The 136,408-nt window shown below is 46.0% G+C and overlaps 16 protein-coding genes and 1 long non-coding RNA gene across 32 annotated transcripts in view; 9 read left to right on the top strand and 8 right to left on the bottom strand.

Moving 5' to 3' along the window:
- Window positions 1-835, top strand: part of LOC9270549 (probable protein phosphatase 2C 49) — a 1,930-nt gene extending 1,095 nt beyond the window's left edge. The window contains exons 2-4 of one of the 2 annotated variants that reach the window (XM_066310294.1): window positions 1-12; window positions 87-192; window positions 283-835. The exon at window positions 1-12 is cut by the window's left edge and continues 333 nt beyond it. In XM_066310294.1, coding sequence (XP_066166391.1) covers window positions 1-12; window positions 87-192; window positions 283-671 — 507 coding nt within the window. In that variant the 3' untranslated portion in view covers window positions 672-835. The remainder of the gene's footprint in view (window positions 13-86; window positions 193-282) is intronic. The other variant, NM_001424511.1, reaches the window with a different exon arrangement.
- A 214-nt stretch (window positions 836-1,049) lies between these two features.
- On the bottom strand, window positions 1,050-3,392 carry LOC107278687 (uncharacterized). The gene is made up of 2 exons (XM_015782711.3): window positions 3,144-3,392; window positions 1,050-1,326 (listed from the first exon to the last, which is right to left on the bottom strand). The coding sequence occupies exons 1-2, from the start codon at window positions 3,321-3,323 to the stop codon at window positions 1,279-1,281; spliced, it is 228 nt and encodes a 75-aa protein (XP_015638197.1). The 5' UTR covers window positions 3,324-3,392; the 3' UTR covers window positions 1,050-1,278.
- A 2,645-nt stretch (window positions 3,393-6,037) lies between these two features.
- LOC107275700 (ultraviolet-B receptor UVR8) lies at window positions 6,038-10,937 on the top strand. Of its 4 annotated transcripts, none has more exons than XM_015782212.2 (11): window positions 6,038-6,409; window positions 7,153-7,226; window positions 7,320-7,404; window positions 7,482-7,607; window positions 7,709-7,945; window positions 8,042-8,275; window positions 8,760-8,803; window positions 9,763-9,945; window positions 10,097-10,187; window positions 10,387-10,430; window positions 10,509-10,937. In XM_015782212.2, exons 1-11 carry the CDS (start codon window positions 6,172-6,174, stop codon window positions 10,629-10,631), a joined length of 1,479 nt encoding a protein of 492 aa, XP_015637698.1. In that variant the 5' UTR covers window positions 6,038-6,171; the 3' UTR covers window positions 10,632-10,937. The 4 variants fall into 4 exon arrangements, with proteins under 4 accessions (XP_015637698.1, XP_015637697.1, XP_015637696.2 ...); XM_015782211.2 differs by having other exon boundaries at window positions 8,036-8,275; XM_015782210.3 differs by having other exon boundaries at window positions 7,694-7,945.
- A 3,343-nt stretch (window positions 10,938-14,280) lies between these two features.
- On the top strand, window positions 14,281-15,137 carry LOC112939093 (uncharacterized). The gene has a single exon (XM_026025866.2). It carries the CDS (start codon window positions 14,393-14,395, stop codon window positions 14,663-14,665), a length of 273 nt encoding a protein of 90 aa, XP_025881651.1. The 5' UTR covers window positions 14,281-14,392; the 3' UTR covers window positions 14,666-15,137.
- Window positions 15,138-23,351: 8,214 nt separating this feature from the next.
- On the bottom strand, window positions 23,352-26,314 carry LOC4338988 (CASP-like protein 5B2). Of its 3 annotated transcripts, none has more exons than XM_026025922.2 (4): window positions 25,849-26,182; window positions 24,976-25,108; window positions 24,389-24,474; window positions 23,352-23,570 (listed from the first exon to the last, which is right to left on the bottom strand). In XM_026025922.2, exons 1-4 carry the CDS (start codon window positions 25,980-25,982, stop codon window positions 23,519-23,521), a joined length of 405 nt encoding a protein of 134 aa, XP_025881707.1. In that variant the 5' UTR covers window positions 25,983-26,182; the 3' UTR covers window positions 23,352-23,518. The 3 variants fall into 3 exon arrangements, with proteins under 3 accessions (XP_025881707.1, NP_001407447.1, XP_015637983.1); XM_015782497.3 differs by lacking the exon at window positions 23,352-23,570 and adding an exon at window positions 24,050-24,192; NM_001420518.1 differs by lacking the exon at window positions 23,352-23,570 and having other exon boundaries at window positions 23,748-24,474; window positions 25,849-26,314.
- Window positions 26,315-32,658: 6,344 nt separating this feature from the next.
- LOC136356719 (uncharacterized) lies at window positions 32,659-35,335 on the top strand. The gene is made up of 6 exons (XM_066310971.1): window positions 32,659-33,063; window positions 33,157-33,455; window positions 33,532-33,790; window positions 33,883-34,168; window positions 34,259-34,390; window positions 34,454-35,335. Exons 1-6 carry the CDS (start codon window positions 32,737-32,739, stop codon window positions 34,741-34,743), a joined length of 1,593 nt encoding a protein of 530 aa, XP_066167068.1. The 5' UTR covers window positions 32,659-32,736; the 3' UTR covers window positions 34,744-35,335.
- Window positions 35,336-38,126: 2,791 nt separating this feature from the next.
- LOC4338987 (aldo-keto reductase family 4 member C10) lies at window positions 38,127-41,513 on the top strand. The gene is made up of 7 exons (XM_015784635.3): window positions 38,127-38,430; window positions 38,556-38,606; window positions 38,701-38,777; window positions 38,897-38,984; window positions 39,210-39,482; window positions 40,795-41,049; window positions 41,171-41,513. The coding sequence occupies exons 1-7, from the start codon at window positions 38,278-38,280 to the stop codon at window positions 41,252-41,254; spliced, it is 981 nt and encodes a 326-aa protein (XP_015640121.1). The 5' UTR covers window positions 38,127-38,277; the 3' UTR covers window positions 41,255-41,513.
- Window positions 39,210-45,108, bottom strand: LOC4338985 (uncharacterized). The gene is made up of 9 exons (XR_010741408.1): window positions 44,846-45,108; window positions 43,744-44,721; window positions 42,888-42,948; window positions 42,407-42,740; window positions 41,651-41,840; window positions 41,439-41,550; window positions 41,204-41,319; window positions 40,672-41,035; window positions 39,210-39,561 (listed from the first exon to the last, which is right to left on the bottom strand). It is a non-coding gene; the product is annotated as an uncharacterized lncRNA (long non-coding RNA).
- On the top strand, window positions 42,430-44,683 carry LOC136356546 (NADPH-dependent aldo-keto reductase, chloroplastic-like). Its single transcript, XM_066310580.1, has 7 exons — window positions 42,430-42,652; window positions 42,929-42,979; window positions 43,266-43,342; window positions 43,445-43,532; window positions 43,690-43,962; window positions 44,097-44,348; window positions 44,439-44,683. Exons 1-7 carry the CDS (start codon window positions 42,542-42,544, stop codon window positions 44,520-44,522), a joined length of 936 nt encoding a protein of 311 aa, XP_066166677.1. The 5' UTR covers window positions 42,430-42,541; the 3' UTR covers window positions 44,523-44,683.
- A 183-nt stretch (window positions 45,109-45,291) lies between the features above and the next one.
- Window positions 45,292-47,155, top strand: LOC4338984 (uncharacterized protein At2g39795, mitochondrial). The gene is made up of 3 exons (XM_015784636.3): window positions 45,292-45,573; window positions 46,285-46,652; window positions 46,738-47,155. The coding sequence occupies exons 1-3, from the start codon at window positions 45,325-45,327 to the stop codon at window positions 46,895-46,897; spliced, it is 777 nt and encodes a 258-aa protein (XP_015640122.1). The 5' UTR covers window positions 45,292-45,324; the 3' UTR covers window positions 46,898-47,155.
- Window positions 47,156-47,582: 427 nt separating this feature from the next.
- LOC4338983 (pentatricopeptide repeat-containing protein At2g27610) lies at window positions 47,583-53,673 on the bottom strand. 4 transcript variants are annotated; one of them, XM_066310579.1, is made up of 7 exons: window positions 50,262-53,673; window positions 50,101-50,165; window positions 48,641-48,786; window positions 48,485-48,535; window positions 48,316-48,394; window positions 47,932-48,234; window positions 47,583-47,848 (listed from the first exon to the last, which is right to left on the bottom strand). In XM_066310579.1, exon 1 carries the CDS (start codon window positions 53,401-53,403, stop codon window positions 50,779-50,781), a length of 2,625 nt encoding a protein of 874 aa, XP_066166676.1. In that variant the 5' UTR covers window positions 53,404-53,673; the 3' UTR covers window positions 47,583-47,848; window positions 47,932-48,234; window positions 48,316-48,394; window positions 48,485-48,535; window positions 48,641-48,786; window positions 50,101-50,165; window positions 50,262-50,778. The 4 variants fall into 4 exon arrangements, 3 of the variants coding, with proteins under 3 accessions (XP_066166676.1, XP_025881648.1, XP_025881645.1); XR_010741407.1 differs by lacking the exon at window positions 48,485-48,535 and having other exon boundaries at window positions 48,316-48,440; window positions 50,262-50,427; XM_026025863.2 differs by having other exon boundaries at window positions 50,101-53,673.
- Window positions 53,674-54,451: 778 nt separating this feature from the next.
- Window positions 54,452-57,618, bottom strand: LOC4338982 (uncharacterized). 6 transcript variants are annotated; one of them, XR_010741406.1, is made up of 8 exons: window positions 57,380-57,618; window positions 57,231-57,276; window positions 57,039-57,137; window positions 56,059-56,218; window positions 55,639-55,713; window positions 55,268-55,538; window positions 54,887-55,178; window positions 54,452-54,718 (listed from the first exon to the last, which is right to left on the bottom strand). XR_010741406.1 is itself a non-coding variant. In XM_066310578.1 (8 exons), exons 1-8 carry the CDS (start codon window positions 57,431-57,433, stop codon window positions 54,715-54,717), a joined length of 786 nt encoding a protein of 261 aa, XP_066166675.1. In that variant the 5' UTR covers window positions 57,434-57,618; the 3' UTR covers window positions 54,452-54,714. The 6 variants fall into 6 exon arrangements, 5 of the variants coding, with proteins under 5 accessions (XP_066166675.1, XP_066166673.1, XP_066166674.1 ...); XM_066310578.1 differs by having other exon boundaries at window positions 55,102-55,178; XM_066310576.1 differs by having other exon boundaries at window positions 54,887-55,101.
- A 1,497-nt stretch (window positions 57,619-59,115) lies between these two features.
- On the top strand, window positions 59,116-63,576 carry LOC4338981 (uracil phosphoribosyltransferase). The gene is made up of 11 exons (XM_015784842.3): window positions 59,116-59,450; window positions 59,591-59,669; window positions 59,897-59,955; window positions 60,332-60,409; window positions 60,497-60,578; window positions 61,182-61,230; window positions 61,623-61,684; window positions 62,577-62,644; window positions 62,856-62,911; window positions 63,007-63,054; window positions 63,170-63,576. The coding sequence occupies exons 1-11, from the start codon at window positions 59,178-59,180 to the stop codon at window positions 63,219-63,221; spliced, it is 906 nt and encodes a 301-aa protein (XP_015640328.1). The 5' UTR covers window positions 59,116-59,177; the 3' UTR covers window positions 63,222-63,576.
- Window positions 63,577-63,756: 180 nt separating this feature from the next.
- Window positions 63,757-67,404, bottom strand: LOC4338980 (PRA1 family protein A1). The gene is made up of 8 exons (XM_015784843.2): window positions 67,001-67,404; window positions 65,519-65,559; window positions 65,363-65,441; window positions 64,740-64,826; window positions 64,559-64,647; window positions 64,392-64,463; window positions 64,198-64,302; window positions 63,757-64,057 (listed from the first exon to the last, which is right to left on the bottom strand). The coding sequence occupies exons 1-7, from the start codon at window positions 67,156-67,158 to the stop codon at window positions 64,199-64,201; spliced, it is 630 nt and encodes a 209-aa protein (XP_015640329.1). The 5' UTR covers window positions 67,159-67,404; the 3' UTR covers window positions 63,757-64,057; window position 64,198.
- A 3,261-nt stretch (window positions 67,405-70,665) lies between these two features.
- Window positions 70,666-77,510, top strand: P5CS1 (delta-1-pyrroline-5-carboxylate synthase 1-like). Of its 2 annotated transcripts, none has more exons than NR_175278.1 (20): window positions 70,666-70,898; window positions 71,692-71,763; window positions 71,866-71,945; window positions 72,163-72,324; window positions 72,509-72,786; window positions 73,348-73,498; window positions 73,637-73,801; window positions 73,914-73,991; window positions 74,117-74,206; window positions 74,294-74,380; window positions 74,465-74,551; window positions 74,624-74,720; window positions 74,827-74,930; window positions 75,406-75,481; window positions 75,870-76,020; window positions 76,133-76,201; window positions 76,338-76,404; window positions 76,475-76,545; window positions 76,711-76,790; window positions 77,017-77,510. NR_175278.1 is itself a non-coding variant. In NM_001402565.1 (20 exons), the coding sequence occupies exons 1-19, from the start codon at window positions 70,839-70,841 to the stop codon at window positions 76,787-76,789; spliced, it is 2,151 nt and encodes a 716-aa protein (NP_001389494.1). In that variant the 5' UTR covers window positions 70,666-70,838; the 3' UTR covers window position 76,790; window positions 77,017-77,510. The 2 variants fall into 2 exon arrangements, 1 of the variants encoding a protein (NP_001389494.1); NM_001402565.1 differs by having other exon boundaries at window positions 71,866-72,072.
- Window positions 77,511-78,020: 510 nt separating this feature from the next.
- LOC4338978 (transcription factor ILR3) lies at window positions 78,021-80,377 on the bottom strand. The gene is made up of 5 exons (XM_015782051.3): window positions 79,955-80,377; window positions 79,795-79,869; window positions 78,873-78,950; window positions 78,615-78,777; window positions 78,021-78,529 (listed from the first exon to the last, which is right to left on the bottom strand). Exons 1-5 carry the CDS (start codon window positions 80,068-80,070, stop codon window positions 78,230-78,232), a joined length of 732 nt encoding a protein of 243 aa, XP_015637537.1. The 5' UTR covers window positions 80,071-80,377; the 3' UTR covers window positions 78,021-78,229.
- Window positions 80,378-92,975: 12,598 nt separating this feature from the next.
- On the bottom strand, window positions 92,976-97,566 carry LOC4338977 (BEL1-like homeodomain protein 9). The gene is made up of 4 exons (XM_015782235.3): window positions 96,355-97,566; window positions 95,251-95,621; window positions 94,045-94,105; window positions 92,976-93,900 (listed from the first exon to the last, which is right to left on the bottom strand). Exons 1-4 carry the CDS (start codon window positions 97,072-97,074, stop codon window positions 93,310-93,312), a joined length of 1,743 nt encoding a protein of 580 aa, XP_015637721.1. The 5' UTR covers window positions 97,075-97,566; the 3' UTR covers window positions 92,976-93,309.
- Window positions 97,567-136,408: the final 38,842 nt, after the last annotated feature.

Genomic DNA, 136,408 nt, shown 5'->3' with positions numbered 1-136,408 from the left:
GTCGACCACAAGGTAAGCAGCAAAGCACTAATCCAACGTCGTCTTCCTCGCTTGCTTCTGCGTATTCACCTCTCTGTTTGCTCCAGCCGGACCGGCCGGACGAGCTGGAGCGCATCAAGGCGGCGGGCGGCCGCGTCATCTACTGGGACGGCGCCAGGGTGCTCGGCGTCCTCGCCATGTCTCGAGCCATCGGTACGCGCTGCGTTCGCGCTTAGATCATTTTAAGTTTGGAGCAATTTGGCCGTGGTGCTTGACGCGGTGGCCGGCGGCGCGCGCATGCAGGGGACGGCTACCTGAAGCCGTACGTGACGTCGGAGCCGGAGGTGACGGTGACGGAGCGCGCCGACGACGATGAGTGCCTGATCCTGGCGAGCGACGGGCTGTGGGACGTGGTGACCAACGAGATGGCGTGCGAGGTCGTCCGGGCGTGCTTCCGGAGCAACGGCCCGCCGTCGCCGCCGGGATGCTCCCGCCCCAAAGCCGTGCTCCCGCCGCCCGCCGGCGCGTCAGGCGGCGGCGGCGGCGACGCCGTGGTGAAGGGGGTCGACAAGGCCGAGTCCGACAAGGCGTGCGCCGACGCGGCATTGCTTCTCGCGAAGCTCGCGATCGCCCGGCGGAGCGCCGACAACGTGAGCGTCGTCGTCGTGGATCTCCGCCGGCCGGTGCCGTGATCCGCCATTATTATTGGCTTATTCTCTTCCTCCTCTATTTTTTTTCACTTCTTCCCTCCTAATTTACTCCTGCGATCATCGTCGCAAAGAATTTACTTAGTGAGACCATCATGTCTCGTGTGATTGGTGGATGGTCAGAACAAGAAAATTAAAGCAATTTGCGACGTGGATTGAGGCGATCAGCGATTAGATAATTCGTCATCGCATCTCGATTAAACTGAACTTACGCAACCAACGAAGGACGGTTGGTTCGGCGATCTGTTCCTTCCGCCTCGAATGCATTTCCGACAGAACCATCTCACGTGTTTCTCTGTTGGAAACACTAATGAGTAATGAAAGCTTACCGGACATGCGTGATTGGTGCATGATCATGATCGTATTCGTTAAATCAAGCTTCTTTTTTTCCATGCTTCAATCACTCACTCAAGCTCAATTGAAGTGGACAACAGTATTCACTCCTATTGGAGTCCAACACGTTTACATAAGTAGCACTAATACTCCTATAATTACACACAAGAGAGGTTACATGTAGCTGACACACTGTCAGTCTGTCACTGTAACACAAGATCAGCTCCTCCAGTTACACATAGCTAATCAGTTAGCCTCATCACTCCTTCCGGCCGATGCCATGAGACATGTTGTAAATCCCGCGCCCCTGCACGCAAGCATACACGAAAACGCAGAACCAACAGCACGTCAATGCCTGGAGTGAAATCTCAATGCACGTCAATGCCTTCAAACTTTCAACTTTTTCATCACATCAAAACTTTCATACACAAATAAACTTCCAACTAAAACACGAGAACAAAATATTGACCTGTTTCCTCTCGTGTCGCCCCTCCCCCCACGGGCGACCGGGAGGCGACGACCTCACCGGCGCTCGTCTCCCCTTTCCTCCTCCTCTGCCTCGCCACCGCTCGAGCGGCTGCCGGCAAAGCTGCGCGGCCACAAGGACGGCGGCGGCGGGGCTTTGTCCTCGCGCTCGGGCATGGGAGGGGGACCTGCTCGAGGGCGGCGGAACTGGCCAGATCCGTGCCGCCGGCCGGATCTGGCGGTGGAGCAGCCGGCGGCGGGGTTGAGCGGTGCGGCGGCGGTGTCTGGTGGTGGTGGCAGCGGCGTCGAGGCGTTGGCGGCGGCGGCGGAGGAAACCGCCAGATCTGCGCCTGGATCTGGCGGGACGGCGACCGGCGGCGGCGTCTGGTGGCGGGGATGGCGACGACGGCGAGGGCGGCAAGGGGATGGCGTCGGTGAGGTGAACCTGGCCGCGCCGACGGCGGATCCAGCGCCCGGAGGTCTGGCGGTCGCGACGGTGGTGGCGACGAGTTCGCAGTGACGGCGGCGTGGGCTACCACGGTGGGCCGTCTGCGCCGTGTGTCGTCGAAGCTCGACGATAGAGACAAGGTGCGGGAGGATGACAAAATGGCGGCGGGGATGGAAGGGTAGCAGCGGCTGCTGTGGTGGCGGCGGAGGTGGCGAGGGGATGGCGTCGGTGTGGCGAACCTGGCCGCGCCGGCGGCGGAACCAACGCCGGAGGAGTCTGTTTGTCGCGGCGATGGTGGTGACGAGCTCGCGGCGACGGCGGCGCGGGCTACCACGGTGGGTGGTCTGCGCCGTGTGCCATTGGAGCTCGACGACGGCGAGAAAGGACGAGAGGATGGTGAGATGGCGGCGGGGATGGAAGGGCAGCAGTGGCTGTGGTGGTGGCGACCGTCACCACGGTATGGGGAGGCATGGCAATCTCGGACGGCTAGCGGGGGCATGGCAGACAGCCGCATCCGGCGGCGCACAGTGTTTAGAGGAGGGGTCGGAGGCCGGCTTGGCACAGAGAGACGCAGCCGATGGCAGCAGAGGCCGGCTCGGCGCGAGAGGCGCGAGCGGCGGAGATGGAGGCCGGTTTGGCGCGAGAGGCGCGGCCGATGGAGGGAAGCCGGATTGGCGCGAGGGGCGCGTCCGGTGGAGGAGGCCGGCTTGGCGCGAGAGGCGCGGCCGGCGGTGGAGGAGGCGACCTCGGCGCGAGGGAAGAGCTGCCGGTGGATGTGGGCGGTTTTTGGCGCATAAAGGCTGGCCGGCGGTGGGGCGCTGGTGCAGTGATCCCACATGGCGGCAGAGGTTGAGTGGTGGTGGATTGTTGGTCTAGCGGCGGTCGGTCACGCTTAGCGGCGGCCGGTCCGGTGCTAGCCTTCTCCCGGGCTTGTGTGTTGGCGCTGTCGGTGTGTGGGTGGTGGTATATTTTTTCTTTTTTCCTGGTTACGATCCTCCAGGGTTGTAATCTTGTAATTTTTTTCCTGCTCTATCAATAGAACTTCGCACCGTCTTGTGCGAGTCCTTCAAAAAAAAATAAACTTTCAACTTTTTCATCACATCGTTTCAATTTCAACCAAACTTCCAATTTTAGCGTGAACTAAACACACCCGAAGTTTCAGGTTTGGGAAGAAACGCGTCTCGAGTTTCAGGCTTTGATTCATGACTTACGACGAGGAACACGCTGGAGGCGGCGAGGGCGAGCGGGATGGCGACGGAGGCGATGGCGTCGTAGCGCCCCTTCAGGTACGTCGGCTTGTGCACGCTCTGGAAGTACCTCTGCTTCTCCACCAGCTTCTCCCTCGGCCGGAACGGCGGCTCCGGCGCCGCCGACGCCATCGACGACGACATGGCTGTTCACAAAAAAGACCAAACCAAAACCTGCTGCGACTTCAGTCTTCAGTACTACAAGAATACGATGATGAGTCGATCGAAGCGTCCTCCTTTAATATTGCAGCAAGGAAAGCATCCTTTAGCAGTGAAGGTCATCGAGTCGTCAGCTCGAAACTGCCAGAGCGCTCTCAACCACGGCGTTTCTAGGCCGTTCGATCCGATTAGAACATGGATCGCACGTCTCGGGGAGCCCAGAACGTTCTACAACGATTCAAGAGTATCAAGAGTAATACTCTGTGCTGATGTGATTCCTTATTTCCTTTTCAAATGAAACGTCCATGGGCTACTTCCTTTCGGAAGTTGGCCTATCTTGGCCCGTTGATGCTTTGGTTGGAAATGCCAAAGCGATCTTGTGACAAGATGGCGCATGGATCAAACGCCAAGTGATCATATCGATTAATTCTAGCTTGTTCTTGAATTCTCGTAGCTTTGAATTAGATTTTCGTTCCTCCGAGAATTATCTAGAAAGAGGCGTCTAATTGAAGTTTTATTACTGTTGAATATTAGTACATCACCTGTCTTAAAACATAATGATTTTGATTGAATTAGATATATTCCAGTAGTTTAGATTCGTAATATTATAATATATCATATCTAACTAAAATCTTTTATATTTTAGGACATATTAAATAATACTCTTCAAGGGCATATAATTACCCTCGCAGGCTCTATTTATCGAAGAGGTTGGTCTCTACGATTGTATCTTATAGTCAACAAGCTCCAAGGCGTAGACGGCGACGCCCGCGAGCGTTGTTTCCTCCCTCGAGGCGTCTTTTTATACCTTCATGTTCTATCGTGTTACGGTTTCTCTGGAAATCCGAGCCAATCTCTAGTTTGGCCCTGCTTTGACACCTAAGGAGGGCCTTCGGGAAGTTGGAGTTGTTGCGTCGAGGCGGTCGACGAGCTTAGCAACGATGGCCCGAGTTGAATTCCGTCTCTTGTGTTTCGTTCTAGTATGGGGTTACAAGCTTTTAGGCTACAAGGTTTGTCGATTTGGCCAGGCCTTGCTTTAACGAGACTGGTGGTCGCGAAGTTGGAGCTGCGACGTCGGTGGGGCTCGACGTGTGGCAACGATGACATGAGCCTAGTTGATTTGTGCTTTGGCATGGGCTAGGTTGCTGTCCTGACCCTAGTGTTCTTGACGAAGTCGGAGTCGCCCAAGTTTTGATATGATGACGATAACGTTGCGTATTTGCCAATGTTTGGGAAACTTGTTTTCTTTTCAGCTTGTTGCATGTTCATGTGAACTTTTTTTGTTGAGTGTTGAGCCTGGTTGTCCTGCTCTCGTTTCTTTGGTAGCTTAGTTTAGCTGGTGGAATGTCTCGATAGCCATGGTTTTTGCCCAGTTTTCCTAATTAATTGTGCATTGTATGGTTTGGTCCCATTCTCTTCTTAAAATGGAACACTTCTTTTTTTATATAAAACATCGGCAACGCCCTGACTGTTCAAAAAAAATAGTAGCTTCAAATTATCTATAGTTAATTTAATAGCCAATTCATATAATAGTTAGCTATAAACATATAACACTACTAATACCTAGTCTCATCTGTCATATACACGTTGTGTATTGAAGTCTGTGCTGCAGCTAGTTACAAATCTGTAGCCTGCTGCTTTTCTCTTTCCTTTTTTATCTGCTCAATATATGTTTATAGTTAGTTTATAGTATGCTATTGTACCTGCTCTTACTCCACACCGTACCGTAACATTTTAGAATCGAAAATTTTCCCGCATTTAAAATGCTCATTTCGAAACGCTTCAGCAATGCATTCAACATGGTTCGTGCTAGGGTAGCATTTCAACAGTACATTTATGTGCATTTCGGACTAAAATTCGCATACCTAATACGACATTTATTACGTACTCGTAACAACAGTGCTACTTTAGCGACTCGTAATAGCAGGATCAGCTCCTCTCGTACTCCGTAGCTTATACCCGAGAGACCGAGAGTCAAGAGGCATAGAGTTAAATCAGCGATTATACTTTTTTTTCCCCTTACGTGAGCTGCAGCCACTGTGATACACTGATACTTAACGGGGCGTTTTGGTTTGATACCAAAGTGTTATCATACCAATTTTTTTAGTATAAATAGTAAATGTGATGATTTGGTTTGAAGACAAATGTTTGGTAATACTTATACTTAATTTGGCATAATACTAGAATATTTTTTACCATAATTTAAAATTTATCTCTCAATTAGCATAAATTCAAAGACACACATTTACAATTCCACCTATCAAAATATTAGTAGCGCCAAAACTTGACTAGAGTTTGACACTAACAACTTATTAGTAGGGTACAAAACCATACAAGTCCAACATTTCTTTAAGCCAAATCACCGTCCTAATCCGAACATGCCCACACTTAAAAAATTGGCGGGTGCTACTGTCACAGCCAGCCACGTCTTCGTGGGTCCCACCCTCCCAACGACTCCCCGGTGGTCCCCACGCGGTGCCACTCCGACACGTCACTCTCCTGGCCCACCACAACCCCCCCCCCCCCCCCCTCAACTGGCCCTTCCAGAACCTTCCACCCAACTACTGGCCAGGAGCGCCCCTCCCCGATCCATCGGCCCAGCGCGCGCCACGTCGCCCCGGATTCCACGCCGGCGTCCGACGTGGCGCCCCTCCCCACGACGAAACTGATACACAAACCCCCAAAAACCTCGCGCACTCACCGGTCGCCGCCAACCAAACACACGCTTTCGGTGCTCGCGCGAGCGAGCGAGCGAGCGAGAGAGATCGAGAGGAGAATCGAGAGCGAGAGTGAGATCGAGGGAGAGAGGGGGGGTTTGGGTTGGGAGGAGGAGATGAATGGAGGAGGAGGAGGGGGAGGGGAGGGGGAGGAGATGGAGGAGGATGGGGGAGGCGCGGGGAGGAGGAAGGAGCGGGTGGTGCTGATGTGGGGGTACCTGCCCGGGGTGTCGCAGCAGCGGTCGCCGCTGCTGGGGCCGGTGCCCGTGAGGATGCCGGACGCGGCCGCGGCGGCCGGTGATGCGTGGAGGGATGTGGCCGGCGGCGGGTGCGGCTTCGCGATGGCCGTCTCCGGTGATGTTGCCTTTCTCTCTCGTTCCTGTGCTTCCATTGCTTGATGTTATCGTTGCGTTCGAGTTCGTTCGATCTGTGGCACCAAGAGGGTCGTGGGAGATCTAGTAGGGTGCTGGTGTGGTTTGTGTGAGGTTTTTATTATCGGGGATGATTAGCGTGCAGTGGTTTAGTAGTTAGTTGTGCGGATTTTTGTGTATATGGTGGGTTCCATGAAAACGCGAGTATAAAATTGGATAAAAAAGGTCTTAAGAATCTGAGTGATTGTCTGTGAATTGATTGGTGAGCAGCTTAGTGCCGGGTGTTCAGTTATTGCCGATTTTTTTTTCTGGATAGGTGGTTGATGAGGGTGGAATGTGCTGTATGACTATTTTCCTGATTGGTGGTTGATCAGGGTGGAATATGCTGTCTGACTAAGTTGTGATTGATAGTGCAAGCAGCTAGTGATTTCGACTTTTTTTTTTGGTCGAGCGACAGAGAATATCAGAACACTGTTTTGCCCCGTATTGTGTTGTGGGAATGTGTTATGTGATATTGTCAGCTAGTGTATTTTTGTGGAATTGCTTTTAGTTAGACTAATTTTCCATAACAACTCCATTACTCCAAGGATTATTCTATGTTTTTAGGTAGTTCTGTCAACCATTAGAAGATTGCATTTTTGCTTGGTCGGATTGTGTGCTATTAGCGTTTTACTCCGTACGTCAACTGAGCTTGACACTGACACAGCTTGTATCTGCCTGATGCAGAGCAAGGAAAACTCTTCACTTGGGGCTCTACCGATGATATGGGACAAAGTTACGTGACTGCTGGGAAGCATGAGGTATCTCTGTACCTTTGGGCTAATTGTTTGTTTCCAACGTGTTCTTGATAAACTTATAAACTGTTACTGAAGTAAACATCTTGTTCCTCTCAGGAAACTCCGGAGGCATTTCCTCTTCCTAGTGATATTGCAATTGTAAGGGCTGACGCTGGATGGGCACATTGTGTTGCAATAACAGGTTGTGTATTGATCCATGCATTTTAGTGAAAACTGCACATAACTTTGCATTACACTGATTGAATTCCACTCAAGCAGGTAAAGGTGATGTCTACACATGGGGTTGGAAAGAATGCGTTCCAACTGGAAGGGTCATTGCAGACCATTCTGCAACTGGGGCTATGGATTGTGATAAAAGGCAAAGTGGGGTTGCCACTGACCAAGGTGGTGGTGCTTACTACTTATTTCTTTACAGTTCTACATAAAAAATATAAGCTTTTCTACATCCGTTGTTTACAGAGGTAATATAGGAAACTCGATTACAGTGAGCCCCAGGTCAAAGGTGTCTAGGACAAGCACCAAGGCAGCATCTGGTCCTGCTGAAAGCCGAAGTTCTGAGGATAGCACAAAGCGACGGAGGTTATCTTCATCGAAACACGGGGCTGAAAGTGAATCATCTAGTGATGAAAATCTTTCAGCACCACCTTGTGTTGTGACATTTAATACAGGAGTGAAGATAGTGGAAGTAGCTGCAGGTGGCCGTCATACATTAGTGCTGTCAGGTAACTTATATTGGGCGTTTACTGCTGTATTCTCTTCACACTCAACTAGGTTAGGTAAGCATGCTGATCAGCGAAATATTTTCTCCAAAGCTTCAGATTTTGGTCAGGTCTGGGGTTGGGGCTATGGTGGGGAAGGACAACTAGGTTTAGGCTCTAGGATCCGGACAGTTTCCTCCCCACATCCCATACCTTGTGTTCAATCGGCGTTCTACAGCAAGGACCGTACAGGAATTGTGATGGGTAGCAGAACTTTGGAAGGAACAAATGATAGAGCAGCAACTTGCGTGAAAGCAATTGCCTGTGGAGGCCGTCATAGTGCTGTGGTGACAGGTCAGACTCTACTGTACTCAACCTCTTTGAATCAAGTTCCTCTTATTTTCTTTATTTCTCTTTTATTCATACTAAAGTAATGTCAATCGTCATTCATATATTATGCCGATGTTTTGGGCCCTGAACATTTTCAGTTGTGTTAAAAATTTAGAATCCATTTTTTTTGTTCCTGGCATATTAACTATCAATCATCTAGACTGATGTGATTTAGTGTTTAAGATGCCCAGCACTCTGAGATAATGCCTGACATCATATTATTCGGTGGGCAAACTTGGAAGTAGTTTCAGCACTGCTCACTCTAGAGTTACAAAGTGCAAACCAAATTGTGTGATGACTTCTTAGAAGACATTCAGCCAAAATAACATTAACCCAATGATAAAGGAATCACCTTCTATTTTCCACTTTCCGGGATACAATCTAAATCATACATGCTAAATAAAATTTTCTTCTGTTGCATTTCTTGACAATCAACTTATTCTTGCAGATTCAGGAACACTTCTTACATTTGGATGGGGATTATATGGACAGGTTTGTTTTACTTTGTTGCATCCTTTCGTTCCATCCTGGATTTTGCAGATTTGTTAGCTTTACTGTTGCATGCATAAGACTAAGTTTCACCAATAATTTTGAACTTGTCTTGGATGAACGTTTACCTTTATGAAATCATTAAACTTTCTGTTAGTCTATTCTGCTTGGTATGTTGATTGAAATAGTTGTTATAATAACTGATTGGTTGTAAAGAGTCATGCTGCGAGTTCTGTGACTGTAAAATATCCTTTTGTGCATTAAAAAAAACCTGTAATCTAGGCCAGCTCAACCATTAGTCATGGTATACCAAATATGTGAACTGGTTATAAATTGTGTTTGATTTTGATTTTCATATTTTTATACAAACCACCTCCTGTTTTGTAATAACTTTGCTGAGAGGTCCAGTCCAACCATACGAATAGAGTCATCATCCAGATCAACTGTATTGACAAGGGTTCTATTTAGACAATGTACCCCCCCCCCCCCCCCCAAAAAAAAAAAGTGTAGGTTTACCCGGTAAGAACGACTAAAGGTTGCTGGAATTAAGTGGGGTGTTGCTTAGTTTCATCAACAGCGGCTGCTAGTAATTAAATGGGTAGCCTGGAGAGAATACAGTCCAGTATACGAAGTAATAATCTTGTTGGGCCTGTTGAGCCTTCACATGGAAACGAGAAACACTTGACTGGTGCAGTAACACGTGTTCTGAAAGAGTTGAGATAATAATGTGTTGGGCCTTTGGACTAGCACATGGAAATGAAAACATTTGACTGGTGCAGTAACCAGTGTTTTAAAACAGTACTAAGTACAAACTATTGGGGGCGTTCAGATATGCATTTTGTTAATCTGGTGGAGAAGCTTGTTTTTTAGTATGTACTGTTGCCCGTAGAGCTTCTTGTCAACGTTATTCACTGTTGTATTTTTTTTAAACATTATTCACTGTTGTATCCCCTTTTGTTCAGTGTGGACAAGGGAACACGGATGATATTTTAAGCCCAACGTGTGTTTCGGCTATTATGGGAGTGAAGATACAACGTGTAGCAGCTGGGCTATGGCATACTGTATGTACATCTGCTGATGGTGATGTATATTCCTTTGGAGGTAACCAGTTTGGGCAGCTGGGAACTGGATCAGATCAAGCTGAGGTAGAATTCTAATCTTCAGGCACCTCATACTAGGATAATGTAGATTTGTCCTGTTGACAATCTCTTCCACTTCCAAAAATCTATACTGCATTGATACTAGTTTTAGAAATAAAAATGATCAATTAATGCCAGGACCATCAATCTTATGCAGATTGTTCCAAAGTTGGTAGAAGCCTCGAAATTGGAAAATAATCATGCAAGAGGTGTTTCGTGTGGAGCCCGACACAGTGCAGTCATAACAGGTACACTCCTGGCTCTATTCTGCATTTCCTTCAATTGATAGAGTTTTGCTCTCTCTTGGAATGTGCTTCATCCAGCATTTTGTGTTGTACTATGAACGTTGTACCCTTAAGGTCCCATACATTTATTTCCAAAGGTTCAATTTGTACTCAAATGGTTTGCACACTGTAATTTAACAGGAATTTTTTTTTTTTTTTGCAGATAAAGGAGATGTCTTCTGCTGGGGTTGGAACAAGTACGGTCAGGTAGGCCTTCTGCTCTTTGTCCAAATCTGTCAATGGAACTCATCGAACCATGTCTGAAACTTTTAATTGTGCCAACAGCTTGGTTTGGGCGACTCAACAGACAGAAACGTACCATGCCAAGTGCCCGTGGAAGCGTACAACCCGCTAAACGTTTCATGCGGTTGGTGGCACACGTTGGTTCTCGCGGAATATCCTACCTGATGAAAGATTGAAGATGCATGCTTTCGGTTCTCCTAGGAATTTGGTAGGTTTGAGGTCTGTCTGTCCATGCTGCCCGACTGCCCCAATGCGCATACATGGCAGTGCTTGCAATATCATTCTTTTCATTGTCTTTTTACAATGCAATGTAAACAAGCTTGTGTTGCTGTGCATATGCAAAGAGTAGCAACTAGAAGTAATAACCTCTGTAGACCTTGTTGAACGCTAGGGTGAATGTATGATGCTCTGTTGTTGTACATAAAACGGTTACAAAAGCAACTAACATAGTAGAAACTACACAGTGCTTCATGTTGACTCCCAGAGATATATAGTTAGGAGTTGTTATGCTTGACGTTGATTTTCCCTTTTTTTTGTTTTATATATGGACAGTTGTCTAACAAATACAAACTACCAAATCAAAGTGGAGTTAAACAAACGCCATGTGTTCCTCTTTCAGTAGAACATGAAAAAGCATTTCATTCAACATAGGCCCTTTATTTTATTTTATTTAACACGAACACTGCTCTACGTACTTAATAAAGTCTTATAAACAAATAAATTCTTATAAAGAAAATTCAACCATTTGATTTAACTAAATAGGAGCTACAAGAAATATAGATTTACTCATAGCATGCTACTTTAGTGCTGTAAGAGTTTCGCAATTAAATTTCTCTATGTATAGCCTTTTCCTTTGAGCAATTTTGAAAGAGGCCTTTTTGATCATCTATGAACTATTGTATGCAGAGCTGCATCTTAAATTTGCGGTTTGCAGACTCCTACGAATGAAAAAAACTCCATAGGAGACTTTAAGGGCTCCTTTGATTCAAAGGAATTATGAAAGAATTTTATAGGATTGAAATTCTATAGGAAATTTTTCTATGTAGTCATTTGATTCAAAGGATTGAAGTTTTTCAAATTATATAAAATTCTTATGGAATGGCTCATTGCATATAGGTTTTGGAGGAAATTTAGTAGGAGGTCTAACCTTTTGGAAAAAAAAAACTTTTAAGTCTATCTCTCTTATTCGATTTCTATGTTTTTCCTGCGCTCCAATCAAACGATCATTCCTGTGTCTTGCAATCCTCTGTTTTACCATTACATTTCTGTCAGGATCATGTGTTTTTCTTATTCCTCCGTTTTTTTATTCTAAGATTCAAAGGGGCACTAAAAGGGGAAGCCTTTAGAGCTCTTGGTTCCGCAATGCCTCCTTTGTGCAATCCTAGTGTTCACAAAATCATCCACTGATTGAAAACCGCTCCTAAGTGGTTTTTATCATTTCTCATGAAAACTCCTACACAAATTGCCAAAAAGAAATAAAAATCAGTCTAATTTTTTGAATTTAAACGGTTTGTCAACTCAAGCTAGATCAAAACCTTAAACTTGTAGAATATTGAATAGTTTTCTTTGGTTTTGTGAACCTTGCTCCATCCCTATGTGGTCATGCTTGCCTTATTTTCTAATGCAGTAGAGAGTACTCTCTCCATACAAAAGTTTTAAGCATATTTTATTTCCTGGTTTTACAAATCAGATAGTTATATTTGTAGTCTTCTTCTATCAAATACTTAAATGAAGAGGTTCAGGTTGTGTAATGATAGATTAAATTGTTAACCAGATTTAGTCATCTTAATAGTTAATACTCGCTAGTTGCATACATGCGTACAGACATACAATGCTTGGTTTTGTTGTATGTGAAATAAGTTACTCCCTCCGTCCCCTAATATAAGGGATTTTGATATTTTGCTTGCACTGTTTGACCATTCGTCTTATTTTAAAAAATTAGAATTATTATTTATTTTATTTGTGACTTACTTTATTATCCAAAGTACTTTAAGCACAACTTTTTATTTTTGGTCAAACAGTGTAAGTAAAATGTCAAAAATCCATTATATTAAGGAACGGAGGGAGTAATTTCTTATTGATCTGAACGATAAAATAAACACGTGACTTCTGGATGAAGTGAATAGTACACTAGTGCCTTTCCTTGGCTTCATCCCAGATGAGCCCTTTGTCGCCGTTAGACTGGGATAACTGTTTCACACCTGCAGTCCGTTTCATGTATCTGTTACATAACTGTTTCTTCCATCCTCCATCCATCAGCCAACATCCAACAGGCAGTATCCGGCGTCCTGGTAAAGCCTATAGAGCCTAAAAAATATATCTGCAAGTCGCCTAGGATGCAACTTCCTCAGTTCGTCCTCCCGTTTTTGGTGCCGAGTCGACGTCGAGTTCGACCGCCAAAAAGTACCAACTATCTGCATTTTCCGGCAGCGCCAACAGAAAAACCTTGTCCACCAACGGATCACCCACGGGATAATCATTCCTACTACTCGCGAAACTGTCGCTCTTAAGTCCTAAGTTGGTAGATCAGATAACGGCATGTGGATTGTGGAGATAACTGTTTCAGGCACAGTATGCTGGATATCAAAGAAAGCGGCCGTATGCAATCTTGATGCGAAATCTCAAGCCTGGGGTTTTACAAACGACGGGCATATCCGGTTTTAGCTGAACTCAGGGCTCAGAACCTAGGAATGCAAAATAGTTTTGAAATTCTAAATTTTCAGAAGAATCTGTTTTTTTCAGTATAAAAAAGATTGAATAGGTTTTCACTGAATTTGAACCATTTTTATTTTCTAAAGCTAAACAAATTCAGGTAGACCCAATGTTTCGGGAATTTTGAACCGAAATTGTGAACCTAGCTGAATTCTGTGGTCTCTTGATCCCAATCTAAATACAGTTAGTTGGGACAAACACATCAGTGCCAATTTTAAAATGCCATCTAGCTTCTCAGATGCAGCTATCCAGGTAAAAGATAAATCAGCTTGTTGCTGACACAGCACAACTGGCAGCCGATGAAATATCCATCCGTATGAACTGTCGTCTGATCGGCATCTTCCGTCTTCCAGACGATCAAATAAACAAGAGTACAAAACCTATCCTCTTACTTTAAGCTGGTCAATTCTGCAGTCGTCCTTCCATTCTTCTCTCTTAGCCACACGAACTGCAAATTTTTCTTTACTCTAATCATCCTTGGTATGCAACAACTCAAAAACAAGTGATTCAGAAGTCATCACCTGAATTGATTGATTGCCTTGGCTTAACCTGGCAGAGTCGGCTGGAGTGACGCAAGTCGAAGCGAAAATTCTTGTTTTCCAACCGATTACGCCACCGGAAAACATGAGATTAAAAAAAAAACTTCATCTTGATGCTCAATCATGATCTGAAAGAGGGAGCTTTCTTTTCTTTTGTAGCAGGTAACCCATATATGCATGCTTCCAAGGGTTAAATTTGAGAAAAAGAAATCCCTGCACTCACCACATCACTGTCCACCTGTAAAACTCGCCTTCTAAGACTGAAACACCCATTGCGTTCAAGTCTTGGCCTCTTTTTTGCAGGAAATATCCCAGTGCACAAACCCTATTTATTAACAAGATAAAACCTGAAAGCCATCCCTGTGTCTCTGAACATGACACATTTAATTCAGAGTTAAGCTCAAGTCTGTCAAGAGGAAAATTAATAATTGCATTAGCATATTGCCTAGCTATAATACTAGTAGTTTCAGTTAGATCCTTGACAAGTACTCCATTTTGGTCTCTATCCAGTTCAGGCTTCTTTCCCTCCCTTTTTAAGCCCACATCACCTTCCATTGCCACCCAAAGAAAACCTCTCTCTCAAGTGTCCTAACAACTTCTCTCCATCTCTCTGAAGCCAGCAAATTAAACTCTCTTTCTGAAAATTTCAGTACAGAGCTTCTGAAGATTCTGATCATGGAAGGCTTCATCCCGTTCATCTACAAGGCCATCGTGCAGTACAGGAAAGAAGGGCAGGTCTCCGTCGGTGACCTCTTCTTCGACGAGCCGTCGCCGTCGTCCTATTTCCGCCTCCCCGGCGACTCCGGTCGGTACCAGCAGCAGCAGCAGGCGGCGATGAGCGTCCTCTTCTCTCAGGCGACGACGGCTGATTCCGACGCGGTGGCGCCGCGTCGGTCCCCGCTGCGGTGCACGGTGCATCACCGTCGGCCGGCGACCGCAACACCATGAATCATATCATGGTGATGGAAGTGCAAGGTGGCAACTGGCAACAGAAGAAATTAAGCAACTCAAATGGAAGCAAAGCAAGTGAAGACTTGCTTAGGTGGTAGGAATGGAGGTTGGTAGATTAATTGTGGTATGCATGCAGATTGAGCAACTGTGAATATTATACTAGCATAAGTTGCAGTATATGTTACTGTTTTTTTTCTATTTCTTTTCTTTTTAGATTGTGATTTGTGAAAATGTGCAGAAATGATGCATGGGTGCAAGTTCTCCCAAGGAGATCTCTGCACCATAATTAGAGTGGAAAGTTGAGAGTTGTGTATAGTGCCATCGAGGAATATGGCAATAAAAAAAGTGTGTACATGTACAAAGCACGTATATATACATGCATGGTTGCCAAAAAAAAGAGAGAGGAAAGTGTTAAAATTGTATCCTATAGAATCTTAGTTCTTCAATCTAGTTCATGCTGCAATCTTAACATTGGGCTTCAATCTACCCAAGCACAATACGTTCATTAAAATTATCTTAGAAATGAGAATTAATGAAACCTCTGGTTCCATAGGTTCTTGACCTTTTGAATAAGGTCAGACAATTACAATTTTTAAAATATTTAGTTTGAAGATACTATAGCATGATGTATAATTTAGTATTAAAAAGTATTTTTAATAAAATTATATATTTATTCAACTCTTTACATAATATAAAACAAAATCGTCATCAAAGATATATTTTAGAGGCCATATCATTATCTAAAACATCAAGGATTATGAACCTGGACGGAGTAGTAAACCAAATCCAGCTGAACAGAAGAACTAGGCCGGGCCGTCGTAGTAGGCCTTGGCGCCGTGCTTGAGGGCCTGCTGCGGCGGTTGCACGCTGTCCCGGAGCACACGTAGCGGTCGCGGCCGCTGCGCTTGTGCGGGGCCTCCTCGCCCAGCCTCTGCCCTGCCCGCAGCCGCGCGGTGAGGTCGTCGGCCAGGAGGGAGCGCGGCGTCGGCGTCGAACCCCCTGTCAGGAGCATAGGAGGGAAATGGAATTCTGGACCAAATTCAGACAAGGGAATTCAGAGAAGTTCAGAATGTTCAGAGAACGATTCAGAAGTGAAGTAATGAATCCAACGGCAGTGGAGAAAAAAAAGGGAGATCGGATGGACGAGATCACTTGGGGACCACTGTAGTTGTCATTTTTCATTTTTAGCAGGAATCACGCTTCAGATGCTGTTTTGATGCTACTTTTCTTGTCTTTATGTTTTTACAGCTGGATGTAATGCTTGAATTGTAAGCTACTAATGGAGGCCTTTGGCCCTGGAGAAGAACAGAACGCAAACTACAATTTACTTTGTCTTAGGATTAGCTAAAGTAGCTTAGAACCCTAAAATCGCTGCTCTGTTTTCCCTTGTTTCTTCCATTTCGCACTCAGGGTCTTGACAGAGGTATCAGAGCAAGCACGATTCTTGGCTCTTGATCTTGTCCGGTGAGGGTTGGTGGAAGGCGGCGGTGAGATCCATCGTAAAATTCCTGAACCCGGGCAGAATCAATCCGGAGGCGTGGTGGTGTTCTTGGTTGCTCGAGCAAGGGTTTGGGAGCCACCAAGGTGTGTGCCCCTATGAAATCTCCGGAGCTCGCAACTAAGAATTGGCGGTGGTAAACCCATCTCTGATAGGATCTAGTGGGGAGGAACTTGTTCCAAACCAATCCTGTAGAGTAAGATGACGAAGACGCGCTCCAGCGAATCGATGGTGGATTTGGAAGAGATGAACGAGTTCAGGACTGACATGGTGACCCTGAAAAAGGAGGTAACAAATCTGAAATCGCTCAAGGGGGAGGTCAAGGAAATCAAAGAGCTGCTGCGTGAACTCTGTAAGCAAAAGAAAATGGCAGATCAGGGTGGAGAAGGAGCAGATGCTACTACAGCAGTTAAGGGATCAACGGGACAGGGTACTGACGCTGCTGGGCCGAGTACTGGAGTGGTTTTTCCCTCCACTGCACCTGAGGTACGTTTTGAAATCGAACCCAACGTTGTGATACCCTCTGCACCAATGAATCAGAAGAGTCTGTTTTGTCAAATGGGGGGCAGTAGTGGCCCAGGTGTTGACACCACTCGACCTGAGCCAACTGTGTTTACTCAAGGAGAGAATTTTACTGGTAGAATGGGAGGTTCTGTTTTTGGAGCTCCTATAAATCATGGGGGATATCAGGGAGGTATTCCCAATTTCCAAGCTGGATTTAATAGGGGACCTAACCAATGGAATCAGGGAATTCACTTTGTTGATCCACAGAGGAGTTGCTTTGGGGCACCTACTAGTGGAGGGAATCATTATGCTGAGGCTGTAATCAAGGGTCCTAGATTGGAAATCTCTTTATTTACTGGTGAAGATCCTGTAGACTGGCTAAAACAGTGTGAGAAATTCTTTGAGATCACTGGAACTCCAGTGGATCAATGGGTCAACCTAGCAGTGGCTCATCTATATGGAAGGGCAGCCAAATGGTTCAGGGGTATAGGATTGCCATGGCAAGTGATTACCTGGCCACAATGGTGTGCTATGTTATGTACCAGGTTCTCTACTGCAAATGTGCATGAAGCTGTAGAATTATTCCAGAATGTTAAGCAGTATGGATTGACAGTAGAGTAGTATATTGATAAGTTTGAAGACTATATGGATCTGGTTAGGAGGGACCATCCATACTTGCAAGAGCAGTATTTCACTAGTTGCTTTATTGGGGGCCTCAGAGGAGAAATTAAGCATGATGTTTGTGGGCAGAAGCCACAGGGTCTGTTGGAATCTTACTGGTATGCTAAAACATATGAGAAGGCTGCAAATTCCAGGAAGGCTGCTAATAATTTCAATAGAAACAGACCTCCAAATGGGGGAAATCAAGTTAAGAATGTGGTAAACAAAGGACCACCAAGGATGGATGGTGACAAGAAGGAGGAGAAGAAATGCTGGTTTTGTAAGGAGCCATGGTTTCCAAGGCATCAATGTAAGGTGAAACAAGCTATACATGCCTTACTGATGGAATGTGATGAGACTGAAGAGTTGGGGGAAGAAATGGAAGAAGAGGAGCAGCCCATTGAAGCTGAACAGGAAGAGAAGAAGGAAGAGAAGGCAGAAGAGCTGCTGAGTATATCCCAGAGTGTTGTATATGGTTTTGACCGACCTGATACTTTTTCTGTTTTGCTGAAGGTGAATGGGAGGAAAGCAGTACGATTGATTGACAGTGGAAGTACTGGGACATTCATGGATCACAAATTTGCCTTAAAGAGCCAATGTCATTTGATGAATACTAAGATAAAGAAAGTGATAGTAGCTGGAGGAGGGGAGTTAAAGTCAGAATTACAGGTGCCAGAGATGGACTATGAGATTCAAGGGGAAATTTTCACCAATGCATTCAGTCTATTGCCTTTACAGAAGTATGATATCATACTAGGAGCTGACTGGATATACAAGTACAGCCCAATTTCTTTAGATCTCAAGAAAAGAGAGATGAGGGTGACTAAAGGAGGAAAAGTGATGGAAATTCAAGATTTCACCAAGCCTGGAAAATATTTTCAGGTCAGCAACAAACAAATGGGGAAGATGGTTAAAAAAGGTGCATTGGGCTGCATCATATAGATAAATGCCATTAGTGAAGATGTGGAAGAGAAGGCAAAGATTCCTGAAAATATCCAGAAAATCTTGCAACAATTCCCAGATGTGCTTATTGAGCCGAAGGGATTACCTCCTAGGAGAGAATGTGATCACACTATTAATCTAAAAGCAGGATCAGAACCACCTAATCTCAGACCATATAGGGTCCCACATTACCAAAAGGAGGCAATGGAAGATATCATCACTGAGTTGATCAAAACAGAAGAGATTAGGACTAGTGACAGCCCTTATGCCTCACCTGCTGTCATGGTTAGGAAAAAAGATGGATCCTGGAGGATGTGTGTGGATTATAGGCAGTTGAATTCTCAGACTGTCCAGAACAAATTTCCTATGCCAATAATTGAAGATCTATTGGATGAGTTACATGGGGCTAAAATATTTTCGAAGTTAGACTTGAGGTCAGGTTATCATCAGATTAGAATGGCTGAGAGAGATATTCCAAAAACTGCATTCAGAATTCACCTAGGTCACTATGAGTATAATGTTATGTCATTTGGCTTGACCAATGCTCCAGCTACTTTTCAGGCTTTAATGAACCAGGTTTTGGCTCCTTTTCTCAGGAAGTTTGTGCTCGTTTTCTTTGATGATATATTGATTTATAGCAAAAATCAGTCTGAACATCTGGAGCATATAAAGTTGGTGATGCAAGCATTGGCAGCAAACCAACTGGTGGTGAGGCTGAAGAAGTGTGATTTTGGGCTGGACAGGGTGAACTACCTGGGACACATTATCTCAGAAGATGGAGTGTCCACAGATCCCAAAAAGATCTGTGCGATCAAAAATAGGAAAGCTCCTAGAAATGTGACTGAAGTAAGGGAATTCTTGGAGATGACTGGGTACTACAGGAGGTTTATTAAGGGGTATGGAGTGATTTGCAGACCCCTACATGATATGCTTAAAAAAGATGGTTTTAAGTGGGGTGCACCACAAAGGAAGGCTTTTGAATTATTGAAAGAAAGGATGTGTACTAGCCTAGTATTGGCTCTACCTGATTTCAGTTAACCATTTGTAATTGAGGCTGATGCCTGTGGAGTAGGGATTGGAGCAGTATTAATGCAGATGGGAAAACCAATAGCTTACTTCAGTAAACCTCTGGGACCTAAAGCAGCTGCACAGTCAGTTTATGAAAAGGAGGCTATGGCAATTTTGGAAGCTCTTAAAAGGTGGAGACATTATGTGTTGGGAGGAAAATTAATCATCAAGACTGATCAACAGAGTCTTAAATTCATGATGAGTCAGAGACTAGTAGAAGGGATCCAACACAAACTGTTGTTGAAATTAATGGAGTTTGATTATGTAATTGAATACAAATCTGGAAAAGAGAATTTGGTGGCTGATGCTCTTTCTAGAAGTCCTAACTTGAAGGAAGAACAATGTTTACCCATGACAGTAGTTGTTCCTGATTAGGTACAAGATATTAAGAGGAGTTATGAAGAGGATGTTTTGGCACACAAGATTTTAAGCCTGATTGATACTGATGGTGATCCAGAACGAAACTATAAGTGTGAATCTGGATTGTTGAAATTCAAGGGCAGGATCTATGTTGGGGAAACAACTGAGATTAGACAACTGCTGCTGGAAGTCTACCACACCTCATGTTTTGGAGGACATTCTAGGATCAGGGCAACATATCATAGAATTAAGCAGCTGTTTTATTGGCCTAGTCTGAAGAGGCAAGTAGAGCATTATATCAGGGAGTGCCCCACTTGTCAGGTTACTAAGGCAGAACATGTTCACATTCCAGGGTTACTTAATCCTCTAGAAATACCTGATATGGCATGGGCTCATATTTCCATGGACTTTATTGAGGGACTACCAAAATCTCAGGGGAAGGATGTTATCTTGGTGGTGGTTGACAGGTTAACAAAATATACACATTTCTTAGCATTGTCTCATCCTTATACTGTGGAGCAGGTGGTACAGATATTTATGGATAACATACATAAACTGCATGGAATGCCTATCGCCATAGTTACTGATAGAGATCGGGTATTTACCAGTACATTTTTCCAGGAGATTTTTAAAATACATAAGGTTAAGCTCAGATTTAGCACTGCACATCACCCTCAGACAGATGGGCAAACAGAGAGGGTAAATCAATGCCTTGAATCTTATTTGCGCAGCATGACCTTTCAGGAACCACAGAAATGGTTTTCTTGGCTTGCATTGGCAGAATGGTGGTATAACACTACATATCATACATCCATCCAAATGACTCCATTTCAAGCTCTGTATGGGTATCCCCCTCCACAAATTAGTGAGTTTTCTATTCCCTGCAATATTTCTGAAGAAGCCAGAGTAACTTTAGAAGATAAAGCAATGATCCTGCAGAAGTTGAAGGGCAGTATGGGAGAGGCCCAGAGAAGGATGAAGTTTTATGCTGACAAGGGGAGAACTGAAAGAACCTTAGAAGTGGGGGATATGGTGTATTTGAAACTACAACCATACAGACAAGTGGCTATGGGAATCAGGGGCTCATTGAAGCTCAGGTCCAAATTTTATGGACCATTCAAGGTCATTGAGAAGATGGGTTCAGTAGCTTACAAGTTGCAGTTGCCGGAGGGAGCTGGGATTCATCCTGTTTTTCATGTAAGCCAGCTGAAGAAACATTTGGGGCCTAGAGCTATACCAATGCCCAATTTACCTGCAGTAGGACCTGATGGCCAAATCAAGACTGAACCAGCTGCTATCTTACAAAGAAGAATGGTTCCCAGGCATAATGAACCTGTGATACAGTGGCTGATTCTTTGGGAGAATTTAACTCCTGCAGACGCTACCTGGGAGGACGCATCATACATTCAAGCTGTGTTTCCAAATTTTCAACCTTGAGGACAAGGTTGTTATTGAGGAGGGGGTATTGTCAGGAGCATAAGAGGGAAATGGAATTCTGGACCAAATTCAGACAAGGGAATTCAGAGAAGTTCAGAATGTTCAGAGAACGATTCAAAAGTGAAGTAATGAATCCAACGGCAATGGAGAAAAGAAAGGGAGATCGGATGGACGAGATCACTTGGAGACCACTGTAGTTGTCATTTTTCATTTTTAGCAGGAATCACGCTTCAGATGTTGTTTTGATGCTACTTTTCTTGTCTTTATGTTTTTACAGCTAGATGTAATGCCTGAATTGTAAGCTACTAATGGAGGCCTTTGGCCTGGAGAAGAAGAACAGAACGCAAACTACAATTTACTTTGTCTTAGGATTAGCTAAAGTAGCTTAGAACCCTAAAATCGCTGCACTGTTTTCCCCTGTTTCTTCCATTTCGCACTCAGGGTCTTGACACCCCCGCGGCGAGCTGGTTCATGCCGTCGTTGCAGGCGCCCGTCGTGCTCGCCGCACGCACCCGCACAAAGATCGGTCACGATACGGCTGCGTGGCAACAAGGGGGTCCGGTGTTTAAAACTCCGACCCCATTTGGCTCGAAAAGAAAAGAAAATTCCTATCTTTCTTTTCAGAAGTGCCAACGCGCCATCATGCCATATTGCCATGTGCCCCTTTGAATCAAAGGATTTATGTAGGAATTTCATAGGATTTAAATCCTATAGAAAATTTTCCTATTTGGCCATTTGATTCAAAGGATTGAAGCTTTCCAAATCCTATGAAATTCCTATGGAATGGCATATTGCATGTAGATTTTGGAGGAAATTTAGCAAGAGCTCCAACCTCTTGGAAAATTTCCTTTGAGTCTATCTCTCTTATCCGATTCCTGCGTTTTCCTACGCTCCAATCAAACTATCATTCCTGTGTTTTTCCTGTGTTTTGCAATCCTCTGTTTTACACTTCAATTCCTGTCAGAATCCTGTGTTTTTTCTATTCCTCCGTTTTTTCTACCCTACGATTCAAAGGGGCCCCTAAACCGGCAATATTCAGGTTCAAGCTCTGTTGCCACGGAATGACTTGGCGTGCAGATGAATTATTCCTCCCAAATTTTCACAGCAATACCAACTTTTCCAATCTTCCGTGCACTGAGAAGAGAAGATACATCAGAAATGTTGTGCGTTGTGCTGTGCCTATATATGTATTGACTTGCTGCCAGCAGGCTAATAAATTCATATGTGATTTGCTCCAGGTTCCCATGGACTCGATATATGAGAGTTAACACCAAACAAGAACGGACGCAACAGAAAGCTTGTGCATCTGTGTGTATGTGATTATACCCAAAGCTACTCGACAAAGTTTTCAAGATTTGTCCTCTCAGTGTTGCACTCCAATACTCCATTTCACATTTTCATTTCCATGGTTAGGACAATTAAAGCACAGTAGAAAAAATTACACCTTTGCTACTCGCCGGGCAATTAAAAGAACCCAAACAATTACTGTCGAATTTACTCACCGTCGATCGTCGTCCTCCTTGGCAATGGCGGCATGCCAATTTAGGGTTCGGGGGTGAGTGGTGTGTCAGTGGTCGTGTGGCGTTGCCTTGGTCACACGAGAGCGATTGGCTAGTATTGGCGACGGGGAAATCTTGGCAGTGTGGTTAGGAGGCGATGATTGAAGAGATGCAAAGTGTGCGTAAAGTAGAGAAAACGATAAATATGTCACTCCATTAGTAGGGTTTCGATAAAATGGCACCTACTAGTATGCAAAGGATAAAATGTCACTCAATAGGTTACCTTCATAATATTTTACCTTGGGAAGTTTAAAGACCACAATATCCCTACCCGTTGGAGAGAGGAAGGGAGAGGGGCCCAGGGAAAAGGCCAAGCCAGTGCTTGCCTGCCGTAGGCGGTGAGAGTGTATGGACGGGTGGCGTCTTGGAAAGGAGAATGGGGCGACAAGGTAGCGGTAGGGACAATAGAGCGGAGGGAGGATGAGGCAACAATGCAGTCCAATGCCGCCCACCTGGACGCTTGCAACTCGTCGCCTTTGGCGCAGACAAGGGAGGAGGACGGTAGCATTCGCAGCTCACCGCCCACTCCATCCATCTCCTCTGATGCCGATTGGGGAGAAGGATGGAGTGGCCAGCGCCCCATCTACCTCGCCGCCCCATCCTCGCCCGCCTCCCGCTCATTCTGGCGGGTAGCATTTCATTGAAAGCCCACGAATGGAGTGGCGTATTATCCGCTTTCTCGCGTAAAGTATATGCAAAATGCAACATTAGTTGCTCTGAAAAAGTTGTGGCTTTCCTTTCCTCGTATATGTTAATGATGCTAAAACTACAAGCCTGTTCAATATGATATCTTTTCCAATTAACCCAAAAGAATTGCCTTACTTATTTCTTTTGTGGACAGCACGCAGCGAGCCAACGATGCAGCCACCATGGCCTTAACATGTTGAAAAAGATCCAGATCAGTTACAGTAGGATTCGCGGCACAGATTTACATAGCACCTCTGAGATTATTTTCAGGGCAGCCGATTGATTTGAGTGTATATATCAGAAAAAAAAATTTCAAGCGTGCACGGGCTCACCAAATTATCAAGGGACGTACGCAATCACAATTAATTGAAACAGAAATGTTATTATCAAGCAGAGGTGACCTGCCACCTATACCTGCCTGCTTGGTCACAGCTGGCTATTACCCACACCAATTACCAATGTAATTGCAAGAATGCAATATACCGTCATTCTTGAACTACGGAGTAGCAAAGGAAAATGCTAAGACAATAACAGAATGCTGCATCACCAAGTCCGTACATAAGGCAGCAGCGCACGCAACGTTAGGTATCTCTCAAAAAAGGTCTTTCTTTACTATGAACAACTAACCAAAACATAAGGGAAAGAAGATGTGTTGTGAAGCAGAAGTTGCAACATGAAAGAGCTGAACATTTCGATCAAATCTTCCATTCAGTAGTTTCTAGAAAATGTTCACTCTAAAGGACTTATGAACTTCCCCAGCATTTCCACTTTTCGGTCGTGTGGTTCACTACATATTCTTGAAAATGATCCTATACAAAATCAAAGCTAACAAGATAAAACAGAAAAAAGGCAGCACTATAAACAGAACTTACACAGGATTATATGCAAGACTAGAATGCAGCAAGGAGACAGAACATGATAATGGCTGATGTAGCACTAAGTGCCCAAGACAAAAATGCAAGCGCTACAGCAAGTTCGAATCTCCCACAAGGCAGTTGTGGATACCTTCTGCAGAAAAGCACGTCCCTTTTAAACAGAACCATAACACCTCCAGCTGAGCAAGATGCAGCAAAGGACAGAAGTGCAGTTACCTGCATCAAATAGATGGAGTCAATTTATGCTGCTGAAGTCTGTGAATTATAAACGTGGTTGCATGAATGACACCCCAATTGCTCAAAAAATGTCGCAATTTGATTGAAAACTCAATCCAAACCAGGTTGCATACCATGCAAACAACATAGATTTCCATGTCAAACAATAGTATTTTTATATAGAAAATAAAGAGAACTACAACAAACCAAGCTCCCTCTTGCCATATAATAGTAGAATGCACTATATTGCAGCAATCAGTTATCTTCAGAAAATAAAAGGCACAGCAATCAACAGAAGTTGCCTAACCTATTCTATTGTACCCTCTAAATGGCACTTCTGTGGTGTTTGCTCCAGTAGGAAGTGTAACACCATATAGGATGTGCCTAACTATCACAAACAATCTAGTGGAGCTGATCTAAAAAATTTTGGATCAAACAAAAAAAAAATCCAAGGCAACAAGTTAAGTGATAAGTGATAGAGTTACAGAGTTTAATCATTACCCAGTCTCCAATGACAAACAAACTCACGAGAAGAGCATTGTTGAGATCCCTTTTGACTGTCAAGGCATACACGTCAAGGCATGCAAGTCCCAAGCTCCACAATGATTGTAATCCCATTGATGCAATCAAGTAGCTGAAATTTGAAAGCCACAACAAACTCATTACATGATTCAAAGGAAGATTGCGCCAAAGAGGGTGCGAATACAGGAAGGACCGTTGTACCGGTGCCTACTAAAACCGACTAAATACAAAGTTACCAAGAAAAAGGTCATCACTGCACTAGAATTGTAATACGAATGATTAAGGTACACCAAATCCACATGCATCATATGAAAAATAGGAAACAGAGCATAAACCAAAGGGGATTATCAATTATCTTTGCCGAATGCCGATATAACCAGCATTAACAACAAAAGCCAATGTTATAAGTTATGACATGTACACATACCTCGTGAACATAAACAACTGGATAGTATAGTGATAGCTTCATAATTTTTTTTCAGATCTTATTAGAGGTTGTAACTTGTAAACCACATTCCCAGCTAACGCACAGCTGCCATTTGATAGTGAAAGGCCCTCATTTCTACGATTCTACTCGCAATTAGCTAAGCTCCTTGTGAATCATCCACTCCTCACTACCCAATTTTGGAAGGCCGCAAGCCAATTACTCACTAATTGTTCCAAAACCATCGAGCGCAAAATTCATGCTCTTCACTGCGCCCCAACCGAAATTACCCACCAAATCTGCCATCATCAACTCGCATTGCTCCAGGCGAAGAGAGGGGACGAGACGACACACTACACGGATCAACACCACCAAAATACGAAACTCCGCCCCCCAAAATCAAACGGGAACGCGTGAGGGCACCGTACCAGAAGGCCGTGTAGTTGGCGAAGCCGGCCCCGGACGCCATGACGCCGATGGAGGCTCCGGCGAAGGCGACCTGCCCCACCCGCATCGCCAGCCCGCCCCACGTCCCGGGCCTCCACCACGCCACCTCCCACATCCCACGACCCCCCAAACCCCTCCTCCTCCGCCGCCGCCGCCCTCCCCCTCACCTACCTCCACCACCGGCCATGGACCAACCGGATCACCGCCGGCGCACTCCAATCGAGGTGGTTGGAAACCAAATCGCGCCCAAAACCGCCGCAGTTTCTAGGCTCACACTCGCGGAGGAGGAGGAGGAGAAAAAGGGGGAGGAATTCTGGCTGGCGCCACGGCGGTGGTGGTGTTAGTAGAGTTGTTGGTGCGACGCTGACGCTGACGAGCGCGCGCGAGAGAGAGAGCGGCGCGGGACCCAGCTGCAGCGTGAGCGCGTGGATGACGGAGGCGAGGAGGAAGACGACGACGACGGCGACGAGTCGACGAAGCGGTTTGTTTGGGCTCTCCGATCTGGAGATCCGACGGCTGTGGGGTTAGCCGAGGGGGTGGAGGATGAGCGGTCGCGATCGTTTGTTAACGTCAGGGTCCGTACGCTGACAAGATGGCGAGCGAGTGAGGGTGTGTTTAGTTCACGCCAAAAAAAATTAAAAATTTGATTTAAATTGGAACGACGTGACGGAAAAGTTGAAAGTTTGTGTGTGTAGGAAAGTTTTGATGTGATAGAAAAATTAAAAGTTTAAAGAAAAAGTTGAACCAGATGTGAAACATTGAAACTGCACCGCTGTTGCACGGATGGGTAGATAGATTTTGGCATTTTGGTACGGAAAGGTGGCGTTGTTGCTTGGATTATGCATTTATGCTGCATAGACCGCATGGTTAGAGTAAAAAGTAAGCATGAGTAGTAATAATTAGTAAAGCGACCCATTGACAAAATATTTTTCTTCGACGTGAGATTTGTAACTTTTTATTTTGGTGGGTTTTAAGTTTTGTGCATTGTACATGAAAGAAAAGATGAAGGGAGTGTAGCTTAACTGGTTAAGTTTATTGTGCTTAAACCAATCCATCCGGATTTAAGCCTTAGATTTGCTAAAAGTGTTATCATTTTCGACTAATTATTTTCAGTGATGTACGACATACTTTCTTCGTCCAAAAAAAACTCAACCTAGTATTGGATTGAACGCTTTCTAGTATGTCCAGATTCGTTGTACTAAAAACATCACATTCAATACTATATTAGGTTTTTTTTGGGACGGAGAGAGTGCCAATTAACAATGAGACAAATGCTTCGATATTTTGGAGATATTTGTAGGGATAAGGGGCTTGTTTGATAGAGCTTCGACACCTAAATTTAGTTTCAGGAGTTGAGTCTATAGTGAAGTTTTAGAGCTGCATAAACCCATCTCCATCTCTCTAGTTCATTTTGTGAGAAAACTCCACCCAGTTCTGCTCCTATTTTTTATGAAACTGAAATTATTTGGCTGAACTCTAGCTTGAGCTGGAGATGTGACAAACAGATCCAAGGTGTGAGTGTGTGGGGGTGAATGTGTGTTATGAGTAAGTCTTGGCCCTACTCAGCAATTGAAAAATAATGCTGGCGAAAAAGAGGTTTATATAGTTTAGTAATCGAAAGGGTAAAGCTATGGTCGAAGTGGAGGTGAAAGTAATACTACTGCTACGTCAGCGTGGCGGCGAAAAGTGGTATGCGAATATTCGGTGCGATTTCTTTTCTTTTACGGTAACAGAAAACGCGACACAAACAAACGGGACCACCTATACGTTTATCGATAAATTTTCTTCTAAAAATTTGACAGATGTAATTATAGTACAATCGTAGTGTAATTACACTGTAACTTATATGTAATTATACTGTAACTTGTATATAAGTTTCACATAATTTTGAATCGTTAAATCTATTACAAGATTTGTTTTGGTGAGGAAGAAAAAAATCACAGCACACACATATGTGTAAGGATTTGTTCCCACAACCTCCATTTTACCGAAATAACATATTACAGAGAGATTTTTGAAAGTTACATACAAGTTACACTATAATTACAGTGTAATTACATACAAGTTACAGTGTAATTACACTACGATTATACTATAATTACATCTGTCAAATTTTTAGGAGAAAATTTGTTAACAAATATATAGCAAAATCGCAAACAAATTGATCCCAAGCTGTCAGCCTGTGAGATCATCGTCCACTTCCCGGGCCTCTTTTCGCAGGCCAGAGAGCGGCGACGAATTTTTTTTATTTATAATTTTTCTTATTAAAAGTTTTACAAAAATAATTTTCCATTTTGAAAATTGACGGAAATAGTCGCCTACCGCCCTCTGGGAGGGCGATTTTTAAAAATCGCCCTCCCAGAGGGCGGCGAAAATGACGTGGCAGACGGCCGTTCGCTCTCGGGCGACGGCCGTCAACGAAATTTGCAGGCGGCCCCCTTGCCGCCCTCCGCGAGGGCGATTTTGTACTGTGCGGGGGGCCGCCTGCAAATGGGCGGCGAGGGGGGGGCATGGAAATTTGCAGGCGGCCCCCTTGCCGCCCTCCGCGAGGGCGATTTTGCACTGTGCGGGGGGCCGCCTGCAAATGGGCGGCGAGGGGGCATGGAATTTTGCAGGCGGCCCCCTTGCCGCCCTGGGGGAGGGCGATTTTTGCCTCCCCCCTATAAAGCCCAGCCCCTCCCCTATGAAATTTCATTATATTCACTAAAAATCCAAAAAAAACGAAAGAGAGAGAGAGGGGAGGGCAGCAGAAGGGGAGCGGCGAAGCCCTGCTGGTTCGCTCACTTCATCACAGGTATGCTCCCATACATCTTTTGCATTTGTACTAATATATTACGTTTGAGTACATATGTTGCGTTTTAGTTTTAGTTCCATATATTTTAGCAGATCTGTAGCACACAGCACATATGTGTAGATCCAGAGCATAGAATATAATAGAATGAATTGAGACATAGACAGTAGTGTTAATTGTAAGATGTAGTTTAGTTTGATCTGGAGAATGTAACCTACTTTTAGAAATTTAGAGAACAATATTGTAGAGAATGTAACTTAGGGCGTAGTACAGAAATGCGAGGTTAACGCAGTTATTGTTTTCATCAGGCACAATGTCAAGTAAGGTCACATTTCAGATAGTTCACGGTGAAGGAAATATTAGATTTGGTCCAGATGGTGTTGATCTGTCAGATTTTGTAATGACATCTAAGGGCATCGATAGGCCTGCGGAGAGAACATTTCAGTCAATTTATAGTTGGTTGTTGAGAGGATTTAGAATAGACCAAGAAGTCTACACAATGTCAGTATCTGTTGTAGTGAGTCGTGCAATAGAAGGTTATTTTTGGGAACTAATGCCGATGGACAGCACTGCTGCTTGGAGACGGTATGTGGAAATGGCTTTTGAACGGTCATGGCCCCTCGTTATATTTGTGTCGGTACAAGAGAAAGATACAAATGTTTCAATGCAAACCGAAGATGTGGAGGGTCCTAGCAATGCAGGGGATGTTGTTGGACCATCGATGCAAAATGAGGAAAATCAACCAAGGGAGGAGCAGGCCATGGGCATGGCGGATGAGGGGGAGAGAGTCGGTATAATTGTTGATGAAATGGAGAGGGAAGATTCGGATAATGAGCAAGCGGAGGACGACGCATCATCCGATGAGGAAGGTGATGTAATGGCCACTGATTGGGCAAATGAGGACTTCTCTGGTCTTGTTATATCAGAGGGTGATCATGTACCCTGGGAGTATAAGGAGTACGAGGTAATTGAGGGTGCAAGGTATGCTCATAAGGATGAGATGAAGGAGGCGGTGAAGCATTGGGCAGTTTCATTGCAGAGAGAGTTTAGGGTGGTCAAGTCAACAAATTATGTGTATGAAGTGAGGTGCATGAAGGAAGATTGTCCGTGGCGTGTCCATGCATATAAGGGTAAATGGAATGATTATTGGAAAGTTAGCATTGTGACCGAGCACAAGTGCTACTTACAAGGGGTGGAGAAGTATCACCGAAACATCACTTCAGCTTTTGTGGCAAGTGAGATGTACAGCAGTGTTGTTGGTAACATTGGCTTTGAACCAAAATCAATTATTAGGCACATCGAGAACAAATTCAAGTACACCATAAGCTATGCAAAGGCCTGGAGAGCCAAACAAAAGATCATTGAGATGAGGTATGGCACATTTGAAGCTTCTTATGATAATTTGCCTCGTTTGTTAGCCACCATTGCCCAGAGGAATAATAATACTTACTATGACCTACATACATTTACATCGGTTGAAGATAGAACAAAGAGTGTGCTGCAAAGAGCCTTTTTCTCATTGGGTGCTTGCATCAATGCTTTTGTGCATTGTCGACCTGTTCTATGCATAGATGGAACTTTTATGACAGGTAAATACCGAGGTCAGATATTGACAGCAATTGGGTGTGATGGGAACAACCAGGTTCTACCTATGGCTTTTGCATTTGTAGAGAGTGAGAACACTGAAAGCTGGTACTGGTTCCTAGAGAGAGTGCACATTGCAGTGGTGCGTATGAGGCCCAACGTTTGCCTTATACATGATCGTCATGCGGGTATGTTGCGGGCTATTGACTACTTGCAGAACGGTTGGGATGAGAAGGGACTTCCAGCTAAGTGGCCTGATGTTCGGAGTCGGTGGTGCATGCGTCACATGGGTGCAAATTTCTACAAGCAATTCAAGAACAAGCATCTTATGGAGCTCTTTAAGAGGCTCTGTGCACAGAACCAAGAGAAGAAATTTAATGAGTTGTGGGACAAGTTGGATGAGTTGACAACGAAGCAAACAGATGAGCAATCTCGCAGACCACAAGTTGAAGGTGACGAGCCTCCCATACCTCTTGGTGCATTACATGATGACCCACCAACAATGAGAAGGAGGTCAGGGTCGGCCATCAGAAATTTCTCTCAGTGGATTGAGAATGAGCCTAAGGAGAAGTGGGCTCTATTGTTCGACACCGATGGATCTCGGTATGGCATAATGACAACCAATTTGGCAGAGGTGTACAACTGGGTAATGCGAGGAGTTCGGGTACTTCCATTGGTTGCTATTGTTGAATTCATCCTTCACGGCACGCAAGCCTACTTTAGGGATCGATACAAGAAAATTGGTCCGTCCATGGCCGATAACAACATAGTGTTTGGCAACGTAGTGACAAAGTACATGGAAGATAAAATCAAAAAGGCACGGAGACATAGAGTTGTTGCTCAAGGCACACAAGTGCATCGGTATGAAATAATGTGTGTTGATAGGAGCAGGCGTGGTATCTATCGCAAGCAAGCCGTGCAGGAATGTGTCTTGAAGGCGGATGGTGGATGTACCTGCAGTTGTATGAAGCCGAAGCTTCATCACCTTCCTTGCTCACACGTTCTTGCTGCTGCCGGTGATTGTGGCATATCTCCCAATGTGTACGTCTCAAATTATTTCAGGAAAGAAGCAATCTTTCATACATGGAGTGAGGAGATATATGGGTTCGGGATCTCAGGATCTTACACAACGCTGAGTGCCCAAGTTTTTTATATTCCAGATCCATCTAAGTTTAGGGTGAAAAAGGGTTGACGCCAAACTAGACGCATCAGAAATGATATGGATGAGTCAGAAGCAGGTGGGAGGACTTTACGCTGCAGCAAGTGTGATCTGCGCGGCCATACTTACAAGACATGCCCGAAGAATGCAGAAGTTCCAAGCGGCGCAGATGCTAGTCCATCTGGACAGGCAAGTGATGGTAGGCGACCACCTGGTGAAGGAACAACAAGCAGGCGCGCAAGGCCAAGGCGTCGTCGCGCAGCAGGCGATTCCATGGTGTAACAATGCTTTCGATTTAGGAAATAACATGATGTAATGAGTGTTCGGACTAAATACTTCTATCGTGTAATTTCAATTCAATCTTGTTGTAATGAGTACCTCCGACTATTGTTGTACTAGTAGTATTGCGAACTATTCGGTGTTGTATCATAATGTTATCGTGATGAGTGTTCGGACTAAACACTTTTGTTTGTTTGTACTCTTGTTTAATATGTGTTAGTAATTCGCTTATGAACATTTATTACTTATGTTGAACTAATTATTTATATGTTTCTGATCAACCTATTTGATGCAGGTATGGCGTACGACACACCGGCGCTGTTGAACCGTGGGATTGACAGGAACCACCGCTCGTTCCTGTCAGCAGTCGAGGGTGCACAGCTCGGCACCTTCCGTCCACGCACGTCGCGCGAGTGGTTGCGTGTCGACCTCCGTCACGTTCCTTGGTACGCGTATGTTCACATTTCAACTCAACTTTGCTTTGTTTTATACTTATGTTTGAAGTTTGCTCTATACAGGTTGCGTGCGGCAGGCCTTCTACCACTTTGTAGGCTTGTTGAGGCGGCGGCGGACGACCGTGACCCAGCGAAGCGGTGGGATGCAGACCGGTCACTCCTTGCCGCTCTTGTAGACCGCTGGAGACCTGAGACGCACACGTTCCACCTTCCCTGTGGGGAGATGGCTCCGACACTGCAGGACGTGTCGTACCTGCTCGGGCTACCGCTGGCGGGAGCACCAGTTGGTCCCGTCGACGGTGTTTTTGGGTGGAAGGAGGATATCACTGCGCGCTTCGAGCAGGTGATGCACCTTCCACACCTAGGACCGACCACCACCCTTCCTCCGTACTCTACAGTCGGGCCTAGCAAGGCTTGGTTGCTCCAGTTCACTGTAAGTAAATAAGTTGTTATTATCATACGTGCTTATTTGCGACCGGATCAGTGTTTTGTACTAACATTTCATTCTTAACTGTAGGCGGACCTTCTGCACCCTGACGCTGATGATTACTCGGTCCGACGCTCCCTTGAGGCGTACCTGTTGTGGTTGTTCGGGTGGGTGATGTTCACTAGCACCCACGGGCACGCTGTGGACTTCCGGCTGGTCCACTACGCACGGTCCATCGCGGATGCTCAGCCACAGGACGTGCCGCAGTGGAGCTGGGGTTCTGCCGTGCTAGCAGCCACGTACCGTGCCCTCTGTGAGGCGTGCACGAAGACTGACGCGGGAGCGATCATCGCTGGCTGTCCTATGTTGCTTCAGCTTTGGGCAGCCGAGAGGTTTGCCATAGGGCGACCAGTGGTGGACAGCGCACCCTACGGGGTTGGTCGCAGCGCGCAGTGGCCAGAGGACGGTCCCACGATGGGGACTTACTGGTGTCGACGTGGGGTTAGTGCAACTTCGCTGCGTTATAAGTTTATCAGTCCTCTTCTTTTTTTTTCCTTCACATAACATGTCTAATTCCGATCATGTTTATTGCAGCGTCGTTACGCTCACGTCCAGGTGAGACGTGGTTACCCGGACTTCGTGTTCGAGTTTGACCGTCTCCAGCCGAGCGACGTCATCTGGGAGCCGTACACAGAAGAGGCCGTCGCTGCGAGAGCACCGCTAGGACTTTCGTCCTTGTGCACACGCGACCAGGCTTACTGGCTCACCATCCTGCCGATGGTGTTCGACATTTTCGTTGAGCCTCACTGGCCGCAGCGTGTGATGAGACAGTTCGGACTTAGGCAGGTGTTTCCCGGCAACGTGCAGCCGACCGTCCCCCCTGCCGACCACTCGTGAGTTCGGATTGTTCATTTCTAAATTTTTATGATAATTACATCATCGAGCCATACAATTTACCTCTCTTCACAGGTTGACTCGACGGGGACAGCTAGCAGGCGCACTTTGGGCTCCACGTGTACAGCAGTACGTTGACGACTGGGTGTTAGCTACAGAGGAGGTGATCAACGAGCTCTTCCCACACACGGAGGAGAACTACCGTGACTACCTTCGCTGGTACCTTCCTCGCACTCGTGCGCGTGTGACCTTCACTCCAGACGCCCCAGAGCCGCACGTTGCCGCTGTCACGGACGCGTATCCCACGCACCGTGACCGAGACTACTTCGTGGCGGTACGTCCAATTTGTATTACTTCCAACAATTATGTCATTTATCTTGCATAATATAGGACAACTACTGAATTTTTTATTTCCATCTTGCATAGGCTGATGCGGCACGGGATATCAGTGCCGATATCACCGCAGTCCAGGTGAGGTTGAACAGAGGTTTGCACTTGACTGACGTTGAGCAGAGGTCGACCTTCGACCGGATGCAGGAGAAGATGCGTGCGGTCATGCGCGTCTTCTCCTGTCGCAGCGCCGTGGACGTCGTACCTCCAGCTGGTCCGGTACACCCACGGCCTCGCGGTCCTACCGTCGGAGCAGGACCTCGTTTGTCTTCGAGCGCCCCTAGCTTCGGAGCAGTGCGACCTACAGCACCGGTTTCGCACGGTACAGTTCAGCCCAGATATTAGTTCATTTTTGTTTCAGCTTTTGCACGAATGTGTCACCATGTTTTAACTGCACGTTTCCTCATCGCAGGACCTCGTATGCCTTCGAGCGCGTTCGCAGGCACGACCGGCGCTTCCGCGAGCTCCGCAGGGGCGTTCGCCACCTCTTCAGGCGCGTTCGCCAGCTCTTCCTCTCACGGAGCGTCGATCCCTCGCCCACACGGTACTTTACTTTTTATTAATACTGTTAAATACCTATACGAAACTGATGGTCCTTGTCCAGCAGGATTTGCAGCCGGGATCTTCGGTACTGGGGCCTCTTCGTCTCACGCCGGTAGGACTGGTCCTACTAGCCAGTTCTACGACGACGACTTGCACGGTGCAGACCACCAGGACGTACTAGGCTCCTCTCAGCTTGGAGGAGCTCCAGAGGCGCACACTCAGGAGCAGCCAGAGGTCACACCTGTACAGGCAGGACGGGTTGGCCGTGCCGTACCCCCGGACCGACTCACGTACTCCCAGGGGCACATTAGGGCGCAGGGTAGGAGGGACAGGGGTAAGAGGCCTCGTCAGTAGTGTTCTACCTCTTCAGTCCTTATGTGACCGTTTCTTTTGGCTTACAAACTTGTAAAGCAGTACTACTTTTGCTATTACTACTGCAGTACTACTTGTGTTTGTCTCGTCTACGTAGTTCTTTTCATTCGTATGGTGCTTGAACAACTTATGCTCACAACAACACACTTTCGGCGCTTCACGGTAGTGCCATATCCAGTAGCGCGCACAGTCCACAACAGCACACATGAAAAGCGGCAGCTCGAGTTATCACTATCAACTTTCGGCGCTGCCTGTTGACATAAAGTGAATCACGCCCACGCGTGATCGTCTTGTCACATCTAATGAATAATGTATCTCATTGAGTTCACATATATTGCAGTGAAAACGACGCTATATAATTGACAATCTGAAGGCAACCTCTTCATATCTTCTTTCCCACTACCACACCACACACGAAAATGGAAGCCTATTAATTGGTAATACGTAATCTAGAATTGAGATTATGTACAACATTCTTCACTACAATTTTACATTTTGGCAGCAAACCAAATATGATCAAATGCAATTTTACCTTACCAAATATTTGGTAGTGCCAAAACTTGCTTATATTTTGGCATTAACAAAATATTTGTACGGTAACATTCCAAATATGCCCTAAAAAATAATAAAATTGTATTTTACCAATCTTGAAGATTTTAATCTTGTATAGTTTTCAATATAAAAAGATTTGATAACTATTGATATTTATATAAAAAAAATATAGAGCACAGTACAAAATCGCCCTCCCCCAGGGCGGCAAGGGGGCCGCCTGCAAAATTCCATGCCCCCTCGCCGCCCATTTGCAGGCGGGCCCCCGCACAGTGCAAAATCGCCCTCGCGGAGGGCGGCAAGGGGGCCGCCTGCAAATTTCCATGCCCCCCCTCGCCGCCCATTTGCAGGCGGCCCCCCGCACAGTACAAAATCGCCCTCGCGGAGGGCGGCAAGGGGGCCGCCTGCAAATTTCGTTGACGGCCGTCGCCCGAGAGCGAACGGCCGTCTGCCACGTCATTTTCGCCGCCCTCTGGGAGGGCGATTTTTAAAAATCGTCCTCCCAGAGGGCGGTAGGCGACTATTTCCGTCAATTTTCAAAATGGAAAATTATTTTTGTAAAACTTTTAATAAAAAAAATTATAAATAAAAAAAATTCGAGCGGCGACATCGGGTAATACATGGGCTGGAAAAAATGATGAGGCCCATGGCATATCTAGGCCCATGTAGCGTGCTGCGGGCCTGTGGGCAAGATGCCAACAGATTAGCGCTCCACTCCAGCACACAGCACGGCAGCACCGACAAACGTCTTGTGCGGCGGCGGATCGCCATCGGAGAGTGGTGGAGCGCCGACCGGCCGTAGCTGTCGTCGTCGTCGTCGTCGTCGAGCGTTTCGTTCGGGCAGCGCTCTGCTAGGCGTCTGCCCCCGACACAATCTTATCACCATTATTAGGTCTGTTCGGTAAAGTTTCAGTTTAGGTTTAGTCGTACAGTTTCAGCTCTATTCAAAACATGACGAAAGTTGGCTGAAGTGTTTTCACAAATAAACTAGAAATGTGGAGCTAGAATTCGGATACTCTATAACTTTACTCCATGTCTCCATACTTAACTCTTAGAGTTGAATTTAGAAGTTTGGAACCTATTAAACATGTCCTTAGCATTGGTTGCTAACCCTTACGTTTGTAATTAAATCCATTGCCGGTAGTAGCTATAGCGTGAGTTCTAATTTGTAAATAGCAATTAGCTATAATAACTTTGTCGTTCTTCGTAAGCATATTTTTTGAACGGTTAAACAGTGTTATATATAAAAGTTTTTAAAAGAATCAAATAAATCCATACCTCTTCTCTACAATTATAAAAGTTGAAGATGTTTTTGTCGGTACTTTGATACGTCATCCGTATTTGAGTCAGTTATTGAGTTCATTCGCTTTTGGAATTACAAATTTAGATTTGAGTAGGTTTTTAAATTTGTTTGCTTTTGAAAATATATAGAGAAGGAGTCGTATACGAAATCTCTTTAAAAAAACTCGCATGCTAACTTAAGACGATCTAATTGTAGCTCATGATCTTGTAAAAATAATATCCAAGCAAATTCTTACAGTGAATTTCACTTTAGCTAAACCGTATAACAATAATAAGATTAAGATAACCTTCACCTATTGCAACGCATGAGCATTTTTTTAGTTTATTTTTAATTTTAAAACAATTAATATTTATTTGATTAATTTTAAAACTTTGCCGCCGGCCACGTCACCTCGCTCAAGCTCCCCCGGAGGCCTAGACGGTCACGTCGTGCCGCTCAAGCTCGAGCTCTGCCACCAGAAGTGCCACCGCGAGCACTGCGCCGGCGATGCCACTGCGCTCAAGCTCCGCCACCAGAAGTGCTGCCACGAGCACTGCACCGGCGACGCCACTACGCTGGAGCTCTGCCACTAGAAGTGTTGCTGGTATTTATTATGAGCACAGAATAATCTGCAAGCGCACATATACCGTTGTAGCTTTTACCAAGAGTATCCTAGGGTAGCGTATCCACAGAGAACGTATGTGCACAATTTAAGAACATGATTCTTCCAAGAGCAACAATTAAATGATAGGATTGGGATAGAGAGGATTTCTATGAGTTAATTAACTTAATTTAAGTTAAGGTAAAACTATATCAATTACTTTTATGCTAAAATTGACGGTCGGATTTGGTACTTGAGGAACGTCAACAACTACCGCCACGAGCACCGCGCTAGCAACGCCACTATGTCGAGTTCAACCGCCTACTATGCTTGCGGGCTCGAGCACCGCTACCGTCCGTGCTGCCGCACTCGTCCTCCGCCGCCGGACACGTTGTCGTCGAAAGCGTCATTGCGCTCAGACCGTTCCCTCTCCTGCTCCCTTGCTCACTCGCTCTAGACCGTAGGAGGAAGAAGAGATGAGCATGCATGAGAGGAGGGGATGAACAAGGGCAGTATGATCCAAGAAAAATAAAAAATGCAGCAAAGGGATATGTGGTGGTATGTATCTGATTTCAACATATATTTACAATGCTATTGTTCCAATTAGATAAATGGTAATGACATATTTTTTTCCGGGGTAATGACATATTTTAAAACTGTCAAATTTATAACAACATATATTCAATTAACCTTTTTTATTTACTCGTGAGTCTATCAAAGATCAAAATAATAAAGATATAGATACAGATACATATACATATACATATACATATACATATACATATATATACACACACACGTATACATAGATATAGTGTTATAAAGGAGAGAGATATAGATAGATGTAGATATAATAATCAGATAGTACAAGAAACAGCTGCCGGTCGTCTGCTATAAAAACCTCCAGCCATCTCTAAATGCGTGGCCCATGGTGTCGGATTCATAGCCGCGACGAAATCCCCATCCCTAAGTGTCACTACTACTGGTACGGTGATGTGTACATCTCGCCCACCGGCACGAGCTCGCCGCGCTTTCCATTATTAGCCGCTCTTGCAAGTGTGAAGTGTCCAGGTAGCCATTTTGCATGCATTTTCCGGCTTGTGTACAGTGCTTGCAGCAGAATACCATGGCCCGCTGCTTCGTCCTCAACACCGGCGCCAAGATCCCGTCGGTCGGGCTCGGCACATGGCAGGCCGAGCCGGGCGTCGTCGGCAATGCCGTCTACGCCGCCGTCAAGGTGATGTTGCGTTGTCTGAATTTCGTGACAAGTTAATTTTTCATGTGTCTTTTGTGCTGTCTGAATTTTCACGCAGGTTAATTTTTCATGTTCTTTTGTGCTGTCTGAATTGTATGCTTCTACAGGCTGGTTATCGGCACATCGATTGTGCTCAAGCCTACTTCAACGAAAAGGAGGTAAATTACTAAATTTGTCTCCAATTTGCCTAGTTAAGTGAACGATCTCTGAGTTTTCAGAGCAGCCTAACCAGTAACCACTGTGGCTCTGTAGATTGGGGTCGCTCTCAAGAAAGTGTTCGACGAGGGCATAGTCAAGCGCGAAGATATATTCATCACCTCCAAACTCTGGTTAATTACCTTCTTAATTTCATCCTCATTCCAAAACCTCCAAACATTCTTGGCTTAGGCGAGCACCAGCAATTACAGTAATCTTGGAACATGACTGAAGAACTCGCAACTTCTTGCAGGTGCACTAACCATGCTCCGGAGGATGTCCCGGTTGCACTGGACAGCACGCTTCAGGATTTGCAGACCGACTATGTGGATCTTTACCTTGTGAGTATGCAATGCGTGTGAGATTCATGTTCCATTTCGTGATAAGTTTCAGTCCATTTCTGGAGATGTTCTGGTTCTGGTTGTTCCTTTCTTCTTTTTTTTTAGCCGTGTGTATTTTATACAAAGACCGAGGGTGACTATTGTATGATGTAATTAACTGAGTTTAAATAAAGCTTTCATTATCTTAAAAGTATCCGAGTTGAGGATGCTCACGCTGTTCGTCAGATCCACTGGCCAGTGAGGATGAAGAAGGGCGCCGGCTTTGGCGGGCAAAACGTCCTCCCGACCGATATCCCGGCGACGTGGGCGGCGATGGAGAAGCTCCACGACTCCGGCAAGGCTCGCGCCATCGGCGTCAGCAACTTCTCGAGCAAGAAGCTGGAGGACCTGCTCGCCGTCGCACGCGTGCCGCCGGCCGTCGACCAGGTGGAGTGCCACCCGGTGTGGCAGCAGACCAAGCTCCGCAAGTTCTGCACCTCCAAAGGAATCCACCTCTCAGTATGTTGCTCAGCACTGCAAACTACCGCTCCCTTTATTCTCAGATACTCCCTCCGGGATTTTGGTTGAATAGGATATCCTATATACGTGTATTATCAAACAAAAATCTCTTATATTTTGCGATGGAGGAAGTAATTAACATTGGCATTATTTAAGCATAAACTTTGAACCTTTTTTTACAGAAAGTTTTATAAACATATGAAAATACACTATATTATTGAAGTATATAAGTTATAAATATAACCATACAATTTCATCACAATATAATCATTTGAAAGCAATATGTGGTCAATGTGAGATAACCTCAGTTTACTGTGTCAGTTATTCATGAATGAGTACATTTATAGGGGAGTGGATTCTAATTCCTCGATGGGATGTCCCCTCGTATATTTTTTTTTCAAATTCGATACAAATAGTCGTAAAAAATATGAAAAAAAATAACTATGTTGAGTATTGTGATATCTATCTGTCAAAAAAAATTAAATTCGACTTACACATCGAGAAATAAAAAAGACAAATTCAGATGTGAACAGTACACTACTATTCATATGCTGAATTTATCTTTTTATATCTCGATGTGAGTTTGGACCTAAGATTTTATGGAGTTGTATAGATAGGAGTACATCCATTTTTTAATAAAATGACACAGTTAACTTTTTTATAAGCATTTGATCATTTGTCTTATTCGAATTTTTTAATGCGAATATAAAAAATAAGTCATGCTTAAAGAACATTTGACGATAAATCAAGTCATAATAAAATAAATAATAATTACATATTTTTTTTAATAAAACGAATGGTCAAACGTATCTTAAAAAGTCGACGGTGTCACATAGTAAAAAACAACAGCGTCATATATTAAAAAACAAAGAGAGTATATTGTATGAGTGTTATCAATTTTTTCCAGAATTTTTATAACCGTTTGAATGGTTTTTAAGCAAATGAAGGGACATCCCCTTAAGGGATCAAAATAGTTCCCCCATTTACAGTGGTAGTAGTACTACTAGTATTACAATCGGTAGAAGTGATTCTAGCTGTAGTTTTATGATTTCTACTACCAGAAGTACCAGTAGTTAAGGTGGTAGTATAAATTAGATATCATCCATTAGCTTAGATAAGATGAACGGTCTAAATTGATTCTACTACCAGTAGAATCAATTGTAGAACACATAGAAAGAGAGTAATTAACCTGCCTGATGCTGAACAGCTGAAGCTATTCTGAACAGGATATCACCCAACTCTGAACTTCTCCTTCAGTGCATTATCCTAGTGATGTGCTTCAAATCTTCTTCTTTGTCATGCGTCACTGCAGGCGTACTCGCCGTTGGGCTCGCCGGGGACAGCGTCGGTGAAAGCGGTGGGCAATGTGCTCGCGCACCCGGTGGTCGTCTCCACGGCGGAGAAGCTGGGGAAGACGCCGGCGCAGGTGGCTCTACGGTGGGGGATTCAGATGGGGCACAGCGTGCTCCCGAAGAGCACCCACGAGGAGAGGATCAAGGAGAACATTGACGTCTATGACTGGTCCATCCCGGAGGACCTGTTCATCAAGCTCTCTGAAATCGAGCAGGCAAGGCCGGAGTCAGCTTCAGCAGCAGACGCTCTGAAACTCTGTTCTTGTTGGGTCTTTTTTTTTTGGGCAAGATGGTGAATTGGTGATGGTTCTCATGAATGGCGATTTTGATTTGCAGATGAAGCTGATCCGTGGAGAATTCTGGACTCACCCGGAAGGCGTCTACAAATCAATCGAAGAGCTTTGGGATGGCGAAATCTAATGATCGACTTGGCTGGACTGAAGTTTGCTTTCTTCGTGTGGGTGAAAAACTGGAAACTGCCATTGCTGCAAATAAAGTGGGGAAATGTTAATCAATGAATGAATAAAAGGAGTTTAAGTCTACAGCTACCATTTTGCTGGTACTGGCGTGTATTTTTACAAGAACCGGAATCCAGAATCTTTACCGGCAAAATTATCAGTAATTTGGACATTTGTTTAAAAGAAGGCTTTATCACAGATTTTGGATGTAGTTTGACGTCTGCTTTCTTCTGCTCACTCGCTCAGTTCCTTAGTAACCTGCGATACGTTTTTCCTAGGTGTAAATGTAACTTTTGTGTGGCTAACTAAAGCATGCCAATTCAATAAAGTATTTTAAAACATATACAAAATGTTTCACCTCAACGAGTCCCCGCCAGGCGATGGCATCAGGTCAGCACTCCAGTTCGCCACTCTGATCTGAGGTCTCAGCCTCTCACCATCTTCTGCGGTACCAGCTAGCCAGGCCCCTCACCTGCCGGGGACAGGACATCACCGGGCAGTGTCCAGCAGCTCACGGACCCCGCACCAGCAGCACAACCTGCCCGCCACTGCCATTGAACAAGTGAAGGCGAGTTCATTGGGGAAGAAGCATTGGCAGTGTTAGAATTGTCACCTGATGGCATAAGTGTTTACTAGATAATAGATAACTTGGCCGCTGCATCTCTGATGGCATAAATGGGCATGAGTTTGCGATATGAGTAGCATATTTGGGACAAGTAAAATTTCAGTGACATAAGATGTTTTCTCTCAAGTGTACAATGATTTTTAAATGCTGCCAGTAAGTAGTTAGTCAGCATCTTGATTTTGTTGTATGACTTCAGCAGCTAATATTTCTAGTTAAACTTGTTTCGAAAGTCTTTCTGAAATATAAATTGACTTGACTCACCCTTAAAATAAATTACTTGAGCTGTGATGCTTGCCTATTGCCTTCTCTTTGGCAGATCAATTGCCAAGATGCGATTTCTCTATTTCAAATTGCATTAGCTTCGTCAGTTGCAGGTTTCTCTAAGTCTCATCTAGAGTGGTCAATTATGTATTATTAAATGGATTCTGGAAGCTCTTATTTTAGAGTATACTACTGGTGATCACCGGGCTCATTTCAACCGCTGCATACCTTGGCTACCTACCATTAGTGCTCAGATCTTCTTGCTCAGACACCAGGTAAGCTCAAGTTCGCTCTCTGTTGGATTCCATCGACACAAGAAGAGGAAGCTTGGAAACCAAGGACAGTTTGATCTTTGGAGTGAATATGGCTGAATCCTTTGTCCTAAACACCAACGCGGCGATCCCATCAGTCGGTCTTGGCACCTGGCAAATTTCACCAGGTGCTGTTCAAGATGCCATCCGCGCTGCTGTCCAGGTCTTTTCATTTCTTCTTGATGATTAACAATCAATATAGGCGATAGTCTTATTATCTTCTATTTCGTTGTTACTCATGCTGCACCCACCTGCGTATAACAATCATGTCGATCGACTGGATTTTTCTGTTCATTCATTTGCTCAGTTAACCCAAAAAAGGTTAATTAATACCTGAAATGATGACATTTTTCAACTTCTTTTGAAGAAAATATGAACAGTTCTCATCTGGTCCTTACCTCTGTTTGGATGTAAATGTTATCTTCTTGTACTGGTGCAGGTTGGATATCGTCATATTGACTGTTCTCCACAGTATGGTAATCAGAAAGAGGTAAGTTGCTCCTGAAACCTTCATGCTTCTATTTTATATAAGCTTAAACTGAAATGCAAGGATATCTGAAATACGTAGTAACTTTATATTTCTTATACACCGTTTGCGGTTGATTCCAATAATAGTTTGACAAATGTTGCACTAAGAATGACAAAGTAATATCACGCAGTTGGTGTCAGAGCCTTGCAGTTTAAGGTTTTAAGAGTGATTCAACTACATTTCTTCACTGTCAAATACTCATCCCTCTAGAGTTAAAAGTAGGCAAAAGTTGCGTCCGCTTTTGGAGGTTGGTTTGGCACTGAAGAAATTATTTGACGAAGGTGCGGTTAAGCGTGAAGATTTATTCATCACATCTAAACTGTGGTAGGTTGTAAAACTATACTACCTTTCGTATTGCATATTTTTTCTTATATAAAACGATTAATGAAGTCAATTCACTGTAAGAAAATGTTCCAAAATTTTCAGGTGCACACACCATGCTCCAGAAGATGTGCCAGAGGCGATTAATACCACATTAAAGGATCTGCAGCTTTACTACTTAGATTTGTACCTAGTAAAATATCCTAAGCCTATACTTCTTGTAAAAAGAAAACTATTCAGTTATAAATAGTATTTGCATTTGTGCCATGGGTTCTTCTTACTCTTTGTAACAGGAATTCCTAATCCATTGTGACAATCTTTAATCTCTCCTACAATTTATCACGTCACAGGTCCACGGTCCAGTTCGTGCCAAGAAAGGTACTAAATTGAGTGTGGAAAATTACCTCAAGCCTGATATCCCAGCTACATGGCAAGCAATGGAGAAGTTGTATGATTCAGGCAAAGCTCGTGCCATTGGCGTGAGCAATTTTTCATGCAAGAAGCTGGAGGACTTGCTCAATGTTGCTCGCGTGCCTCCAGCGGTCAACCAGGTGGAGTGCCATCCGGTTTGGCAGCAAGGCAAGCTCCGGAAGCTCTGCCAATCCAAGGGCGTTCATCTTTCTGTAAGTTCGAACTGTATTAAGACGTTCCTATGATCCTCTCACTGTTTACTTTCCATTTCTTTCCAACTTTGGTCAGCAACTCAGCATATTAATCATTTACTTCACTCTGATTTGTTTTCATGCTATTCTTGCAGGCATATGCACCATTAGGTTCACCCGGATCACCAGGGAACGATGGACCAAACGTTCTGAGCCATCCTACTGTGATTTCCATTGCCAAGAAGCTGCAGAAAAGTCCTGCTCAGGTTGCTCTTCGCTGGGGTATTCAGATGGGACAGAGCGTGCTCCCAAAGAGCGACAATGAGGTGTGGACAAGGGAGAACATTGACATATTTGACTGGTGCATCCCTGAAGAACTGATGGCAAAGTTCTACGAGATTCAACAGGCATGGCTCCATATTTTGACAAATTACTTGCTGAAAGCCTGATACTCTAAAGATTTTTCCTGAGCTGTACGTTCTGTTTGCAACATGCAGGTTAGGCTTTTCAAGTACGAATTCTTGACCCATCCGACGAGCTTTTACAAGTCGCTGGAGGATTTCTGGGACGGGGAGATCTAAAGCCAGCAGCCAAATTCAGTTCCCCAGTTCAGCTGCTCGTGGCGTTGCATAACAGTTCACCGTGTTTAGATGCTTCGAATCAAATGTATCCAGGATAGGGATGAACACTTTGTGATGGATCCCAAAAACTGTCTTGAGTTCGTCGATTTCTAGCATTCTCATAAGCTCATTGTTCAGTCTGACTGCCTGAGTCTTTTTCCTGGAAAATCAAGAAAAAGAAGAACCGTGAGAAGCAGCCATCAAGCAGGCCGTGCAAGAGAAATTTGGCGCCGGCCGCGGCGGCGCAGCGCGCAGCGAGGGTAGTATTAGTACACCTTCCTCACCAAGGGAGATGGGAGGTGGTCGGCGTACGGCAGGAGAGGCCGGAGTCCGGCGTGATGCCGTGATGACGCCGCAACGCGGCATCCGCGAGCGGGGGCCACCGCCGCGGCAGCGGGGGTGGGGAGGAGGTGACGAAGCTGACCTGGGCGCTTCGGCTCCATATTCCCGGAGGAGTAGAACGGCCGCGCGGTTTGCCGGCCGAGATCCTTCCCCCGCCGCCGCCGGCCCGCCGCGCCGCCGCGCCGGTATCCTCTGCCCGCGGATTGGATCGTGCGTGGGCGTGTGGCCCAAAAAAGAATGGCCCACATGTCAGCCGCGATCCAGTTCTAGCCCAACAACTATGGGCCGCGCCTTATACCGTTCCGGCCCAACATGGATGGGCCTAACGTGGAATCCAACGGTCCAGAAGCGTCGGCACCTTCAGCTCGACGGTAATGGGGAAAGACCTGAGAAAACCCTCGCAAAAACCTTTGCGGCGTCCATGGCCGTCTCCTCTACCCTACGGCGAGCTCGATCTCACCCCTCCTGGGCGGCCGCCGCGCGCGGCCTCCTCGCCACCTGGGGCGCCGGATCCGGCGGCCGCGTTCGTCATCCGCGGCATGGCGCCGCGTCCGCGTCGTTGTTCTCATCGTTGTCCAGTTCTCAGACGAGCGCCGCCGACGCACAGCTCCTCCGGGTCATAAACATGGAGATCTCCTACGCCCAGAAAGATTGCAAGAATCGCAACTGGGTATTTACTACTCATCTCATCCCTCACTGATGATTTCCGTTTTTGTGGACAAAAGACTCAGAGAGAAAACAACATCTGCGATTAAGTTCGCCTCTTTAGAGTTTAGACGCCGCTTGAATCGTGTTCCTGGCTATGAGGCTCATCGTTCCGCTTATACTTATGCTTATCCATGCGACCTTTAGCAACCAAAAATTGATTTGGGGGTAAAACTTTTATATATGTCCTTAATGATTCGAAAGTAAATGTTGTAAAATAAACTGCAATGAAAAAACCGTAAAATCAACTTGAAAATTAAGTTTTAAAATTTAAATTTTGGCTTATAAGCATAAGCAAAACGATAGGGGCTATAAACTTTGTTTGTTGCAATTTATGGGCACGTCTGTTTAGACTTTGAAAGGAAAAGTGTACCATTATAGTACATGGCAAACTATATCAGACAAGAAGCTTACTAGGGGCTGTTTAGATTGTAGTCAAAATAAACCTAATGTCAAAATTTTGGCAATTTGGCAATATTTCCAAGTTTTGGCAGGATTTCTTATTTATTTACTAGAGTTTGGTAAGAAACTAAATGGATGCACATATTTAGCAACTTTGCTAAAAAATGGTATAGTTTGAAATGGCATCAATCTGAACAAGCCCTAGATTTCTGAGATGCTGAAAGATGCCATCCTTTTTAATATGGAATTGTAATGTGTGTTTATGTTCTGCCAGTCAAAGGAATTAGGTGAAGGCTTTCCTTTTGAAATCCAAGATAAGGATGGTACCAACATGATGACGCTTAAGAGGAGTGACCATAAAGAACAAATTGAAGTGGAAGTGTTCTTGCCAAGCGCTGTCAATGAAGCTGAGGAAAATGGCGAGCCAGAGGATCAGTGTGAAGATGGCAAACATAGAACTCACATTGGCAATGGTGTCCCGGCCCAGTACTGTATCCCTTTGATAGTGAGGGTTCGCAAAGAAGCAGCTTCATATTTGAAAATCAGCTGTAGCTCTTACCCTAACGAACTCATCATTGAGAGCTTGTCGTTTGAACCGAATGATGAATCTGGTGATTCGGCCAGTCTTGAAGCTAAGTTGAGGTGAGCATCACCCCCCCCCCCCCTTTTTTTAATTCTATGGTGCATTTTGTAGTTTTACTGATCATGGATGTAAACTCTTTTGCAGTAATCTTCCTGAGGAATTTCAGAAGGCAGTGTATTCCTACTTGAAGAGTAGGTGCATTTCGACTGATATTACCGACTTCTTACATGCGTACATGATAAACAAAGAGTGCCATGAATACTTGTCTTGGCTGAGAAAAGTGAAGGGTCTGATTAAAAGTTGAATAAAAGTGAGGAATGGGAGCGCCATCTTGTACTTTTCGTAGTTTGGCCATGTTTCTTTTCCTTGAAATTCTGTTTTCACCGGGTTTAGATGTGCCCAAAGAGAACCAAAAAAAATTCAAGAACAAGTTTATCTTGACCAGTTTTGATTAGCAGCAATGACCAGTATTGCAGCCTTCCGCTAATAACTGTGACCAGGAGGCATTGCTGGTTGCTGCTAGCCTGCTACTCACTCACAACACGTCACATTTGATGGGATCTATGACGATCATGCAATTCGCTACAAAGATTTCACCTATGATATGTAAACTTTTGTTGTTCTGCTCCAATCCTAGCAATTTAGTGCTAATCACTAAAGGATCTTACAGAAATGCTTAGAACTGAGTATAATTCAGTCCAGGATCATGAATTTCGTAGGCAGGTTGGAGACAAACTTTATAATAACCAGAAGAAATCCGTTTACACCACACTGATGACTTTCAGATTTTGTATCCAAATGATGAAAAGGTTTACGGAAAACAAGTCGTTTGGAAGCATGTGGTATACGATGTAACCATACACTGATACAAACTAACCTCAATGACTATAGCAGGTTATGACATGAAAATCGAAAATTGCCGAGACGCGGATTGTTCAAACTAAAAAAAAAAAGGTGTCAATCACTTAACCATGAGCACGAACACGCCATTTGTCAAAATATAGTCAAATGGTTATTGTACTTCAAAATGGTCCAAGGTTCACTATGCAAATTTAGATGACACTCGGCAATTCTGAATTGGAATATACAGTGAAGTTCTTGGAACTAGATGAGTAAAAAACCCTTAGAAATGAACAAAACACAAGGTCTATCAATCTAGTGTTAATATGTATGTCAAGTAAAACTAGTCCACTTGGTCCTCAAAAGGATGCTCGCCAGAACAGAATGATGGGAGCAGACAAAACATCAAGCTCACCTGTCAAAAGCAAAATATAACCTATTAGAATACTTTGACCCAATTTGATAAGGAACAATAGAATGATAAGACTACTAACTTACATTCATAAAGGCACGGTCCGTGTACTGTTGGGAAGGTTTTTGGTGCTATGGTATCTAGTCGCTAAAAGGTAAAAGGAGAGGCAGACCTGAGCAACACCAAAAAAGACAATCTCAGGCGAAAAAGAAAACTTTGATGAACAGTGCCACAGCAAATTGGAGAACTGCAGCACTAGCAATCAAAACCATCATATCCGCTCCTTCAGTGCATTCCTTCAAGTTTAAGGAGATGACCCAAGATGAAGCACCACCAAGAAGGATTATGATGACCCACCGAAGAAATTCCACGGGGATAAGTACCACTACCTGAAGCAAAGAAAATTAGGGCCTACATTAGACATAGCAGCCTTCTTGAGCAGGAGCAGGAAGTGCAAGCCTAAATCTCACCAAGAGATTTCAGTTCCTGCTCATCTCTTCTAAACATTTTCCCCAGGTACTTTCCAAGTATACATGATGTCCTGTTCTTCTGAACATCAACAACTCCTGGTTATACTGATATCATTGTTATGGACCTGGCACAGCCAATTAAAAATATTCAGGCCAATATTCAACTCACCATTATATGCTGGTATTCAAATCTGTATCGTCAAAACCTTCAAATGTCATTCTGTATTCCCAACATCAAATAAATATAACATCTCTAATTCTTGTGGCTGACTTATAAAAATGATGTTCCCTCTGCAAGGTCACTATTCCATCTTCGTAAACATACCTGATCAGCTCTAGCTTACTGCACTTCATGAACTGCATAGTCAATTGGAGCTAGATGAACTGCATGCAGTTGAAGAATCTTCTACGTACCCAGAGCCACTAGCACAACAATGATTTCCATTCCTTTGATTTTTAATCCTTCCATGGCTGCATGACCACCCAAAAAGAAAAATCAGTGACAATCTTATCTCAATCTGGTATCATCATGTCTCTTTCAAGCCCCAACACCCAACAAAAATACCCTATGTAGAATATACATCACAATTCCTACACAATTACCTGGTCTTTTCACTTCTTAGTAAAACAAAATGTTTTCCTAGGATACACATCTCAAACATGTTTTTCCTTGTATTTTCTGTAGGCTAGGGGAGGAGGAACAGGAAAAGGATGAACGGAAGTAGGAGAAGTTGCAGAGGAGGAACATGAGCAGGTGGGCGAGCAGGAGGCAGAGTGTAAGGATGCCTAGCTGACACATTTTATCCTGTGTCAAGCCAAGATGATATGTCAGCCCCAGCCAGATTAGAGACCTGATCTTCAGCAAAAATTCAGAAATTTGGCTACTCTGAACTTCCAGATCCTGACAACAAGCAGGGCCATCTCCAGGCCATTGCTGGCCCATCCATAGCAGCAGCAAGAGAAGCAGAGGCCGAGACGCAGGGAGGATGAAGGCAATTTTGAGGCAGGAACTTTCTTCTCCTTCTTTGCTCGAGATTTAATCTCGCTCACACGGTCACACCTAAACTGAATCATGCTTTTTTTCCCCTCCACCATTAACAGTTTGCTTCATACGAACGAGGTGCCTACATTTTCATGATATTCATATAGTCTGAACTCTGAATATGCGATTTATGCATGTGTTTGTCATTATTACTCCAAACCTGTCTGCCTGCATTTCATACTTCCTGCTGGATCTAATTGTGAGTTACTTACTGAAGAATGATACAATGAATACAGTAGGCTTCTCTAGAATCTAGAAGCTTGAATACTTTATTGTTTAGTTCAGAGTGTAATATTTGGTTAGATTTACACAGAGCCATAACAGTAACAATTAGCCATGGACAGGTTGAAATGGCACAATACAGGGTTCTTAAACGGGACCCTAAAGACGTGCAAAGCACGATTACATGACTAATATGAATGAAGGAAGTGCCCATTTTCATTACAACACTTGCATATATGCATGAATGCTTGTATCCATAAAAATTATTAAAAAGATCCTCTGAAGTGAAGGGGATAGAATAGAGCATACTACTGCAAACAACTCCTTAATTTGAAGGACTAAATACGCCTATTCTATCCAAGAGGGCATTAACTACCAATGTTTCACACGCATTATACTATTCTAGACAACTCACAACTGTACTTTGGAGGCAACAAGCAGCTATAGAAAAGCACAAGTAAAGCCTCCTACAGGAGAAACTGCCATTGCAATGGTTGAGTCAAATAAAAAATGTGGATTACCTGGATCTGACTGGTGCAGTGAAGTTGAGCTTCTGGAGGTGCTTTCTCATGAGTTTGTTCATCTCCTGTTAAACAAAATGTTGCTTAGACTACTGTATGGCATTATTTCTGAAAACTGTCCTTGTTGAATATAGTTAGTGTTATTGAGGCCATCAGATTACCAATACATTCATTCAAACATAGGACAATTTTGTTCTTTGCACAGGCATTGTAGAGCCACTCCAATATTAAAACACAAGTAAAACTGCTTGTTGTGGATTATGAATGCATAACTGAACTGGTGAAAAGAACTTCTATATCTTTGCGGTCCAGTGTAGCTGTAGATTCCTGTAATTCAGCATGCCAAAACTTGAGAAGGTAATAAACATGCTGCTTTGATGAACGGTTTCACTTCATCAAACATAAAGCCAAAAAAAATGAGAGCAAGTTTATTCCTGTTTCTGCATAAAGCAATTATACCACTTGTGGCAACTGGCTTTCTCTGGCAATGCTAACAAACCAATGCTCTAGTATTAACACTGATCTCTGCTTCTACAAGCAACTACAACACTATTTGTGGGCTTGTACTGATATCAACTATAGACAACCCAATACTCTAATGTCAACTCACAGTAATATTGTTCAAATTGGCACTGCCAGGGCGTACACCTTATCCAGTCAGTTTGTTCTGCCCTTCATTCACCAGAAATCACCACAGGAGCAGGCCCCGCCATTGAAGTGATGGAACCTGCTGCAGTCTCGCATGATGATCTCCCTGTCCTCAATCATCGAAACCATCTTCATAACCATATGGCAGTCCCCACACACCCTTAGGTTTTTGACAATCTGAAGGGGTGTTCCAGGTGGTGTAGCTATCAGGCCAAAGGCAAGAGCTAGTCGCTCGCTGTGTGCAACCAGCATGGCTTCCTTCTGGTCTTCTGCTATGTCATGAAGCACAAAGCTTGTGTTCGGTGAATAACCATCTTGCTTCAACCTGGTTATGATTACCTTGAGCTTTTTATATATCTGATCTGACATAGGATGTGACTTGTCAAAGGCTATAAAGGAGTGAACTTTATTCTTGATCTGAATCCAGCTGCATCCAGCTTCTTTCTTCACCTTTCTATAGTCCATGAGCTTCCTCACTTCATCCCTCTCTTTCCACTTTCCTGCAGCCGCGTAAATGTTCGAGAGAAGCACATATGTAGATGAATCATGTGGCTCAAGCGATAGCAGCTTATCTGCGGAAAACTTCCCAAGCTCAACATTTTTGTGAACTCTGCAAGCACCTAGCAATGTGCGCCATACCATTGCACCTGCAGGGAATGGCATGTCTCTTATAAGGCTCATTGTCTCATCCAGCTTGCCTGCACGGCTATATAGATCCACCATACATGCATAATGCTCCATGGTGGGATTGATCTTGTGGTCCCTGACCATCGAGTCAAAGTATTGCTGGCCTTCTACAACAAGACCATTATGAGTGCATCCCATGATAACAGCAAGGAATGTGACGCCATCCATCTGGATACCCGAAGCTTCCATCTGTCGAAATGTTTCGATGGCCTTCATGCTGTAACCGTGCTGCGCATACCCTGATATCATCGAGTTCCATGAAACCAAATCTCTATCTGTTTGCCTCTCAAAGACAATTTGAGCACTGTCAATGTTCCCTTTCCTTGAGTACATGCTCACAAGTGCACTGCTCACACAAATTGCATCATGGTATCTGTATTTGATCGAAATAGCATGGAACTGCCTACCCTGGTCAACACCAGCTGATGGGCAAGCACAGGCATCAATTACACTTGATATTGTGAACTCATTTGGCTTGATTCCTTGGATGGCCATCTTGTTGAATAAATATGTGGCACCTTCACAGTCACCAGCTTGGGCATGGCAAGACAACATTGCGGACCATGCAACGACATCCTTCTGCTCAATCATTTTGAATATAGAGAGGGCATCTTCAGTGCTGCCAAATTTTGAGTATGAAGCAAGAAGTGCAGTTCCAACAAATGGGATATGCTGGTAGTTGGTCTTGATGACCTGGGCATGTATCTGGGGAGGTAAGATGGATAGTGATGCTTTCAGCATTGCAGAGTAGGTGAACTCATTTGGCATGACCCTGTCTTCTCTCATTCTGCTAAAAAGAACAACAGCAAGAGGAATGTCACCATTCTGAATGCATCCACTGATAATAGCTGTCCATGAAACAACATTCCGAGATCCCGTAGTCATAGAAAATATGTTTAAAGCGTCAGCCAATTCACCACATTTGCTGTAAGCATCCGCGAGGGCTGTCATTACATTTCCAGTCAAATGAAACCCATGTTTCAACACACAGCTGTGGAGTTGACGTGCCAGGGCCAGTTGTTTGAGGTTTGCACATAACTTAATCACTGTAGCATATGTTGACTGTGTCATCTTTCCCATGGTGGCTCGTGATTCATGGAACAGTTGTAGCGCTTCCAGTTCGCACTCATTCAATTGAAGACCTGCCATTAACGTGTTCCATGACACCATGTCTCTGGTCTCCATCCAATTAAACACAGACTTGGCATCTTCAACCAATCCACACTTTGCATACATGTTCATCAGAGAATTGCAGACAAACACGGACGAGCGGCATCCAAACTTAACTGATTGAGCATGCACACGCTGCCCAAGATCAAGTGCACCCTGGCTCGCTACTGCAGAGAGAACGCTCGCGAATGTGAATGGATTGGGCCATATACCCTCAGCACGCATCCTGAAGAATAAGGCCATGACCTCCGAATGCATCTGTGCGTGAGCACAACCAGTTAGCAACGATGTCCACGTGACGACATTCTTCTTAGGCATTCCTTCAAACACCTCTATCCCCTCACAGACGCTACCACACTTCATGTACATATCGACAAGCGACGTACCGGCACTGACCTCACCTCGATCATGCCCACACTTGACGCACAGGCAATGCAGCTGCTCCCCAAGAACTCTGTCTGGCACTGATCTGCAAGCCTTGAGAACACAGGACAGCGTGGCGCTGTCAACCAGCACGCCGCCGCGGCGCGCGACAGAGAACTGATCCAGGACCTCCAGGACCATCCCGCGCCGCGCATAGTCGAAGAGTACGCGGTTGGCGCCCACCGCGGCATCCCGGCGAGGAATTTCGTCGAGCGGGTAGCGGGCACCGGGAGGGTCACGGAGACAGACGCCATCCTCCACCCGGGCAGGTGACGCGCGCGTAGCAAGCAGCTTCGGGACCTGCTCTGGTGCGAGGTTCACTGCATTCTTGCCGCGGAGTAGACCTGACAGCGCCGCCGCGGTTCTTGGTGTCATGCTACGGACGGAGAGCGTCGATGTGTGGCCGTGGCCCGTGTGGGCTTGGAGTGGGGAGATGTCAGCGGAGATTGGATTGGATTGGATTGGACTCTACACTGCGGCCCTGCGTGTGCAGGAAAAATTTGTACACCAGGACGGCGCGGCGAGGTTACGGCAAATGCGGCGGCCGGCGGCGGCGGAGGAGCCCATCGAGCACAACGGACAAGGGACCGATGATGATGAGACATTCTTTACGTCTTCAAGACTTGCAGAGCTCGCCGAAATTACGCCTTGAAAAGGAGCTTGCGTATTACCTTTCTACGCGTGCCTCAGTCTACTCAGCGAGATAGTATTTTTTAGTGGACCGAACTGTCTTGGGCTTACATTAAGACCAGTATGTATTTGAGGAGTTAGGCCCGGCTAGGCCCATCTAAGACAGCATTGGCTTGTCTCGGCCCATCCAGGCTAGCCATGCGGTTTTGATTAGCACCAGTGACCAGTTTTGCAGCCTTCTGCTAACAACTGTGACCAAGGAGGCGTTGCTGCTAGTCTCCTAACAAACGTAGCTCTATTTGAGCTGTAGTTTTACGTTCTCACACACGTTACGTTTGATGGGATCTACTACGACGATTATGCAATTCATTCACTACAAAGGTTTCTTCCATGATATGTGTAAAAGCTTTTATCGTTCTTCTCCAATCCTAGCAAAAGAGTTAATCACTCAAGGATCTACAGGAATGTTTAGAATTGAGCATAATTCAGTCCAGACTCGTGATTTTCGCGGGCAGGCTGGAGACAAACTTTACAATGGTCAGAAGAACTCCGTTTATGCCACACTGATGGCATTCAGTTTTTGTACATGAAGAGTGATGTGATATTGTGATGCACAAAAACGAGGTAGTCGTTGGGAACCGCATGTTATGTACCCATACACTGATATAAACTATACCTCAATGACTATAGCAGGTTACGATAACATGAAAATTGAAAAATGATGCTACAGAGACGCTGATTGTTCAAACTAAAAAAAGGTGTCAATCACTCAACCAAGAGCAGAAACACGCTATTTGTCAAAATATAGTCAAATGGTTATTGTAGATCAAAATGGTCGAAGGTTCACTATGCAATTTTAGATGACAAACTCAGCAATTCCGAATTGAAACATACAGTGAAGTTCTGTGAACTAAAGGAGTAAAAAAAACTCATGAACACAAAACACAAAGGTCTATCAATCTAGTGTCAATATGTATGTCAAGTAAAACTACTCCGCTTGGTCCTCAAAAGGATGCTCGCCAGAACAGAATGATTGGAGCAGACAAAACATCAAGCTCACCTGTCAAAAGCAAAATATAATGTATTAGAATATTTTAACCCAATTTGATAATGAACTGCTACAATAAAAGACTACTAAATAAAATTCATAAAGGCGTGGTCTGTGTACTGTTGGGAAGGTTATGATGCTATGGTATCTAGTCGTAGAAGGTAAAAAAGAGAGGCAGACCTGAGCAACACCAAAAGACAATCTCAGGCGAAAAAGAAAACTTTGATGAACAGTGCCAGAGTAAACTGGAGCACTGCAGCACTAGCAATCAAAACCATCATATCAGCTCCCTCAGTACATTCCTTTAAGTTTAAGGAGATGAACCAAGATGAAGCACCACCAACAAGGATTATGATGACCCATCGAAGAAATTCCACAGGAATAAGTAACAGTACCTGAAGCAAAGAAAATTAGTGCCTGCATTAGACATAGCAGCCTTCTTGAGCAGGAGCAGGAGGTGCAAGCCTAAATGCTGGTACATCATGGATTATTTTCACTGACAGTTATTTCTGAGACTACATCTCCGAACCATCAAAGAAATGGATTACTGTGAATACTTACAGATGCTGGGATGAAGATAAACAGAGAGTATCCCCACATGCACCAAAACCGAACAAGGCTTGGGCGTGATCCAAAATACTGAAACAGGAAAAAGAATATAGCAGGCACTGCGGCAGCATAACCATACATGACCGATGCTGCCCAGTTGAAATAGCCAACATCAAAGCTCCATATGTTCAGGTCTGTTTTCCTTTGCATCAGATAAGTGGCAAAGTTTCCAAATGCAGCTAGCATGAATATCAGTGTTGTTGTGATCCATAAGGGCCCATACCTGCAAACAGCAGAATGATTTATCGCATATGAATAAGTTGGCTCCAGGTATCAAAATTATTACAATGCAAAAGCATAGATGAGTTACTACAGAAATGCACCAATACAACAATGGGTCAAAAGTCCCTTGAAAAAACCTGCATGTCCTTCTCCTCCTTAAAATCATGCTTCTAGTCCTAGATAAATAATCTCGATTATTGCAGCATATGCCTTAGCACTGTTACAACATAGTTTTGTAAAATATACAGTACTTCACCTATCCAAATGTCTATGTCACGCTGAAACTGCTTCAAAACATATTTATGGCATGTTATATGCAACTTAAAACATCACTTGCACATTAACAACACATTATATAATGTAGACAAACAATTCTATGATCCTTCGCTGTAATTGTATCCTATCATCATGAATCCATTCATTAGAAATTATGACATCAATACCAGCAGGTACTTAAGGTCGAATTTTTTAAACGTGAAGGGTGACCACAGATTGGTAATAGCCTAATAGGAGATACTTACATGTCAGGATTAGCATCAATCTTCCTGAAAAACCCATCCATTGGATAAACCGAGCTGATGAGCCTGTCAACTACAACATCAGTATCAACATTGAAATATGGAGCATAAGATGCAACATTGAAGTATCCTTTCCAATTTGTTTGAGTTTCTACATCTCCATCTGCAAAAGTAAGGAGCAACACATGGGAAAAGATAATCAGTATCATACCATCTAAGATCCAGCTTTGAGTAAAGTGCAATCATTGCACTAACTGAAACATAACAATTGACAGGGATCAAATTTGAAAGTAATATATAACGAAAAAGAAGGTGTAGTTCTTGCATCAGTTGGAAATGGTTAGAATACCACTAGTCCACTATCATATTTTTCTCTGAGGATCTGAGCATTTTGTTTAGTGCACACTAGGCAGCACTCCATACAACAGCCACCTCAAACAAATAATTCAAGCAAATGATGCTCTGAGGTTCTTGGCTATCTACAAGATAAAAAAATCACACTGCAAGATTTATTTCTATGGAGCTACTCTATCCAATCAACATATTGCTGTTTTGTGAGCCTTGCTCTACCCTAACTCCCTAAGTACTTTTTTGCACATGAACCTTAAAAGAAAACATCAAAGCAGTACCAGGGTAATACTTTGCAGCCATATTAATAGTATTCGGGAGGAAAATCATGGGACGTAGTTCATTCGAAATGAAATAGAATATAACGCCATCACTAAGCTAAGCAACGAAAATTATTTCTTCCGGAGTGCGATGTGCTCTTGAACCCATCATTTCCATTGTAAGAAGCCTTAGCCTGTTATATACTCTTGGGACTTGGCATTCCAATATAACCCCATAAGCAAGTACACCACAGAACTAGCCATTGCACCAAAACATACCCACTAATCGGATAGCGGTAGCGCTGTCCAACAGAATACTCGGAAGAACCTAATGCAGGATGTGCCGACGCTTTTAACGCTGCGACCTGTTGTTACCTGCAGGGGTCCCTGGAGGCTGGTACCCTCCTCCTCCTCCACCAACACCACCAGTACCACCAAGAGCAGGAGGAAACTGCTGCAGACGCGAGGTGCCAACTGCATTTCCAACCGAAACCTAATCAGCAATCCGTGACAATCGCAATGGCACTAACCTTGAAACCCAACACGCAATCGAGGGGGGGTTGCTACCTTCGGCGACGGGTGAGGGCTTCCTCTCTTCGGGGGTCAAGGCGGCCTACAGAAACCATCACACCCGAATCATCACACCACATAACATCACACAAAAAACGAGACACGCGAAGCGGATAGGAGGAGGGGGGAGGGAGGGGATCGGTTACGGGGACGGAGCCGAGGAGGTGGCTGGTGGGGAGGTTGGCGTAGCCCTCGTCCATGGCCGCGCTCTCGAGGTGGGGGGGGTCGTGGCGCCGCGCGCTCAGCAGCTACGCATCGCCCCGCCGCGTCGCCGGAGCCGGGGGATGAGATCGGAGGATTGGGAAGGGGAAAGAGGGGAACTCTGGCCGTGGGGAAGTCGTCGTCGTACGTCCTCGGCTTTGCTTCGAGAGGAAGGAGGTGTCACGAGGCTTGGTGTGTTGGTGCCGCGGTTAGATTTGGTAGCCTATGCACAAAAACGTTGGCCCACTATCGCCGTTGGGGATAGCCAATCAAGGCCTTTGGATGGGCCGAGCCTATCTATCTACGCGTTGGATTTTGATTTTTCCATTTTTGCGCTAAAAATTTTGTCTCGCGTATATATAGATGAGCCAGAATTTCAGCTTATACAAAACAATATTATATGCTATTATGCCGCGAACTCTGTGGTAAGATCATCTCTAGGGAATTTTTTTTTTATATTTGTTAGAGTATCGCATCTTTGTTGATATAATGAATCATCGTATAGCATTCTTTTCCCCTCTCAAACTCTCAACGAGTTTGACGTTGTGATCAATATTTATCCATTGTCTTTTTTACCCTACTTTGACAAATACATGTAAGATAAAATGTTCATTTTGTATGTGTTCTAGAGCTCCTATCACTGTCCACACCAACATTAAACATTTCATAGGAATACTAGGGAACCAGTTCATGCAGTATCCTCTTGAGTGGGTATGGAGAGGCGAGAAGGCGAGTGAGACGTAGGCTCCACCGCCTCCACCAAAATCAAGTTCAGAATTTGTCGTCGCCTCCTCAACCGAGCACAGCAGATGTAACGGAGCCGAAGCTTGACCTCTCTCCACCAACAACGTTGATTTGTTGATAGAGTATGGTTATTGATGCCCCTCCTACCCAACCGCCTCCTCCCTACTACGATGAAAGTAGCAGAGCCACCACCGACAACATTAATCTGGCTAAGCTCAATGAGAAGAGAGGATTGCGATAACATGGGATTCGACGAGACTAAGATAGCGATGTGGAGTTTGAGATGGCTATGGAGGCATGTGATTTGATATCATCACTATCTTAAGGGCCAGCACGAAGCTTAAGTTTTAATACCTAATAGGCATTATCCCGCTCAAACGTGACCTATATAATAATTGTCTCAATATTTTAAGTGTAAATTGAAGTACATTGATTAACACATATTCTACCAGTTTATATTGAGTATTATAGTGAACTCGGTACCAAACAAATAATTTTATTTTTTAATATAATATACTGATGTACACCCTCCATCCCAAAATAAGTGCAGTTTTGTATTATTCACGTTCAACGTTTGACCACTCGTCTTATTTAAAATTTTTTTATGATTAGTATTTTTATTGCTATTAGATGATAAAACATGAATAGTATTTTATGTGTGACTAAATATTTTCAATTTTTTCACAAATTTTTCAAATAAGACGGACGGTCAAACGTTGGACACAGATATCTACGGCTGCATTTATTTTGGGACGGAGGTAGTATTATTTAGATATCGAGTGTTGTCTTTATACGTCGGGTATCACCAATTTCCAAAAATTATCGCAAACTCCCAACACATACGTGGCTGAAGCCTCTGAAGTCTGAACGGTGATGAGAGCACCTCGAGATTTGCGTCAGAACACAAGAGCGACGACCCCACCGTATCCCACACCTCGCTCACCTCACTGCCCTCGCTTTCGTCCCCCGCATCCGCACCTCGTCCTTCGCCAATTCGCCATGCCGTCGCTCGCCACGGCCGCGGCCGCGGGAGCGGGAGCGCCTCTCCGCCGCGGCCCGTGCGCACCACGCCGCCAATCCGCGCACGCCTCCTCCTCCTCCTCCTCCTCCCTCCCCTCCCCCGCGCTCGCCACGTCCACGCGCTTCGCCGCCACCGCCCCCATCCTGCGGCTCGTCCAACGAAGGCCAAGAGCGCCTCTGACGGCGGCAAGAGCGGCGAGCCCCGACGCCGCCACGGGGGCGCGATCGCCCTCCTCCGGCGGCCAGATGCTGGTGCGGATCTGGCTCTCTCTCTCTCTCTCTCTCTCTCTCTCTCTCTCGATGACGCTGCCTCTGCTTGTCCTTGTCAATTCGTTTGTGCACGTGCGCGCTAAGCTCAAAGTGGGTGGCCTCGTGATGTTTTTGTCTCGCAGGTGTTCGTGCCGCCGCACCCGCTGATAAAGCACTGGGTCTCCGTCCTGCGCAACGAGCAGACGCCCTGCGCCATCTTCAGTGAGTGTGCTTCTGAATGACGTATGAGTTGGTACTTGATAGTATTACTGAGAAACGTGGAATCTGAAACAATTCGTTAAAGCGAAGCCGTGGATTAGCGTGTTGATACTTGATAGTGGTGAAGTGATGGCGATACGAAAAATGTGTTTTACACAGCTGATTTAATTGGCTAATTGTTGCGATAAAGTTTTGATAGGATAACATTGAGCAATCTGTTTTTGTGGTAGAGAGTGCCATGGCGGAGCTTGGTCGGTTGCTTATATATGAAGCTTCCAGAGATTGGCTGGTGAGTGGGAAACTCGCTTGGCTGATCGTTTATCCGTTAATTTTCTAGGATCCATCTTACATTTCTGATGCTTTGGAAGTTGAAATTAGGCTATATAAGGGATATATGTGCCTAAGTATTGAAATTGCATGGATAATTGATACCTTGTAAAACGGTGAATGCACAAATATCTTAAGTTGTTATTGTAACTCATAATGCTTCCATTTTGCGCCTTTTTTGCATTTTTTTTTCATATACACATATTTCAACTTTGACAGATGCATATTGCTCTATAAAAAAAAGTGTAAATATTAGTCATGATTTTTATTTGCCAGTCAATAGACATTTCATTGTTGAGAGAATGATGCCATGCTAAATTGTTCTAAAACTTTTGCAGCCAACAATCACAGGAGAGATCCAAACACCTGTAGCTGTTTCAAGTGTTGAATTTATTGACCCAAGAGAGCCTGTCATGGTAAATCTAATCCTTAGTGTTAGATGTGTCAATGGCATTTGTTTTTTCTACAAATATATTTAGTCTTTTCATTAGCATGTTTAACAGGTTGTTCCGATACTAAGAGCTGGTCTTGCTATGGCTGAAAATGCTTCATCAGTTCTACCAGCCACCAAGACTTATCACCTTGGTAAGTTGGTTATGTGAAGTTTACTGAATTAGAATCAAATGTATAAAGTATATCAACTTTTGTGCTCACATAGCTGTTACATAGATTGCACGGTTGACACTCATGCAATCTAACCCAATTTGTTTTGAGTAATTTTACAGTCCTTGAGAGGTACCGAGAGGTACCAATATTTTTAATGTAAATTTTGGTACCTCCTAGTACCGGAGGTATCGAGAGGGTATTAAATTTTACAGTAGAAAATGTGGTACCTCTTCAAGAGCCGTAAAATCACTCATTTGTTTTAGTTCCCTAAGTACCAATGCTGGATATGCATGCATGGATGAGGCCAGAAACATAAAGTTGAAATATGCATAATAGACCCTAGATATTTTCTACTTCAACCAAGCCACATTATTATTCTGCTTTCTAATGATGTTTTTTTGAAAAATAAGCTCTTTTTTTTTGCATTTAGCAACTAGTATGAAAAGAAATCTAATCGAAGTTATTTGCATGTCTCTTAAATCCAATATTGCATAGTTCTTTGTCAACTACTTATCCAAATTAACATACATCTTCAAAACTATGTGCAATTATTCTTATCTGTCTGTCTCACTGAACTTGAAGGCCTGCGTAGGGATGAAGAAACACTTCAACCTTCGATATATCTGAACAAGTATGTGCTAAGTTCCTTCTCTTCTTGCAAACATCTAGTTTTCATACTGCTTTTGTAAATCGCCATCCTTGATTTTAGTTCACAAAAGTGTATATGCTTGATGGCCAGGCTCTAGTCTCAATTGCATTCCAGAATATTACAAAATGCAAAGTTCTTGGCGTTCTTTAGTTCTGTGGTAAAATTACTATAGGAGAAACCTAGGCTATCTTGATTATATATACTGGTGACTTGTAACAGTAAGAATGATGGATTGTGATAATAAATTTCCTTTCCCTTTCATACCAGCTGTTTTGCTGTTTTTTCCTTGTTGTTCAGAAAGAATTTAAATATCCAGGCCAATTGGTGTTCTCCAGTAACTTTCATTTCCCCTTTTCCACTCTAATTTAATGCAGCTTGCCAGACAAGATTCCAGAGGGGACTCGTGTGCTAGTTGTTGATCCAATGCTGGCCACTGGTAATTTTTAGCTCTTCTGAACAATTTATGTGCTGCCTAAGGTTCTTCTTTGCAATTCACAAGCTCTGTATGCACAAGAGCAATAAATAACTTGAATAAGCAATGCAATTTCAAAACCAAGCGATAAATGTATTTCTTGTTCTATGTTACATGCATATTACAGAGTGTCATCTCAAGTACTGAATACATCTGAGGAATGCCAAATGTGGCATAAAGTCAATGTGTTGCCTGAGGCATGAGAATTTGAATATTCTCCATTTCTGTTAGGAAAGAACAGCATCTCTCCTTTACAACTGAGTTGAAAACGAATTGGATTGGTCATGCAATGTTTGACAAATATATAATGCTCAAATCATGAAGCCTCTGTTCTAGCCTCATCCCATATACTCCTACTCCTTAACTTGGCTTGCTTCACTAACACAAAACAAAACGCCCTTCATTGGTCTACACGTGAGACATGGTATTCTGCCAGCAAGTTTTTATCACCACAAACTTTTCAACTTCAAACAATTGTGTTTATGATCTTTTAGACTATAGATTATACACTAAGATTTGCTTTTGCAACTCTTTTAGTTTAGTGTCTCATGAACCCATTTTAAACAGCTGATTGTTGTGATTCTTGTGGTCAAATGCTAAGCTCCAGTGTGCTAAATCTTGGGCTCTCGTGGCACTCTTGCTCTGTTTATTGCAGTGCTATAGCATTTTTGAGACCATACTGCAAAGTTCGTGGATTGTACCATTGCATATATAACTTTTCATAACCTAATTATTGGTGTTAGTAGCTAGTACAAATATAAATTGGTCTTGTGTAAGCAGAATGTTTCTCCTATCATAACTATAATGAGTCATTTTTCCCTGAGATACATTTGACCTATTCCTCCTATTCCTCTAGGTGGGACAATTGTTGCTGCTATTGACTTGTTGGTTGAACGTGGAGTTACAAGCAAGCAGATTAAAGTCGTAAGTTCATTAAACTTACTTCCTCCGTTTCACAATGTAATTCATTCTAGCATTTCCCACATTCATATTGATGTTAATGATTCATTAACATCAATATGAATGTAGAAAATGCTAGAATGATTTACATTGTGAAACGGAGGAGGGAGTACATGTTTTCGGGTATTAATTGTCCATTCTATCAACCTGACACTTCTTTGTATTCCTGATGCAGGTTTCTGCTGTTGCAGCGCCTCCTGCGCTTCAAAAGCTCAGCAACAAATTCCCTGGGTAAGAATAGATAACACAAGACATATTTGTGTGCATGACAAGTTCCTCTTGTTTACTAAATAGAGTTACCTTTTTTTCGATTTTTTTTGTTCTAGGCTTCATGTGTACACGGGAACAATTGATTCTGAAGTTGATGAGAGAGGGTAACTTATGAATTTCTATTTATCTGCTTATCCTGCAAAATATGCTTCGTGCCTGTAGGTCGTGACCATATTTCAGTGGATTTTAATAACTTCCATGTCTTATTTGTTCCCACAGGTTCATAGTTCCGGGGTTGGGAGATGCCGGCGATAGAAGCTTCGCGACTTAACTATGCTAATTATCGCAGCTGCTGTTCTACCTCCACGAGAGGGATTGGCGTAAGCTGAAATTTCCGAGGATTCGAGCGCTTTTGACTTGGGAGTCAGGAACAGTCGAGTTCACGTTCACCTGTAGATTGCCTCGTTCGAGATTCTCCCTTCGGAACTTATCGTTTTGTAATTATCCATTTTGTGTTGTCATGTTGAATATAGGATTAGTTCACGTCCATCCACGTTTACAATTTGTTGGGAATATGCATGTTTAATGTTTTCAATTATATCTTACAGATTTCTTGATACTCCATGGGAAAAAATGTTGACGATGCCTTTTCCAATCAGAGTAATAAAGCAATGTGCAAGGCAGTACTGTTGGTGTGTCGAATAGCTCATGGTTAATGATTGAAGAAGCTGACGCGCTGTTTTTAGCTAACGATCTTGCTTCATCTCAACATTCACGATCTAATACTTCCCGAGAGGCAACCGAAAAATTTGGTGGCGAATTTATCTAGAATGGTTCAAACTGCTGGGGGAAACATGAAACAAACATTTCAACAAACAATATATGCTGTGTTGATTAGAATACTTGTTTACATCCTTTACATGCTGTTCTTTTTCCAATGCTTGGTTAGGGAGAATTCCATGTGAACAATTATAGTGATTTGGAAGGTGGCGTACCAAGTGTAACATCATCATGTACTTAGACAGTCAAGGCCCACCTCCAAAACGAGCAAGTAATCACAATAGAACGCAGCTGCCTGTCACCATTGTTCATATCTTGGTATCTCCCACAAACACAATTCACAAACAGCACGAAGTTTCAGCACTAAGCACTTCTTACCACATGAACCTGCATAGAGAAACCAAACAAGCTCCAAGTTTTAACCAACTTTAACCAAATAGTGACAATACAACACGAAATGGCGCATAAAGCATTAGGTATAGACAAACTGAGGTCCTGCACAAACGTAGGGTTAGATACACACGGACCTTAAAGCTCACTATAATTCCTCCAAACAGCTCGGAATTCTTCTCTGAATGTATTCAGACGTGCTTTCAGATTAGGTGTTCTGAAGCTAGCATGAAGCAGAGTTGCTGCAAACAAAAAAACAAAAAAAAGAACTATAAGTGCAGTCCCAAGATGTATATCTATCTTTGAAAATTCAAAATCTCAATCATCCTACCAAAGATAGCAATTAAAAGGGCCCATAGAACTGTGAGGAGACTGCAGGAAGTCAACCAGAGCATGCAACTAACTGCAAATAAAAATAGAAAAAGCATTAGCTTCAGGTTTTCAAAACTATGGTATGTGAAATAAGATAATACGAAGACAATTTGCTGTGGTGCACACCTGCAGAAAATAACAGCACAAATAGCCAGCGAGGTCGCCCACAAATATGAATCGACCTCTTTGAACTTGGTCTACCACGAAGAACAGGGCTGTCGATGATGTTGAGAATAGTATTAATAACACACTCTGGTGAATCACGACAAAATAAAGAAAATAGAATATGAAAAATTAAAATCCTCACGTTATTGGTGGCCTCATTTTTGCAGCTAAATGTGGTGAAAATTGTCTGACAGTCCTCGTGACTTTCTCATTGAAAGTGACTGCAAAGCTGAAGTATCAAACATGATAATTAGTCTATTAATCATCCTATGATCAAAGTGTAAATCACTCAGTGTCAGTTTGTCACAAAATAATGTACGGAGATGACTAAGGAATTTGAGAACTGTATCACAACTGATACAAGGAAAAACATCCTGCAGATGTATTATTCACTAATCCTTTTGGAAGTAGTGCTAAGACAACACATCCTTAGCAATATTTCAGGACAGTTAGACAAATATTTGATGTAATTATGTTTTATCTCAAAGATACACTACCTTTGTTAAGAAAACAAAATATTGTTCTTTACTCATCTAAATGGAAGAATTTTCTAGAGAAAAAGGATGGTATTATTCCCTCTGTTCCAGAATGTTAGATGTTTTGGCTTTGTATTATATTCAATGTTGAATTTAATGAAATTAATTTGGTGCTGTAGATGTTATTACATTTTCGTACTAACTTGATCAAACTTATCTAAGTTTGACCTAGTACAAAACCAAAACATCTTAAATTCTAAAACGGAGAGAGTAGTTAAGTAAATTGTACCTGTCATTAAGAAATGCAATGCTGATTCCAGTCATAAAGGCTGCAAGTATAGCAACCGGCTTCCAAATGAAGCCTATCCCTGCATATAACAAAGGCAGCATGTCAAAATCAACCGAATGAGGAATAAGAGACAGCATTCAAGCTTTTTTTGCCTACCAAGGATGAACATGATCAAGATGAAGTAATTTGTCCTGTAGCTGCAGACCAAATAAATGAGGGAAATTCAGTACAAGATAAAATGATAACTATACAACCCTTAAATCTGTCGTGAGGAACTTGTAAAAAGTCTGAACACATGAATTGGTGCCTTTTAGGAGGATAGTTAATACAACATCCAGTAATGAGAACATGTGGTTTTGGACATTCGCACGTTCTCCAGAATACAAAAAGCAAAAAATTATAACGTAAAATATGTGCAAAACCCAATAAAACTCTAGTATCTGAAAGTTTTTTTATGGAAATATCTGACAGTACTTTCAAGATAAATCTACAGATATGAATTTTTATGTATCAAACCCAAACCCCAAACATTTAAAACATTTTCGTACTCACAGCTTTGAACATTTGACTTAGATGTATGTTCAACATGGCATGTTTTCTGACAGAAACACTACTTTGCCAATCACTTTAGTTATCAGAAACACTTAATGTCTCAACATTAAGTACAGCAAAAACTGTGGTTGCACCACTTACCATCTTCAATCTGAGATTCTGTGTTCAACTGATTTTTAAGTAAGTAGTAAATAAATAAAAATTCTAATGCACCCTGTTCATCTCACGGATTTCATGGAGTACAGCACTCCAGCAAGAACACCCAGCATCTCCGGAACAAGTACAAAACGAAATAAGATTCAGGTTAACCTAACAATTAAAAATTTTGCTCTTACATCAAAATGCACAATTTCCTTGCATATACGGACGCCTAGCCTGCCTATTGAGTTATCCTGACTAGGTGGCTGGCCAATCCTGCTTAGGTCCACATGATCACCAATTAGGTGCCAGGTGCTGGTCTGCTGCCTAACTAGCGCTTAGCGCCTTGGCTAAAATTGCCACTAAGCAGAATCGATAGTTGATGATAAATATGCTGAAGATCATGATATCATGGATAACATAATTAGAACCGATAGTTGATGGTAGCCTGGGGAAGCTAAACCTACAAACCTTGTTTTGTGTTTTCATCAAATACTACTCCAACATATCATATGCCACAAACAAGCATAACCTACTTCGCATGCTATGAATTCATCAGAAATTTCGAAACAACTAGCTCACAGCCTAATAAGGTAATATACTGGCCGTTTATGTGATTCCTTTTGTCCCCATTGAACATGCTGAGCATAATACGATGTTGGATTCACCTACTATATGGCTACATTACCTGAACGTTACAACACCATTTCCTTGGGCTATCAAACCACAAAATAGGTCTCGATGCGCACGCATATACCCTTATTCTACTATTCTACTGGCTAGAGAGGAAAAGAAGTGCTCGATCCACTACTAATTCACTGAAAACACCAACAATCGGGCTCCGCGCTCAAATCCGCTCGGATTTAACGCCAATCTCGACATAGAAACCCCCAAGTTCCCAACAAATCGTGGGACGGGCAATTAGGAAGTGAGGAAGGGAGATCGTACTAGTAGAGGTTGCACTTGAGGCGGCTGGTCCACTTGGAGTAGGAGCGGGGGACGGTGAAGCGGGAGAAGAACTCCGGCACGGGGCGCGGCGGCGTCGACCAGTCCACCTCCCGCAGCGCGTCCACCAGGTCCTCCGCCGTCACCGCGCTCCAGTCCATCGCCGGGCGATCCCCACCCTCCCCCTTCCGAACCCTAGCGAGAACGAGCGCAGGCGGACAAGCGGCGACGCGGCTGTAGATTGCAGGAGCGGCGGGATGGCGGATGGGCGGCTTTGCTGGCTCGGTCGTGTCGTGCGCGACGCGAGAGCGAAGAGTAATTTTTTTCCTCTTTCCCTTCGGTTTTGGGGGATTTTTTGGGGGAGTCTGGAGTTTGGACACCGCGGAGGCGTGGAGAGGAGGGGAATCGAACAGGGAGGAGAGGAATATGTGTGCTTTTCTTCGCTTGGTTCGCTTGCTTGCCGTGCGCGTGCGGTGCGGGCGGCGTGGTGGCGCCGTGGCGGACGACGGACGGGTTCGCGTACTGGGCCGTGAGCTTGGCAAAGAGGATATCGGACTGGTTTAGGTGGTTGAATAAGTTCATTTTAGGACCCTTAATTTGACAGCTTAGTTCGATTTTCATCTTCAACCGAAATATCAGACACAACAGGTCCCTCAAGTACCCGCCGTAGTCCCCTCATTGCCACCTCCGCCCATCGTCGACCCGCCGCCAGACGTCGTCTTCCTCACCAGGCACCGCTGAGATGGGAATAGGGGAGGAAGAGAGAGATAGGTAAGAGGTTGTGACATATGTTGTCCACAATGACTCAGCGTTGTTGACTTGGGTCAAATTGCCATGTCAGACAAAGCCACCCCACTATACTGTTATGGATAAGACCCGACAACGGTAGCGGTCTAGAGCAGAGGCCGAAGGATGGCCCCCCAACGGGCGGAGTTGGCAAGGGTGGTGACCACGCAATGGGCGGCACGAGGAAGGTTGCCATGGTGGAGCTTGTTGTCGTCCATGGTGCCGTTGTCGCTAGGACACAGCTGGCACCGAGGCAGTGGTGGCAAGGAGGTGACTACGGCGGGTTTCGTTATGTTTCCGTTAGCAACCCTACAAAATGGTAAAAGCTGATAAAAACTTTTGCTATTTACGTCAACTTACAATAATTTAGTATAAATAGCAACATACAAATTAATGGAATTAAATTTAAAAATTTACTGTTTATTTGGCTTTTTTAAAAAAGTATTCGGTATGCAAATTGTTTAACGAAAATATACCATCGATCTCGCTGAACCGTTGCACGGAAATGATTAAATTGAGCGCTCTCGCATTACCGGCGAGCGAGACCGAACATTCAAATTGATTAATTATCCTCATTAATGATTAATAATTATCAATTAATCGTTAATTATAATAATTATTCCTAATTACTAATTAATTATTAATCGGGTAATTAGTTACTAATTAAACAACAGCTCACTGGGCAAAACATTCGCTGTCGCACAAGGAAGGAAGTAGCGAGACCGTTCGCTGTCGAATATTTTTTAAAAAAACCCAAATGAACAGTATATTTTAAATTTAATTCCAAATTAATGTAAGCTAATAAAAAGAGCAAAAATTTTAATCATCATTTAACAATTCGTAGAAGTAAAAATGATCTTTTTATAACACTTTAACGAATAATTGCTAATGAAAACCTAACAATGATTATATTTTTGGGATAAATGTGCTTATACGATGGTATTTTTAAAAAGTTGGATTCGTTGGAGCGCTTATCGATAATATTTTTTAGATTTCTGGCTACTTACTGATTAATGAAACATACCCATGTTTTGCTATAAAGTTGATGCCCACTAACTTTTAAATCTCAACATGCAAGTGTACCATATCATCCATTAGCAATTATTATCTATGGTATTTTAAATCACATACAAGTGCGTCACATCATCACCCATTAGTAATTATTATTTAAATTATTTTAAATATCATGTAAATATGACATACGTTTTATTTTATAATTTTGTTTTATTTTCATAATTCAATATCGAAGCAATGCCAAGTCGTTATCTTCACATTATTTTTATATTATTTAAACGTATACATGTACCATTTCTATAATATGTAACATGTGTTCATCAATATGTTCTGTAGCAAAGCGTGGGATATTAACTAGTAAGCTTATTAAAGTCCCTGTTTCTTCCAGCTTAAGATTATTATAATCTAGATTATTAGGTCAGATTACTATAAGCTAGATTGTTATAATCTGTAGTAGAATAAGCGGTTAGTTGTTTCGTTTCTAGATTATTAGAGCCTAGATTATTGGATTTGCAAGTCTAAAGAAGGAGTGGGGTGGTATGGTGGGTAATTTTTCACCAAATAATCTGGAAAAAAGCTCATCTAAATGAGCTTATCAAATTATAATAAGCTAGGCTTTAAATTATAATAAACTACTTTAATAAGTTGTCTGTTTCTTTCAACTTACTCCTAATAATTTAGATTATAATAATCCCAAGTTAAAAGAAACCGGGCCTAAATGGAGAGGGCATGAACCCACGGTACGCTTTCGTGAATGGCACCGTGTTATGCGAGGCTGCGCCTCCACCGCGGCCAATACCGTGACCGTGAGCCCCTGACTCTCCGCTCGTAAAGTCGTCGAGCGGCGACGTACGTGCTGCTGCTGCCACGTCCTTCAACGCGACGCGAGCAAAGTCCTGCGACTTTTTGTCGCGGTTTACCGAGAAATGCCAAATCAGCCGCTCCAAGTGGATCTCGTTGCCGCCCGCCGGTGTCAGGCATATCACCATTCACCTCACCTGCGCCGCTGCGCGGCCTCTCTCGTCGGCTTGCACACCGCGGCAGATTCCCTCCCGTCTCTACCAAAACTCTTGTCGCGTGCACAGCGAAGCAGCGCGTAGCGTAGTACTAGTAGGACTGTAGGAGTACTAGGTGGTAGCGCCGTGTCCAGACGTCCAGTCCAGAGTCCACCACGAGCGCCCGGCCCCCCTCCCCTCCCCGCCCGATCGATCGCTGCACGAAACTCACCCAAGCAAAAACGCGCCATACACCTGCACGCACCGTGCCCGTGCGATAGAGGCGCGCACCCGCACCGGCTCACCGTCACCGCATATATCCCGGCTGCTCATCCGCGCGCGGAAATCCTCTCCCAAAGCCGTGACGCGGCGGCCCCTGCTCGATGCATGCGTGCCTCACGTTCTCTCGTGCCAAAACAACGATTCTAGCAGGATCGATCGGTCTGGGTGGCGTGCCGCCGCTCCCCGTGCGACGAGCCCATTCGCCCCCCCGTCCGATCCGGGCTTGTCAGTTGTCACGGTACAAAACGCTCCGCCCCGTCGCCGCCGCGCGATCGGGACAGTGCACGTCACGCGCGCCATACACCTGCACCCGCACGCGCGAGGCGCCCCCCGCACCGGGATATGGATATCTATTCCCCGGCTTATCCGCGCTCGCGCGGCTGAGCGGCTCACGTTTTCTCGTGCCAAAACGACGGATGGATCGGTCTGGGCCAACGACCCCATTCCCCCCTGTATCTCGGTGCGCCGCCACCTAACAGCTTTAACAGCTTAACAAGTCACAGTAACACGCATACCGTGTGGCGGGCGCGGGCGCAGAGGATCCCGGGGGTCGTTGGGCATTTTGCGCCCTGGGTTTCCGCCTTTCCGGTCACGGGAGCCAGAGCCACTTCTGCCTTCATAAACCCTTCCTCTTTTCTCCTCCTCCTATCTATCCCCCCTCTACTCGCGGCTGCGGCGGCAAGGCGGCGAGACGTGGGAGAGGGATTTACAGGTAGAGGGAGAGGGTGGAGGAGGAGAGGCTGAGGCTAGGAAGCGGTTTCGCCATGGCGAGCGTCGACCCGTCCCGGAGCTTCGTGAGGGACGTGAAGCGCGTCATCATCAAGGTGATTTTTGTTTGGCCGCTGGGTCGCAGGAGTCGCCGTCACGGATTGACCTTGATAGATCTAGTTTCCGAGGATTCGTGCGCGTCTGCTTGGGCGCTGTTTGCATTGTTTGCGCTCCTCTTCTCCGTATTCGTGAGATTGTTTCTGGATCAAATTTACCGGGCGAGTGTTTTGTTCAGAGTTGAAGACTCGAGAGACGTTTGATTTGGGATTCTCGTTGTTAGATTATCAGGAGTGGGGCTTTGCTTGGGCTTTTCTGTGGTTTACTTGATGTGACGGCCTATGTCGAAGTTGCCAATCTTTCGACTCTGGTAGGCATCATCATGGGAAAACTGTTGGCTATTTCGCTGCGGGGCAGCGGATTTCTGTCAGATGGGAATTGGTGGGTGGAATGGCACAGAAATAGAAAAGAGACATAGTATCTTATATTGGAGCGTTCGGCAAATTTCTGTCCCTTGCGATCGCTCTCACAAATTCGTGTTTGTTTCATCTGTGACACTTTTTATTTGTTCAAATCCCATGCTTTTTCCAATTTTTTTATAAAAAATATGCGGAACTGGTGAAATAATGTCTGAATTGGAAAGGTGATGAGAATCGAATAATGTAGAATCAAATACCGTTGCTTTTGAGTTTAGGCTTTGGAAAAGCGTTTAGGCTTTAGAAAAGCCTAGCAGTTTTGTGGAACCTCAACGCAATACCTTCAACACAAGATGTACCACTGTACCAGTACATAATAATAATATAATAATAATGTTTTTATCTCTGTGCGGCTAATTCCTTTTTTGCATGACAGGTGGGCACTGCAGTTGTCTCCAGACAAGATGGAAGATTGGCTTTGGGCAGGGTTGGAGCTCTGTGCGAGCAGGTAAAAGAAATCCATTTTTTTGATCTTGTGAGCTGTTCTGCAATGGCTATGTAGTGTTGGATATGTTGGCAGGTGCCTAACCAAAGAAAAGTGGCAATGCAGGTTAAGGAACTGAACTCTTTAGGATACGAAGTGATTTTGGTCACCTCAGGTGCTGTTGGAGTGGGGCGACAGCGACTTAGGTACCGGAAGCTTGTCAATAGCAGCTTTGCTGATCTGCAAAAGCCACAGATGGAGTTAGATGGAAAGGCTTGTGCCGCTGTTGGTCAGAGTGGACTGATGGCTCTTTACGATATGTTGTTTAACCAAGTGTGTTTATTAGTCTGGCATTCAACTTCAACAAAAATGAATAGGTTACTTTTTGTATCTTTTTGTAACCTTGAACTTCTTGCATTGCAGCTGGATGTCTCGTCATCTCAACTTCTTGTCACCGACAGTGATTTTGAGAACCCAAAGTTCCGGGAGCAACTCACTGAAACTGTTGAGTCATTATTAGATCTTAAAGTTATACCAATATTTAATGAAAATGATGCCATCAGCACTAGAAAGGCTCCATATGAGGTATGTAAGTGTGTTTCATACCATACATCTCCTGGAAAAGTATGAAACTTCAGTTTTTGCGTGGTGCTGCTCTTTAGCTGCTACTTATTGTTATACTGCTTGTATGCCTAGCCCTAGGGCCTTGTCAGTGTATATGCAAATAGCCATGACTTTCTAACCACACTCACCTATAATTCTTTTACAGGATTCATCTGGTATATTCTGGGATAATGACAGTTTAGCAGGACTGTTGGCACTGGAACTGAAAGCTGATCTCCTTATTCTGCTCAGTGATGTGGATGGGTTGTATAGTGGTCCACCAAGTGAACCATCATCAAAAATCATACACACTTATATTAAAGAAAAGCATCAGCAAGAAATCACTTTTGGAGACAAATCTCGTGTAGGTAGAGGAGGCATGACAGCAAAAGTGAAGGCTGCTGTCTTGGCTTCAAATAGCGGCACACCTGTGGTTATTACAAGGTAAACAATCTATTCCCTAGAGTATAATGGATATGACTGCTAGCATCAATCAGATGCACTCCATTATATATGTATTGTCAAATTTCCTGTCAAGTGCAACTAGCAATCAGTACCATCTGCAGGTGTTCTGGTTGGATTATGTCATTGCCAGATTTTTTTGCATGAGTTTATTTCTAATGTGAAGATTATTAAGTCCTACAAGACATCCAATCCCAACAACTCCACTTGGCCTCAATTATAACATCTTGAATGAGATGCAGTCCAGTGCTTGAATGTTAGCTTCGTGGCATTAATGGATGAGCTGTTCTGACTTTAAACACCCCTAGTTTACGCTAAAAAAATGATTTGTTTTGAGACCTATATGACCTTGCATGTTACGTTGAAACTTTGCTTATGATGGTTCAGACATTTAATGCTTGTAATGTACTGCACATCAAATTCAAATGATTATCTTGTTGTGTTGAAGCTAATTATCACTGAGATAACCAAGTTCATGAGTTGCAAGCTATTTTTATCTTCTTAATGAATGGAGAAATAGTTTATTTTTTTCTATCCTTGAAGTGGGTTTGAAAATCGGAGCATTCTTAAAGTTCTTCATGGGGAAAAAATTGGTACTCTCTTTCACAAGAATGCGAATTTGTGGGAATCATCTAAGGATGTTAGTACTCGTGAGATGGCTGTTGCCGCAAGAGATTGTTCAAGGCATCTACAGGTATATATCTTTGTCAAATCATACGTAATTCTTGTCCCTCTGTTATGCCCAGTGGAGTTACACACTATTTCAAGTTTTAGCTCACTATTTTTGCTCACCCGTGATACTAGTCTGATACCATATGTTCGTTTGAAACAGAATTTGTCATCAGAGGAACGAAAAAAGATATTGCTAGATGTTGCAGATGCTTTGGAGGCAAATGAGGATTTAATAAGGTCTGAGAATGAAGCTGATGTAGCTGCGGCCCAAGTTGCTGGATATGAGAAGCCTTTGGTTGCTAGATTGACTATAAAACCAGGAAAGGTGGACCCCTCATTTTCCTTGCCAAATTAACTGATTTGTTAAATATCTGACACTTCTCTTTTCTTATGTATGTTGTCTTGTTTAACTCATATTATATTTTATGTTTTTGCAGATAGCAAGCCTTGCAAAATCTATTCGTACCCTTGCAAATATGGAAGACCCTATAAACCAGATACTTAAAAAGACAGAGGTGAATGCCAGCCTTTTTAATAGAAACTCTTTTTAATAGAAATCTGCTATGAGATTTCACAGAAATTCTAGATTCTAGATGATATATCCATAGTGATTTTAACAAAAAGATTTCCCCTTTGCCAGGTTGCTGATGATTTAGTTCTTGAGAAAACATCTTGCCCATTAGGTGTTCTCTTAATTGTTTTTGAGTCCCGACCTGATGCCTTGGTTCAGGTATTTTGTTCTGGCAATGCACTGTGTTCCATTCTTTTCCAGAATACATATACTTCTAAGTAACTAATTTTGTGTCATTGTTGTTAGATTGCATCTTTGGCAATTCGAAGTGGTAATGGTCTTCTCCTAAAAGGTGGAAAAGAAGCTATCAGATCAAACACGATATTGCATAAGGTATTATCCTTTTATCTTGTGGTTAAAATTGCTTTCTGGTTTTGCTTTAACTGTTGTAAAAAACATCGATTTATTCTTTTCTAGGTTATAACTGATGCTATTCCTCGTAATGTTGGTGAAAAACTTATTGGCCTTGTTACAACTAGAGATGAGATCGCAGATTTGCTAAAGGTGTGTATGCAATTCTATATTTTCAAAGCGTTGATACTACCAATTTGGCTAAACCCGTAATACACTGTGCAGCTTGATGATGTCATTGATCTTGTCATTCCAAGAGGAAGTAATAAGCTTGTCTCTCAAATCAAGGCGTCAACTAAGATTCCTGTTCTTGGGCATGCTGGTAAATTCTGTTTGAACTTAAGTTCTTACCACTCTTATGGCTTTATTGGATGTTGAGTTTTTTTTTCTTTTTGCTATTTCTGACATTCCATATTTCCCCACTGCAGATGGTATATGCCACGTATATATTGACAAATCAGCTGACATGGATATGGCAAAACATATTGTAATGGATGCAAAAATTGATTACCCAGCAGCCTGCAATGCAATGGTATCTATCCAGTTTGCTACCGTGTATAGTATTCAAATAGATTGCTTTTACAGTTTCAGTTACTTTTTGGAGTATCTTTCACTGAATATTTTGGACAATTTCAAATTCTCTTCTAACCATGATGCTCTGGTTGCAATTCTTCTCTGGCATCTGAAAAATGCATTTAGTACTGTTGAGATTATTACAGCCCCTCCACTTCTATCTCATGCAAACTATTTTTATTGATAGATGATAGTTATAACTGCACTTTTGAATTGTTTAAATTGATTTATAACTACTTATATTGTGATTGCATAATGCTTATTCTTACAAAGTAGTAACTTCCTCTTTCCTTTGTAAGAAAATTTAGCTACATATCTTGATAGTCTTCTACTGTTTTCAGCATGTTGATAATTCCACCTTATAATTTTTCTGAACATCATGTAGCCATTTTTTATATTCAGATAACAGCCTATTTTACATGTATGTTCTGCAGGAGACCTTACTAGTTCATAAGGATCTTATGAAGAGTCCAGGCCTTGACGACATATTAGTAGCACTAAAAACAGAAGGTTTGTTTTTCTACTCTCTTATACTATAGAAACGGCTCCCCTCTGAAGCAATTTTGCTCAATACCATCACAAACAGTTGCAACTTTAAATTACCAACCACTGTGATTTAATGGTGATAAATACCATTACAAACAACAAAAAATCTTGAAAATATATGAATACAAACGCGACCCTTCTCTTATGGCAACAATTTCCAACCAAGTTTGATTGGTTACATTGTGATTGGTTAACAAGCATGTATATAGAAACTACTTCGATGCTAAAAGCAACCAAAGTAACATGACATAATCACAGATGTAGTATGTTTCTGGATACTGGATTGTTTTTTACTTGTATATACAGGGCCATGATTTTCTCCCTGCTTCTTAGATAATGCTGTATATTTCAGGAGTTAATATTTATGGTGGACCTATTGCGCACAAAGCTCTGGGATTTCCAAAAGCTGTTTCATTTCATCATGAGTATAGTTCTATGGCCTGCACTGTTGAGTTTGTTGATGATGTTCAATCAGCAATTGACCATATTCATCGTTATGGAAGGTACCTAATAGTTGTGACTCCTGTCTCCCCCTTATCCCATAGTACTAGTTGTTTTCTTAAACAAAAAATGAGATTCAATGTAACCCAAATTTCCATATTCTATCTGTTTCAGTGCTCATACAGATTGTATCGTCACTACAGATGATAAGGTAGCAGAGACTTTTCTACGCAGAGTTGATAGGTATGTTTAAACATTAATTCCCTTATTACTTAATGGTTACATTATTTGTTCCCTATTGATGCACAATTATTTTCCTGTCAACTTATGATGAACGGATGTTTAACTAATGTTCTGTTCTACTTCTCAATTTGAACAGTGCTGCTGTATTTCATAATGCAAGTACGAGATTCTCTGATGGGGCTCGTTTTGGATTGGGTGCTGAGGTACTTCAAATTTTACATGCCATTTACCTTTCTTTCTTAATTGCTGAACTTATTGGAATATCTTGAATAGGTTGGCATAAGCACAGGGCGTATCCATGCCCGTGGACCAGTGGGTGTTGAAGGTCTCTTAACTACACGATGGTATGGAATCAATCGTCTCTGTTGCAGTATCTCATCTTGCCTTTTGTATGGCAATTCACCCCGTTTATGTTAGATATACATTTATATGTTGCTTTTGGATCGTATAGAAGGTTAAAAAGTGACGTGTTTTCCTTGGTGATTTTTATGATTAATTTTGATATGCAGGATCTTGCGAGGGCGTGGGCAAGTGGTGAATGGTGACAAGGATGTCGTGTACACCCATAAGAGTCTTCCTTTGCAATGAGGCAAGTAATACACTTATTGCTTTGAATGTGTGATCTTCTCAAGATTTCCTTCTTCACAGAAAGTGTATTTACCATGTTTACCTACTCAAATGATATGCTATACTTGCAGTTTGGTTAATAAAAACAGTTTCAGTCATATGATATGCTATATGACTCTTTCTTATTTTTATATGTTATATATTAGAGAAGTGGAGATAAATAAACTCATCCTGAAACTACTTTGCAGGTCAAATGCTCCTTTTAGCCTGTTCAGGAGTAGGTGAATATCCTTTTAAGAATGGATTGACTACTTTATTTTGTCATCTTGTACAAGCATCTTATTGCGGCATTCCGATGGATTATTGATTTTGGGGGTCCCACTTTCAAATGTGACACCAAAAATAAATTCATCAGTTCTGAGAGCAAGATTTTGGAGGTTCAGCTTCTCCATGTAATAAGTAAATTCAGTTCTGAGAACTTGTGTACCAACGCGCTATGTTGCTTGTAATGAGCGATACTAACATCTGTGATTGCACATATACTAATTGCTATCTCCACTTTTTCAATCATGCTACGACATATCGCCGTGGATGCATATATTTGGTAGCATAGATTCCTCAGCTGAGGCTCTACTTGAGCTTCCCCTTTTGTTCTGATAAACATCACTAATTGTGGGGTTCCGCTTTCAGTTCTGAGAAGGTTCCGCTTTCAAACGTGACACTACAAATAAATTCAGTTCTGAGCAATATTTTGGAGGTTCCGCTGCTCCAATGTTGTAATAAAGTAAAATCAGGCTGTGTTCTTCCCCAAGTTTTCCTAACTCACAAATCTCATTTTTCGCGCGCACTGTTTTCAAACTGTTAAACTTATAAAAAAATTCTATATAAAAGTTGTTTTAAAAAAACATATTAATCTATTTTTTTAAAAAATAGTTAATACTTAATTAATTATACAATAAAATATGCTTTGTTTTGCGTGCCTCCTCCCGAACGCAGCCAGTTCTGAGAACTTTGTATACCACATTCTCATTCATGCTAGGACATATCACCGTGGATGTATATATTTGGTACTACTAGCAGATTCAGCTTTTCTTCTACTTTAGCTGCCCCTTTTGTTGTTCCTCCTGGCCGGTGAGAGTTATGGGTTCACATCACTAACCACTCGGCTGTCGTCTACATGAACTGTTCTCTGAAAAACATAACGGATGGAACAGGACACCTTTTTTTTTTTACGTTTTACATAAACACCATCTTGATGTAATAATAATTGCCTTAATTACTTTAGCAATTGGGTTGTTACATAGACTGCTCCGGCGAGCAATGATCACCAGGAAATTTCTTCTGGTGATCCCTTGATCCTTGATCATTTATCCACAACACAATCACATAACTGCACCCGAGGCTTTCATCAGGTGCTCTTTGGTCAATTTCTACGGCATTTTCGGTGACAGCAGCAGCTGATCATGCAACCGGCGGCCACATCACGGGGTCCTTGGACGTGTCGAGGGACGTCGGCGGTATCCACTGCCAGAACGCGGCCGGCGGCGCGTAGCTGGTGGCGTACGGCACGTACTTGCCGCCGGCCTGCGCGAACGCCGCCGGATGGTACGCCGGTGCGGCCGCCACCGCCGCGGCGTGGTGCGGGACGAACGGCGCTGGAGCCGCCGGTGTGGCGGCGCCGACGCCCTTGAGCATTTGCTCCAGCCTCTCCCTCTCGGCCTTGAGCCTCGTCTTCTCGTCACGCAGCTCCGACTTCTCGGCCTGCAGTGACAGTGAACTCCTCAGCTCTCATTTCTTCAGGTGAATCGAGTCAGTTGGGAGAGCAACGTGTGTGTCAGCTGCTTACCTTGAGGCTCTTGATGGAGTCCTGGAGCGACTCGTTCGAGCTCTTGAGCTTCTGGGCCTCGGCGCGCAGCTGGCTCAGGAGACGGGCGGCGTCGCTCAGGATGGAGACCTTGTCGGCCCTCGGCGGCTTGCCGGGCTCCAAGATCGCGCTGAGCTCGTTGAACCTGAAGATAATTCAGCCGCTCGTCAGATTTGGAGTGGCAAATGCTTTGAAGTTTCTTTGTTTTGAACGTGATGTAACTGAAAGTGTGAAACATGCCTTTCATTGAGCCTGTCTCGCCGGAGCTTTTCGCGGCAAGCCTTGGTGCCCGGCGGTGCGCTCGATTCTGGACGAGATCTGCCGGTAGAAGAACAAAAGGTAAGTTAGGGTCATGGGTTTCAACTAAGCAGAAACGGTCCTAGAATTTGTGAATTGTGAATGCATTAGGCGTTTAACATCCGTGATTTAGTAGAACTTTCCTAGCTAATTCCGACCCTTGACTTGATGCTGTAAACCACTGAATCAGCACAAGGGGAAAACAGGGGCGACTACGCTTGTCAAAACAGCCAGCCTCTATTTCTTTTGTTGAAAGTTTCAGCTTGGACTGCTTAAGTTAATTGAATCAGGGGAACAACGAGCTAACACGAAAACCCAAAACAAAACCCTCAACCCAATCATCCAAAAAATAAAAATAAGGTCTGTAAATGTACTTGTTCTCTATCATCGACCGAACTTGCACGTAGTCTGTACTCTGTAGATATTCTCTATGATGCTTTCTATCATATTTTAAATTCAACGACATGGGGGGAACAGGACATGTAATCAGGAACTTTAGTGAGTCATGCATACAGGCTATTTTCACCTACTGCAATCTTTTCCTCTCAATTAAACCGGACAACTTGCCGGCGAACTCAAAGCAGAAATAGCACAATACTATCAGACTTTGGCAGAATTATGTCTCCGCTCCCAAAAAAAAAAAAGACAAACCTGAGTTTGAATCCACGATGGGTTTATCTTTTTTTTTTTTGAACGGAAGGAGTAAGTGTTCGGACGTTTACTTCCTCCGTTTCATATTATAAGACTTTCTAACATTGTATGTTTAGAGTTATTAACATCTATATAAATATAGGCAATGCTATAAAGTCTTATAATATGAAACGGACGGAGCAAGAACAAGAGGAAATTATCAGGGTTCACCTACCTTTTCTTGGAGGCAGAGTTGTCCTGGCCGCCGCTGCCGTCCTCCTTCCTGGGAACGTCGAAGCCCAGTAGCACGCTGCAATCCACGGCAATCCATCCGAATCAAACACCAGCAGAGGTAGGTTAGAGAGGAAGAGGAAGCAGGAGGGGGGAAACCGCACCTGGAGACGGCCGCGGGGTCGTCGACCATGTAGATGAAGTCGGAGCCCTGGATCTCCTCCTCCACCAGCCCGTACTCGAGCAGCCACCCGCTCTGCCCGGCGCCCCCGCAGCTCATCGCGGCCAATCCAAAAGCACGAGCTCTCTCCCTTCCCTTGCTACGCAAAACGCAAACGCAACGGCAAACGCAAGCGAGTGGAGAATGCGATATGCGATCGGGGGCAGGCACGCGCCTCCCCTCCCCCCGCCTTTTTGGCGCGACTAAGCGGCAGCGCGCACGCGAGCGCGACGTGGGTAGGCAGGCAGGCAGGCGGACGACGACGACGACGCGGACGCGCTCTTTCTTCGCTTTGGCTTTGGCTTGGCTGGCTCTCGCGCGCGCGGCGAATAGATAGAAAAAATACTGGCGCAGTAGCAGTAGTGGCGCTGGGTGCAAGCGAAAGGGCGCGGCTTTTAGCTTAGCGGAGCACGGCACGGGGGCCCCGCGGGCCACGGAGCGGATGGTTCCGACGGAATCGCTATTTTAATCGCGGGAGTTGGGTTCCTCTCTCGGTTGGTTGTCTTGGTGGTGCGCGCGGCTTTATTCCGCGGTTTTTTTTTCTTGTTTTGTTCTTTGCTGTTGTTAATTGTATCGGCTAATCGCCTGCCCGTGGCATGCAGCGTGCGTGGGTGGGTGGAGTCCACACAGGAGTCCGCGTGGGCTGCTTGTGTTTTTAGAACGTTTTTGTAGCTAGTGTTCTAGAAATTTTTCTTCGCCGGAGATTGTGTGTATCGTGGAGGAGATGGGGTCGGGGACAGGGAATCCTGCGAGCTGCTGTAATGTGGTTGAGGGGTTTGTGGTGGTTAACCTCTGTCACACTGCAGATTGTGCGCGTCTCGGTGTACATGTTACTCTCGTTTTGAGTGGTGAGCTGATGTGGTCCATAGTCTTACATGACGTATTCCATGAACACCGTATGCGTTAAGTGGTTGCAGGGATTTTACTTGAAGTTGTTTTTATAAAGGAAAAACCACGTTCATTTTTTACGTTGTTCTGCTTAGTATCCGATCAAATCAGTCGATTTGTAAGACTTGTGAATAAACCGTATATGTTTGTCGTGTTGTTGTACTCCTACCTAAAAACAATTAAGAAGACGGTAAATTAAACCAAAAGAACATTTCTGACCCATTCAAACCTTGCCCTCCTAAGAGTGAAAACTCAAATGTTTTCATATAACTTCCCTCTTAAACACGAATATTAGAGAATGATATAATATCAAATAAATAGAAAGGACGATGTTTTGAATCTAAACCGTCTAGCCCACCACCTTATAAAGCTAGCAGGAAGATCTCTAGACGTTCCTCACATAATTTCCCTCTTATGCACGCTGTCCAATTGGCATGAGAATTAGAACAAACTCTTTTATTTGAAATGGTGCCTTGATGCCTTCACGCCTCCATATGTCAATCCCGGTTGGAACACAAAAGATATTTTTACGATTCCAACCTGGAGCGCTCACCGCTCACTTTACGAATTTTGACAGCGTCGTAGTATCAACCAGTACGTCAACAGACGATGCCTCCATCCGCAAGGAAACGACGCAAACGTCTGCGTACGCGCGCGCGCGCCACACGCGACGACCGCCAGCCTATCTCCTCTCCCGCAGCAAATGCTCGCGCGGAGCGTGGCGTCCTCCTCGCCTCTCCTTTTCGAGACCAAACTATACACCTCCCCACGCACACGCACAGCGTCGCGACATCACCGGCTAGTCATCGTGACCTCACACCCGAACGGCAATCTCCGCCGTTGATCTCTGATCCGACGGACGGCTATTCTCGTAACTGTCTGAAGCATTTGTTCTAAGCTTGTGCTCTAGTGAGGAGTAGAGTAGTAGTGATGATAGGTTTAATACTCCCTCCGTTCTATAATATAAGAGATTTTAAATTTTTGCTTGCAATATTTGACCACTCGTTTTATTAATTTTTTTTTAAAATTATTATTTATTTTATTTGTGATTTACTTTATTATTTACAGTACTTTAAACATAACTTTTCATTTTTTAATATTTAAAAAAAATTAAATAAGATGAGTGGTCAAACGTTGTAATCAAAACTCAGAATCCTTATGCTGTTAGACGGAGGGAGTAATACCGGGATCGCACCAGCGCCACGCGCCTTCCAAGAGACGCATTAATATAATCGTCATGTGGCAGGAGCAAGGTGTCCGGGTTGGATTAACCTAATCGACTTGCTTAGCTTCCAGAATCTAATTTTAAGATTAGGCTTTCGGAGGAGCCAAGGGCCAGAGCCACCTGTATGTGGTGGTCAACTTGCCAAGCCAAAGGCCGGAGTATTTTTGTTATTTTATTTTCTAGAGCAGTCGTCTAGAATAGTTGTAGTAGCATAGCTTGTCCAGTATGCATCCATCCGGGAGAAGGTTGTAGCTTGGGCGATGTGTACTGTGTGTGATGCAGATGGCTGTGTAGTAGTATAGGCTTTATCATTGTCATTGACCTGTGCGGTGGCCAATTTGGGAGGCTGCTACTGCCCAGCGTTGCCAACGGTGTGTGATGGATGGCATGGCCGGCCGGGGCCGTCGAATGATGAGATTCCCCCTGGATGGATGGTCCATCTTAATCTCTTTCTCTTTTCTCCTCGAGGAAAATGCTCCGCCCTGACCTCTTAGGCCTCCTTGAAATCGCAGGGTAGAAAAAACAAAGAAATAGAAAAAACACAGGATTCTACAGGAATTGAAGTGTAAAACAGAGGATTACAAAACACATGAAAAACATAGGAATGATCGTTTGATTAGAGCGCAGGAAAAACGCAGGAATCGGATGAGAGAGATAGACTCAAAGGAAATTTTTCAAGAGGTTGGAGCTCTTGATAAATTTCCTCCAAAATCTACATGCAATATGCCATTCCATAGGAATTTCATAGGATTTGGAAAGCTTCAATCCTTTGAATCAAAGGGCCAAATAGGAAAATTTCCTATAGAATTTAAATCCTATAAAATTCCTACGTAAATCCTTTGATTCAAAAGGGCTCTTATATGCCTAACTAGAAACATGAAGTATACGAAAGAAATATCACATATTTTGTTTTTCACACTCAAAAGGACGCAACAACGGATCGGATGACCGAGAGGTCGAAAAACATCGGACCATCATATGTTGCAGTGGACCGTCTACTAAACATACACCCCCATTCCATAATACAAAGAGCTATCAACTCTATAATCTCTTAAATATAGCTTACCCTCAAAAACATAGTATCCCTCCCTATTTATACTAAAAATCTTACTTATTATAAGTGTACAACTCTAGTTCCACTAGGATTCTATCCATAATTACCAAATCATTTTTTCTATTTTTTCTTTCCCCCGTGTCGCTCTAGGGGCAGGGGCGATACGGGAGGCGACCGCCGCCGCGGCGCCACCACCCCCACCCCCTCCCTCCGCCTCGCCGCTACCCGAGCGGGCCGCCGGCAACCACACGGTTGCAAGGACGGCGGCGGCAAGGCCTCTCTCTCTCCTCCATGGGCACAGGGTCGGCGCCAACGACCTCGGCCAGCTCCGAGCCGGCGACAGCCGCAGCGGCGACAGGCGGATGCAAGGAGGAGTGACGGCGCGACGGCCTGGCCGCCGATGTTGAAGAGGAGCAATGGTGTCGGCGTCACGGTGGACTGGGGTGGCGATGGCGAGGCGGCAATGCTGGATCTAGCGCCCCTGCCAGATCTGGCCCCTTCCCGCCTAGATCCGGCCTCCCCAATGCGAGAGGACGGCCGCGACGACGAGCCTCTGGCGAGTGGAGCTGTGGGCGACAACTGCATCATGGTGCTGCGCGCGGGGGCAGCGTCAACGAGCCTCCGGTGAGCTGTGGGCGGACGCGGCGCTGTGGTGCTACACGCGCCGCGCGGAGGCCTGCAGACCGTGGCATCCTGAGGCAGAAGTGGCGTACGATGGCGTGGCGACGCCGGCAGATTCGGTTTCGGCCTCCCTGGCACGGGAGGCTGCCCTCAGAGGCGGTGACGCGGATGCAGAGGAGGCAGCGTGGACGTGGAGGCGGTAGGGTGCAACTGTGAAGCGGTGGCGCGGGCGTCGAGGCGAGGTGACGCATCATCGACGGTGGGAACGACAGCGCAAGGAGGAGCGGCCAGCGGTGGTAGAGGCCTGCTTGGCGCGAGTAGTAGCAGTCGACAGCGGAGGCTGGTTCGACACAAGGTGTCGTGGCCGACAGCGGAGTTCGGCACGGTGCGGATGCTGGCTGGCGGGGGCGCCGGTGCAGCTGTGCCCACACACTGACAAAGTCTTGATGGTGGTGGAGCAATGGTGGTCAGCTGTGGACAAGCAGGCGGTGGACGGCGGGTGAAAACCTAGTCCGGTCTTGCCGGGCCGACAACGACAGCATATTCGAACGTCGTTTTTAGGGATGGCAACGGGGCGGGGCGGGGCCGGGTTGGGCTGGAACGCCCCCGACCCCGACCCCCGACTTCACCCCCCGCCCCCGGCCCCGACCAGTGATGCGGGTTGAAAACATCCCCCGCCCCCGACCCCTGCGGGGCCCCGCAACCCGACCGGGGCCCCGCATTGGGTAGCATCTCCATCCAATCAGCTCAAAAAATACAACACAATCATCATTTCAGCAAAAAGAAATATTGTACATAATAAACACACCATCAAAAATAGCATGAATACTTCAATTTCATCATAAAAATTCAGCAAGAACACATATTAATGATATCCATCATTATGTGTTCTTGCCGCCCTATGTGCCGCCGCCGCCGCCCTGTGTGCCGCCGCCCTAGCCCTGTGTGCCGCCGGCCGTGCCCTTGCTGCCGGTGTTGCCTCCCCGCCGCGCCTGTGCGCCGCCGCCGGCCCGCCGCGGCGCCGCCCTGTGTGCCGCCGCCGCGGACTCCGGAGGGAGAGGAGGAGCTAGAGCCGCCGGACGCCGGAGGGGAGACTGGAGAGGAGGGGAGAGGAGATGGTGGCCTGGCGGCTGGCAGGCGCCGGCGACGCCGAGAGGGCGAGATCCAAAGGCGAGCCGCCCACGAGCGCGCGCCGCCGCCTAGGTCACGCCACAGCCGCACGGGAGGGGAAGGGAATGGATGTGGGGAGGAGAGAGATTGAGGGATGTGCTGCTAGGGTTAAGGATTTTTTTAGTGGGCTGGGCTTTTTGGGCTTTCTTTGATCTATATTTTGAGGTCTATATGTACCCCCGGGGCCCCGCGGGTCACCCGCGGGTCACCCGCGGGTGAAATCAGTTCCCCGTCCCCTCCCCGCCTAAATGCGGGTCCCCGTCCCCGACGCACCCACGGGTTGAAAATCGGCCCCGCCCCCGCCCCCGTAGGGGCGGGTCCCCGCAGGGGACCCGGCCCCGCGGGGGAAATTGCCATCCCTAGTCGTTTTCCCTTTTGAGGGTGTTGTTGTGCCGTTCCATCTCCTCTAGTGGTGCTGTCGAGTGAAAACCCAGTCTCTGTGTACTTTGAGCCCTTGACGGACAGCGGCGCAGTGTTTCGTCACTCCTCTCCCTAGAGACGTCGTCTTGGCAACCCCCTACTGATTTCCTTCCAGACTTCCGGTCCAAAAGTTGTCTTTAGATTTCGGACCTCTTATATCGGCGCCCTAGCTTATTGTTGGTATTTCTTAAAGACATTACTAGAAATATAAATTCCCAGCACGGAATAGCCCTGATATATTTATGGTTACAGAAGCAATTCGCAAGCGCACGGATATACTATTGTAGCATTTCACCCAGAAATATTCCAAGGTATCGTATTTATTTAATCCCAAGGGAAGATTTATAACAGAGAAATATGCTAATAAGTTATATACCTTACTTGTATGTATCAAAGTCTGCGTAGGGGTTAATTCAGTTCATAAAGGTAGAGTGACACAAAGTAGAAGGACTTAGATTCTCTCGTTTAAATAATTCTAGACTATGTGGAAGAAGAGATAGAAAGGTAATCATCTTTATATTTCTAATATACACTCAACTTTAGTTTACATTTGCTAGTATATAGTTATGTAACCAATACCCCCTAGCAGTACCCTGGGTTGTCGAGTTTCTTACGACAACCTGTCATGGCCATCCAATCGGAGCTAAATAGGGAGGAGTATCCTCCTAGGAAAGTGCCTTAGGAATATATACTAACGTAGAAGAATACACGTACTGAGCTGTCACCATCAGCGACCCGCCTCTACTGTCCCATAGTATATATGCCCAATTAATGATATCTAATAATCTAAGCACCATGCTTTGATTATCAAATACTACTCTATACACTCGAGAATAATATGGAGCAATCATTCGCATGAACATTAAACCCACACCACTACACCTCTCTGGTAGGCTAGTCATACAACTATATCGGCACAAATATAAATTAAAGCCAGTACTCAGGCAAAGTAAAGTACTGAAAGTGTCAGGGTTACGGATAAGGCATACATCCTATCCTACGACTTATGGAATATGCGGATATGGCATACCTTCACGTATGCAGATTGTTCCCATTGGAATCCGTTACAAATTATGGAAAATATCTCTACAAGTTAAGTAAATTCCAAAGTCTTACTCGGAAGGGATAGAGTTTCTGTTATATCGTACAAGATCTGATGTCTCCGAGTCTTACTTGGGAATTAAGATGATCCACGGTATAAAAGGGACCCCTAGGGAGGGGTGCAAGGTATTGAATCTCATCGCCAACACACCCACTATAGTTTATGAAGCTGGAGTACTCGGAACCAAGTCGCTGGGAGATCTCGTAGAGTACCTCGACTACGATCTCGACAGTATCGCCAGTTTCGTCTACTATTGCAATATGTGGTTTTCCGTCATCAATTTCATATAAACTGGACTAGGGCTATTACCTGATAAGGGCCTGAACCAGTATAATCCTTATCTTCTGTTTGCTTGATGTCGTATTACGTAGATCCTCGTTCCAACGTACCCCAAAACCCAAATCATCCGGTCTATGAGTATCACTCGTCGATAGAAAGTATATAAAGAATAATATTCTATTAATTCCGAAAGTCTTACAAAAGAAAAAAGAAAAACTACTAGAGCCATACTCGAAACCTTCCGAAGACTCAAGGACTCCGAGAACTGTTATATTCTACTCCACTTAGCACTAGAGCACTAAACTAAACTTGAGAGAGAGATCAAAGCTTCTTGCTTGAGTGTGCGAGTGAAGTGAAATGAAGAACTCCTTAAATAGGTAGGTATGACGGTTGTAGAGCATGTGAAATGTCGGAAATGCTCCGCAACCGCCATTAGCAAGCAATCCTATACGTCCACGTGTAAGCCCGAGCTGAACGGCCACTGCCAGGGTTCGGCTGAACCTGGGCTGACCCAGCAGGCCTCCAATTTTGGCAGAGATGTTGACAGGTGGGCCTGACATGTGGGTTTCAGGACGGTTACACCTGACATGTGGGTCCCCTCTTTCCTTGAGCTTGCTTAGGAGTGAGTTTTTCTTCATTTTTTCTTCATTTATGTGCTAATCTATGCAAACAAATAATACTCCATACTCCAAGTACAAGTGAAAATATATTATTCTAAAATAGATATGCATTGCCAGCATAGCTAGTTCTCCTCCATTTTAGTTATGTTGATGGTCGAAAATGGTCTATAATGACCGTCAACACTTATGCAAGTTGGCCATGTCAGAGGACCTAAAGGGGAGAGCGGTTCTATTCTTCTCTCTCACCCCCTCTTCCTCAATCCCGAAGACGTGGATAGAGTGTAATTTTGCATCGTTTGTTATGGTGGTCATTAGGCGATCCTGGTTGTAACTCCTTTGTTGGCCTAGTGGCGGCCAGTCACGCTTAGCGATGGCCGATTCGGTGCTATCCTTCTCCCAGATATGTGTATTGGTGCTGTCGGTGCGTGGGTGATGGTCATTTTTTTCTTTTTTCCCTAGTTATGACATCCTAGGGTTATAATCTTGTATTTTTTTTCCTACTCTATCAATATAAACTTCACACTGTCTATTGCGAGTCGTTAAAGAAAACATAATTACCAAATCAAATTACATTATCCAAACTCATCCAACCGGAATCCAATCCATATCCCAGTCGGGCTCTACCTTTGATCGATCTGCTGCGCGCCATCGAAACCGATCGACCTTGCCAACCCATCCATGAGTCCATGACGCATAAGCCGTTGCTGCCTTGCTCCCCTTGCCAAGCCTACTGCTGCGGAGCTGCCTCCAGAATCATCTATCAAGAAAGCCTTTTTCATCCGTCGTTTATTACTGGGCTGGGCAGCACGGCGAGCTCGTTTGCTTCACTGTTGTACGTACGCCGTGTTAGCTCGGCCCCGTTGGCCCGGCGAAAAAGCTCGGCCCGTTGCCGCATGGGCCGCGTTCGACGGTACACACTGCGCAGGTGTGGGCTTTTGCTTCGTTGCCCTTGCCCCGTGTACGGGAGCGCCGCGTGTTCGGTTGGGCTTTCCGTCGAGAAGCGGGAAATTGGATCCCCGCGGGCGGGCCCGGTTTCTTGTTGCCAATTCTGCGGAGTGGTCGTGTGATCGTAACCTGGCCAGCCAACGAAAAATGATCTGGCTTTCTGTGAAATGCTATAAGGGCATGTATAAAGGTAGAGTCTGATATGAGTTTTCTATATTAATTTATGTCACTAGAGACCATCCTCATACAATAGTAGAATCAGTAAGATCTCTTAATCATTAATGCACTAAATATTTTTTTTATTATACTTCTTTCCTTTTTCTCCACCATCATGCAACAAACTTCCCATTAATAAATACTAAGAGTCGACTCTGAGCCATTGTTATGCATAGCAACGATGTTTGTCTTTCCTTCCCTCTCTTTCTTCCACATCATCAAATTTACTTGCATGGCAACGAAGATAGCCCATTGTTAGACACCATTGTACATGCACTAAGTAGCTTATTGTATGCGTCAAGTTTTGACAACCCTAATATATCGGAGAAGTCTTGCAACGAAAAAAAATTTGCAGGGATAATGTACACGATCATGCGGCAGATAAGGAATTACGGAAGCACACTACGGCCCTGTTTAGATCCTCCAAAATAGCAAAAGTTTTGCTATTTTAGAGCACCTTTTATCATTTTGAATCTAAACACTAGTAGTAAAAGTTGGCAATTTGCCATTTGCTAGTTTATAATAGCAAATTATGCAAAAAAGTGTTTTAGGACTACTCTCTCTCTCTCTCCACCAAAAAGTGCTAGAATGGCAAAAGTTTAGAATACATCTAAACATAAACACCAACTAGTACTTTTGCAATGCCAAAACTTTTACCACTAAAACTTTTATCATTTGCTATTTGCCATTTTTTATCATTTGCTATTTGCCATTTTTTATCATTTACTATTTGCCATTTCAAATGGATCTAAACATAAACACGCAGATGCTGGGTAGAAGGCGGTGGATGCCGGATGGTATTGCTAACGTAAACTCCACCTGATTTTTACATGAACACGGCCGGCTCTCATCTTTTGACCTATGCATATGGATGCTAATTTATAAATTGGTATATATATTTTATGTTACTGGCGTTTTAAAAGCAGAGATGGCAAAATAGACTAAGATAAAAAAAAAGAACCCCGAAATCAAATTGAAAATTTGTCAATGCTTTAGATCACGACTACGGTATTTGTATGGTATGTGGATCGTTGGTACCATGGTATATGTGAGATTGAGATAAAAGAGACAGAGACAAGGATTTTTATATAAGTTCGGGCCCATTATTCATTAGAATCAGTTAATAGTCCTACTCATATTGGCCGAAGCCGGTATTTCTCTTATTCATCAGAATCACACAAGTAACCTATATAGTCGTCGTCGACTTATTCATCAGAATCACACAAGTACAATATTTGGAATAACCTATCTAGTCGTTGTCGACTTGGCAGCATGGAAAACCAACACGTAGTCGACGATGAGGTAGTCTAGCTTCCTTCTCGAATACGTACTCGGCAAGATCAGAGATAGCACTAGATCCCTTTTGTCAGCCTTCGTAGGCACTAGATTGGGTATGTCTAGACTTATCTCTTATATCGATGTTTGGGGACGTGTATTGTTGTCTATTCTGATTGTTCCGTGTCTCCTCTCTTTCTAGGGAGCCTTGTATTTATACCCATAGATATCCCCTGTCCAAGTAAAACTAAGGAGACCAATATGGATACAATTCGAGTAATCTAGTTTCTATATAGAACTCTTCTTGTTCTTTCTTATCCGGAACTCCTTTTATATACGATATATGATTTCATATAAGACTTGATATATGATGGGTCCTGCCGAGCTTAATTGACTACTATTATGTATGTGTTATTCATAACCCTGATAAAATTTTAATTTTAATTTTGGGTTAAAGCTATAATAAACCATCGAGTAGAAAATGAGAGCTTGCTACCACTCGCTCCCTGTTATTATTATTTTTATTCATAAGTTTATATACTGGTACTAGCTCTGTTTACATCTACAAACGTATCGTTTGTTTGTTAGCTTATCGGGTGGAGTTAAAATTTAAATTTAATTAATTTTGAGGAATTTTTTTGGTCGAAGTTTAATTTTAAGTATTGGTTTCATTAAGAACTCAAATAGTATAAAAGTTTCAACATAAACTATTTTGAGCACTGCAATACATATGATAAAATCTCTAACAATCGACATGCGATCGATGTTTAAATATATGGCCCAACATGTTTCCATGGCCAATGGATAATAATGCACGAGGGTCGTACCAAAATCGTACCGTGGTACATATAGCAATTTTTAATTATTTCTGGTTGCTTCGTTTATTTTTTACGGCTGATAGAGCAAACTAGGGCTCCTCAGCTCCGCTAAAAATATTAGTTTTTGCTTGAACTAATTAAAGCTGTCAGTTTGAATATTAATTTTTGCTAGAACTAATTAAAGCTGTCAGTTTGAGTATTAGTTATGGATAACATTATAGCAACACGACAACGAAAAATTACAGGATGAATCGTTGACCTTGGTAAGAAATCTCAAACGAATGCCGCATAGTTGTCCGGTTGTCCCTGCCTCCCTGGACTAGTAAAAAAAAGGAGTTCTGAAATCCGTATTCTAATTAGGCAGGCTGGCAGAACAACAAGCCATCCTCCAATGCCAATCCACTTGGGCTTTCTTGGGCGCTCACTTGCACCTGTGCACTGCAGTTCAGTACTCCTACTCCACTGCAGTCTCCATATCGCCTGCATTTCCCGAGAAAAGCAATCCATATTCTATGCGGGACTGTAGCGCATGTCATTTCCAAGGCAAAAGCACGTTGCGCCACTGCCATCCGCGGGAAGAAGGAAGAAGCGGTGGTGGTGGTGGTGGTGGTGGTGGTAGCACCAGCCACAGGCCACAACCACCAGCAGCCAGCAGCTGCAGCAGGAGGAGGCCACTCGGATTAGACAAAACGAAAGCGAACAGCATCTATCTACTCCCTCCCTAGCTATCTAGCCTATCTATCCATCATTCATCGCCCCCCCAAAAAAACAAAGCGGCAAATCCAGAGGACGGATCATCAAATCGCCCATATCTTAACGAGTGGAAAGAGCATATGCTTAACGAGAACCCCGCCCCATTACCCTCCAAGATTAGGCTACGGAAAAAGGCCATTTGCCTTTCGAGTTGGCTCCTGTCCCCTTGGCCCATGATTAACAGAGAAAAAAAAAGAAGAAATGAGAGGTTCATTTTAAAAGCGTTAATAATTATCTGTACTTGAAGGAGGTACAGGAAGCTGGAGGAGAAAAGGATGCCTGTGCTGGTAATGTAGGAGTATCAGTTTCGTCAAGGATCACTGCAATGGATGATCATTTCTGGCCTTCTTCTACACCTGCCTTGGCAAACTGAAATGATAGAGATTGGGTGGATTGCTATGTTAACCCGTCATTTCTTGCCAGGAGAAAATTTGACAATAATAGAAGGAACAAAGCAACTGAACCAGCAAACTCTATCCCATCACGAGATGCCCCTCAATGCTCCAAAATTCAAACAGCTCTCATCATCCTGAACTAGCCAGTCCATTACCGAAGAGCTCAAGCACTGCTGATGTGAGGAATTAGCACGTGATTTTGATTTCACAGCGGGCTCAGCTTCACTTCAGGAATGATCAGTGGTAATAGTAGCCAAACAGAAAAGAGTGTCTTCGCTTGCAGCCTTCTTTAATTCTTTTTCACATCTCTCTCCCAAACGAAGAGAGTGGAGCTCTGAGCTAAACTCCAGTTTCTGCTAGCTTCCATGAGTGGTAATGATAGCTCATACCCTCTTACTACCAGCTTTATCCACGAAGGAAAAGGCATGGAATCATATTTCTTCAGTTGGCATGTAGAATCAGACCGCAATAATCTACCCATGCAGGAACCAGAGCCTAGAATTGAAAGCTAACAACAGTGCCCTTTTTAAACAGGAACAGTGCTCACTTTTGGGAGAAGTATAGGACGAGTACTAGCAGCAGCAGTTGTAGTAGTAGTAGTAGTGATCGGTGACGTGCATGGATTCCCTCCACGCGAAAAAGAACGTGCATGGAGCCCCCCAGCTGTTGCAGTGCTAGTTATACTAGTACTAGTTGCAGTGCTTGCCAAAGTGTACATCAAATCAGATGCTGCAACACCGAGGGCCATGGATAACTGATCCCAGGTAACATGGGCTTTTTACGCTGGGGAGAAGTGAAAAAAGAACAAGGGCTTGGCTAGCTCCATCATGGTCATGGGGCTAATTGGCCAGCTGTTTAGTGCACTGATCAAGGCAAAAGCTAACCTACAATAGGCACAACTCAGCCCTAACAGATATGGTTAGGGTGATGACAAAGCCAGTTAAAGGTTGGCAGATGGCCAAATCATGGTTTTGTCTAAACTTTAGGGTTCTACTCCATCTAAGGATACAAGATCTAGCACAGCTTAGTACTCTGTCATTTGCTTGCTTAGTTTAATAGGAGCACATGGAAAGGCTAACCATGGAGTAAGATGAAATATTTAGCTACCCAGTCATATTTTAGACCTACACGCTGATGCTTAAGGCCTTCAGCTGTATAGGTATACTGCCAATAAACATTTCATCTTGCTGGCGACAAATTAACTGAGCACCCTTTATTTGCCAGAGTGGGAGCAACCACATTTGCAAGTCAGATGAATAGTACAGGGTTAACACGGCTTAACCGCGGATCAGAACAAATAGGGAACAACACTACAAACAGGTCTTCAAAGGTATAGTCATATGCTCTCTATAGCCCCACAATGTCAAATATCGACAAGCATTCGTGGATCTACGACAGGCGTGCCAATGCCCCTCTTTTCTTCACCTCCTACTTCCAACTACAATATAGGTAGATCATACATCTGCATCCTACAATAATCACCACCGATCTCCTTGGTGAAACAATCATATCTGCTCTTCAACCAACAAAGTCATGGAGCAAATGGCCACCGATCTCCTTGGTGAAATGCCGGTCCTGACCACCAAATGAGCTCATCACGTAGGCATCACTAACGTCCTCCAGTCCGAAACGATGGGCAAGATTGAGCGGAAGCGCGGCCGGAAGGGGCTCAGCAATGTAAGCTCGGTTATTGTTCTGGTGAAGGCCAAGGGTGAGTGAGACACCGCCAGCATTCGCGGCACCACCGGTGCCAATGAGGTCAGGTTGGTGGTGGTGCGCCATCGCGATGCTGTGATGCGCGGCGAGCCCGTTGTATGCGAAGCTCACCTGACCGGAGATGTCATGGGGCATCTGGGAGAGGCCGTCCTCGATGTGCCGGGAGGCGGAGATGCTGTGATTCCTGGTCATGCTGCTACTTTGCCCTTGCAGCGAGTTTGATGGATCACAGGGCTTCCCGCTGCTGTCCGACGAATGTTGGGTGTGCTGCATGGAGAGCTGATTCTTGTCAAGAGACGGATTCTTCTGCAGCTGCCTCATCTCGAGGTTGTGAATTTCTTCAACCATTGGCTTCCAGAGCCTAACCCTTGCATTGATAAACCAGTTCGATACCTGCTCAAGAATTGAGATATCAAAATGTTTTACAACGCTAGTAACATTATGGACCCAAAGATATTGCTAGTGGACAACTGTAGCGGACTAGCTAGTTACATCGATATAAATTTGGGAAAAGAAAAACTTGAAATGGTTGTTTACCTGGTTCCTAGTTAATCCTGTCTGTTTAGCAAGCATCTGCTTATCGCTGTCAGTTGGATACCTGAAATCAAGCACCAACATTAGAATGCCGGTACATACACAATTGCACAAGGATGAAGCACCACATACAAAATATGGAAGAACAAATGAAACTAAACATAAACAACAAGCCAACCCTCATTGCACATTACGTGTAGTAGGATAGGAAAGAATTCTAGATTAAAAAACAATATTTTCAACAATTATTGCATGGAACAAATTAATTAAATTACAGCAAAAAGGTTGTTGCCATGTGCAAGTCAGCAAGTCAGTTGGATGTCCTATGGCAAAAATTCTCCTCCATTATGCCAAGGCAATAACCACAATGAAAATGAAGGTACACACAATTATCAAGTGTTAGTATGTGATGGTACTCACTTTTCGAGTAAACTATCCATCCAATAGGCATTAGTAAACATTGAAGTTTTCAAGACCACGTGTATAAATTGAAACTGTGTACTACTATATATATTTTCTATCTGATGTAGTACAAACATGAATTAATGGTTCGTCAGGGCCACAAAAGGAGGAATTTACTGTAGGAAAAACTGTACCAAAATAGAAGTTGCCAAGAAGAATGAAGATATGGTATGTGTGGATAGAAACTACACACAATGGTTGCCCTAAATTGGTGGAAAATAAAATGCACTTTCAAGTTGTTGTAGTATCATCTCAAACCAAATATCAATTGGGACCCATACAGGTATCCAATAAACATAACATGCAACTAATGATTGTTCAACGGCAATCACATCTAAAATTGAAACAACAATAAAGGTTATATGTGATGGAGACCAAGACTCCCCTGTAAGTGCACAACAATGACTTGTGTAAACCATGCACTAAAACCACAATCATTTTAATGCATCTAAAGGAGGAAAAAAAATCCAAGATTTCAATAAAGCAAAATAACAATTTTCACCAACGGTTTGGTTGCAATATCCTTCATATTACCCATTTGTAGGGTCTATGGATAATTCTCCACTAATAGGAATCCATGTACACCCTTGTCGGTGTAAAAATGCAACATGCAGTATATATACCATAAAGTCCTTTTTCCTTTTATTTTTCCAATTAGTGCACAATACGCATATTCAGTTATGTGCTTCCAGATTAGCATACCTAAAAAGAAAAATTCTGTTGCGATGATTTATATCATATACTTACGGGTGCAGGAAGTGTTCGAATAGCCATGCACGAAGAACCGAAACAGCACGCTCTGGTAGCCCTCTTTGCGGGCGCCATATGTTGTGAGGTTGGCTAAACGAATTCACATTGTTTCCCCTTAGTAGGCCAGCGCCGCCGCCCATAAGCCCAAAGTTTGTTGTGTCTTCCTTGCCGAGACCATCTTTTGTAGCACCCTTGCCCGTATTGCGCAGCTGGTTCAGTATAATGCCCTTCAAATACTTGAAATGCTTCGACATTGTCCTAAGAGCCATGGAAGCAAAAGGAGCAGCATTGCTCAGACCCGCAACAGTCTCAAAGGACGATACTACAGCTTGGAGTTGCTGGTAGTATTGCCTGTATCGCTTGCAAACCTACAAGGTTTTTTGTAACTGTTAAGAGGACATCACGATATGTAACCCAATTAATTGTTTAATAATACATCAAGGTGTGCAGACCTACTTTACGATCATGTGGACACTACACCAACGCAAGCTTCCTAATTAAGGAACGAGGATCATATTTGACACCATTGCAAATAAAAAAAACTGGTGCTCAACATATTTTCAGTATGTACTAGTAACTATATAATCAGAATCTTTCTGCTGACAAACTCAACGAATCTTATCTCGTGAAAGAGGACAAACTGCTGGAATCTTATCAAGTACTAGCAAACTGAATTTTTCTTTATGATGTAATTAAGAGCATCCTGAGGAATTTAGCTTCTATCGTGCATTTTCACAGAATTGTATGCTACCTTTTGATTATAGATAAACTGCGGATCACCTCCTGCTAGTTTTAGAAGGGAGCTTAAAAGAGCCTTGAACTGTTGATTGATTTGAGACATATTAAAGAACAAAAATATATCCAAAAGAGAAGAGATGTGTCACTAATCCAGATCAACCCTCATCAAATCACAAGCACAAGAAATAATCTGTGCAACAACAGTAAGTGCATCCATGATGTGACCATGAGGTGTTCGTTATTAGATTCTTATTCATGAAGTTAATTAATGCAGGGTAGCAAAAGTAAAGTCTAGTATAGTATTTTCTTTGGAAAAACAGAAGCAGCGATATGAAACAACAAATATAGCTTGCGATTACTCACGTCTTCCATAAGCGAGATGAGCCTAGTCTTCCTCCACTGCTGCTCGGCGCCGGAGACCGTGACCGCGTCCGCGACGGCGCGATCGCTGCCGTCCATCTCGTGGTCGACGCTTCCCGCGGCGTCCATGGCGTCTACGTCGAGCAAACCCTCGTCGGAGCCCCTGTCAAGCTGCGCGGGGCGGCCGCCGACGTCGCAGATCTCCTCGAGCAGCTTCTGCGCGGGGCCCAAGAACCTGGACCGCCCGAGCACGGCGGCGTAGCCCGTGAAGGGCCCGTACGGCCCGGCGGCCCCGCCGCCGCCGCCGCCGCCGCCAAACTGCCTCCTCGGCGTGGGCGGAGGGTTCGAGGACGCCGACGACAGCGACAGCGCGAAGTTCTGGCTCGGGATCTGGGCCCCTCCGCTCGTCGCGGCCCCCGGCGGCATCCCATGCGCCACCAACTGCGCGTGCGCCAGCGTCGGGCTGTGCGGCGAGTACGATGACGAGGACGACGCGTAGGAGTAGAACGCCGGGGGCAGCGGCCACGACCCGGGCGGCGGCGGCGGCGGCGACTCCGCCGGGTGGTCGGGCGGGAACCGCAGCTTCTCCCGCCGGCTGTGCTGCGGCACGTGGTACAGCTGCCCCGCCGCCTGCCCAAGCAGCAGGTGGTGCTGCTGCTGCTGATGCTGATGCTCGCCGCCTCCGCCCCCGTACCCTCCTCCTCCCCCCGCGGCGGACGACATGGCGCCCGCGCTGGGCGGTGCACGTACGCAGAGGCAGACGTAAGCGAGCGCCCTGCAGAGAGTAGCCTCGGAGGAGGAGGAGAACGAGGCGTCGATCGATCGATCGGGTGGGCTTTGCGGCAGCCGGGAGCGGGGGGCGCCGACCTGATCTGATGTTATCTTTGCTTTGCGCCCGCGCTTTTGATATGCGTTGCCTTCTCGGTGGTGATGGAGGAGGTGTGTTGGGCTAGCTGTTGCGCTCGGGGGGGCCTTGCTTTCCTTTCTTTCTTTCTTTCTTTCTTTCTGCAAATTAAAGGTGCGCAGCTGCAGCAGATGGGTGCGGAAAAGAGACGCGGGGGGCGAAGGACGGACGGGGAAATGGTGTGTAGGAGCAGCACTGAGCAGTGAAAGCGAAAGGCAGAAAGGGAGTTGGTGCTGCTGGTCTGGTCGTGCGACGAGGAGGAGGAGGGGGGCGAGGTCCTCCTGGACCCTGTGGTGGAAGGGGTGAGCGGATCAGGGTGGTGTGGGCGTGGCCCGGGACTGTGCGGAGATCGAGCTGAGGGTTTTGTAGTTCGTCGGAGATGGGTGAAGTTTGTTTTTCACCATCTAGAAAACGGCAGCAACATTTTTGAATTGAAAAACTTTATACGCAATCGTACTATGGTAGTAGTATAATTGCTTGAACAAACGTTACATGTACTAGTTATGTTATATTGTAGTTACATTATTATTATAATTTTAAAGTTTTGCAACAAAAATATGTCCTCTTCGGATGTGGATGATGGGGTTCTTATATGGCAGGCAATAAAACCGGATAAGCAACTTAGGCTATCTCCAACAATGAAACCCATAATACAAGAACCATTTCACGTTTGCATAGCGCTACAGTCAAAGAGTTCAATACATATTTTTGGTCTTCTCCAACAATAAGACCTAAAAGAGAACACTTACTGCAAATAGGTCTTCAGGAGAGAGGATACTCAGATTTAGGTTATGCCTCTTATAGCACGCAAAATGGGTCTTTTGTTGAAATAGTACTATCGGAGACCCATTTTGGGTTTGGGTGCTCTTATGGGTCACTTGTTGGAGACAGTCTTAGAAGGCCATCCAAGGTTGTGTTTAGTTCGTGTGCTAGATTTTTTTTAAATATACGAACACATATTTGAAGTATCAAACATAGACTAATAACAAAACAAATTACAGATTCCGCATGTAAAAGACGAGACGAATTTATTAAGTCTAATTAATCTGTCATTAGCAAATGTTTACTGTAGCATCACATTGTCAAATCATGGCGTAATTAGGCTCAAAGGATTCGTCTCGCGATTTACATGCAAACTATGCAATTGATTTTTTTCGTCCACATTTAAAACTCCATGCATATGTCCTAACATTTGATGTAACGAAAAAGTTGGAAGTTTGAAGAAAAAAATTTTAATCTAAACACGGCCCAAATAGAAAATCTCATGGCACGCTTGCTTTCCATTGTCTGGATGCATACATGTGTTTAGGGTTCTTTCACCAAAGTTCAAGTAAATTTATCCGAAGAATTTGTGTCCATAAGAATTTAAATCTCGTAGATAATTATAGGTAGTCATATGGAATATAAGTGACTCTTCAAATTTCCTTTTGAGATATTTCATTGGAGTTTCCGAACAAAGCTTTTTTTTCCCTTTTTTAGTTTTTTAATTACTATATGTTTGTGTTTCATCCAAACAACTATTTCAAACGTTCTCATGTGTATAATCCATGAAGGAACTCACAAGCTGTCTCTTACAGTATGTTACAAAGTAAGTAGCACTCAATACATTGTTGTGGTGTTGTCAATTTTGAAGAGGTTAGGCTATGGTGTATGTAGGGCCATCGATAAGCACGTGCGAGATGATCTGTATAACAGGCCCCCAAAAGTTAGAGGCTTCAATTATTTTCATATTTTAATTCATGCCAATGTGTTCCAAGTTCCAACATGTTTAAAGACCACTTTTTTCATATTTTTGAAAAAGAATCAGCTCTAATAAATGTTTGATAGTAATCATGACTATTTTAAAGAACTATGGATCATGACGACAATATGAACCTGTGTTTTAGATGTTAAGGTTCCATTTATTCACTTAATCAAAACTAAATCGCTGCATCTAGACATAGTTCTTCTTAGCGTTAATTGAAAACATGAGTCTACCTTGATATATTATGCAACTTTAGTGAATATATATGTCAGTATCCTAAATACGGGATCCCATTACTTATGTACTAAAACTCGATAGGACCCATCACATAACAAATCCAATATGAAATCAAGCCTCATATGTGGATGTGTTCTGAATAAAAAAGGAGAAATGAAGTTCTAATAGGATACTACAAGGTATATTCGGATTGTATTCATAATTATCTTTCTAGTTATATTTGAATAAGAGGACATAGTAGTTTTATATTTTTCACTGGCCCCCAAATTCCTTATGAAGCCCTATGTGTATGGCGCCACCCGTCGGGAGCACTCTTGCCCTCATGTGGTTCTAGTATGTGTATCAAGTCAGGGGCGAAGATAGGAGTAGGGCAACTAGGGCTGTAGCCCTACTCCTGATCCTAAATATTCATTGAAATTCCATTTTAAAACTTCAAAAACTAGAATATAAAAGAAAAATCATATACATTCAACTAATTGAGCTCTAGGTTTGGAAAAATTGTAGCTCCACTACTGGATCAAGTCATTAAGGGTTGCCATCACAAAACCTAGAGATGACAAAGTAAGATTTTGCTTTTTATTATGTGGGCTCCATTGTGGGGAAAAAAAACCTGAAAACAATCTTTGTGATAGAATCGCGTGAGGTTGTGGACTTTGTGGTTGCCTTCTTCCTCCCTCCCTCGATCTTTCTTTAGGCCGAGTTTAGTTCCAAATTTTTTCTTCAAACTTCCAAGTTTTCCATCACATCAAACTTTTCTACACATACAAACTTTCAACTTTTCCATCACATCGTTCCAATTTCAACCAAACTTTCAATTTTAGCATGAATTAAACACACCCTTATTCATTTTCTTGTACCAACTTGAATCAAATTTGTGAAAGGATTAATTGGATATGTGCCACTATAACTTTTCCGGTTACAAGAATACCATTATAATTTATGTATTTGGACTAGTGCCATTAAAATTTTAATTAAACCAATTCGAGATATGCCACTATTTACCCTTTGCATGCACTTATCAAAATTTTGGACTAAAATGTCTTATCTTCTTCCTCCGTCCACCTCTTCCTTTCCCCTTTCCTCTCTTCTCCGAATCTTGGTGGGCTAGCTACAAACCTATGAAGCAGCAAGGTGTAGCCGGCGAGGAACACAACGGCGATAACCTACCCGTACAAAAAACAGTGCTAGTCATAAACGCATGATTAATTAAGAATTAACCAAAAAACTTGATTTTTTTAAAGAAACTTTGCAATATAAAACTTTTGCAGAAAACACACCATTTAGTATTTTGAAAAACGTGTGCGTGAAAAGAGAGGGAGGTAAGTTGGGAAGGAAGCAGAAAGAACACAACCTTAAAGCAAGGATAATAGCAAACTATAAATCTACTGTAAACTTATATGGAGAGGAGAGGTAACAATATTAAATAAGGGTGTTGGCTCTTATGTAAGAACTAGCTTTATACATGCTCCAAGATAAATTGATTAAATGTATAACCGAGAGAAAAGGAGAGGAGAAAAAAACTGAAGCCAACCGTCTAATTAATCTATTATATATTTTGATTTTAAGATGAACAAATAGTTGGCAGTTAGTTTAAAAAACGGAGTAGTAAACACTAGTGTAACTGTTAAACTTGCTCCTAGTGTAACTGTTGTGATTGAAAATACTGGTAGAAGAATTTTAATACGGAGTAGTAAACACTGCATATAGTTTGGTTTGCCTGGGCTCTAATCGTTTTTTAGCTTTACCACTTGGGAGGCAGCAAGAAAAATTACCGTGTAGTACAGTATACAATGATGTTTGTAAGCGCATCCACAATATGATAAGAAACCGTCCTTAAAACTCTATACTGGTACCTTTGTCATTGTCATTGTGAGATGTAGTATTAGAAAGAGTCATATGATAAGCTACTCATGACTATAAAGATTACTCATATAGATAAAAAAAACTCTCTTTCTCGTCTTGCTTCTTCTGCACGAGAGAACCATGGTATTTGGATATGAAATTTTTTGGAGTGTGGTCATATCTTAATGTTAATTGCTATCTACATATATTATGAAAATGAAAACAATAAAATCACTAGTGTGGGTTTTATTTCTATGAACTACTACTTGATCTCTTTACATATATTATTGATGACCTAAACTCAACCGAAATAAAACACTACTGCTATGGTGGTCGGAATACAATATGTCTGGTGCGAAATTGAATACTACTACCTCCATCCTAAAATGTAGCTACATAGTACAGGATGTGATATTACCTTGTACTACGAATCTGGATAGTCACTAGGTAATGTCAAATCCTATATTAGTTAGCTACATTTTGAGGGTTGTCCAGATTCGTAGTTGACGGAGCGTGGGGCTCCTCACCGGGAGACCGCGCAGGCCCCCCTTTGCCGGTTCGGCCGGGGGCGCTAAGTGAGGTTCTTCGCCCTCGATCTGAGGAACGTCAGCGAGAGAGGAAATGCGCAAGACACGGGCGACGTAGACAGGTTCGGGCCGCTGAGAAGCGCAACACCCTACTCCTGTGTTCTGGTGGATCTGTGCGTGAAGGAATACAGAGAGGCCGAGAGCGAAAGAGAGTTCAGGCTCTAGAAACCCTTCGCCAGAGTCCCCACTCCCCTCATTTCCTCTCTCCCCTTTTTTTCTAGGCCTGGGCCTCCTTTTTATCTGGTCAGGGGTCACCACATGGGCCTCTAGCTGCCTAAGAAGGGAAACATGCTTTTTACAATCAGGGCTAGTCACAGCCGGAAGTGACCTCTGACAAGCAGAGCACACGCCTCCTGCCCCGCTCGCCTGCTTTCCCGGTGGACGCCCATTTCAACCTTCATTTAATGGCCAGCGACTTCCTTGCTATACTTGCGCTGAAGCCTGGAATGAATCTGACGGGGACTGACATACCAACTCCAGGAGTTAGCACACCAGCTCCGGCTAGGGACGAGAGCCAGGAAGCTCTTATCATTCCGACGGGACGGGGCGAGGCGTGTGACAGGCCGCCTGTTGCCACCTAACCCGCGATCTGACCGGTCTGTGACCGGTCACACACCGCGACCGGTCACGGACCGGATAAGCGTGCGCTGCGCCGCATTAAATGCGGCGTGGCGCGCTCGTCCAACCTGCTATAAATGCGGTTAGGTAAGCCCGCTGTGCTCACCTAACCCACACACGTGGCGCCAAAACCACAGGGGGTCGGGGCGCCCCAGCCCTCGGGGCCGAAACGGGAGCGGCCCGACCCCTCGGGGAGACAGAGGGAGGGGTGGCCACGTCACCCTCGGGCCCGACCCCCCCCCCCAAGGGGGTCAGGCCACGTGGGTGACCGCGGCTACCCAAGCCTCTAGTTACGATACCCCCGGCCCCATGTCACCGACAGTAGCCCCCGGCGTTATGCCAGGGCGATCGCCCCCCTCGAGGGAAGCGCTCGGGCGTGACGCCACTCCTTAGGCCCGGTGACAGGTGGGGCCGGTCCCTACAGGCGGGCAGAAACCCAGCGGTCGCAAATCGCGCGCATCGGCAAGGGAAAACCGACCGACAATAATGAGCGGCCTCTTTAAGACCGCTACATTACTCGAGCAGCGCGCGAATCGGGACGAGCCGGTTCGTTTCGCCTGGAGACATGATGATGGCGCATTTCACGGTTGGCGGGCGTAGTTAATGCGCGCACGATCTGCCCCATCTCAACCGCCATGGCCGCACATCTGCCGCATGCGCCGCAAACAGGCGAGTGGGGTTAGTGGAGGCGTGGGCGCGAGAAACGAGGGGGCGAGGTAGTGGGCGCGGGAATCGAGGAGCCGGGCATAGCGTTGGCAAGGGTGTAAAGACGCCGAGGGAGGGATTCATTTCTTTCCTCTCGCCACTCTTCCCCTTGCCTTCGCCACTTGTGCTCTAACTCTTCGTTTCCTGTGCCCTACCCTTGCCGCACTCGCTCGCTCTCAAGCTCCTCCTCCGCCGGCGTCATGGCACGGGGTTCCGCACCGCTCGATGGTAGCGTGCTGCCGCCTTCCCGCATCATGAGCGAGAGGCAGGCCGGGCTGCCGCGCCGATTCATGCCGGAATCTGCCACCGGCCGGGAGGTGGTCGCGCTGGGCGAGGGACGCCCGGCGCCACACTACCCGGGGCGGTCCGTCTTCTTCCTCTCTTTCGCAATGGCGGGGCTGGTCCCGCCATTCTCTATTTTTTTCATGGATATTCTGGAGTTTTATGATCTCCAGATGGCGCACCTCACCCCCAATGCGATAATGACGTTGGCCATCTTCGCACACCTGTGCGAGATGTTTATCGGGGTGCGCCCATCTCTCCGGCTGTTCCGGTGGTTCTTTACCGTACAGCCGGTGTCGCCGCCGACGGTAGTCGGTGGCTGCTACTTCCAGCCGCGGGGGCAGCTGCTGAACCACTACGCTCCCTACGTCCTCCGCAAAAAGTGGGACGACTGGAAGAGCGACTGGTTCTACACCCCCCTCGCCGACGAAGCGCGCCTCCGACTTCCGAGCCAGCCCCCGGCGCAGGCCTCCAGCTGGCGGGCGGCGGTAGATCTGGGAGACGGCTACGACGCCGTTCTTGACCGCCTGGCGGGTCTGCGATCCCAGGGGCTCACGGGGGCCATGGTGTTCGGCGACTACCTTCATCGCCGGATCGCGCCGCTCCAGCGGCGCGCCCGGGGCGCCTGGGAGTACACCGGGCCCAAGGACTACATGAGGACCCACCAGGGGCGCAAATGGGACTGGGACCCTGAGGACTTCAGGATGGTGGTCCAACGGGTGCTGAATCTCAGCTCCGTGGAGGCATCCCTCATCCCCCAAGGGGCCCTCCCCCTCTGCTGTGATCCAGAGCGCGCCAAGATCCTGGCCATCATGCAGGTGGTCGGGGCGTCGGGGGAGCGGGCCCCCCGAGGCCACGATGGCGCGGGCGGGAGCAGCAGGGGGGAACACTCTACCCCGGGAGGGGGTCGTGCTTCTGGGCCCCGCGACGGGGGCCCGGGGGGCAGCCGCCCTGCCGACGCCCGGGGGAAGAGGAAGCAGGAGGGTACCCCTCCCCCATCTCCTCCCCGAGGGGGCGGGGCGGTGCGTGCCAGCAGCAGGCGCCCGGAGGGTGCCGTGCCGACGCCGCAGCCCGAGGGGGAGCGAAAGAAGAAACGGCTCCGCAAGATGGGGGGGATCGTGCCATGCCGGGGGAACCTCATCTCGCCCCCGAGGTGGTCGTTTAGCCGACCTCCCCGCAGGTTCATCCCCGCGCCCACCGCGGCCGTATTCATTCTCCCATCTCCCAAGGCGAGTTTTCACTCACCCGTTTCTTTTTGTCTTCTGGTTTTTCTTCTGCCTCAGCGAGATCCCGTCGCCCCCCCCCCCCCCCCCCCGCCATTCCAAGTCCGGCCGGTCTGAGGCCGAGGAGACGGCGACCGCAGAGGCCCGGAGGCGGGAAGCTGACCGGCGAGAAGCCGCGGACCGCCTCCGGGAAGCCGAGGAGGCTGCCCAGGAGGCCGTCCGGGCTCGCCAGGCTGAGGAGGCCGCTCGGGAGGAGGCCAGACTCCGTCGGGCTGGGGAGTCCATCCGGGAGGCAGAGGCGGCGCGCGCACGCGAGGCGGCCTGCCAAACCCCCGACCCGACTCCGCCCGAGGCGACGATGACTTCCGAGGCCACCCACGACGAGGCCGCGGGCGCGCCGCTCGGGCCCGACCCCTCGGGCGACGCTTGGGTCGAGCCAGCTTCGGGGGACGCCCCCGAGTCCGGCACGTCGATCGGAGGGCCGAGCCGCGCGGCACCCACACCGAGGGGGCTCTCCCCTCTGCCTTCCGCTGCCCCACTGAGCGCGGAGCCCCTCCTGCAGGCCTTGGCCGCCGCGAACATCACGGTGCTGGACTGGTTAAGTGCCTAGATGGAGGCCCTGCAGGCGGAGCGGGCGGAGCTCGACGCGGCGTGGGCGCGCGTCGAGGAGGGGCGGCGCTCGGTGGAGGCCATGGTGGAGGTGGGCCGCATGGCACACCGTCGGCACGCCTCACAACTCGAGGCCCGTCGTAGGGACCTGGTGGAGATCGCCAGGGAGGTGGAGGAGGAGCGGGAGACTGCCCTCATCGCCACCGCCGTGCTCGACGAGGCGCGGGACGACCTCCGCCTCCAATACGGGAGCCGGGCGGCGGAGCTAGAGGAGAAGCTCGACGCCGCCCGGGGAGCCCTTGACGCCGCCGCTGCCCAGGAACGGCAGGCGGCGGAGAACGAGGCGGCGTCCCGGCAGCGCGAAGAGGCCCTTGAGGCTCGCGCCACGGTGCTGGAGGAGCGCGCCCGCGCCTTGGACGCGAAGGAGAGAGACCTGGCGGACCGCGAGGCCGCCGTCGCCACCCGGGAGGCAACACTGGCGGCGCACGAGGCCGCCTGCGCCGAAGAGGAGTCTGCACTCCGCCTCCGCGAGGACGCGCTCACCGAGCGGGGGCGAGCTCTCGAGGAGGCCGAGGCCACGGCGCAGCGGCTGGCGGACAGTCTGTTCCTCCGCGAGGCAGCGCGGGAGGAGCAGGCGCGCCGCAATCTGGAAGGCGCCCGCGCCGAGAGGGCCGCACTGGATCAGCGGGCCGCTGAGCTCGAGGCGCGGGCGAAGGAGCTGGACGCGAGAGCGCACAGCGGCGGGGCGGCCGTGGGCCACGGCGACCTAGCCGCCCGCCTCGCAGCCGCCGAACACACCATCGCCGAGCTGCAGGGCGCGCTGGACTCGTCCGCCGGGGAGGTCGAGGCCCTCCGCTTGGCGAGCGAGGTAGGGCCCGGCATGCTTCGGGACGCCGTCTCCCGTCTAGACCGCGCCGGGCGGCAGGCGGGCCTCTGGGGCGGGCGGTACGCGAAGTACGCCGTCAACCAGGGGGGCCTCGCCCAGCGCCTCTCAGAGATGGCTGGGGCCCTCGAGCGGTTCCCCGAGGAGCTCGAGGAGACGATCAAGTCATCCTCGAGGGACCTCGCCCGGGGGGCGGTGGAGCTCGTACTGGCAAGCTACCAGGCCAGGGACCCTGACTTCTCCCCGTGGGCAGCGCTGGAAGAGTTCCCTCCCGGAACCGAGGACGGCGCGCGCGCGCAGGTCTGGGACGCCGCCGACCACATCGTTCACAGCTTCGAGGGTACGGCCCCTCGGCTCGCGTTCGCGCTCGACTCCGACGAGGAGGGCGGTGACGACGGTGCGGACGACAGCGACGACGAGGCCGACGACCCGGGCGCGTCGGAGTGAGCCCCCAGGCCCCCGCCAATCTTAATAACTTTTCCTTCTTCTTCCGAGGCCTTCGGACCCCCTTCTTGTATAGACTGATTTAATCTGCAATCAAGTAAAGAGGAAATTTCTGCGTCAGCTCTGTTTGTTGTGTGTATGAGATGAGGATGGTCTGTGCCGCGGTCCTTCTGTGTCTTGGCTTGAACAAGGGCTCGTGCCCAGGTCCCAGCCTCAAACGGCGCGGGTCGGGGCTAGTGCCTGGGGAGATCCTCGTGTCGAGACTGGCCAGGCCGGGAGCGCGGTGACCGAGGGTTAAGGATGACCCGATTGTGGGCCTTTGCCGATTCCTACCCGGAGTTCACCACGCCCCGGGGCACGGCTCGGTTCTGGGCCCCGTTTGGCGATTTTAGCCGGCCCGGGCCACCGAGGGCAGGGTCGAGCACGAGCGTGCTAATTCAAGCCAAGATTCTTCAAAAGGAAACGATGGCACAGACACAGTCCTCAGGAAATCGAAAATGCTTTTATTGAAATACGGAAGAGAAAAAAGGTAAGTATATGCATGTGGTAGCCCCCGACCAACCCTGCACGCCCGGGGGGGTGCGGGGTTGGCCCGAGCCCGAGACATGACACCCGACCCCACTAGGGGTAGAAGCGACGAAGGTGTTCGATGTTCCACGGGTTAGGCAGCTCTGTGCCGTCGCTCGTGGCCAGCCGAACGGAGCCCGGCAGGGGGACGCCGATCACTCGATACGGACCCTCCCACATTGGTGAGAGCTTGCTCAGTCCAGAACGCGTTTGGACGCGGCGTAGGACGAGGTCGTCGACGCAGAGTGATCGGGCCCGGACGTGGCGCTGATGGTAGCGCCGCAGGCTCTGCTGGTAGCGCGCGGCTCGGAGGGCCGCGCGCCGCCTTCGCTCTTCCAAATAGTCGAGGTCGTCTCGGCGAAGCTGATCTTGATCAGCCTCGCAATACATGGTGACCCGAGGGGACCTCAGGGTGAGCTCAGATGGGAGGACCGCCTCCGCGCCGTAGACGAGGAAGAAAGGCGTTTCCCCGGTTGCTCGGCTTGGCGTGGTTCGGTTCGCCCAGAGCACCGCTGGCAGCTCCTCGATCCACGAGTCGCCGTGCTTCTTGAGGATATTGAAGGTCTTGGTTTTGAGGCCCTTGAGGATTTCCGCGTTGGTGCGCTCCACTTGGCCATTGCTTCTGGGGTGGGCGGGGGAGGCGAAGCAGAGCTTGATGCCCATGTCTTCGCAGTAGTCACCGAAGAGCTCACTAGTGAACTGGGTGCCGTTATCCGTAATGATACGGTTAGGCACCCCAAACCGAGCAGTGATGCCCCTGATGAATTTAAGCGCGGAGTGCTTATCGATCTTGATGACCGGATAAGCCTCGGGCCACTTAGTGAACTTGTCGACAGCGACATACAGATACTCGAACCCGCCCGGGGCCCGCCTGAACGGACCCAGGATATTGAGCCCCTAGACAGCAAACGGCCACGAAAGAGGTATGGTCTGCAGGGCCTGGGCCGACTGATGGGTTTGCCTGGCGTGGAACTGGCACACCCTGCACCGTCGGACCAGGTCGACCGCATCGTTGAGAGCCGTCGGCCAATAGAAACCCTGGCGAAAGGCCTTGCCAACCAAGGTGCGTGAGGCGGAGTGGGCTCCGCACTCGCCTTCATGGACATCGGTGAGAAGCTCGACGCCTTGTTCTCGAGGAATGCACTTCAGGAGGACTCCGTTAGCCGCGCGCCGATAGAGGGTCCCTTCCACCAGCACGTAGCGCTTGGAGATGCGCCGGACGCGTTCACTCCCTTCGTGGTCCTCGGGTAGAGTCTTATCTGCGAGGTACGCCTGGATCTCAGTGATCCAAGCAATCAATCTAGGGGAGCTGGGAGCACTCCCCTCGGGTCCCGAGGCCTGGACTCCGACGGGCCTCGGGGGCCGTTCAGGCGCGTCCGTCTCCCCTAGGGGGTCGGGTCGCGCCGACGGCTGGGCAAGCCTTTCTTCAAAGGCGCCCGGTGGGGTCTGGGCTCGCGAGGAAGCGAGCCTTGAGAGTTCGTCGGCGACCGCGTTATCCCGTCTGGGCACGTGCCGAAGCTCTATCCCGTCGAAATGGCGCTCTATACGCCGCACCTGGCGCACGTAAGCGTCCATCTGCGGGTCAGAGCACCGGTACTCCTTACAGAGTTGGTTAACGACCAACTGGGAGTCGCCTAACACCAGGAGGCGGCGGATCCCCAGTCCAGCTGCCACTCTGAGTCCCGCAAGGAGTCCCTCGTACTCCGCCATATTGTTGGTCGCCCGAAAGTCGAGGCGGACCAGGTATCTGAGGACGTCTCCGCTCGGCGAGGTCAACGTGACCCCCGCACCGGCGCCCTGAAGAGACAGGGAGCCGTCGAACTGCATCACCCAGTAGGCGGTGTGAGGCAGCTGCGAGGGGCCCGAGCTGGCCTCGGGGGCGGAGACGGGCTCGGGAGCTGGGGTCCACTCCGCCACAAAGTCGGCGAGGGCCTGGCTCTTGATCGCGTGGCGTGGTTCAAAGCGCAAATCGAATTCAGAGAGTTCGATTGCCCATCTCACCACCCGTCCAGTACCCTCTCGGTTATGTAAGATTTGGCCGAGGGGGTAAGATGTAACCACCGTGACCCGATGCACCTGGAAATAATGGCGCAACTTCCTCGAAGCCATCAGAATAGCGTAAAGCATCTTCTGGGCCTGAGGGTATCGGGTCTTGGCGTCCCGGAGGGCCTCGCTAACGAAGTAGACGGGCCGTTGCACCTTTCGGCGGGCCGATCCTCTTCGCCAGGGGCCGCATCTCCAGGGCGCTCTTCGTCCGAGAGGCTACGCGGGGCGCACTCGGCTTCTGTGCCGACGACCTCGGGGTCGGAGGGCGACAGGCGCGGCCTTCCCGCAGTGGCCCCGGGGCCATCCTGGGGGTCGGGGGCGCCTGGCACCGTCGGACAAGCAGGCGGAGGGCCAGCTCCGGCCGTCGGGGGCCTTGGGCCGCCGTTCGGCTCGGGGGCCTCTCCTCCCTGCTCTCTCCCGGGTCGAGTCGACGCAGGGTGGGGATGCGCAGAGTGAGGGTTGTCCTCGTCGCGCTCCACGACCAACGCCGCGCTGACCACCTGCGGGGTTGCCGCCAGGTAGAGTAGCAACAGCTCATCTGGCTACGGGGCGACCAGGACTGGGGGAGAACTGAGGTACGCCTTCAACTGAGTGAAGGCCCGCTCAGCCTCCTCCGTCCAGGTAAATGTTCCGGAGCGTTTGAGGAGCTTAAATAGGGGTAGTGCCTTCTCTCCCAGCCTCGATATGAACCGACTTAGGGCAGCCATGCAGCCGGTGACGCACTGCACATCCCTAAGCTTGCTGGGGGGGCGCATCCGCTCTATAGCTCGTATCTTCTCGGGGTTGGCCTCGATGCCTCGGGCAGAGACCAAGAACCCGAGAAGCTTGCCTGCAGGCACGCCGAACACGCACTTATCGGGGTTCAGCTTTATGCGGGCGGAGCGGAGACTTTCGAAAGTTTCCGCTAGATCCGAGAGTAAGGTCTCTTGGTTGCGCGTCTTCATAACCAAGTCATCAACATAGGCCTCAACATTGCGTCCTATCTGGCTACCCAAAGAAATTCGAGTAGTACGTTGAAAAGTAGGACCTGCATTCTTTAACCCGAAAGGCATTGTCGTATAACAATAAGTTCCTATGGGGGTAATGAATGCAGTTTTTTCCTCATCCTCCCTAGCCATGCGAATCTGATGATAACCAGAGTATGCATCTAGAAAACACAAAAGGTCGCACCCCGCGGTGGAGTCGACAATCTGATCTATGCGTGGCAGGGGGTAAGGGTCCTTAGGACATGCCTTGTTAAGGTCGGTGTAGTCGATGCACATCCGAAGCTTGCCGTTCGCCTTGGGAACGACGGCCAGGTTCGCCAGCCTCTCCGGATGGATTGAATCCGGCCTCCAGAAGTCGCGCCACCTCCTCGCGGATGAAGGCTTGACGTTCCGGGGCCTGCCGCCGCACTTTCTGCCGGACCGGCCTTGCGCCCGGCCGCACGGCGAGACGGTGCTCAATCACCTCCCTGGGGACCCCGGGCATGTCCACCGGTCTCCAGGCGAAGACGTCGGCGTTTGCCCGCAGGAAGGAGACGAGCGCGTCTTCCTATTTGTCGTCCAGAAGACCACCGATTCGTGTGGTCTTGGACGGGCCGTGGCCCAGGGCAACCTCCTTGACCGAGACCTCGTCGCACGTGACCATCCGCTGCCTTGGGGCGGCCGGGACGGAGGTGGCGAGCCTCTTGTCACCACCCGCGGGCTTGGACGCCGCGGCGAGGTGGTCCGCGCGCTGCTCCATACAAGCAAGCGCGACTTTGAGGTCGCCATGGACGGTAATGGGGCCAGCGGGGCCCGGCATCTTCATCTGGAGATAGGCGTAGTGGACCGCCGCCATGAACTTCACCAACGCGGGCCTCCCCAGGACCGCGTTGTAGGGCAGACTGAGGTCCGCCACATCGAAGTCCACCCGCTCCGTGCGGAAGTTGGCGGAACCTCCGAAGGTGACCGGGAGGTCGATATGACCCAGCGGCCAGGTGTGCCCCGGCGTCACACCGATGATCGGCTGGGACGGCCGGAGCACCATCCCCGTGGCCTTGATGGCGTCAAAGGCTGCGGGGGAAAGGATGTTGAGGGCTGCACCCCCGTCTATGAGGACACGCCCCAACTTCACATTGCAAACGGTGGGGGAAACCACCATCGCGATCTGTCCTCCCCGGGCAACGCACGGCGGGTGGTCAGTCTGGTCGAAGGTGAGGGCAACCTCCGACCACCGCGCCCGCCGCGTCGCCTCATGGGTAGGGGCCGCGGCCAGAAGCTCTCGCTTCATGGCCTTGAGGCTCCGGCGAGAAGCGTGAGCGCACGCTCCCCCATCGACGGTGGCGACGGTGGCCTCAGGCTCCTGGAACCCCAGGTCATCGTCGCCATCGTCGATGTCCTCGGCGGTGGCCTTCTGCTTGGCCTCACCTCACCGGTTGCCGGCGGGAGCCGCCGGGGTCTTGCCCTCACGGCGCTCCTGCCTCTTCTCCTCCTCCCACTTCCTCGTCCGTTCAGCCAAACTTTTGACCGCGCGGCAGTCCGCGAGGTCGTGGAGGGAGGTGTTGTGCACGGTACACCACTTGCCGGTTGGGCGCTCCCTGCTGGGAGCGCCGGCCTCCTTCTTTTTGTCGCTCGCAGGCCTCCCCTTTCGGGGGGCCCGCGAAGCGCCCTCGACGGCGAGAACATGACCCTCATCGTCGGAACGGGCCGACCCCTTCTTCCTCCTCCTGTCCTGCCGCCCTGACCGAGCGGCGGACCCGGGGGCGGCCGGAGCTGCCACTCCAGAACCGGAGGAGTTCCAGGTCCAGGCCTCCTCCTTGCGAGCCACACGGTCCGCGAGCTCAAAAAGTTGCGCGGTGGTCTGGGGCTCCTTGGAGGCGATCTTCTCGACCATGCGGTTGTGCCGCACGCCCCCCCTGAACGCGTAGATCACCGCGTGTGCGGGGATGCACGGTATGGTGTTGCGGACTTGACAGAACCGCTGAATGTACGAGCGAAGAGACTCATCGTCCCTTCGCTGTACCGCATGCAAGTCCGCTTCTTCGCCTGGGCGCGGATATATGCCCTGGAAGTTCGTGGTGAACTGCTGGCACAAATCCTCCCAAGAGTGGACCGACGCGGGTGGCAAGTTCATTAGCCAACCCCGCGCCTGACCCTTCAGGGCCATGGGGAAGAAATTCGCCATGACCCTGTCGTCACCCCCGGCGGCCTCGATCCCGGTCGTGTAGATCTGGAGAAACTCGGCGGGGTTGACGCTTCCGTCGTATTTTTCGGTGATGGTGGGCCGGAACCTTGGGGGCCAACGGACGTTCCGAAGGCTCGCCACAAAGGTTCGACAGCCGGTACCGCCAACCGGGGACACGGGGGGCCGGCCCCCGTGCCCGGACCGAAGTGGCGCTCCGGACGAGGAAGCGCCCTCCGTTGCGTGGGCGGCGCGACGAACGTCGCGCCGGCGCTCGATATCGAGGCGGGCATCCGGCCCCCCACGCACATCTTCTTGGGTCGTAGGCGTTGACGAGGGAATGGCGGACGAACGGCGGGTAACGGCCGCCGCTCGCCGCGCCCTCCGCCTCGACGACATGGAGCCGGCGGCGGCTGCGCCAGAGGCCTCGGTGGCGGAGGACCGCCCGCCGGCGCCTAGGCGCTGCTGCGCCGTCATGACCAAGTCGGCCACGTCATCCAGCCAACGTCGGGCTGGAGTCTCTGGATCGGGGACGACGGGCGGGTGACGCAGGAGCGCGCCCGCAGCCTGGAGCGTGCCCTGGGGCGTGCCGCCATCGCCGTAGACGAGGCGGCGACGCGCCCCATCTCGCCGTCCTCCCCCGTCGCCCGCGGACGGCGAAGTCGCGGATCTTTCGACCTCCCCGAGCGCCTCCCCCCGCCCAAGATTTCGGCGAGAGGGGAACGGTGGGGTGCGAGCCCGACGGCGCGGGTTCTGCTCCCCGTCGTCACCGCTAGCGTTCGGAGAGAGGCTGTGCGCCACTGCCCGTTCGGCCATTGGGCTGAGCGGGAGAAGCTTGGCGCACACGAAAGAGGACGAGGGCTTAGAAAAACACGCGCGCCCCCTACCTGGCGCGCCAGATTACGGAGCGTGGGGCTCCTCACCGGGAGACCGCGCAGGCCCCCCTTTGCCGGTTCGGCCGGGGGCGCTAAGTGAGGTTCTTCGCCCTCGATCTGAGGAACGTCAGCGAGAGAGGAAATGCGCAAGACACGGGCGACGTAGACAGGTTCGGGCCGCTAAGAAGCGTAATACCCTACTCCTGTGTTCTGGTGGATCTGTGCGTGAAGGAATACAGAGAGGCCGAGAGCGAAAGAGAGTTCAGGCTGTAGAAACCCTTCGCCAGAGTCCCCACTCCCCTTCTTTCCTCTCTCTCCTTTTTTTCTAGGCCTGGGCCTCCTTTTTATCTGGTCAGGGGTCACCACATGGGCCTCTAGCTGCCTAAGAAGGGAAACATGCTTTTTACAATCAGGGCTAGTTACAGCCGGAAGTGACCTCTGACAAGCAGAGCACACGCCTCCTGCCCTGCTCACCTGCTTTCCCGGTGGACGCCCATTTCAACCTTCATTTAATGGCCAGCGACTTCCTTGCCATACTTGCGCTGAAGCCTAGAATGGATCTGACCGGGACTGACATACCAACTCCAGGAGTTAGCACGCCAGCTCCGGCTAGGGACGAGAGCCAGGAAGCTCTCATCATTCCGACGGGACGGGGCGAGGCGTGTGACAGGCCGCCTGTTGCCACCTAACCCGCGATCTGACCGGTCTGTGACCGGTCACACACCGCGACCGGTCACGGACCGGATAAGCGTGCGCTGCGCCGCATTAAATGCGGCGTGGCGCGCTCGTCCAACCTGCTATAAATGCGGTTAGGTGAGCCCGCTGTGCTCACCTAACCCACACACGTGGCGCCAAAACCACAGGGGGTCGGGGCGCCCCAGCCCTCGGGGCCGAAACGGGAGCGACCCGACCCCTCGGGGAGACAGAGGGAGGGGTGGCCACGTCACCCTCGGGCCCGACCCCCCCAAGGGGGTCAGGCCACGTGGGTGACCGCGGCTACCCAAGCCTCTAGTCACGATACCCCCGGCCCCATGTCACCGAGAGTAGTACTAGGTAATATCACATCCTGTACTAGGTAGCTATATTTTGGGACGGGAGAAGTTAACGATATTTATAGAACCTATTGGAATATAAATTTTCAAAAAAATTAATATATTCCGTGTATTTACTGAAATTTACAGTAGTAAAGAAAAGAATAACGAATTTAAAAAGGAAAAAAATCAGTTTACCTCCTTTACTAGTTACCGATTGAAATTTCGATGATTTCGCTCAGAATTTCATCAAGCCGACCGGTTTTCACGAGCTTATCGATAAACTCAGGGAATTTGTATTCAAATTTTGGTTTATAAAATTTATTGAATCTACTGATTTTCTACCGGATTTCGTGAAAACCATCATTTCATTTAAGCCCGGAACGGTAGGCCATCTCCTATTCGTAAACCCAATACGAGTGTCCCTCCGGAGTCCCTGAAATGAACATCGAAAACTTCCAAAACGAGCACGGCATGCCCTTGACTTGACCGAGTGAGCCCGTAGCGTTCGTTCGTTCGTTCGTCGTCATCTTCCACCCCTCGCAGTCGCCAACACAGATTTTAGTCCACAAAATTCCAGCGCAAGGTTTTTGATTTGATCGGCAAACCACACGTACGGTGGCCATTAACGCTGCCCTAAAACACACTCTCCATTGGCCACCGCGTAGGAGTACACTGTACACCACGACGGGCCGGTGGGGTGGGCGAGAGCGAGACCCCTCCCGACCGGTAGCCCCCACCATCGACTCGACACCACATAAGCAGCGGTTGCACGGCCCATCTCCCCCCTCCGGCGTCGCTCTCCCTGTCACACGGGGCCCGATCTACGTGTGGTACACTGCTACTGGTAGTACTACTACTAGTCTACTCCACCCCCGGTTAGGCTAGCAGGACAGCAGCAGCAGGGGGATTGTTACGCAGATTCCCCGGGATTGCACTACGGTCGTCACGTCTCCGGGGGTGTCAAATCCCCGGCGCCGTTGCATCATCATCACCAGGCCAGGGCTAGGCTACGCCGCTAGTAGTAGTACAGTACTCCCTCGTTTCTAAAATAAACACAAATATAAATTTTCGTATTCAATTTTAATTGTTTGTTTTATTTTAAGTTTTTATGATTAGTATTTTATTATTATTAGATTATAAAATATAAATAATATTTTATACGTGCTTTATGTTTTTTTATTTTTTAAAAAAAAATTAAATAAAATGAACGATTAAAATTGGACACAGAGAAATTTATAGCTACGTTTATTTTATTTTGAAAACGGAGGGAGTACGCAAAATACGGTAGGAGTACGCAGTAGTATTGGGAAAGGGGATCATGAGAGATACCTTGAGGTCTAATCCCTCCGTCCAAAAAAAGGCAAACCCTAGATTTTCGTGGCAATATTTGACTGTCCGTCTTATATAAAAATTTTTTATAATTAGTATTTTTATTTTTATTAGATGATAAAATATGATTAATACTTTATGCGTGACTTATCTTTTTAATTTTTTTTGTATTTTTTTAAATAAGACGGACGGTCAAGGACACGAAAATCAGGTTTGGGAGTACTACGGCGGTGTAGGCGTCGGAGGTGACGTGGCCGCTGTTGCCATTTAACGTCGCATCCACCCGTCACCCGAGAGAGAGAGGCACGTTTGGAGAGTTTAAAATTCTGAAAAATAACACGTTGTAGCTATTTCCGATAATCTAGAAATACTAGGTTTTCTGACTTCTGGCTTTAAATTTATTACTACTTGAATTTTATAATTACAGTTTTTTTTAATCTGAATCAAAAGCTAAACTATCTAGGAGAACTTTGATTTTAAAAGAAACTACAGCAATTAGAAGCTTTGCAGACAGAACCGGAGATACGGAGAGGAGGTGTTTTAGTACTAGTGGCACTGGACTGGACTGGGTGAATGAACTAGTCCTCCGTGGGTGGGCTTTTGCTGCAACTGTAGCCTTTTCTGTAGCACCGATGTACTCTACCCTACTCCTAGCCCACTTCATTGCTAAGCGTCCTGTACAGCTATGCCTACCCAGCTACTCAAAGCAGCACTGAGCAACAGTGTGTGTACAACAAGGCAACAGTGCCGTATCACGTGGACAGGTGGGCCCCACCTGGCAGGTGCACTGAGGCGGCACTGTTGGATAATCGTCGATGGCGTCAAGGAGGTACTGCCTGCGCAGCCCGGTCAAGCTATGGCTGACGCACGTAGAACGCCGACCATTTACTCCAGGTCTCCGCCACGACTACACGACACCGCGCGCAGCAGCTAGCACGGGTGAAAAACTGTCAAAAGCATAAACCGATCCGATCCGTCACAATTCGGACGTTCGCAAGTAGCGGTACATTACATTGAAGTGCTTAATTAATTGTTGAGACTATCTAAAGACTTTCGACAGTTTTTCTTTTAGTCCAAAACTTTGGAAGGTAAATATAGTATAAGTATAATTATAGTATAACTGAAATATATTTATATGTAACTTGTCATAACATAAACAAGAAAAAACAGGTGACTATTTCCTCCGTTACAGAATATAATAATAGCTAGCATTTTGCATGTGCAATGAATTTTTTTCCATACCTAGCACATATCTTGACACTCGTATGATGGCCCACAAACCAAAAGCTCCGATAGCAAATCCGTTAATGGTTACAACGCCGTCCAAAAGGAAGACATCTATTATGCCTTTAATAAGTGAGGATAAACATGGCAAAATGGTGACAGTGATTGACGGTAAGAACAATGACGTATTTTGAGCCTGAACAAACGAGATAGGGCATATGCAGGGTGTCTAATAACGGGGTCTCTTCATTGTCTAATAACGGGGTCTCTTCATTGTAATGCAGATAAATTTGGTGACGTTGAAGAAAGAAAAGGAAGAAAAGAGAAACATCGTTGCTATGCATGACGACGACTCATAGTCGACTATTAGCATTTATTAATGGAAAAATTATTGCATGAGGGTGGAGAAAAGAAAAGAAGTATAAAAAAAATTATTTAGTGCATTAAAGGTTTAGAGATCTTATCTATTATAGGAGTACAATATCTAGTGATATTAATTAATATAAAGAGCTCATATTAAATTTTACCTTTGTACATGCCCTAAGCATATGTAAAATTCATAAAATTATATACTCCATCAGTCCTAAAATATGTTTATTTTTTTACTTATCCCAAACATACCAATCAAAACCCAAATAACTATAATACCTCTATTTTATCAAATCCCAATACATTTGTATATACTTTCATAAACTCCTGATACAATGATTACTTAAAAAAATAAACTTATATTGAGATAAATGGAAAGGCTTAAAAATGAATTTATTATAATACGGAGGGAGTATTTCGATTTATAGAAGAAAAATGACATAACCCAGATGTAATATAGTAGACTAAATCTAACATAACATGTTAGATCGATTAATCAAGCAGCTGGTACGTACTTTTGCAGCGGGCGGAGCCTGGGCACTTGTCCATAGTGACCGGGTCTTGACTTTGCCCCTGAATAAAATTGGTATTTGCAGAAAATTTAAATAGGAGGTAATAAGTGAGACAAATATAGTATTGTAGATTCTTATTCTGTAGAAAATTTTTATAGTTCGATACTTCCTCCGTTTTATATTATAAGACTTTATAGCATTATTCATATTCATATATATATTAATGAATTTATACATATATGTGTCTATATTCATTAACATCTAGATATATATGTGTGCCTATCACATGATGTATAGGCAGTCTCATATGAATATGGATAATATTATAAACTCTTATAATCTGAAACGAAAGGAATTAGTATTTTTATGCCTTGTCTGAAAAAACTTTCACGTTTGACGTTGTTGTGGTTGCAATGTTCTCTTTATATTTTGCTTACGTCCGTCGGTTCCGATCAGTTTTGCGCACATAAACTACGCGTCCTACCGCTGCATTTGCTGCGGTGACCGCGCCAGTGTGCCCGCCCCTGCGACCGGTCACGGGCCGGGGGAAACGCACCGTGGGCGCCACCGTGTGCCGCTGATCGATCACAACAAGGACGCCCGGCCGGGGGCGGGCCGGCGGGGGTGAGTGACTGTAGTGTAGCCGGGGGGCTAAGCTAGCACACGTAGCGCCCGCCCGGTCTTGCTTTGTTTTCTTGCCCACCTGGCAGAAACCCGTCATCTCGCGCGGCAAGGAGATACACCCTGCATCGCATAATATAACTGATTTTAAATATATGTGACACATTCTAATACAATAAATCTGGACATAGATCAGGACCTGTTTAGATCCCTTGATAAATTTTACACCATTCACATCGAATGTTTGGACACATCTATGTAGTATTAAATATAGACGAAAAAATAACTAATTACACAGATTGCGTGTAAATTGCGAGACAAATTTTTTTAAGCGTAATTGCACCATGATTTGATAATGTGGTGCTATAGTAGACATTTGTTAATGACGGATTAATTAGGCTTAATAAATTCATCTCGTGGTTTATAAGCGGATTCTGTAATTTATTTTGTTATTAAACTATATTTAATACTTTAAATACGTGTCCGTATATTTAATGTGATACGCTAAAATTTTACAACTGGATCTAAACACAGCCACAATATATTTAAATTTATAGTATTAAAATGTGTCACACCCATTTAAAATCTCTTCTAGCGGAGGGAGAGAGAGAGAATGGCCCGGCCTGGTAGTGGCGAGCAGTCAGGGGGCAGAGACACTGCCATGCACGGGAGACTGGCCACGGCCACCCCCACACGTTCGGACTCCTTTGGATAGCTTGGCTTGTCGACACTCGACAGACACGCGATCTTTTGCTTCGACTCGACCAAGATCATTGAGAGAGAGAGAGAGAGAGAGAGAGAGAGTGCAGAGGCGCCCGAGTTTCCCGTCGATCGCATGACACGACCCCCAAGGGGCGAGGTCTCGCACAGGGACGGCCACTGTGCATGCAAGCCCATGGGGCTTTGTCCTTGCCGTGTCTGCCTGTGGGGCCTGCGTGTCACGAGAAACCCCGCATGCATGCGCGCGGCGTACGTTCGTGGCGTCGGCATGCGGCGCAAGGAGGACGATGAGGCCATTGATGGTCGCCGATGCATCGCTGGAAGACTGGGAGGCAGTGAGCCGGTGAACGTGACTCAGTGAGCTCAGGCATCATAAAAGTTGGCCAAAATTTTTGGGCGGAGGAAAAAATTTTGGGGTTTTGGCATTCTGGGAACTAAACAGCCAAAGTTTTGGCATAAAATTTTGGGGACCTATTTAATGCTGCCTGATTTGCCCCTATTTAATGCTCTCCTAGGTGTTGTTGTTGCTTGCATGCAGGGTGAGGGGTACTACTCGTCCACCCATAAACAGTACCCCGAAATCTTTCACCGTTTAGTTCCCAAAACGCGAAAACTGGACCATGCCAAAACTTTTCGCTCAGACCCGAAAATTTTCAGCATCTAAACCGGGCCTTCTTCCTCCCATAAAAATCTTTAATTCTACAATTTAATTTGAACATAAACCATATTCAGATTGAGCGCGGACGAGCTCGCTTAACAGGCGACAGAAGCTGCAATCTTTAGAATTGGATTATTTTTAGGATAAAAAGAGTAGTACTCCTAGTACCTTACTACTAACTACTATTTCTCTCAACCCTAGTCTATACTTCCCGTTTCAAAATATAAAAAATTTTAAAGGTATGTAATACTATATAATATTACGATGTTCAAATTTATAGTATGGGTAATCTCACTACATAATATTAGTACTTGTTTTTCATTTGGTCAGTTCCTTACGTGGTCGATATCAACAGCTATATGAGCAACGTTTTCTCGCGCTGCGCAACTGACCAGTAGTACCACTTCACAAACCTACATTGCGTAACTCAGGCTGTGTTTAGATTTAAAATTTTTTCTTCAAACTTACAACTTTTCCGTCACATCAAATGTTTGGACACATCCATGGAGTATTAAATGTGGACAAAAAAAACTAATTGCATAGTTTCTATGTAAATCGCGAGACGAATCTTTTGAGTCTAATTACGCCATGATTTGACAATCTGGTGCTAGAGTAAACATTTGCTAACAACGGATTATTTAGGCTTAATAAACTCGTCTCGCAGTTTACAGGTGAAATATATAATTTGTTTTGTTACTAGTCTAAGTTTAATACTTCAAATGTGTGTCCATATACTTTTAAAAAAAATTGGCACACAAACTAAACACAGCTCACTATAACACTCCTACTACTGTATATTCACATCAGCGTGAGTAGGAACTAGGGATGAAAACGGTCGGAAAACCCTCTACTATTTTCATTTTTATATTTTTTTTGAAACGGAATTGAAATGTTGATCTGAAAACGATAACGATATCGGTAATATTATTATATCAAAAACTGAACCGTTGGAATGAAATCTATTGATATTGGTAGGAAATCGAAATTCATGTATGAAAAAAAAGAGTGTGGCATAATCACGCACTTAACTATGTATTAAAATGATTTTAAAGCTTCATTCTTATAATCATCACACTCTACATTACATCATTATATAATAATTAATGATATGATAATAAGTTTGACGAACAGTATAAACCAAATTCAACAATACTTCAAAATCGATAAGTTGAGAAGATCAAAATTCAGCAAAGGATACATACCATGTCCTAGGGCTTCCGATGGGTTGAGCTGGCTAGATCGCCGGGGCACTTTCAAAATTTTAACAGAAATTAACATACGAACAGGTTTCTGACAAAACGGTCAGAAAAACCTTCATTCCATTTCCTGATTTCCACTATTATTTTCAGAAGATATTACTATTCTCATTTTCAACACTCACAATTATTTAATACTACCGGCTAAAACTATGGGCGCAAACCGGAAACGGCATCCGAAAATCTCAAAAATTGTTTAGTACTAATAAGAACAACTAACGAGTATAGTAGGAGTACTTTTGTACGTATAATTCGAAGGAGTTTTCTACTATACTCCTTCACTCCGTGGAAAAAGCGGAAGTACCGAGGCAGAGTTTTCTACTACTACTAGCTGGTTTAACTGTGATTATCAGGAGAAAGAAATGATTCTGTCATCTCTGACTCCCTGAGAGAGACCTGTCTTTCTTTTGCCTGGCGCTACAAGAAACCACTGCTGCCTGTAGGAGTGTGTGCAACCTTCACTCATTTCCTCCCTCGTGTAGACAGCTGACGGCAATCATTTCGCTGTCTAATCTGAGGTGCCTTTCTCTCATGCATGGTTCTCTGAACTGCAGTGGTAATCAAAGCGCAAGGGTGGTACTTGGAGTAAACTCAGCACGTAAACTTCCCGGCAAGCTGTGTCGCATCGGATAAGCTCTCATTTATAAAATTAGTTTTTTTATTAGTTTATATTTAATATTCTAAATTAGCATATAAACATTTAATGTGACATTAGCTAAAAAGTTTTAGCCCCATCTAAACACCCTCTTAGTTCACACTGAAGTTTGAAAGGGGGTATTTGGGAGAGAGGGGCTAAACTCAAAACCATAAGTCTCTAGAGGAGGGGCTTATGTTTTTGTGAGAGGGACTAAAGTTTAGTAACTAGTTCCCAAATAACCTTTTTGGTGAAATTGGAACGATGTGATTGAAAAATTATGTATGTATGAGAGGTTTGATGTGATGGAAAGCTTGAAGTTTCGAAAAAAAAATTTAGAACAGGGTTACATTTGTATGGTGTACGCCGATGTGAGAGTTTGACATGCATGCAGTAGCAGTAGGTGACTTGAAGAGTTGAAGACTTGACGTACTCCTACAAGCACAAGACGGTTCGTAAACTCTCGCCGTCTTCTCTTCATCATTACAGCCTCCAGATTTAGACATTACATTCAAACTTCTAAAAATTTCGTCGCACCAGATATTTAAACATATTTATAGAGCATTAAATATAAATAAAAAAACAATCACACAGTTTACATGTAAATTACGAGACGAATCTTTTAAGCTTAATTACGTCATGATTTGATAATACGGTGTTACAGTAAATATTTGCTAATGACATTTTAATTAGGCTTAATAAATTCATCCCGCAGTTTACAGGCGGAATATGTAATTTGTTTTGTTATTAGTCTATGTTTAATACTTTAAATGTGTGTCCGTATGATTCAAAAAAAATTTTGGTACACGAACTAAACACGGCCTGAACTCTTTTTTCTTTGCGCCTTTAACTCTTTTTTCTTTGCCTACTTCCCTTATCACATAAAAGAACCGATCGATAATACTGGACGTTGATACATTACTACTCCCTTCGTCTCATAATATAAGGGATTTTAAGTTTTTGCTTGCACTGTTTGACCATTCATCTTAATCAAAAAATTTATACAAATATAAAAAACGAAAAGTTGTACTTAAAGTACTTTGTATAATAAAGCAAGTCACAAAAAATAAATAATATTTCTAAAATTTTTTGAATAAGGAGTGATCAAAGGGTGTAAACAAAAACTTAAAATCCCTTATATTATGGGACAAATAGAGTACCAATTTAGATATATCTCTATTCATATTCATATAAGTAGAATGTACTCCGATACAAGGTTTAAGTTTATTTTAGCGGAAAGAGTGCTTTCTATTGGCGTCAATGTCTGCACAAAATCTCACAAGATTATACTTATAGTAGTATTTGTGCTAGTACAAATAGATATACAAAAAATTCGTCTCGTAATTTACACGTAATATGTGTAATTAGTTTTTTTATATTTAATATTCCATATATGTATCCAAACATTCGATGTGACAGGATAAAAAAATTTTGCGTGGAAACTAAACAGGGCCTTACTCTATTATTTTTCCAGCGGGAAAGTTTTTCTATTTTTGCCATTTGTTGTGACTGTATTCTCTCTTCCACATCTGTAACTTTTTCATTTGCCGTACGTACGTTTTCTAAACCAGGGCACCACAGCTTCAAAGACGTTTCACCATTACGTTTGCCTCTAAAAGACCATTATACCCTGTAAACGTGCAAAAATAATGCAGCACTCGACACGTACTTCTAACAAATACCATAAAGTTATCAACAAAACTAAATTATGGCCGCTTCAAAGATAATAGATTGGGAAAAAAGGTGTACAATTGGATAATTTTTGAAATTGCACCATGGGATTTGGTTCTCAAATGTTTCACAAAATAAGTTACTTATATTGTAGAATTGAATTACGTGTGACAAATCACGTACACTAGTAGAAGTAAATGCCATGGTCGTTAATCAACGACAGTGTCAAAAGAGACACAAATATTAACGGAACAGTGAAAAAAACAGAAGGGCAAAATTTTGATGGCGGCAGAGATAGTATTTCGTACTCAACACACAGGGTAAAAAACATTGCCATATGTCTTAGTTTATCTGCAAAATACTTATATCTTCTACTCCCTCCATCTCAAAATATAACAACTTTTAGCTCTTTAAGATTTGTCCCAAAATATAACCACTTCACCAACATTCTCTTCTCAACCAATCACAATCCTCCACCGTACCATTCAATTTTCTCACCTACCTTCACTTCTCAACCAGTCACAATCTTCACCTATTTAGTTCTACCTACTTTATTAATACCCGTTTCAATCCTAAAAATCCGTACATTTTGAGATGGAGGGAGTATTAAAGCTTCCAACGACTGAGCTAGCCAGAGCCCCGGTTAATCAACTATTACGATTTATTACTTCAATGTGATATATTCTAATATTAGATATGTAGTAGTATTAGGGCAACAACAATGTATATAGCAAAAATAGTCCATATAGATGGGACCCACACATATGGACCATAACTATTGTTATCTTCACAATCTATATAGATAGCAACTAGTATTAGGAGGAGAGAGGAAATAGAGAGAAATAACATATATTATTCTATATGGTCAGCCCATATGCTTATGGGTGGCTTTTGCTATTTTCTTGCTATGGACTAGTTCCACAATGTTGTTAGGTGGCTGAATGGAATATTTTATTGCTTATGGACTAGTTTTAGACTATATTGTGGATGCCCTTAGAATGTGCTACTCTCTTCGTCCCAAAATATAAGAATCTAAGACTGGATGGGACAGAGATTCGTAGTACTAGAAAATGTCACATCCGGTCCTAGGTTCTTATATTTTGGGACGGAGGGAGTATATCGTATAATAGATTTGATTTTATGGGACTTACTAACTCCGTCCCATATTGCTTGTCGCTTTGAGTTTTTGTTTGTAATGTTTGATCATTCGTCTTATTTAAAAAAAATAGAATTATTATTTATTTTCTTTGTGATTTGCTTCATTATCAAAAGTACTTTAAGTATGACTTATCCTTTTTTATATTTATACTAATTTTTTAAATAAAACGAATGATCAAACGTTGCATGAAAAAGTTAAAACGACATATATTGTGGGATAGAGGCAGTAGTAAACTAATTTTCATGTTAGACTAGCAGATACAGTGGTACGTTTAGTAATTGGAGTAAGCTTTTGAATTAACCATCGAGACTACTCCTAACTAATTTTGCGAAATTCATAATTCTCTAACGAGACTATACTGTGGTATCGCTAGTCTGATGGGAAAGGAAAGCTAGATCAGCTGCTATCAGTTGCAGCAACTTTTAGGCCCCGATTGTTTACATAAGTCCTAGGGTTAAAATTTAGTTCTAAGACTAAAACATAAGTCCTCTTTAGTCCTACTTAGAGGGTGTTTGGGAGAGAAGGGCTAAACTCACAAAACCATAAGTCTCTAGGGGAGGGACTTATATTTTTGAAAGAGAGGTTAAACTTTGTTTGGAGAGACTAAAAGGGACTGAAACATCATTAAATGACCTATCTAGGAGCATTTCATCCGGCACTTATATGCTTCATCCATTCAATAGTAGGTGAGCTATTAGCACCTCCCACAGGAACTTATGGAACTAGGTAGTTTTAGCCTCTTTTAGTCCCTCCTTTTTTAGTATTTTAGGGGCTAAAAGGGACTAAAGTAGAGGGACTTATGAATTAGCCCCTCCAAACAAACAGCCTAGCCATTGATTACTCCTGATCTTGCTCACTAGACACGGTCATGTGGTGCATGCAATGCAAGGACGCACCCCAAATGACACACCTGCAATATCGGATCATCACGTCAGTCGCGGCGCGCGGACCTGCCGACGCGGCAAGAAACAGCCGTCGCGCGGCGTAATCAACCGGACAGGTGAGGCGGCTATAGTTGATATTACGGTACTATTACGGTGTAGTACCGCGTCACGCACGGTCAAGGGCGTCGTTACATCGTCCGTGGACGCTGCCCATATCTTTCGACCCATCAAAGCGCTGCCTCCTCCGGGCAAGGCCGTGTCACGTCACATGCCTGTTCCTGCCGATAACTACGAGGCGCATGGTGGCCCATGCCCCTCGCACGCACGCACGACCAGAATGTCTCGGCGAAACGCTGGTCATTTATCATTGTGACGTCGAGCAGCAGTGCCGGGGACGTACGGAGTACTGTACCTAATTTCGACCCTGGCCAATGACAGCAACGGGTGGTTTGCTGATAGATCGATTAGTCTACACGGCGCCATCAACAGGCAACAGCCGGGCCGACCGGCTTAAGCTAGTTGTGCGGCCAATGCGTTGCACACGTAGTGGCTGCGTCGGGGAGAAGGGATTCTCTCGCTCTCGCGGCCGGCCTACCGCCTCCAACGCATGCAAAGCTGCCAGTTGCTGTCACAAAAGTGGTTCTGAAAAACGGGAAAAAAAATAATAGCGACCATCCGACGACCTGGTTTGGTACAACCCTTTGTCTAACCTGCACAGGTAAAAGCCATTGTGAAGGAAAACTCCACATTCACGTCACGATAAGATTCTAGTACGGTAGTACCCACCTCCGGCCTCTCTTCGCAACGTCAGTGATATTGCAGCATGCATGCACGGACCGGCTAGCTTCTGTACTTGTGCATGATGAGATTCGTAGATCGCTTGTGTCAAAGATAGACCGAGTAAAAATTGAAGTCGGCATATGGTAGGGCACGGAATCTTCCCATGTCAGCGTCGCGTTGGGGAGGCAAATCGACCGATCCGTTACATCGCCAGGACGACGCGATCGAGCGGACGGGAGCAGGAGCTCTAGTTTGGTGTCGAGTAGAGGTCGTTAATCCGATGGCGGGTGACGGGTAGTGTCACGTGATGTGAGATCAAATCCGCTGTGGTGGTGTTGTGGCGATCCATCTCCTGTCGCGCCGATGTTATCGGTCGATCGCGATGGTGACCCGCGCGGCATCCGCGCGATTCACACGACGGACGTGCCGGCCTGTCTCTACCAACCGCGCGACGAGGCCGCCGTGCCGTGGCAGCTGTGCGCCGCACGCCCGCCGCCGACCTCGTCCTGGTGATTTTCAACGGGAACAGCGGCGTGCGGCGTCGAAGGGATGGACGTTTTGTCACGGGAGGAGTCGTGCGTTTTCAGATCCCGATGCGCGGCGGCAGTCGTGAAATTTTCCTGATGTGCATCATGCAGGCATGCGGATTGCCTAGGATCCGTCTTCTATGCTTGTTTTTTTTTTCTTCGATCTTCCACAATCTGTGTGTAGAAGTACTATTACTAAGATTTGTAAATTAATATTTATTGTTTCTTAAGGAATACTTAGAAGATATTCGTCTTATTTCGGAAAAAACACTACTGTAACTTGAAACTTCAGTAGTACTTTTTTCAAGCACGTACTCTGATTGTCTCATTAAAAAACTAACCTATGATGGAATGTAACTTTTTTGGTACAATGAATCTAAACATAAAAAATATCACATCTTATTCTAAGTTATGTTTTTTTATAGGTTGGAGGGAGTATAAAAGAGTAGAAGACGTCTTCACACTATATTAACCTTAGTTTGAGCAAACAAAAGGTGCCCTGGAATTTTCAGCAAACAATGAAGACTTCATCCTGATAGCCCAACAAGAGCCCATTGGTGAGGTGTAGATGAAGCCCAAAACTACAAATGCTTAGCCGAATGTACTTCCGATGTCTGGTCCATATACATAGTGTGTCGGAATAAGTTCACTTTAGGTCCCTTTATTTGTCGCTCAGTCTGATTTTCGTCCCTCGACCGCAAAACCGGGTATGATCCGTCCTTCAACTTACGAAAACCGGGTAAATATGGTCCCTCGGTGGTTTTGAAGGCTGTAAGTTCAAGTGCCTTAATTTGGTTTCGGTGATTAATGACAAATCTAATTATACGAGACTAACGTTTTTATGAGTCTTTCTTTGACTAGTCTTATTTGGATATGAAAGTAAAAATGATGGGAGGTATGTATTAAACTTCACATATTCTAACTTTGTCTCTCTTGTGGATCCAAAATATAGTGTGAGCTCCCTCATTGATCTTGATTGATTATGTGCATATGCATTCCTTCATATCCATATGTATGCACATCTTGAGGGGGAGCTTATTCTATATTTTGTTCATTATAAGATCTCTACCTTGATTTGAAATTATCTTTCATCTCATTTCTTTGTATTGTTTATATCGGATTATTATTTATCACAAAAGAGAGAAAAGATTGAAAGATCTTGGATTAAACAATTTGTGTAATTGTTACGTTGGTGATAGATGATAAACCGATGTTTATGGGATTAACCTCTCTTTTACATAAGTTTTCAACAAGGTTATTTCCCGATAATGAGATGTGGTAGATATGCATTCTTTGGTGATGGACCTTAATCATGACAAGGATGAAATTCATGGAGATAAAGCGATATGTATCACTTCTTATCTCCGACTTTTTGATAGGTTCATATATATGATTTCCATGTTATTGTTATATAAGTGTGAGACTAATGTTTACTTGAGTCTTATCTTATTTAGTCTCCTTTACATTGAGAACATGGAGATCATGAAGGTATGTGTTTTTTTGTTTATCTTCATCATTACTACATATGCCTTCTCTATGTGTATAGGATAAACCCCCATTGGTTCTTCTTTACTTATGCATACACTTGTCTCTGTTGTATATTTCTTTGTATGCATATACTTAGGGGGAGCAAATCCTATACATTTATTGTACATGTTTTAGATCCATGTTGTTCACCTATTATTTATATCGGATCTTTGCACTTGAGCTTGCATACGAGTATATGACACTTGTGATGTTAATGAATACTCAACAAACATATACATATCTTTCATATGCAACCGGTTGGTCATCAAGTGAAGGATGACAACCGATTTGTTGAGACTAATGTTCTCCTTTGAGATGTGAAAAGGAATAGGTCCCACTATGATGAGGCTAATGGATGACACCATGGGTTAATGGTCACCATGCCAAGGACATCGCCATGTTGGCAAGAATGAAATCAAGCTTGTGATGAGAAGAAAGTCTTGACAAATGATGGTAAATACCTTGGTATAAACATGGTTGAATCAAATGGTCACAAGTGTTGATCTCGACTCAAGCTTGACCCCAAGATGGATGGCGCAAGGCAAAGGTATAATGTAGCTAAGAATGTTTTCTTAGTCTTTTCCCGGTCTTGGTGTTTGGTGTAGACCGGATTTGCTAGATAGACGCCGTACTATCAAGAGGGGTCTATGAAGCGAGCTTGTGGATGATCTTGTGCCATATTAGTTCATATGCATATAGGTGTATTTGGTGGGCTTGTCTAGCCAAGTGTGTTGAGTTTTCTCAAGTCCTAAACAAAGAGAGATGTGGGCAAATCCTATAGGTTTGGGTAGCCTCATGTGGTTATGTCCGGTGGAGTATCCTTTGGAGTGTGAGCCCTTTCTCCCTGAGAAAAGTTGTGTTTCTTGGATGGATTGTTCATGGGTTGGATAGCCCTTTGAATAAGCTTTCCATAAAGTCCAAGAACGCCAAATTCTGAGACCCGAGTTAAGAGATATCGTCGTTTTACTAATGGTCGTTTGAGCTGAAAAGTGACCTGCGGTCTGACCGTGGGCCTTAGGCCGGTCTGACCGGCGTGGTAAGGCCGGTCTGACCGGCCCCACCAAGCCGATGGCGGTCTGACCGAGCCGTGGACGGTCTGATCGGCCACTACACTGTGGTCAGACCGGCCAGGTTGAGTGGGCTCAATGATTGCCCTGTAACGGCTAGTTTTCTAGCCGTTACAAAGTAGTCCGGTTTGACCGGCCTCACAACGACGGTCTGACCGGCAGAGCACAAAGTTGGGGATTTCGTTTCCAACGGCTAGTTTTGGTGGTTGGGGGTATATATACCCACTCCCCAGCAGCAAGGGTAAGGTTTTGGCACTCCATTGCATTATCTTGAACCCTTTCAAGAGCTCTCACACCCTTGTGCACTTAGTTTATGTCACGTCCTGATAAATTCATCCCGAATTAAAAATCATTCGCTAAAAGGAATAATAGAATTAATTAAAATTCGAAAAGAAATTGGCAAACACTAAAATACGTACAAGAAAAACTCAAATGTGGCCCGGAGAATTTTTGTTAAATTCTCCTTGGTCTAAAAGGAGCCCTCAAATTTTAGTGGAATTTTCAGAGCACAAATAATAATTATTAAGAAATAAACAAAGTTAAAATGATTTTATAAAAAGAAAAGCTCTAAAAAGTCCTTTTTCCCCTTCCTCTCTTGGGCCGGCTCGGCCCAGCTCCCTCCCTCTCTCTCCTCTCCCCCGCGGCCCATCGGCCTTCCCCCGCGCGCGCGTCGCTGACGGGCGGGCCCGCCCGCCACCCTCGCTGACGGGTGGGGCCCACCCGTCATCCCCTACCTTCCGCCGCTCCCGCCGCCCGCCCGTGCCCTAGCGCCGCCGCCGCCGCCGAATCCGCCGCATCCCGCCGTCCCCGCGCGCCATAAAGAGGGGGAAATCACTCCCCGTGATTCCCTCCCTCTTTCCCCCCACTTTTCCCTCTCTCTCTCTCTCGGATTCGTTTGGAAATCCTCCCGCAAACTTCGCCGGCGTCATTGATGGAGCCGAGATCGCCGCGCCGGTTTCCTTCCCCTCCGGCCACCCTCTCTCGCCCCCGGCTCTATTTAAGCACTCCCCGTGCCTCCCTCCTCCGTTTCCGACCCTTGCCGCTTTCTCTCCCCGTCAGAATCGAGCTCGCGCCGTCGTCCTCTCTCTCCGCCGTCGCCGCCGAGCTTCGGTTCGCCGCCGCCGTCGCCCCGGACCTCCTCCCGCTTCGGCATCGCCTCCTTCGGCTTCGCCGCGTCCTCATCGACCTCGTCCACCCCTTCGTTTCGCCCGCCGACCGCTGGAACGCCGCCGTCCCCGTCTACCCGAGCCGTGCCGCCGCCTTCCTCCGCTCCGGTCGCCGTTCCCGTCGCCGCCGTCGACCCGGGGTGAGCCGTGGACCGCCGTTTCGCTTCCCCCTTCCCTCCCCTCTCTCGGGCGCCGCTCCGCCGCGCCGGTGGTCACCGGCGGCGACCATCGGGGCGCGGGTGCGCCGCCTCCCGTCGGCTGTGCCGGCGTGGCCGCCTTCGGGCGTGCCCCGCGGCTGCCATGTGGGGCCCGGCCGTCAGCCGCCCGCGCCCTCGGGTGCGGCTGACGCGTGGGACCCACGGCGCCGGCCGGCGCAAGCCGCGTGCACCCGGTCCACCGTGGACCGTGAGGCTGCCGCGTGGGCCCCACTCCTGTGGACCCGGTCCGCGCGCCCCTCCCCTCGGCTGACGCAATAAATCCGATTTTAAATTAAAATTTAAATGAAGAAATTCGTAAATATCCATTTAAAGAGCATATAAATTTCAAATGGCCATAACTTGGCCATTTGAACTCGGAATTGGACCGTTCAAGTCTCTAATTTTTCCTTAAGAAGTCAAGAACCCATTTTTGTGCTTTGTTTCTGCTTGTTATATGGAGTTTAGTAGAGTAAAAGCCTTTTCTTTTCCGTTGGTCGTGTAGACGCTGCAGCTTCGGAAGATCCTCTCTTCATGGAAGTTGAAGCCGGCGTTTGGGAAAGCGAGCAAGGCAAGTCACATCATCCTTGAGCATATTGAATCCCAGTTTATAAAATTATTTTGATTTAAATTAATGCATTACCGCTTTATTTAAATTCCCGCGTTATCACTGTTTTATTTAGCCATGCCTATTTACCTTTGTTAAGACATTATTATTGCTATTGTTATTATTACCTTGTTCACCCTAGGAAAATAAAACCCCAACTAGTGGGTACTCTATTCATGGTTCCACTGGTATGAATTTAGGTAGATGCTTCGCTGGTTAATTAGGCAACATTAGGTGGTTTTATAACTTTAGACTTTGGGAATTCTCATATCATTTGGACACTATGGAATGGTTGGCTTATGGTGGAATTGGACATACCCCTCTCTTCCTCTTTCAAAGCCCCTAAAATCTGTTTTCCGGTGGGGTTTGGGTGCATGCCAGTTGTGGGAAGTAGCACCCCGGCCACTATAAGGATTAAGCTCGGGCCTCTGTTGCAAAGCACTACCGTACTTCCACATGTCTAGTGGGTAAGGCTTAGTTTGTGGCTCAGTCTGGTTATAAACAAAAGTACACGGATTGGAGATGGATGAAGTCGGGGGTCGATGGACATTCTCTAGGACAAATGAAGGCTACACGAGCTGCGGCCCGGTAGTCGAGATGTCATGGCACAGGGTTGGTGCCCTGCTGCTAGGGGCTCAGTCCTGCCTGCCTGTCCCGGAGGTTCCGGCCGTAGGTGGGGTTGGGTCGGTACTCTTGTTTATGGCTAGGATGGGTTGGGAACTATGTCACGTCTTCCGTCCGTATACCGTGGTGGTATGTGGCACGTGGTTACACGTGAGGAAGATGTGTCTTGTGGGTAAAGATGTACACCTCTGATCAGAGTATAATCTATTCGAATAGCCGCGCCCTCGGTTATGGGCAAGCCGAGCAATGTACCCAAGTTAGTGTTTTAATTCTTAAAATTTGCTCAACAACTAAAATGTGGAATGGTTGGCCTGGGTTGGCTTGGGACGAGCTGGGACCCAGGGTCGGGTTGCCAGTTCGGTCTGAATCATCGTAGGCCTTGGGTTAAGGCAGGCTCGTGTGGGTTCACGACCCTGATTAATAATACTGTGTAGCTCTAGGATCGTCTTTTTAAAATGGCTTTGGGCAACTAAGTGACTTTTAAATGCTGTTTACTGCAAAACTTAACCCCTATATTATTATCCCCTTGTACTCCCTTGCATTAATTACGCATCTCCGGTGTGGCTTGCTGAGTACTGTGGTTGTACTCATTCTTGCTCAATCTTTTCCCCCATTCAGTAAGAGAAGCTTTGGAGAAGATGTCTTAGGTGGAGTCCTGGCTTATTCCCCAGTTGAGCGCCTGTGAAGATGGAGCCGTAGGCCCGCTAGTCCGCTGCTGTTTATTTTTGATTGCCAGGCCTGAAGCGCCTCTGTAATAATGTAAATATTCTCGATATAATAAAGATGTGCCTTTTGTATCATGTTTGTGTGGTGTACCCCGGCTTTTCCTGGGACGGGGATTAATACACTAGCGTTCGGGAAAAGGCAATTTTCTCGGTCGCGACAGTTTATCTAGTGAGGTGTTAGAGAGTGAGTTAAGCCAATCCAACTGCATTGCTTCATTTTTTTAGCTAGTGTGACACTTGATCATTCTCGGCAAGCATCCTAGACTTGTTACTCTTGGAGGTTGCCGCCTCCTAGACGGCTTGTGTAGGTGTTGCCCGGTGACCTCTCCGAGGAGATTGTGGAGGAGGCCCGGCGCCGTTTGTGAGTGGTTTGGAGTTCACCACCTTCAGAGTGAAGGAAGAACTACCCCGAGTGATCGAGGCTTGGGTAGTCCTCTCCGTGGGCCGGCTCCCGCCTTGCCCACCCCTTGATGAAGGGGGCGTGCGGTGGCTTCGTGGTTGAGCGGTGGAGTTGGGCTCGCCTCAACGGGGATTAGGAAACCGGCGAGTTTCTGAACCTCGGTGAAAAATTCCTTGTCTCTTGCCTCATTTATTTGTTGCATTTACATTTGTGCTATTTACATTCATAGAGACATATTTGAGCCCATATCATCTAGGTTTGCAAAACTTAACTTAGTTGCTTAGTTAACCTTACACCTTACCTTGCCTAGCAACTTAGGTTAGTTTTGTTTAAGTGCCATTAAGTTTTAAAACCGCCTATTCACCCCCCCTCTAGTCGGCCTCCTTGATCCTACAAAGGCGGTTTAGCTGACGTGGCGCCTACGTGGCTTGTTTGACTAGGTCTTCGTCCCATGTGGCATTGACGTGACGCTTACATGGCAATTATATCTCGGAAAAATAATAAAAAGCGTGACCCCACATGTCAGCTGCACAAAAAAAAATTTAAAATGGTGGGGCCCACGTGGGCCCCATATGTCAGCCTCACTCCTCTCTTCTTCCCTCTCCCTTCTCTCTATTCTTCCCTTTCCCCTCTCTCTCTCCTTCCCGGGCAGAGGACGGCGCGGGTGGGCGGCGGAGCAGGCGAGTTCCGACGGCGGCGGCGGGCGTGGTCGGCGCTGCCCCCCAATCGGAGCGCCGCCGGTCCGCGTGAAGGCAGGTTCGGGGAGGTCCGGCAGCGGACGCTACAGCGGAAGCTCATCAAGATGCTGCTCGACCCCAACCCGGGAACCCGCATCACCGTCCTCGGCCTTCTCGAGACACCGTGGATCCGGAAGACGGCGCCCGTCCCGCGCCCCAGCGCCGACCCCGTGCCGACGCCGGTGGACACGCATGGCAATGCCGGCGACGACAAGGATGAACCACAGGTTCGCGACGCGGGAGGCGGCAAGCGGCGTGGTCGCGCGGCTGGAGGCGCTTGCTACGGGCGGCGCCACGCCCACGCGCGTGACGAGGAGCGGTGCGCGCGGGGTGCGGCTCGCCGTGGCGGCCGACGTCTTCAGCGTGGCGCCATCGTTGCTCGTGGTGGACGTCAAGAAGGATGGCGGCGACGCCATGGAGTACCGGTTGGTCTGTAGCGAGGAGCTCCGGCCGGTGGTCAAGGACATCGTCTGGTCGCCGCCGGCGACCTGACGACACGGCGGGACGTCGCCGCCGCCATTATTGCGCGTCATCGAATTGTATCTGTTGCTATGGGCGTTCTTAATGCTGATCACAAAAGCCCACCTCATGGGATGGCATGCATCTGGAGTTTAGTACCACCTTGCTTATTCTAGGAGAGGGGGACCTCCTTAAAAGGGAGGATGCCCTCCTAGCCACTTGAAGCATGTGTGGTGGAGAGAAGAGGGGGAACACACACGCGCGCTCGCTCGCCTCGCCTGGCAGGCGGCGTGCGTGCACGACGTACGCGTCGAATGGTCCGCAAAATTGGATCCTCACCATTGCGCAGATGCAGCCTCCTTTTGCAGTTTTGTTTTGCTGCTGGAAAATTCGGATTTGTTTTGTTTTGGAAACATTCCGAAAAATCCGGTACGTGAAAACGGTGTGGAGTCCGGATAAGTTACGCGCGACTTATCCGGTTCGGTTACGCGGAGTGGAGATCGTGCGGGCGCCTTGATCAAGCGTCCTATCTCTATATAAACCGAGGCGCCGCCTTCACGCAAAACACACGAAATCAATCTAGGGTTTGCCTCCTCCTCTGTGCTGCGCTGTCGCTCGTAGACTACTCCATCCCGCTCGCCGGCGTGCACCTGCGATCGGGAGAGCAGGTCTCCGGAACCTCTGCCTTCGACGTCCTGCACCGGGAGAAGACGGCAATAAGGTTTTTGGGAAGCGCTCCACGCGACTGCTCCCTGTTCGTCCGCGACGGCTCGCCTTCCTCTTCGCTCGCGTGCTGCGCGCCTTCGTCGACGCTCGCAACCGCGAGTAGTTCCTGCCGAGCAAACGGTCTTTCCACCACCTCGGTACGTGTTCGACATGTTGCGCATATTTGATCTGTTCATATTTTACTGCTTAGTTTACATGTGTAGATCTAATGATGCGTTTATGCTAGTATACATCTGTAATGTCATGATTTATTTATTGAATATATTAAATCATTATATGTCTATATTCTCAACAATCCAAAAACCTTATTATAGGCGCTGTGATTTTACTATGGCTGGTTTTGCCGATGCACTGAGGCCGGATAAATTTACCGGTGTGTACTTTAAGAGATGGCAGATCAGGGTCACTCTGTGGCTGACAACTATGAAATGCTTCTTTGTGAGTACTGGCAAGCCTATGGGCGTTCTTAATGCTAATCACCAGAAAGAATTCGATGAGGCCACTACTCTCTTTGTGGGATGCATTCTTAGCGTGCTTGGCGATCATCTGGTCGAGGTGTATATGCATATGACCGACGCTAAGGAGTTGTGGGATGCACTGAATACTAAATTCGGTGCTATTGATGCTAGCAATGATCTGTATATCATGGAGTAGTTTCATAACTACAAGATGGCTGACAACCGTTCTGTAGTCGAACAGGCTCATGAGATACAAACCATGGCTAAGGAACTCGAACTCCTTAAGTGTGTCTTACCCGACAAATTTCTGGCCGGGTGCATTATTGCGAAACTACCTCCATCTTGGAGAGGTTTCGGTACTGCACTCAAACACAAGAGACAGGAATACTCCGTTGAGGGGTGGATAGCGTCTCTTGATATTGAGGAGAAAGCTCAGGAAAAAGATGCCGCGTCTAAGGGCGATGGTGGGCAGTCCACAGCCAATGTTGTGCACAAGGCCCAAAACAAGAGCAAGGGGAAATACAAAGCTCAGCAGACCACCAACTTCAAGAAGAAGAACAACAACAACAATTCTAATCAGGATGAGAGGACTTGCTTTGTGTGTGATCAACCTGACCATCTGGCCAGGAAGTGTCCACAACGCAAGAGGATGAAGGCACTTGCAGGGCAGACCTCTAAGTCTGCTAATGTGACCATTGGCAACACTGGAGATGGAAGCGGGTATGGTAATTTACCTACTGTTTTTTCAGTTAATCAGTCTACTAATTGGTGGGTTGATACAGGGGCCAATGTACATGTTTGTGCTGACATCTCATTGTTTTCTTCTTATCAGGTCACACGGGGTTCCACCGTCCTAATGGGGAATGGGTCACATGCTTCTGTTCATGGTGTTGGCACGGTAGATCTAAAGTTTACTTGGGAAAGATCGTGCAGCTGAAGAACGTGCAGCATGTCCCTTCTATCGACAGGAATCTTGTTAGTGGCTCCCGTCTGACTAGAGACGGATTTAAGTTGGTTTTCGAGTCTAATAAAGTAGTCATGTCTAAACATGGATATTTTATTGGTAAAGGTTATGAGTGCGGAGGCCTGTTCCGCTTTTCCCTTTCTGATTTCTGCAATAAGTCTGTGAACCATATTTGTGGCAGTGTGGATGATGAGGCTAATGTATGGCACTCACGTTTATGTCATATTAATTTTGGCTTGATGTCTCGGCTTTCCAGCATGTATTTAATTCCTAGGTTTTCCATTGTCAAAGGTTCTAAGTGCCATAGTTGTGTGC

The sequence above is a fragment of the Oryza sativa genome, chromosome 5 (genome assembly GCF_034140825.1).
Source record: "Oryza sativa Japonica Group chromosome 5, ASM3414082v1".
Classification (NCBI taxonomy): Eukaryota; Viridiplantae; Streptophyta; class Magnoliopsida; order Poales; family Poaceae; genus Oryza; species Oryza sativa.
This window is presented reverse-complemented; position numbering and strand designations above follow the sequence as displayed.

Excerpts from the sequence above, each read along its gene's own strand:
- P5CS1 (NM_001402565.1), top strand. The coding sequence starts at position 70,839 with ATGGCGAGCGTCGACCCGTCCCGGAGCTTCGTGAGGGACGTGAAGCGC. Across the intron at positions 74,381-74,464 it reads CAAACACGATATTGCATAAG|GTTATAACTGATGCTATTCC; the intron begins GTATTATCCTTT and ends ATTCTTTTCTAG. Across the intron at positions 76,202-76,337 it reads TTTCTACGCAGAGTTGATAG|TGCTGCTGTATTTCATAATG; the intron begins GTATGTTTAAAC and ends CAATTTGAACAG.
- LOC4338984 (XM_015784636.3), top strand. The coding sequence starts at position 45,325 with ATGGCCGTCTCCTCTACCCTACGGCGAGCTCGATCTCACCCCTCCTGG. Across the intron at positions 45,574-46,284 it reads ATTGCAAGAATCGCAACTGG|TCAAAGGAATTAGGTGAAGG; the intron begins GTATTTACTACT and ends ATGTTCTGCCAG. Across the intron at positions 46,653-46,737 it reads AGTCTTGAAGCTAAGTTGAG|TAATCTTCCTGAGGAATTTC; the intron begins GTGAGCATCACC and ends ACTCTTTTGCAG.
- LOC112939093 (XM_026025866.2), top strand. The coding sequence starts at position 14,393 with ATGGAAGGCTTCATCCCGTTCATCTACAAGGCCATCGTGCAGTACAGG.
- LOC4338982 (XM_066310576.1), bottom strand. The coding sequence starts at position 57,433 with ATGGACGAGGGCTACGCCAACCTCCCCACCAGCCACCTCCTCGGCTCC. Across the intron at positions 57,277-57,379 it reads ACCTCCTCGGCTCCGTCCCC|GCCGCCTTGACCCCCGAAGA; the intron begins GTAACCGATCCC and ends TGGTTTCTGTAG. Across the intron at positions 56,219-57,038 it reads GCCTCCAGGGACCCCTGCAG|ATGGAGATGTAGAAACTCAA; the intron begins GTAACAACAGGT and ends TTACTTTTGCAG.
- LOC4338983 (XM_026025863.2), bottom strand. The coding sequence starts at position 53,403 with ATGACACCAAGAACCGCGGCGGCGCTGTCAGGTCTACTCCGCGGCAAG.
- LOC4338980 (XM_015784843.2), bottom strand. The coding sequence starts at position 67,158 with ATGGACTGGAGCGCGGTGACGGCGGAGGACCTGGTGGACGCGCTGCGG. Across the intron at positions 65,560-67,000 it reads CTCAAGTGCAACCTCTACTA|CTACAGGACAAATTACTTCA; the intron begins GTACGATCTCCC and ends TTTGGTCTGCAG. Across the intron at positions 65,442-65,518 it reads CTTGATCATGTTCATCCTTG|GGATAGGCTTCATTTGGAAG; the intron begins GTAGGCAAAAAA and ends TGTTATATGCAG.
- LOC136356719 (XM_066310971.1), top strand. The coding sequence starts at position 32,737 with ATGTTCACTAGCACCCACGGGCACGCTGTGGACTTCCGGCTGGTCCAC. Across the intron at positions 33,791-33,882 it reads ACCGAGACTACTTCGTGGCG|GCTGATGCGGCACGGGATAT; the intron begins GTACGTCCAATT and ends CATCTTGCATAG. Across the intron at positions 34,169-34,258 it reads TACAGCACCGGTTTCGCACG|GACCTCGTATGCCTTCGAGC; the intron begins GTACAGTTCAGC and ends TCCTCATCGCAG.
- LOC4338981 (XM_015784842.3), top strand. The coding sequence starts at position 59,178 with ATGCCGTCGCTCGCCACGGCCGCGGCCGCGGGAGCGGGAGCGCCTCTC. Across the intron at positions 59,451-59,590 it reads CCTCCGGCGGCCAGATGCTG|GTGTTCGTGCCGCCGCACCC; the intron begins GTGCGGATCTGG and ends TTTGTCTCGCAG. Across the intron at positions 61,685-62,576 it reads TGATCCAATGCTGGCCACTG|GTGGGACAATTGTTGCTGCT; the intron begins GTAATTTTTAGC and ends CTATTCCTCTAG.
- LOC4338978 (XM_015782051.3), bottom strand. The coding sequence starts at position 80,070 with ATGAGCTGCGGGGGCGCCGGGCAGAGCGGGTGGCTGCTCGAGTACGGG. Across the intron at positions 79,870-79,954 it reads GACCCCGCGGCCGTCTCCAG|CGTGCTACTGGGCTTCGACG; the intron begins GTGCGGTTTCCC and ends CGTGGATTGCAG. Across the intron at positions 78,778-78,872 it reads CGAGACAGGCTCAATGAAAG|GTTCAACGAGCTCAGCGCGA; the intron begins GCATGTTTCACA and ends AATTATCTTCAG.
- LOC107275700 (XM_015782208.2), top strand. The coding sequence starts at position 6,172 with ATGAATGGAGGAGGAGGAGGGGGAGGGGAGGGGGAGGAGATGGAGGAG. Across the intron at positions 8,804-9,762 it reads GATGGGGATTATATGGACAG|TGTGGACAAGGGAACACGGA; the intron begins GTTTGTTTTACT and ends CCTTTTGTTCAG. Across the intron at positions 10,188-10,386 it reads ACACAGTGCAGTCATAACAG|ATAAAGGAGATGTCTTCTGC; the intron begins GTACACTCCTGG and ends TTTTTTTTGCAG.
- LOC4338987 (XM_015784635.3), top strand. The coding sequence starts at position 38,278 with ATGCATTTTCCGGCTTGTGTACAGTGCTTGCAGCAGAATACCATGGCC. Across the intron at positions 38,607-38,700 it reads CCTACTTCAACGAAAAGGAG|ATTGGGGTCGCTCTCAAGAA; the intron begins GTAAATTACTAA and ends GTGGCTCTGTAG. Across the intron at positions 39,483-40,794 it reads CCAAAGGAATCCACCTCTCA|GCGTACTCGCCGTTGGGCTC; the intron begins GTATGTTGCTCA and ends GCGTCACTGCAG.
- LOC4338977 (XM_015782235.3), bottom strand. The coding sequence starts at position 97,074 with ATGTCGTCCGCCGCGGGGGGAGGAGGAGGGTACGGGGGCGGAGGCGGC. Across the intron at positions 95,622-96,354 it reads TCATCTCGCTTATGGAAGAC|GTTTGCAAGCGATACAGGCA; the intron begins GTGAGTAATCGC and ends AAAACCTTGTAG. Across the intron at positions 94,106-95,250 it reads TTCGAACACTTCCTGCACCC|GTATCCAACTGACAGCGATA; the intron begins GTAAGTATATGA and ends GCTTGATTTCAG.
- LOC136356546 (XM_066310580.1), top strand. The coding sequence starts at position 42,542 with ATGGCTGAATCCTTTGTCCTAAACACCAACGCGGCGATCCCATCAGTC. Across the intron at positions 42,653-42,928 it reads CCATCCGCGCTGCTGTCCAG|GTTGGATATCGTCATATTGA; the intron begins GTCTTTTCATTT and ends GTACTGGTGCAG. Across the intron at positions 43,963-44,096 it reads CCAAGGGCGTTCATCTTTCT|GCATATGCACCATTAGGTTC; the intron begins GTAAGTTCGAAC and ends CTATTCTTGCAG.
- LOC4338988 (NM_001420518.1), bottom strand. The coding sequence starts at position 25,982 with ATGTGGGAGGTGGCGTGGTGGAGGCCCGGGACGTGGGGCGGGCTGGCG. Across the intron at positions 25,109-25,848 it reads GCCAACTACACGGCCTTCTG|CTACTTGATTGCATCAATGG; the intron begins GTACGGTGCCCT and ends TTCAAATTTCAG. Across the intron at positions 24,475-24,975 it reads TGTTTGTCATTGGAGACTGG|GTAACTGCACTTCTGTCCTT; the intron begins GTAATGATTAAA and ends TATTTGATGCAG.
- LOC107278687 (XM_015782711.3), bottom strand. The coding sequence starts at position 3,323 with ATGTCGTCGTCGATGGCGTCGGCGGCGCCGGAGCCGCCGTTCCGGCCG. Across the intron at positions 1,327-3,143 it reads CCTCCAGCGTGTTCCTCGTC|GGGCGCGGGATTTACAACAT; the intron begins GTAAGTCATGAA and ends GCTTGCGTGCAG.